This window comes from Watersipora subatra, chromosome 2 (genome assembly GCF_963576615.1).
Source record: "Watersipora subatra chromosome 2, tzWatSuba1.1, whole genome shotgun sequence".
Lineage (NCBI taxonomy): Eukaryota > Metazoa > Bryozoa > Gymnolaemata > Cheilostomatida > Watersiporidae > Watersipora > Watersipora subatra.
Window position 1 is genome coordinate 70,231,006 of NC_088709.1, and position 144,179 is coordinate 70,375,184.

General features: G+C 35.1%; 3 protein-coding genes across 4 annotated transcripts; all 3 read left to right on the top strand.

The window, feature by feature from the left end:
* The first annotated feature begins 44,500 nt into the window (after nucleotides 1-44,500).
* On the top strand, nucleotides 44,501-103,225 carry LOC137388500 (gastrula zinc finger protein XlCGF8.2DB-like). Its single transcript, XM_068074987.1, has 5 exons — nucleotides 44,501-44,599; nucleotides 49,485-49,677; nucleotides 56,351-56,470; nucleotides 102,779-103,087; nucleotides 103,191-103,225. The coding sequence occupies exons 1-5, from the start codon at nucleotides 44,543-44,545 to the stop codon at nucleotides 103,223-103,225; spliced, it is 714 nt and encodes a 237-aa protein (XP_067931088.1). The 5' UTR covers nucleotides 44,501-44,542.
* Nucleotides 84,137-98,818, top strand: LOC137388736 (uncharacterized). Of its 2 annotated transcripts, none has more exons than XM_068075192.1 (15): nucleotides 84,137-84,668; nucleotides 85,276-85,366; nucleotides 85,739-85,803; nucleotides 85,966-86,086; nucleotides 90,619-90,693; nucleotides 90,870-90,986; nucleotides 91,838-91,969; nucleotides 92,167-92,405; nucleotides 93,434-93,707; nucleotides 94,461-95,157; nucleotides 95,736-95,870; nucleotides 96,061-96,190; nucleotides 96,474-96,657; nucleotides 97,101-97,235; nucleotides 98,185-98,818. In XM_068075192.1, exons 1-15 carry the CDS (start codon nucleotides 84,609-84,611, stop codon nucleotides 98,376-98,378), a joined length of 2,649 nt encoding a protein of 882 aa, XP_067931293.1. In that variant the 5' UTR covers nucleotides 84,137-84,608; the 3' UTR covers nucleotides 98,379-98,818. The 2 variants fall into 2 exon arrangements, with proteins under 2 accessions (XP_067931293.1, XP_067931294.1); XM_068075193.1 differs by having other exon boundaries at nucleotides 91,844-91,969.
* LOC137388737 (zinc finger protein 271-like) lies at nucleotides 103,159-105,172 on the top strand. The gene has a single exon (XM_068075194.1). The coding sequence runs from the start codon at nucleotides 103,300-103,302 to the stop codon at nucleotides 104,788-104,790; it is 1,491 nt and encodes a 496-aa protein (XP_067931295.1). The 5' UTR covers nucleotides 103,159-103,299; the 3' UTR covers nucleotides 104,791-105,172.
* The last annotated feature ends 39,007 nt before the right edge of the window (nucleotides 105,173-144,179 follow it).

Genomic DNA, 144,179 nt, shown 5'->3' on the forward strand with positions numbered 1-144,179 from the left:
GGTAAAATGCAGCCGGCCCGACCTAAAAACAGGATATTACGATGGAAAAACATATTTTAATTGTTCTGATTCACTACCACGCTCACAAAGTAACAAATACCTATCTAGTGTTTATGACTGCAATGAAAAGCAATATTATTTTGTACAGTACTGTATGGAGTGAAAAATTCAAGTCAAACGTAGCAGCCTTCAGCTCACGTACCACATTCGGTTTGCTACACTTTTGCGATGCTACAGAACAAACTTGATATTTAGCTCAAACTAATTTAGCTTACTAAAAACACAGAACTCATTCACAATTAGTATTCGCAATACACATTTCCATTAGTAAGGCTCATTTGCTTATTAACCTGAGTACTGACCATAAAAATTTCTCGAATGACTGTCTATTTCAGGGTTAATTTAGACAAGATGCTAATCCCCGATAAATTAACAATTTTTCAATTAAACCTCGACAATGCATACATTTTCTGAAAACTAAAAACGTGAAGAATCCAACTACAGTGAAACCTCGGTTCTCAACCACAATCCATTCCAGAAGGTTGTTCGAAAACCGAATTGTTCGAGATCCAAAACAAATTTTCCCATTAGAAATAGGGTAAGTTTTATTCCATTCCATGTCGACTTGAAGACTTCGGTAAAGTATTTTTTAACCTTTTACACCATTAACTGTACTGTATAGTGCATACTAAAAATAAAAACGGGAAGATATAGATCATGTTCAATTTTAACAAAAGATTTTCTATTTATAAGGATAAAAATACAAAATTAAAAGTAAACATTTCGTATGCTTTGCTCTTGAAACATCGAAAGCATTGAAGGTTATGATACAATACCAAAAAGCGCAGAAATTGATAATGGAACACCATGAAAATGCAACAGATCAGTTACATAAAAATCGTGTGAAAAACAAAATAGAAACAGCAATGGCGCTTTCAATTCACATCTTTGAAAAAGAATCCTCCTCAAAAACAATTTAGGGTAACTCGACTGGAGGAGTTGTCCCTAGAAAAGCTCTTGGGTAGAGGCGACGTTCTCCCAGATGGCTCCTTTTTGTAAAGGATTTATGACACGAAACTTCTCCCTTTGTTTAAGAACCTTCCGAAAGCGGCTCATAACAACGTCGCTAAACATATACACATATTGTCTCAGGAGCTGTTCCGAACGTTTAATTCAAATGCGCATGCTCCGGTTTGGTCGAGAACCGAATTGATGGTCAACATCCGAGACAAACAAACCTCAATATCTTTAGTCGAAAACTGTGTTCGAGAACTGAAGTTCCACTGTACACCATAATCTAGGTAGTAAACGTTCATTACATACACTATCTTTGACGATACATCATTGGGAGCCAATTTCATAAAACTCTTCCTATGTTTTAGGAGTTGTAGGCAAAGGTAGTTTCATCCTTTTGAAGGTGTTTTTGACACAATCCAGCAGGACTGAGCCTGACGAACATCTGCACAAAATTTCAAAGGATTATTTTCATTATTTTTCATGTTATAGCCATTTTATTCAAAACAAATTACCATACTTTTCGGACTATAAACCACACCCCTATATAAGCCGTATCTGCTTCATTTTCCAAAAATGATAATAAAACAATACATAGGCCGCACCTTTGTATAGGCCAAAGAACACAGAACAGTGCTTTTTAACACGGCAACAACTTCGCTGTTTAAAACGGAACAGTGCCTGACAGCACTTTTTCGTATTAACCGATGCTTTTTAACCTAGTGCCTAACGGAACAGTACCGTTGGGCATTGTTTCGCTTATTTTTTCACCGCTGAAGACGGATTAACCGGAGATTCAGATTATTGCGCCATAGCGGTGAAAGAAAAAAACCACAGAATAGCTGCACCCTTATATAAGCAGTATGGCTCAAATCATCAGAAAAAAGTAGCAGCTAATAGTCAGAAAAGTATGGTAATAATATTCAACTGTACAGACTGTACAAGATGAACGCAAACCGAAAATTACTGTAAATTAATGTTATTATTTAATAAAATATTAATATAATTAAAAATAATTAAAGTAATTACAGCCTATGAGTAAATACTTCATAGCAGCCTGAATGAAAGCCCACTTTGCATGCTGCACATCAGGTGCTCCAAAACGATCCTCTATAATGTTCCTTACTCTTACAAAAACATTACTTTCACCACCATCAGCGTCAGTGTTGCTACTTTAATTATCTGTGTAATCACGAAAATCTGAATCGACTATAATGTCGTCAACACAAGTAATTAATCATCTGTTTTCTAACTCGGGAGGTACATACACAAGCCATAATAACACTACATGATTCGAACGTCAAAAAGAAAAAAAATGTTTGGTTTTCAGTTGGAAAGTCCTAAACAAAAACTTAAAACTGCTTTATGACTTTCTTGATCTTCTTGATCATCCGATGTAAAGGAGCTTTCCGAGTGATGATCATCAGTCTGGTCGGCTTCAAAATCACTGCTATCATAATCTAAATAACCTAAAACGTCTTCTAAAATGACTTTCGTCCATATTCAGAGTAGCAGTTACGATACTTTTCTTGAAAATAATTTCTATTTGCAATACGAGTAAAACAGAAATTATCACGACGACTCCAACTGAAAACGTGTCTTTGTTTTGTTCCCTTCACTATTATTAGGTAAACTTACAAATATGAGCTAATCAAAAAAAATTATAGAGCAATTTTGTAACACCTGATATGATCGCCTCAGTCAAAATAAAATCAGCCCGAACGGGCGGTTGATTCGGCATGGTCAGAACTCGGGTTAAGATGTGATACTCCATGGTAAAAGGTTATGCAACCCATGATAACTATATGTAAAAATCAGTTCAAGTAGAGATTAAAATATTCAATGTTAATACTAGCATTAACGACAGCCTCAGCTGAACGATACTGGAGACAGGCTAAAAACTAACTGCCATTGATGGAAGCATGTAACTTCTGGATCAAAACATTCCTATATTTTGGTCTACAGATATGACCAGATTATTTAGCATATTGCTCATGGTGTGGGAAAAAGTTAATTTTTGTATTTTTACTCATCATTGTTTGGTTAATTACTTTCAGCTTATCAGCTAAAAAGCAGTAGGGCGTTAGATTACTAATTAATATGCCAAACAGGTACTAGAAGTCGTAAACTACCATAGAACCTATTCTCTGCCACCCGTTGACATGAAAATGGTGTGTGGCAACCAGACAATTACTAGCAAAAATGTTTTTACTAAGTCCATCATATGAAAAAAGAACTGACACCTATAAAATACAGCACTCAGGTATTTCCCAGTGCACAACCACTTGCTTCGACTGACAAAAGTAAACAAGGTGGGACTGGTTTGGGCCTAGTCAGTCCCCATCATCTAATAATATGAGGGTTTTATTCAGTTTCTTCACAAGTTTAAAAACTTTATAAATAAATGTTGAATTGAGCGTATTGTTTATTGCACATCATAGTAAACTATTGTTTTTTTGTAAATAATAAAGCCCGGGTACAGTTTCTATGCATACAGATTAGGCATAATATTAACAAACCATTAATATTCTGTGTACCGACTGGTACGGGCCGAGTAGCCCTCATCATCTGATAACAAGAGTGTTTTGTTCAGTTTCTTCACAAGTTTAAAAAGTTACTAAATAAATGTGACAATGAGTGTATTGTTTATTGCACCTCATAGTAAACTATCGTTATTCGTAAATAATTAAGCCCAGGTACAGTTTCTATGCATACAAATTAGGCAGAATATTAACAAACCGATTTTTGAGCCCAACAAATATGTACATGTATAAATGTTTCGTAAAGCTACAACTTACAAATACAATACTTCTATTCCGATCGAATGGTTGCAAGAACCAGCACTGGAATAATGAGTGGTTGATAATAGCAGTATTCAAGGGTATATATCGTGGATTAGATAACTATCAACCGCGATAGTAGAGAAGTGGAGGAATATAACGACTGTAAATGTTCGGCGTTCATTTATCACAGTGGCTAATTTTTAGTAATAGCGTGAGTTCCTATAAGCGTCTACGAAACTTCGCTGCGCGGGAGAGCGAGCCGAACTAGACCCACTTGAAAGGATACCGACCATAATTTACTGATGGATGTGAACTTTTACCTTGTAACGCAATTGCAAAGAGGAGTGTGAAACGGAGTCGCCACTGTGACATTGACACGTAGTGTCTGACTCGCTTCGTGATTATTTTATGTGACGAAGACGCACGTCCCCGTGAAAAACCGAAAACAAGTGCGCACTAAGGACGTATTGTCTATAACATTGGGTCAGATCTAAGGTCAGGTATAATGGCAGTGCGTTGAACTTAAAACCCATGGAATTGCAATCACGTGACTTTTACGTTGATAATAATACGTAAACGTATGCGCCATTATGGAGAGCTAATCGAATGCTAGTTCCGTTTGTAAACAAACGGTGAAAAATGACAGAAATGTACATGTTGAATAGTTATTTTCCAGCTGGGTGTTAATGAAAGCTACTCCTACACAACGTTTAGAGTGCCCTGATAGAAGAAAACCTATTTATAACATATGGAGCAGGATATATCAAATGAAAAGTAGATGTATAATAGATTTTCGTGGACCATGTTTCTCATACAAACTGTTGTATTACAAATGCATAAACCCAGCAAATGATATATTCAGGCAAATAACAACTGTTCCATTATATTAAAATTTATATTACATATGCATAAATGCATATAGAAAAACTTAGCACATGAAGTATTTCGATAAAAACAACACATAGGTATGCTGCCAAAACAGAAACTGTTTTCAAGATTTAAGTGATAATAGCATATGAATGTATGATATGTATAATACAGTATCTGTAAAAGATGGAATGAACTACTGCAACAACTAAACGGAAATTAAACACCGTTGTAATAGAGAATAATCAAAATAATGCAAACAAGGAAATGCAGGAATTAGTGTAATCAGATGATTAAACTTATACATACACGTTACAGAAACTGTATAAAAAGAGATTTGTATAGAAGTGGATATTGAGCCAAGGTGCATCAGTTTCTTAGAACTAAATTAGATTAGGAATAACAGCACAACAACAGCTGCAGATGAATATTACAGTGATTATATTGTTACTGGCCTTTAAAAAGTACTACTTTGGTATTGTATGCCACAAAGATGCACCTTGCAGTTTAAGTGCAGGATTTTAGCATAATGATGCTGTCGGAGATCATAAAACGACTAAATAAAGTTTTTCATCAAAGACGCAGTGGTTGGATATGCCATCTGCCGTATCCACAAGGTGTTTCCCAAAGCATAACACATCACTAGACCTTACACTACTGATAAAATACACCACACAATGGAGTGGATCTGGCTTTGTATGAATACGAAAGTATGGATCTGCAACTAGCAGGATCCTGATGACATCGTCTGATGGACGCACCGATCCTCCATTGTTTTGTAGCTTGAGTAGAGTATAGAGATGTCGGTACTGGATATTTGACTTAGTGGTAACCAGCAACTGACGGCCAATGTCACGACAGCACTTTAGTTAGCTTTTGCACAATGTAGCCAACTATATAGACTATACTGTTACCTATAACAGAAATTTGACATCTGAAATCATTGAGTTTCACAAACTGATCAACTTCTGGAGTAGCCTGTATGATGAGAATCTCGTTTTGAGCAGTAACATTACCTGTCTTACTAGCATCTGATTCTGCACCACATTCGATGATAAGTTTGCGAAGGCAGCCTTAAACTGAGTAACAGTAGGATTATTATTCCAACCCCCTAAACAAAAGCATCAATTATAACAATTACATAAAATCAACAAAAATGAATGTCTTATTCACATAAACATAGTACCCTTAACAAACAACCATACAAGTAATAAAATAAATGAAAATAAAACAGCTCAAAATGCTACCATATTGCTATGTAAAATGAAAATGTAGCAATTTTCACTGGAAGTCATTCACACCCATCTTAGGCATAAAGCTTAATGGTTGACTTGCAACAAAATTCACATTACCGTTATTTGATATGAAAAGATACACCATATCTTACCCTGTTGTGTTGTAGGCATGGTTGTTAAAAATCGATGATTTTTTTTAAATCAACAAAATCGATTTCTATTGTTTTATTTGATTTTTTTTTATTTAAACCTATTTTTTTGATTTTTTTTGTTCCAAAAAGAGGTTTTGTGTTCTAAATTGCAAGTTATTGCTATCAATTTGGAATTTATGATTTGCAGGAGTATTATGTAGTTTTATTACAACTAGGAAATGAAAAAAACATTTACACAGTTAACATTTGATAAAAAAGACAGCATAATTTATGCGTTGGACATTAAATCCCAGAAACGAAGATGAAGAATCACAGAGAACAGATCACACAACTGCTAAGCTGCAGACATATTCATATGCACTTGCTGTGGCAGCTGTCACTGTTTTGGGTGCTGTTTGAGGTTTCTAAATTTCTTTTAGATAATAGCTACTTTAAGTTGAGCAACCTTGCAGCCCTGTGCTTGACAATATGGTTTTAAATTTAATCAATGAAAAGTATCATTCAACATTGAAAAATATTACCTTTAAATGGCTTCAGTCGAACGTTTTAACCTGCTGTTAAAACGTGATCATTGAAATGTTCGTTGCAGATAAGTGCTCAAGGATCAGGCTTATTCATTCTTCTGTGGTTGCGATACCATTGTAAATAACGAAAGTTCTCAGTTGCTTTGTTTGGAAATCTAAAAATTAAAATGAAACTGTAGTAGTTAGTTAGCAACAGTAGTAATAACAATAGTATTATTACTCTTATCTCCTTACTGCTAGCTAGATCCAGGTACAACAATAAATAATATTATAAGCACGACAAACATTTCCTTCAAATATAAATATTTAGAAATAACCTAATGGGTTGTAGTTCCAAAATAATAATATAAAAAAAATTCAAAATTTAAATAATAAAAACCTTCGTTCTGAAGGAAGAACATTTCACTCACTAGCTTATAAATTTATCTAATCACCGAAAAAATACAGTCAAAAGGGTACACTCAGTAGTGACACTGATCGACTCTCACTCACCCAGTGACTAGTGTAGTAGAACTAACTAGTGGCAGTACTAACTAGTAGTAGCACAACTATTAGTAGTCGTAGACTTGAGCAATAGTAGCAGAACTAGTAGTAGAAGTGACTCACTTGTGAAATGTCATGCCTTTTCCTTTAAAAGTCCAATCTTGCGGTTTTTGCAGTTCATGGAATAGCAATAGCACTGTGCACCTACACCCTTATCTCTCATACATAAATTATTAGTAGCAAACTCAGTAGTCTGTTCCTTTGATTGAGCGGTGTATTCGTGACCTTCCATAGCTGTTAAATCTGAAATTAGATTTCTTTCTCACATTGAACAAAATGAAATTAACTTGAACATTAACTGATAATGGCGTCGACCGGATTTCCGTACTCGCAAATGACCTCTTGCCATTCCAGGGGTCTTAGGTTCAATGTTGCAGTGGCTCAAAACCTGGTCAGTTTCTGGGTCGTTTTGTAGAGGTGGAGCTTAATTCGGAAATGCAAATGTTTTGTCGGCACTAAGCGACGAAGTTTTAAGCAAGTGCCAATGTTTAGTCGGTTAGAAATTGAGTCTGTAATCTTTTTATTTTTTTGTAACAAAATAAAGCATAAACATCGTTTTAGACAAAGATTTAATCAAAAATATGAGATCTTTCATCAAACTAGCATAACGTATTCACATAGTTGTTTATCGTAGTTTTGTCATGTTAAGACGAAATAGTAACATGCTCACAAAACAGAAAAAAATCTTCTCAAAAGTACATCAATAATTATTCTGTATTTGTTTATACAGTGTGTATGAGAAATATCTTACATACGTTGTAATATGATTGCACTTACATGTATGTAACGCCGTATTATATAAGTTATTGAATATTTGTGATTATGTTCTAACCAAATAAAATGCACATTGAAACAATTGTCTACTTTGCTACCATTCTGAGAGCTAAAGAAGATTCTATTTCATTTTAGTGTATCTATTTATGTTAGCGTATCGTAAGACAAAGATTGTGAAAAGGCAACAGAAGACATTAGTCTATCTTATCTTTACTACAAACGCCAACTTCTCCAACAACTAACTTTATTTAGATTTTGAACATGACCGCACTCTGTAGGTATTCACTTGTCAATTTGCTTATATATTTATTATTTATGTACAGCATTGTGTGACCAAAATTTTTTTTTTAATTTGGTGGGCAAAAAATATTTTCTTCCTGTTGGCATGATGATGTATTTTCTTGCTCCAATATAAATCATGCATGTGGCAATTGTTGTGCATCATTGTTAACAATTTTCCCATTACCTCCACAAGCACAATGTAGCCAATTCTGGAAAATCAGCAGCACACACAAAACCTTTAGCATGATGTACATCTATTGGCATTGCTGACGTTGTACAACATACATTGTTTGAAAAGTTGATGCGCAATGATAAAATGTCTGGTGATGGACTACTGGAACAATGATGGGAAGTAGGTTGTTTTAGTTATCGAACGAATCTAACATGATAATTTGTAAAGTTTAATAATTTTAAATTATTTGGTATAAAAAGAAAATGTTGCACATAACTTAATTACTACCACATCAGCACCAAAGCCATAAAAGGCCTTTAACAAACACAAATGAGAAAAGAATAACACAGTAGAAAAGGGCTACATATACTACATGTAGATATGTGAAAATAAGTGAATATAAGTCTGGGTTATTTAAAAAAAATCAGTGTTGAAAATCCTGAATGTTTTATGTATGTAGGTATGTTTTAATTTGATCAATCTATTCATTCAAAATTGAGCACAGTACAAGCTGAAACAGTTCGAGTTTTTGCATATAAAAGTATTCCTATCTAGAACAAGTTTGTTCTCTATGGATGCAGATGATTTGGCAATGAGGTGGAGGGCACGCCAGATGCCGTCTGGCGTGACCTCCCTTCATTGCCAGTTCACCCACAGCTATAGGGAACAAACTTGTTCTATGCCTATCTAGATATTGCATGTATTACAAAGCCTCAGGAAGCATTTTTGCTCTGTCATTTCTTACTCCCTGCAAACTAATCTTGGAGATCCTTGTTCTGAAATAAAAACAACCATAGCATGTGTATTTACATCTCCTTGAACTTGTAAAGTACTGTGAATGCAGTATTCAAGTGGCATTATTTGCGACGATTTTTGATTTTGACAGGAATATTATTTGTTAATTTAATGAAGTAGATTGGATAGTTACATTGGACATTGTGATTAGCTGGAAGTTAATTTGGCGATCTCAAAGAACCGGGCAAGTCTGCTTTTGCTAGTTCCTGACTTTATTACTGTTTTTACAGTAGTTTTATTTTACAATTAGTTCCTAGCTTCATATATCTTCTCCGATCCTACATTGCCCAACCGACTTAGCCCATAGAGTTGACTTGTAGAAGACAACAGCGAAATTAGTCCAAGTACTCAGTCTATGAATCGGATGGTGTTGTGGCACCTTATTATCAATTTCTCAAAGAGTTGATAACAACTCCAGAGATACTCTCAAATCCTGATTAGAGATTTGCAAATTACATCAAATCACCAATCATGAGATGGGCATCAAAGCACCATAAAAATGGATTACCCAGTTTGTAAATTAAATCAAATTAAAACCATCACTTACATAGTGGATGATGGTTTTAATTTCATTTTATTTGAAAGCTGAGCAGTCACCCTTCTAAGTGATTTGACTTGGAGCAAAACACATGCCAGCGATTTGATATGCTTTACAAATCTGGAATCAAAGATTTGGGAGCATCGCTGCACAACTCTTTCCAATTCAGACACTGAGCACTTACACTAAAGTGACACGAGAGCATCATGCAACAGGGTTCTAATTTTAAAACTGAGTTACTGAATATTACCACTCACTGGACTGTTGGGTATGAAAATAACATCAGGTGTCTGAGTTACATCTATAATGTTGTCGTTTGTGGCGTTTTGTAGATGGTCCCCACATCTATGGAAGCTCGCATAGCCTCTGCTCTCACTCCTACCCGTCCTGAGCAAGCACTGCATTTCCTCCTTATCTTGAGCTATAAATCAGAATGCTGGAGGCATAGAACGTTTGGCTGGGTGTGAACAGGCAACTTAACAAATATCGCAGTTGGCAGCAAATAATTTGTTTCTAAAACCTAATCCTGCCTACACAAGGGGTTCTTCTGCATTATCCTACTATAACTTCACGTTTTTCTAGCAACTAATCTAGGGCTATAAATGGCTTAAAGATCCGCCTACCAACGAAGTTCAACATTTAACCATAATTAATATTGCACGATTTTCCTAGTTTTATTGCTGGTTATGTGAGTGAGTACCTCCGTGTTACTATCAGATGTATTGTCTTGAGTATGCGGTCTCTTTGTTGGATTCTGTGACTAAAAATGTAAACAATACGTAAGTTATGTATATCGACACCATGTGACAACATATATGAATTTATGCACATGCATAGCATATTTATATTTGTGGGCACAATCTAACTAAATTCAAATTGGCAAAAGGGTCCAAACAAAGGTCTTGTCGCCAGGGCTCCAAAATAAGCATTCATTTTATCTTGCTTTTAATGATTGTTTTTGCAAATTTTAGGTGTGAAGTATCAAATGTAAAATAAAATATTACGTCTAAGTTTAACCAAAGGTGTGAACTGCGATATAATACTATCTGGCACATGTGTGAGGCCTCGGGATGAGAAATTCTCAAGAAAAATGAGAGAGATTGCCGTAAACCTCACGCTTGCTATTGGGTCAAGGATATGGTATCTGAGCATTCCAATCAAGTCCTTGTTTCTTTGCAAATCTACCAAATATCTATGAGAGTGTAGGTGAATTAAAATAGGAGAAGATGTTTTTGAACTTTGGTGTACTGTGAGACCAAAAGCAAGGTATCGAATACAGCTTAGACATGTCGCAACCCTCACAGTAGTGTAGACTTAGATTTACTGCATTCTCTGATTTCGACTTACAAGAATATATATGTGCACGCATGCTTTTGTTACAAGACAGCTATTTCAGAAATAACACAAAGTAAAATCCATAAAAGTAATAAATATTATTTATCATCTCTATGTAAAATCCAAATTATCCTATCTGCGCATTTGCAAAGACATGGAAGGGTAGCCCTGTCTAAATATATTGGACATACAATGAACGAGTTTTGTTGTCCAAAAATATCCCTTATAATAGGCTGAGTAAAATATTCTTTGTGTACCAGTAACTTACCCTCCGCTGTTCTTTGTACTTTTCCTTCTGGGTTTGCTGTCTTTCAGGGCCGTACATGCAGCCATACTCTTTTTCTTCGACATACTCTATTTCTTCGCCATACATACATGTACATAAATAGCCTTGACTGTCATGAATGACGTTCTTACCTCTCCAATTATCTTTACCTTGCTAAATTAGAGCAGATAAAATTTTAAAATTAAGAAATATGGTACAGATTTTTTAGATTCATTGGCTGAAGATGTTGTAGGTTTTTAGCCTAACTTGATTGCTAACACTCAATTGGGTACTAACTGCTGCATGTATATGATGCTTGATACATTTATTGCTTCCTTGATGGTAGTTTTTAATGTCATTTCAATATCATGCCAATGCTTGTACACTGAAGCCCATGTATATCTTCTAATCAAGGCTGCACTATAAGCTTGATTGGAATCCACTGCATGTCTGTATATACACGAATATCCATTTCGTCAAATTAAGCTTAAGAGTTGAGTATCTATAGACAGTAATCCTTTATTGCTGAGAGGTACATGTAGATGGTGTGTATCCAGTGTGAGTTGCTAGTGAATTGATGAAAATTGTGTCAACTCTGCTTCAAGTAGGGCCTGTGACGTCACAGATCACATGAAACAAAAACAAACCAAAAAGGGCTTCATAAAACTGCAGCATAAAAACATATAAGCTACTATTGACATGTACTTCTAATGCACAACAACCAAGCATAGGCCTACATTTTACAATCAAGGTTACACTTCGCAATCAAGGTTACACTAAAATATCCGAGGTATAAAATGTTCATTTTCAACACAAGATCACAATTTCGGCAGTGGAGAAATAGGGCTTTAAGGATATGAGTTTACCTTCAAAAAGTCTTTCATGCTTGTTGAATATGCCGTCCTCATAGTTTGGGTAAAACTTGTTGCCATATGCGATTTCATGGGCTTTAATGGCTTGCTCAGCCTCATCTAACAATGAGGCAAGAAGGAGCGGCATAATGCTTAAATGCACTACAATTAAAAAATATATTTGGTAGGCCCTCCGGCTCCTCGTAGAAGTTGACTGTCGTCAGCGATCATGTCATTCAGCTATCGAGGTTTCGATAACCTACCGACACGATTGCCGACTACAGGCACGGGAGCCCTGTAGGTAGGCTTATATAGAAGATGAACTGACGAATACAAAAAGTCAGTTATGAATACATGATGACCCACTGAGGTCTTCTTTAAGGGTTGAAGCAATATGAATATGCAGTGCATTTCAATTAAGTTTTTAAGACAAATTGCAAGCAGTAAGCGACTCTGACTACTGAGGACTACTAATCACAAGCAGGCTGTCTAGTCCAAAAATATAACTGCCCTGCATTGCAGAAGACTACAAAAACTGTCTTTACCTTGCCTCCTCTTCTACACTTTTTGTGAACCAAACAGATGAGATACAGCCTAGGCCTGGTGGTGCTACTGACAACGCACCATTGTACATGTAGTAACAAGTTCAAACAAAATTTGAGAAACACAATTAAATGGCCATTCCTTACGTAGCTACATACTGTCGTTGTTTCAAAAGGTGCTACAGTTGAGACTTGGTAGTAATATAAAGTTAGTTGTTAAAAAAGTGTGTGCTTGCAGCAAATACAGCAAAGATAAGAAACTGATGTCTTCTGTTGCCTTCATTTTTACAATCAATGCCTAACGAGATGCTAATACTAATATTTACAGTGAAATTAAATAGAATCATTTTAGGCTCTCAGAATGGTAACAAAGTGGACAATCGTTTTAATGTGCATTTTATATGTTCAGAACATAATCGTAACTTTTCAATATTTTATGTAATACCACTTTACAAAAGTGTATTCATATTAAAAAAATATAAAACTATTTTTCAAAACTAAACGAATACAGAATAATTAATGGTGTATTTTTAAGAAGATTTTTTCCGTTTCGTGAGCGTGTTACCATTTATTCTTAACAAGAAAAAACTATGAGAAACAGCTATGTAAATACTTTATGTTATTTTTGCTAAAAGAACTCATATTTGTAATTAAAAATTTGCTTGGCAAATATGCTTACGTGATATTTTGTTAAACAAAAAGATAACTACTCGATTTCTCAACAACTAACCGTTTGCAGTGGTTCGACTAACTTTAAAGCTTTTGTATTTCCGTATTTTGTAGCTCCACCTTTACAAAACGACCCAGAAACTGACCAGGTTTTGAGCCACTGCGATTATACCTGACCCAGATCTAAAAAAGATAACGATTTGTGAGTTTCTAGCCGCAATTCTTAACTCGGTTGCGGAATGTACACAGAAATAAAATTTTGGCTCCTAAAATATAACTGCACGTTGACAAGGTCGTTTTTACGGAACTACAAAACTGCTACTGTTACATGTAGTTGTACTGCATAGTTGTAGCAATGATATACAGCCCACAGGGGGCTGTATATCATTGTCTGTAGTAAGCTGTTGTTGTAAATGGTTTTTGGTATACTCTTGAATAGAGCTTGTACATTGATAGAATTTTTTCAAACTATTACCTATGTACTACATTGCAAAGTGGGTATTTTATATAACTACCGCAGGTTTTGGCTTGCCCACAACACAGTTGCACACAAACAAAATATTCGCCTAGCTACAAAACAGTTATATTTCTATTGAATACATGTTAGAACCTATAATTTCAGCAATTATTAGCCTGGCTACAAAACAGTTATATTTATGTTAAACACATGTTAGAACCTGACTTTTCAGCAAATATTAGCCCAGCTACAAAACAGTTAATTTCTATTAAATACATGTTAGAACCTTACTTTTCAGCAATTATTAGCCTGGCTACAAAACAGTTATCTTATTACAACTTCATGGACTTGAACAGCAAGTATTAGCTTGGCTACATAAAAGTTTTATGACTTCATACAAACGAAAGCTTAGAGTTATGAGACGGTATTATCATTGTATGTTGTATGTAAAAGTTATATAATATATAAATAATAATAATAATTAATAAATATAAATAATATTATTATTTATATTTACATAGCATCTCTCAACAAAATATAATATGTACCAACTAGAAAAACTGTTGAAAAAGTTGAATACACCAAATTGCAAAATTGTATAAAGAAACAGTACACACTGAGTACACACTGCCTTGATGCATATTCCACTAATGCAAACAAACTGACTAGAAATACAGGATGGCTAAACTATATAAATGTATGCAACATAAAAATTAATAAAACAGTAGTTACTACTGGATCAGGGCATCAAATAACAAACAACAACAAACAATGTGTGATCAAACAATATAATTTTGTTTTAAAACATATTGAAGATATGCCAGTTATCCGCATACATGTGTACATTGAAAAGTATAACAGGAAAATATATGTTTAGCTATGCGTAATGGATTTTTCCATACCATAATATGCTGGAGATGGCCTACTATTGTCATCTTCTGTAGTCAACTTCTTACACCATGACTCGTAAGTTTCTAGTACAGCTGAACTCAATCTAATAAGTCGCCGACTAATGACTTGATATATCAAGTTATAACGCCTAAAGGGGCCTATAAAGGGAATCCAAACTACGGCGGTCTCGTGTGGCTGCGATTTTTGTTCGTTTTTGGGCTTTTAAAAGCTTGTAATCACATTTCCACATAATTGGCACCTCCAACACAACAGAGTAAGACATGGTGAATCTTTTCATATCAAATAACTGTAATGTAAATTTTGTTGCAAGTCAACCTTTAAGGTGGATATCCTGGTCCTCCCAAGTTTAGTCATTTCATGTCTTGCAAAGAGAGCTAGCTACAAAATTATATGGTTTTGAATTGTAACCATATATATGTATATTTACATTTATATTCCTAAATATACATACATGTACATGTATACATAGAAGATTAATCATTATAGCTTGACACTGGTCTTTTGAAATTTAAATTCAAGAGCACCTGTTTCAGTTACATAAATAAGTTTAAATAATATATTACATGCACCAGGGAAAGACAACAAATAAATTACTTGGCCTGCTTAAAACTTACTATGTTTAAATTATGGCCACCTAGGAATACAATGAGCAACCAACTTGGCCTGCAAACACAAACATACATGTACATGTGTACATAGAAGATTGATTGTTGTAGCATGACATTTGTTTTTTAAAAAAGCTCTTCTTCTGTCAATGTGTCTATGGCAGAAATATTTTACAACTGATTCTGTATCTATTTCATCATCTTTATATATGTGTAACATTAGATAATTATTTAGACAGCCTGCCCCATGGTGTTCCTCATCCATCTTTGGATTCGCTTCAATGCAGGAAAGTATCTCTTGCCTACTGCATTGGTGGCAGGCAAAACCAATACAATAAAACAATACAAACAATTCAGGCAAAACAATACCAATAAAGATTAGTTAGCCTCTCCACGTCATCACCAGTGGCAAGAGCGCAGGTAATTAAGCTTTTTTGTAAGTAAAAATAAAGTAACAATAAAAATGTAATAATAATAATGTAAAAATAAGTAATTTTTGAGCTTTTAAGAGCTTGTAATCACTTTTCGAACATATTTGGAACCTACAACACAAGTGAGTAAGACATGGTGAACCTTTTGATACCAAATAACTGTAATGTGAATTTTGTTGCAAGTCAACTTTTAGTGTGTAGATAAATAATCCAACCAGACGTTTCCTACTGGTAATTGTTGAAGTCTGGAGACCTCTACGAATAACGGTGTCACTCACCTTGATAACATAAAACCCACAGCTTACACAATCTTTCTGTTGCATAGCGCCCATCTCACTATCTGTCACAGCATAATCAGCAAACCTCTCATCAACAGAAATAAGCTTCCTGCAAATATTGTTGCTAACAGTGAGTTTTTGGATTACACCATTTATGCTAGAATGCAAAGGCAATAACTGTTGCTTTTTGTAAGATTTACCGACAAACCTAGTGAAGTATTTCATGCTTACCTTTTTCAATGGTCTGTTGTCTTTTGTAAGAAAGAGAGCCCATTTAATGAATTTTCCTAAGTTTCCTATCTACCAGCTGCAAACAGAGTACCATATACAACTTGTATATAAAGCTATTCAAGCTAATGCATGTTATAGATGCACGCAGAGCATGTATTCCCGTGACTACAAAACAGTTATCTTATTCAAGTTACACGCTATATAAAAGAAGTGCTGTTTTAAATTTTTAAAACAATTATAATAGCTATGCAGAGCCATGCAACAGTAATTGTTTTCAAAATTAATATCATGACATAGTCTTTTAGTTTAAAAGTGCAGCATAAGAATACTAACCAGGAAGGAGTAGTGACTTCGCTCAGAATCATGTCTTGGTACTATAATAATGTCAGCATGATGGTCTAATGCGTTAGTGGGACTATCATGGATTTGTAGAGCATGAAACTGAAAATAAACATTTGATAAAGATAAAAAAGTTAACGAATTATACAATATGGCAAGATCTTTTTTGCTATGTCAAGTGTTGCATAATAAGTTCATAAAATATATATTTTGTTGATGTAACAAAATTTATGATAAAATTAATCCCATGATGAACTTTTACTGCTGATTAAATAAAATAGAGATATTTTGACAGCATCACGTCACATCAACTTTAGATCACAACCTCACAAAGACATACCTTGATTGTTGACTTCGACTTGTAAATTGCCAGTTTTATGCCACCATCTACCACCTAAAATAAGTAAAATAAAATCTAAAACTTAGTCCAATATTTCGAAGGAAAATTACAATTAGAAATTTAACAGACTGCACTAGAAGACACTGTTGCAACACAAACTGTCATCAAGAACATAGTTGCTTCTTAAACATCTGTCTATGATCTATTTTTAGCAGCGTAACATTTTATTAAGAGCAGTAAACATTTTTGGTATTTTCTTCAGTGTATTGTTTTTATCACTCTTTCATATATATACCTTATATTTCTAGTATCTAGAATAAATCTCTGCATTTTCAGCACCAGCAAAACACCAGTACCCATTCTTTAATGCCAGTAATCATTCTTAATTTTCAAAAAGAAGAGTTTTGACTGCAATCATGCAGCACGATGCTGGCCCCATGATGCCGCTTGCTTTAGAAATGCAAAAAAAACAAATAGTGCTCGCTAGAGCAGGACGTTTAACACTGATGTCAAAGGTTTCTTTTAAAAGCTATACAAAAAGTATTTTCTTACGATGTGGTACTACTGATCGCACATAATCACCAACACAGCTATACATTTTTAAAACCGAGTTAGGAACTGCGAGCTAGAAACTCACAAATCGTTATCTTTTTTAGATCTGACCATGACATTGAACTCAAAGCCCTGGAAGCGAACGGTAAAATTAACTATATCAAATTTCCCGCCTGAAAACGTTAGCAGCTAAAAAGAAATATTTTAGCGATACACGTATTACCAATGACAATCATGGGCATTGAACTCAAAACCCCTGGAAAGGCAAAGGTCATTCGCGAGTACGGAAATCCGGCCGACTCCATTTTCAAGTAGCGTTTGTGTTAATTTCATTGTGTTCAATGTGAGAAAGAAATCTAATTTCAGATTTGACAGCTATGGAAGATCATGAATACACCGCTAAATCAAAGGAACAAACTACTGAGATTACTACTAATAATTTATGTAAGAGATAAGGGTGTAGGTGCACAGTGCTATTGCTATTCCATGAACTGCAAAAACACAAGAATGGACTTTCAAAGGAAAGGGCATGACATTTCACAAGTGAGTCACTTCTACTACTAGTTCTATTACTATTGCTAAAGTCTACGGCTACTACTAGTTGTGCTACTACTAGTTAGTACTGCCACTAGTTGAACAGTCCCAACATCAACAAGTCCGAACCTAGACAAGTCCCAATCTCGACAGAGGATGGTCCGAATCTAGACAAAGGTCGGTCCGATCATCGACAAAGGCTGATGCAGTTTTACAATAATTTAATATTTTATTCTGGAGCTCTCACACACTAATCTTCAACAAATAATAAATGTCGTTTTGCAGTTTCATCCTCACTTTAAAAATAGAAATCAAAGCTATTCACTGAAGTTTAGATTTTAAATAAAACATACTGCTAGCATAACAGTCAACCATATTTATGATTGATATTTGTTTTAGCATTCGTTCTATATTTAGGTTGGGCAAAATATTGTTAGGCCTACGTTAGTTGGGGAGTGCTGCATCAAATGGATCACAAGATATTTTTGAGCAAATAAAACTTTTACATATAAATCCCTCATTTTCTATGAAAATAGTAGATAGTAAAATAGTAAAACCGCTGTCGAAATTGGACCAACCGTTGTCGAGATACAAACTCGTCGAGCTTCAAACCAGTCGAGGTTCGAACTATCAACCGTTAGTTCTACTACACTAGTCACTGGGTGAGTGAGAGTTGATCAGTGTCACTACTGAGTGTACGAGTTTGAGCGTATTTTGTCGGTGATTAGATAAATTTATAAGCTAGTGAGTGAAATGTTCTTCTTTCAGAACGAAGGTTTTTCATTATTTAAGTTTGGATGTTTTTTATATTAATACTTTGGAACTACAAACCATTAGGTTGTTTCTAAATATTTATATTTGAAAGAAATGTTTGTCGTGCCTATAATATTATTTATTGTTGTACCTGGATATAGCTAGCAGTAAGGAGATAAGAGTAATAATACTATTGTTATTACTATTGTTGCTAACTAACTACTACAGTTTCATTTTAATTTTTAAATTTCCAAACAAAGCAACTGAGAACTCTTGTTATTTACAATGGTATCGCAACTGCAGAAGAGTGAATAAGCCTGATCCTTGAGCACTTATCTGCAACGAACATTTCAATGATCCATGTTTTGACAACAGGTTAAAACATTCGACTGAAGTCATTTAAAGGTAATATTTTTCAATGTTGAATGATGCTTTTAATGATTGAATTTAAAACCATATTGTCAAGCACAGTGCTGCAAGGTTGCTCAACTTAAAGTGGATATATCTAAAAAAGAATTAGAAACCTCAAACAGCACGCAAAACAGTGACAGCTGCCACAGCAAGTGCTTATGAATATGTCTGCAGCTTAGCAGATGTAGGATCTGTTCTTTGTGATTCTTCATCTTCATTTCTTGGATTAAATGTCCATCGCATAAATTATGCTGTCCTTTTTGTCGTGTGTTAACTGTGTAAATGTTTTTTCATTTCCTAAATGTTGCAATAAAACTACATAATACCCTGCCAATCATAAACTCTATATTGATAGTAATAACTTGCAATTTAAAACACAAAACATCTATTTGAAACAAAAGAAATCAAAGAAATCGATTTAAATAAAAAAAATCAAATAAATCAGTAGAAATCGTTTTTTGTATTTAAAAACAATCATCGATTTTTAACCACCCTGCCTACAACACAACAGAGTAAGACATGGTGAATCTTCTGATACCAAATAAATTTAATGTTAATTTTGTTGCAAGTCAACCTTTAAGCTTTATGCCTAAGATGGGTGTGAATGATTTCCAGTGAAAATTGCCACATTTTCATTTTACATAGCAATATGGTAGCATTTTGAGCTGCTTTATTTTCGCTTATTTTCTTAGTTGTATTGTTGTATATTAAGGGTACTGTGTTTATGTGAATAAGACATTCAGTTTTGTTGATTTTATGTAATTGTTATAATTGATGCTGTTGTTTAGGTGGTTGGAATAATAATCCTACTGTTACTCAGTTTAAGGCTACCTTTCGCAAACTTATCAGCAAATGTGGTGCAAAAGCAGATGTTAGTAAAACAGGTAATGTTACTGCTCAAAACGAGATTCTCATCATACAGGCTACTCCAGAAGTTGATCAGTTTGTGGAACTCAATGATTTCAGATGTCAAAGTTTTGTTATAGGTAACATTATAGTCTATATAGCTGGCTACATTGTGCAAAAGCTAACTAAAGTGCTGTCAAGACATTGGCCATCAGTCGCTGGTTACCACTAAGTCAAGTATCCAGTACCGACATCTCTAAACTCTACTCAAGCTACAAAACAATGGAGGATTGGTGGGTCCATCAGACGATGTCATCAGGATCCTGCTAGCTGCAGATCAATACTTTCGTATGCATACAAAGCCAGATCCACTCCATTGTGTGGCGTATTTTATCAGTAGTGTAAAATCTAGTGATGTGTTATGCTTTGGGAAACACCTTACCGATACGGCAGATGGCATATCCAACCACTGCGTCATTGATGAAAAACCTTATTCAGTTGTTTTATGATCTCCGACAGCATCATTATGCTAAAGTCCTACCCTACACTTAAACTGCAAGATGCATCTTTGTGGCAATCAATACTAAAGTAGAACTTTTTAAAGGACAGTAACAATTCAATCACTGTAATATTCATCTGCAGCTGTTGTTGTGCTGTTATTCCTAATCTGATTTAGTTAAGAAACTCTGATGCACCTTGGCCCAATTTCCAGTGCTATACAAATCTCCTTTTACACAGTTTCTGTAAGGCGTATGTATAAGTTTAATCATCTGATTACACTAATTCCTGCATTTCCTTGTTTGCATTATTTTGATTTTCCTCTATTACAACTGTTTTTAATTTCCGTTTAGTTGTTGCAGTAGTTCATTCCATCTTTTACAAATACTTCATTATACATATCATACATTCATAAGCTATTATCACTTAATTCTTGAAAACAATTTCTGTTTTGGAAGCATACATATATGTGTTGTTTTTATCGAAATACTTTGTGTGCTAAGTTTTTCCATATGCATTTATGCATATGTAATACAAATTTAAAATATAATGGAACAGTTGTTATTTGCCTGAATATATCATTTGCTGAGTTCATGCATCTGTAATACAACAGTTTGTATGAATAACATTGTTCACGAAAATCTATTTTACATCTACTTATCATTTGATATATCCCACTCTATATGTTATAAATAGGTTTTCTTCTATCAGGGCGCTCTAAACGTTGTGTAGGAGGAGTTTTCATTAACACCCAGCTGAAAAATAACTATTCAACATGTACATTTCTGTCATTTGCTACTGTTTGTTTACAAATGGAACTAGCATCCAATTAGCTCTCCAATATGGCCCATACGTTACGCATCATTATCAATGTAAAAGTCACGTGATTGCCATTCCAGGGGTTTTAAGTTCAATGATTCCAAGTATTCTCAATAAATGATCATTACCTAGTTATTATTTGCTTACCAAGGTTCTAGTGAGATGGCGATGAGAATTTCGCGGGTTGTAGCGAGTTAATGGGAAATGAGACTTTTAGGATGGGAACAGAAATTTTTCTACCGTATACCGTGGCTTTCCCCTAAGACTTTTTGGATAGGAACTAGATTTTTCCTTACGTTTTTTTGCAAGATATGCAGTTGAAAAAACCGCTCCATAATCAGTTATATGTGGATTCACAGGCTTTTTTGTTTTTAAACATTTATCCTGCTTATTCATATACTGTAAAAATAATAAATATTTTGTTAAACATAGTAAATTGAACAAAACAAATAAGGTAAAGGTTCACAGTCATCAGTAAATTCTGTTCGGTATCCCTTCAAGTGGGTCTAGATCAGCTCGCTCTTACGCGCAGCGAAATTGCTTAGACGCATATAAGAACTCACGCTATTTCTAAAAAATTAGCCGGCCAGGTATAATTGCAGTGGCTCAAAACCTGGTCAGTTTCTGGGTCGTTTTGTAGGGGTGGAGCTTAGTCCGGAAATACAAAAGCTTTAAAGTTAGTCGAACCACTGCAAACGTTTAGTTGTTGAGAAATCGAGTAGTTATCTTTTTGTTTAACAAAATATCACGTAAGCATCTTTTCCAAGCAAATTTTTAATTACAAATATGAGTTCTTTTAGCAAAGTAACATAAAGTATTTACATAGCTGTTTATCATAGTTTTTTCTTGTTAAGAATAAATGGTAACACGCTCACAAAACGAAAAGATTTTTCTTAAAAATACACCATTAATTATTCTGTATTAGTGTATCTTTGAAAAATAGTTTTATATTTTTTTAATATGAATACACTTTTGTAAAGCGGTATTACATAAAATATTGAAAGGTTAAGATTATGTTCTGAACAAATAAAATGCACATTAAAACGATTGTCCACTTTGTTACCATTCTGAGAGCCTAAAATGATTCTATTTTGTTTCACTGTAAATATTAGTATTAGCATCTCGTTAGGCATTGATTGTAAAAATGAACGCAACAGAAGACATCAGTTTCTTACCTTTACTGTATTTGCTGCAAGCACAAACTTTTTTAACAACTAACTTTATATTACTACTAAGTCTCAACTGTAGCACATTATGAAACAACGACAGTATGTAGCTACCTAAGGAACGACCATTTAATTGTGTATCTCAAATTTTATTTGAACTTGTTACTACAATGGTGGGCTGTCAGTAGCACCACCAGGCCTAGGCTGTATCTCATCTGTTTGGTTCACAAAAAGTGTAGGAGAGGAAGCAAGGTAAGGACAGTTTTTGTAGTCTTCTGCAATGCAGGGCAGTTATATTTTCGGACTAGACAGCCTGCCTGTGATTAGTAGTCCTCAGTAGTCAGAGTCGCTTACTGCTTGCAATTTGTCTTAAAAAATTAATTGAAATGCACTGCATATTCATATTGCTTCAACCCTAAAAGAAGATCTCAGTGGGTCATCATGTATTCATAACTGACTTTTTGTATTCATCATTTCATCTTATATATAGGCCTACCTACAGGCCTCCCGTGCCTGTAGTCGGCAATCATCTTGGTAGGTTATCGAAGCCTTGATAGCTGAATGACATGATCGCTGACGACAGTCAACTTCTACGAGGAGCCTGAGGGCCTACCAAATATATTTTTAATTGCAGTGCATTTAAGCATTATGCCGCTCCTTCTTGCCTCATTGTTAGATGAGGCTGAGCAAGCCATCAAATCCCATAAAATCGAATATGGCAACAAGTTTTACACAAACCATGAGGGCGGCATATTCAACAAGCATGAAATACTTTTTGAAGGTAATCTCATATCCTTGAAGCACTTTTTTTCCACTGCCTAATTTGTGATCTTGTGTTGGAAATGAACATTTTATACCTCAGATATTTTAGTGTAACCTTGATTGCGAAGTGTAACCTTGATTGTAAAATGTAGGCCTATGCTTGGTTGTTGTGCAATAGAAGTACATGTCAATAGTAGCTTATATGTTTTTATGCTGCAGTTTTATGAAGCCCTTTTCGGTTTGTTTTTGTACCATGTGATCTATGACGTCACAGGCCTTACTTGAAGAAGAGTTGACACAATTTTCATCAGTTCACTAGCAACTCAAACTGGATACACACCATCTACCTCTCAGCAATAAAGGATTACTCTCTATAATAGACACCCAACTCTTAAAGAATAGAGAAAGCATAATAATATTATGTTTTATTAGTTATCTTGAGGTGTTGACTGATGTTCTAAAAAAAGAATCAAGGAGATTGACCCACTAGAAGCTGAGATATATACAGCCAAACACAGGTCTACCTAATAAAGAATCAGAGGAAAACCCTTCGAAAATCCCGAAAACTGTGACGTATAAAATCGACTTAATGGTCATGTGCCGGAGTTGCGCACCCTTACCGCCGTTATGTATAATGATTGTTTTGGCTACGAGATGTGAAACGCTTCTCGCGATAGTAAATAATTTACATACTAGCTCTGGTTTCTCAGGAAAATCGTCCAAACATTGTGTGGCAAAGGCATTTGCCCACAACCCCTCGACATGATTTTCTAAAGCAGAAGAGCAGATTTTGACTATTGTGCTTCAAATTTTAACTCGATCTCCACGCATATGCTCCGAAGATCATCTGTTCAACGAACGGCGCGTGTATAGTCTATATGCGATATCCGCGAGTTGCAGTTTGTTTAGAATAAGAAATATGAATGGGACTTTTTGTTCCTTCATCATTTTTCTACTGTGTATCTACTGCAGCATTCTTCTACTGTGTATCTACTGCAGCAATCAGTTGATTTTCATGATTATCGTCACTATTAGCAGACTGGAAGTTCACTACAGCCATAATCTTAAAAAGACTAACTTGACCGTGCTGCTCTTGCTATAAGAAAAGAAAACGATAACTTTTGCTTTGATTTTTCTATTGATCTATTATCTTATCTATGATTATTTTTTATGATTTATATAATATTCATAATGCATATTATACAAAATAATAATATAACTGTGTATAGAATAAATGATGTAACTAATATAATTTGTAGAAAATTCCAAATGATAACCGAGATTGATGATTGATTTAATTGATTCTATTTATTAGCTATAGTTAAAAAATCTGAACAACGCTAAAGATGAGTCTGAATAGGGAAGCTAAGTAGGAGAACAACAAAACTGAGCTGAACTAGCAAGATAGCGAAATGTTGCGAAATAATAGATGCGTGTAATTTTTTATGCTAAAACTAATCTACACGTCAGAGGGACTGGTTCGGAATTCTAGGAGCGATGATTGTTAGGCCCAATTTGATTGCTCTATACTTCCAGGGATTAAACCAATTAAAACGCCGTGATTGTTATAGGAGAGCGCATTAGTTGGCTTAATTGACCAATGGCGCACAAGTCGATTTCATACGTCATATATTGATGATTACCAAAACACCTTTGTTTTTTGGTAGACCTGTGTTTGGCTGGCTATATCTCAGCTTCTGGTTGGTCAATCTCCTTGATTCTTTTTTTAGAACATCAGTCAACACCTCAAGATGAATAATAAAGCATAATAATATTATGCTTTCTCTATTCTTTAAGCTTAATTTGACGAAGTGGATATTTGTGTATATACAGACATGCAGTGGATTACAATCAAGCTTATAGTGCATCCTTGATTAGAAGATATACATGGGCTTCAGTGTACAAGCATTGGCATGCAATTGAAATGACATTAAAAAACATTGTATATATTAATAACTACAATCAAACAAGCAATAAATGTATCAAGCATCATAAACATGCAGCAGTTAGTTCCCAATTGAGTGTTAGCAATCAAGTAGGGCTAAAAACCTACAACGTTTTCAGCCAATGAATCTAAAAAATCTGTACCATGTTTCTTAATTTAAAAATTTTATCTGCTCTAATTTAGCAAGGTGAAGATATTTGGAGAGCTAAGAACGTCATTCATGACAGTCAAGGCTATTTATGTACATGTATGTATGGCGAAGAAAAAGAGTATAGCGAAGAAAAAGAGTATGGCGAAGAAAAAGAGTATGGCTGCATGTATGGCCCTGAAAGACAGAAAACCCAGAAGGACAAGTACAAAGAACGGCGGAGGGTAAGTTACCGGTACACCAAGAATATTTTACTCAGCCTATTATAAGGGATATTTTTGGACAGCAAAACTCGGTCATTGTATGTCCAATATATTTAGACAGGGCTATCCTTCCATGTCTTTGCAAATGCACAGATAGGATAATTTGGATTTTACATAGAGATGATAAATAATATTTATTACTTTTATCGATTTTAATTTGTCTTATTTCTGAAATAGCTATCTTGTAACAAAAGCATGCGTGCACATATATATTCTTGTAAGCCGAAATCAGAGAATGCAGTAAATCTAAGTCTACACTACTGTGAGGATTGCGACATGTCTAAGCTGTATTCGATACTTTGCTTTCGGTCTCACAGTACATCAAAGTTCAAAAACATTTTCTCTTATTTTAATTCATCTACATTCTCATAGAAATTTGGTAGAATTGCAAAGAAACAAGGACTTGATTGGAATGCTCAGATACCATATTCTTGACCCAATAGCCAGGGAAGTTTACGGCAATCTCTCTCATTTTTCTTGAGAATTTCTCATCCCGAGGCCTCACACATGCGCCAGATAGTATTATATCACAGTTCACACTTTTGGTTAAACTTGGACGCAATATTTTATTTTACATTTAGTATTTCACCCCTAAAATTTGCAAAAACAATCATTAAAAGCAAGATAAAATGAGTGCTTATTTTGGAGCCCTGGCAACAAGGCCTTTGTTTGGACTCTTTTGCCAATTTGAATTTAGTTAGATTGTGCCCACAAATATAAATATGCTATAAATGTGCATAAATTCATATATGTTGTCACATGGTGTCGATATACATAATTTACATATTGTTTACATTTTTAGTCACAGAATCCAACAAAGAGACCGCATCCTCAAGACAATACATCTGATAGTAACACGGAGGTACTCACTCGCATAACCAACAATAAACTTTTAGGCAAATTGTGCATTATTAATTATGGTTAAATGTGGAATTTCATTGGTAGACGGATCTTCAAGCCATTTATAGCCCTAGATCAGTAGCTAGAAAAGCGTGAATTTTTAGTAGGATAATGCAGAAGAACCCCTTGTGTAGGCAGGATTAGGTTTTAGAAACAAATTATTTGCTGCCAACTGCGATATTTGTTAAGTTGCCTGTTCACACCCAGCCAAACGTTCAATGCCTCGAGCATTCTGATTTATAGCTCAAGATAAGGAGGAAATGCAGTGCTTGCTCAGGACGGGTAGGAGTAAGAGCAGAGGCTATGCGAGCTTCCATAGATGTGGGGAGCATCTACGAAACGCCACAAACGACAGCATTATAGATGTAACTCAGACACCTGATGTTACTTTCATAGCTAGCAGTCCGGTGAGTGGTAATATTCAGTAACTCAGTTTGAAAATTAGAACCCTGTTGCATGATGCTTTCGTGTCACTTTAGTGTAAGTGCTCAGTGTCTGAATTGGAGAGAGTTGTGCAGCGATGCTCCCAAATCTTTGATTCCAGATTTGTGAAGCATATCAAATCGCTGGCATGCGTTTTGCTCCAAATCCAATTACTTAGAAGGGTGATTCACTCAGCTTTCACTCAACTTTCTCTCACTCATTCACTCAGCTTTCAAATAAAATGAAATTAAAACCATCATCCACTATGTAATTGATGGTTTTAATTTGATTTAATTTACAAACTGGGTAATCCATTTTTATGATGCTTTGATGCCAATCTCATGATTGGTGATTTGATGTAATTTGCCAATCTCTAATCAGGATTTGGGAGCATCTCTGGAGTTGTTATCAACTCTTTGAGAAATTGATAACAAGGTGCCACAACACCATCCGATTCATAGACTGAGTACTTGGACTAATTTCGCTGTTGTCTTCTACAAGTCAACTCTATGGGCTAAGTCAGTTGAGCAATGTAGGATTGGAGAAGATATATGAAGCTAGGAAATAATTGTGAAATAAAACTACTGTAAAACAGTAATGAAGTCAGGAACTACCAAAAGCAGATTTGCCCGGTTCTTTGAGATCGCCAAATTAACTTCCAGCTAATCACAATGTTCAATGTAACTATCCAATCTACTTCATTAAATTAACAAATAATATTCATGTCAAAGTCAAAAGTCGTCGCAAATAATTCCACTTGAATACTGCACTTACAGTACTTTACAAGTTCAAGGATATGTAAATACACATGCTATGACTGTTTTTATTTTAGATCAAGGATCTCCAAGAGGAGTTTGCAGGGAGTAAGAAATGACAGAGCAAAAATGCTTCCTGAGGCTTTCTAATACGTGCAATATCTAGATAGGCATAGAACAAGTTTGTTCCCTATAGCTGTGGGTGAACTGGCAATGAAGGGAGGTCACGCCAGACGGCATCTGGGGTGCCATCCACCTCATTGCCAATTCATCTGCAGCCATAGAGAACAAACTTGTTTTAGATAGGAATACTTTTATATGCAAAAACTCGAACTGTTTCAGCTTGTACTGAGCTCAATTTTGAGTGAATATATTGATCAAATTAAAACATACCTACATACATAAAACATTCAGGATTTTCAACACTGATTTTTTTTAAATAACCCAGAATTATATTCACTTATTTTCACATATCTACATGTAGTATATGTAGCCCCTTTCTACTGTATTATTCTGTTCTCATTTGTGCTTTTTAATGGCCTTTTATGGCTTGGGTGCTGATGTGGTAGTAAATAAGTTATGTGCAACATTTTCTTTTTATATCAAATAAAGTAAAATTATTAAACTTTACAATTTATCATGATAGATTCGTCCGATAACTAAAACAACCTACTTCCCATCATTGTTCCAGTGGTCCCTCACCAGACATTTTGTCATTGGGCATCGACTTTTCAAACAATGTATGTTGTACAACGTCAGCATTGCCAATAGACATACATCATGCTAAAGGTTTTGTGTGTGCTGCCCTCTGATTTTCTAGAATTGGCTACATTGTCCTTGTGGAGGTAACGGGAAAGCTGCTGACAATGATGCACAACAATTGCCACATGCATTATTTATATTGGAACAAGAAAATACATCATCATGCCAACAGTAAGAAAATATTTTTTGTCCAACAAATCAAGAAAATCTTTTTGGTCACACAATGCTGTACATAAATAATAAATATATAAGCAAATTGAAAAATGAATACCTACAGAGTGCGGTCATGTTCAAAATCTAAATATAGTTAGTTGTTGGAGAAGTCGGTGTTTGTAGTAAAGATAAGATAGACTAATGTCTTCTGTTGACTTTTCACAATCTTTGTCTAACGATACGCTAACATAAATAGTTACACTAAAATGAAATAGAATCTTCTTTAGCTCTCAGAATGGTAGCAAAGTAGGCAATTGTTTCAATGTGCATTTTATTTGGTTTGAACATAATCACAAATATTCAATAACTTATATGATACCGCGTTACATACATGTAAGTGCTGTTATGTCACATATTAACCAATTAGATTTATGATAACACCGGATTAGCCGATAGTTCAATAGTGCAACAACAACGAGATTTCACGAGACTACGGTTCAAGCATGGTATAGGACGATAGCGTTAGACAACCAGTTTACAGTTAAAACTTATTACTATTATTAGGGCTGGCCAGCCACTTAGATTATTTACATTAACCTCAACACTCGAATCACTCAACACTACTAAGGTAAACAACTATCTTGTAACATGGTGGCAGCTAGAACACTCAACTAATGACTGAGTGACCGGACCCAATGCTGAAGTGTTGTGAAAATTGTTTATGAACTGTTAATTGTTAGTGTTGATTGAACTACTTCCGTGTGATTTGTGTTGATATCTTGTTGTCTTGGGTATTCGTGACATAGATGCATTAGGGCTGTCCCCTCCTGCTGAGTTATGCCTAGACACTAGTAATGTTGCTGAGAACTGGAGACGTTGGAGGAGGAATTCCGAAAACTACCTGACTGCTGTGAATTTGATTGCTGCTCCTAGAGGGAAGGATGGTAATTATCCAAATGCAAATGGTCCCATCTGGTTAAGGCAAATTGCCAATTTGCGCCACTGTATTGGTGAAGAAGCTGTTTAGATACTTGACCAATTTGAGTTTGCTGGTACAGTAGACCCTCCTGAACTAGAAACAAGACTTCCTGATGTACTAGAAAAGTTTGAAACTTACTTTAACCCTCGTCATAATAAGCTATACGAGTGGTATGTGTTTTGGTCACTAAAACAGTCTGAAGGTGAAACTATAGATATGTTTGTAAAGCGGTTACGGACTCAAGCTTCCAAGTGTGAGTTTGGTGAAATTAGAGAAAGGATGATGCTCTGCAGATGTGCATTTGATATTACTAACACCAAACTTAAAGAGAAGCTTCTCATGGATAATCAGATTACACTAAATCGCGCAATAGACATTATAAGAGCATCAGAGGTCACCAAATCACAACTAGAGAACATTGTCGGGAGCAAATCAATGAGCACTGTAAGCGGCAGTGACACATCTAAGCATCCTCCTACACCAGCTCCACGCAAGTTCACCTGTAAGTGTTGTGGCTATGATCATGTCAAGGGCAAGTGTCCAGCATTTGGCCAGACATGTCGGAAGTGCAACAAGAAGAATCACTTTCAGAAAGTTTGTTCAAGTAAGGATGTGAGCAGTGTTGTCTCTTCTACAGGAAGAATGGATGTTAAGGACTACTTCATAGGTCTCATAGAGGGGGATGAGGGCACGGAAAGGACTTGGATGAAGAAATACTTGTTGACACATGGACAAAGACAAAGGCAGATAACGTTCAAGATAAACACTGGGGCTGAAGTCAATGTTCTTCCTTCAACCGTAACTAAAGATCTGAAAGCAGATATCCAGCCCAGCTCAGCAGGTCTGACCTCTTACACTCAGCATTGGATTGGTAATGTGGGCAAAGCCAAAGTAACGCTATCAAGTGATCAGACCACTAGGCATGAAGTGTGGTTTGAACTTGTAGATGCAAATCTTTTACCTATCCTTGGCCGGTCATCCTGCATAAACTTGGGACTAGTTATGCGCCTTGACAATGTTAATGCTGATGACATAGTGCAAGAGTTTCAAGACTGTTTTGAGGGTATGGGCTGTCTAAGTCGCAAACACACCATCAGAGTTGACCCACATGTTGTTCCTGTTATTGACAGACCTAGACGTATACCTCTATCTATGATGGACCAGGTGAAAAAATGAGCCTCAAAAAATGAAAGAAAATGGCATCATTGCTGACATTGATCAGCCCACAGAATGGGTCAGCAGTATGGTGGTGGTAGAAAAAAAAGATGGCAATGTTCGGATATGTCTGGATCCGCGAGAGCTCAACAAGGCTGTGCTGAGGAAGCATCATCATATACCAACTCTTGATGACATAGCACACAAGTTTGCCGGGATGAAGATTTTTTCTATATTAGATATGAAACATGGATATTGGCATATACCACTAGATGAGAGTAGTCAGCTACTTACGACATTCAACACTCCCTTTGGCAGATTTGCTTTCAAGAGATTACCATTTGGCATTAACACCTCGGCGGAGGTGTTTGAGAAGAGGGTTGAAAAGGTGTTTGAACATCTCAACGTGGCCATGTATTTTGACGACCTTATCGTCTTTGGCAAAGACCAAGCAGATCATGACAAAAACATGAGAGAACTGCTAAATTGTGCTCAGAAACACAATGTGAAGTTCAATCCAGAGAAGATACAACTCAACAAATCTGAGTTAACCTATTTAGGTCACATTGTTTCAGCAGAAGGACTGAAACCAGACTCTACAAAGGTTAAGGCCATAAACGAAATGCCCAATCCTACTGACAGACTTGGTATCCAAAGAGTGCTTGGCACACTTAATTTTCTGAGAGGATTTATTCCAGACATACCCACAATTACAGAACCCCTTAGAGTTCTCCTGAAGTCTGATGCTGAATGGAAATGGGGCTATAAACAAGAAGGAGCTATGTCAAAGATCAAAGAACGTCTCACTTCTTTGCCAGTACTGCCCTATTTTGATGTCACCAAGCCAACAGCTTTGCAGGTAGACTCTTCACAATCTGGACTTGGTGCTGTGCTACTCCAAGACAGCCATCCAGTAGCTTATGCTTCCAGAGTTTTGACCGAAACTGAACAGAACTGGCCTCAAATTGACCAAGAATTACCTGCCATTGTTTTTGGATGTGAGAAATTTCATGGTTATATCTATGGGAGGCAAATAGACACACAGACTGACCACAACCCTTTGGTCACCATTGTTAAAAAGTCTCTGCACCGAGCCTCACTTTGTCTTCAGAGACTATTGCTTAGGCTGCTCAAGTATGACATACGACGAGTCTCTTCGACTCTCTACTCTACTCGAAGAGGCCACAATATGGGATAAATATACTCTACTTGTACTCCCTTGGGAAGAAAGTACTCGGAATCTACTTGCAAACTTAAATACTCTACTTTACTCTACATCAAAATACTCTACTCTACTTTACTCCACATCAAAATACTCTACTCTACTTTACTCTACATCAAATATACTCTACTCTTACTTGCAAGAAGGAGTTGTCAACTCTCTGTTGACACAATATTTCTCTTTACTTTACCTAGACTGTGATCCAATTTGTATTGTGTACTACCTGCTTGGTTCAGCACCACAATTTCTCTGTTTGTACTCTGTACGTGTGTAATGTATGTTGGAACAAGGGCTTTTTTTATTGAAATGTCAATCCAAGGTCACATAGACTACTGAAATGTTGTGCAAGTAACATGGTATGATAGTCAAGTGTCTGTACTATGTTTATGTGAATAAGACATTTATTTTTGTTGATTTTATGTAATTGTTATATTTGATGCTTTTGTTTAGGTGGTTGGAATAATAATCCTACTGTTACTCAGTTTAAGGCTACCTTCGCAAACTTATCAGCAAATGTGGTGCAGAATCAGATGCTAGTAAGACAGGTAATGTTACTGCTCAAAACGAGATTCTCATCATACAGGCCACTCCAGAAGTTGATCAGTTTGTGGAACTCGATGATTTCAGATGTCCAATTTCTGTTATAGGTAACAGTATAGTCTATATAGCTGGCTACAATGTGCAGAAGCTAACTAAAGTGCTGTCGTGACATTGGCCGTCAGTCGCTGGTTACCACTAAGTCAAATATCAAGTACCGACATCTCTATACTCTACTCAAGCTCCAAAACATTGGAGGATTGGTGCGTCCATCAGACGATGTCATCAGGATGCTGCTAGTTGCAGATCAATACTTTTGTATTCATACAAATGCAGATCCACTACATTGTGTGGTGTATTTTATCAGTAGTGTAAGATCTAGTGATGTGTTATGCTTTGGGAAACACCTTACGGATACGGCAGATGGCATATCCAACCACTGCGTCATTGATGAAAAACCTTATTCAGTCGTTTTATGATCTCCAACAGCATCATTATGCTAAAATCCTACACTCACACTACAAGGTGCATCTTTGTGGCATACTATACTAAAGTAGAACTTTTTAAAAGACAGTAACAATTCAATCACTGTAATATTCATCTGCAGCTGTTGTTGTGCTGTTATTCCTAATCTGATTTAGTTCTAAGAAACTCTGATGCACCTTAGCCCAATTTCCACTTCTATACAAATCTCCTTTTACACAGTTTCTGTAAGGTGTATGTATAAGTTTAATCATCTGATTACACTAATTCCTGCATTTCCTTGTTTGCATTATTTTGATTATTCTATATTACAACAGTTTTTAATTTCCGTTTAGTTGTTGCAGTAGTTTATTCCATCTTTTACAGATACTGTAATATACATATCATACATTCATAAGCTATTATCACCTAAATCTTGAAAACAGTTTCTGTTTTGGCAGCATACCTATGTGTTGTTTTTATCAAAATACTTCATGTGCTAAGTTTTTCTATATGCATTTATGCATATGTAATATAAATTTTAATATAATGGAACAGTTGTTATTTGCCTGAATATATCATTTGCTGGGTTTATGCATTTGTAATACAACAGTTTGTATGAGTAACATTGTCCACGAAAATCTATTATACATCTACTTATCATTTGATATATCCCAATACATATGTTATAAATAGGTTTTCTTCTATCGGGCACTCTAAACATTGTGTAGGAGTAGCTTTCATTAACACCCAGCTAGAAAATAACTACTCAACATGTACATTTCTGTCATTTTCCACCGTTTGTTTACAAACGGAACTAGCATTTGATTAGCTCTCCAATACGGCGCACTCGTTACGTATTATTATCAACGTAAAAGTCACGTGATTGCCATTCCAGGAGTTTTAAGTTCAATGTCATAGACATTGCATCCTGAGTGCGCACTTGTTTTTGGTTTGTCACGAGGACGTGCGTTTTCTTCATATAAAATAGCCACGAAGCAAGTCAAACGCTACGTGTCAATGTTCACAGTATCGACTCCGTTTCACACGCATCTTTGCAATTGCGTTACCCTTACGTCTTTTGCAAAATATGCGGTTGAAAAAGGGCTGCATCCTCAGTGGCCTCAGTTATATGTGGATGCACAGCCCTTTTTTGTCTTTAAACATTTATCCTGTTTAAACTATTTATCTGATATAGGGTAAGAAATAATTTATATTTTGTTAAACGTAATAAATTGCACAACACAAGTAAGGTAAAAGTTCACATCCATCAGTAAATTCTGGTCGTCATCTCTTCAAGTGGGTCTAGATCGGCTCGCTCTCACGCGCAGCGAAGTTACTTAGACGCATATAGGAACTCACGCTATTACTGAAAATAGCCACTGTGATAAATGAACGCCGAACTTTTACAGTCACTATATTTCTCCTCTTCTTGTCAATCGCTGGACTATCGCAGTTGATAGTTATTTAATCCACGATATATATATGGTTGAATACTGCTATTATCAACCACTCATTATTCCATTGCTGGTTCTTGCTACCATTCAATCGGAATAGAAGTATTGTATTTGTAAGTTTTAGCTGAACGAAACATTATTTATACATATTTGTTGGGCTCAAAAATCGGTTTGTTAATATTTTGCCTAAATTGTATGCATAGAAACTGTACCTGGGCTTAATTATTTATTAAAAAAAACAATAGTTTACTATGAGGTGTAATAAACAATACACACAATGTCACATTTATTTAGTAACCTTTTAAACTTGTGAAGAAACTGAACAAAACACTCTTGTTATCAGATGATGAGGGTTACTCGGCCCGTACCAGTCGGTACACAGAATATTAACGGTTTGTTAATATTATGCATAAACTGTATGCATAGAAACTGTATCCGGGCTTTATTATTTACAAAAAAACAATAGTTTACTATGATGTGCAATAAACAATACGCTCAATTGAACATTTATTTATAAAGTTTTTAAACTTGTGAAGAAACTAAATGAAACCCTCATATTATTAGATGATGGGGACTGACTAGGCCCAAACCAGTCCCATTTTGTTAACTTTGAAGTAAATTCTGGTCGTTGAGGATAGCCAACTCTCAACTCACGAGCGAGTTCACGCAAACTCAATGAGTTGATGAACAGACTCGTGGGTGAGCTGATAAACAGACTCGATGGCGAGCCGATAAACAGACTCGATGGCGAGCCGATAAACAGACTCGAGGGCGAGCCAATAAACAGACTCGATGGTGAGCCGATAAGCAGACTCGATGGCGAGCCGATAAACAGACTCGATGGCAAGCCGATAAACAGACTCGTGGGTGAGCCGATAAACAGACTCGGGAGTGAGCCGATAAACAGACTCGATGGTGAGCCGATAAACAGACTCGATGGTGAGCCGATAAACAGACTCGATGGCGAGCCGATAAACAGACTCGTGGGTGAGCCGATAAACAGACTCGGGAGTGAGCCGATAAACAGACTCGATGGTGAGCCGATAAACAGACTCGATGGTGAGCCGATAAACAGACTCGATGGCGAGCCGATAAACAGACTCGTGGGTGAGCCGATAAACAGACTCGGGAGTGAGCCGATAAACAGACTCGATGGTGAGCCGATAAACAGACTCGATGGTGACTTCTCTCAATGGTTACACCCTAGCAAGCCAAGCGCAATAATTCTTGATGTTCGGTCAATAGCATTTATAGTGAAAGCAGCTATGATACGCTGGCTAATATCACAATGCTAAAGGCAGAAACAGTGACAAGAATTTTATACCCTATTTGCTTTGGAAAATCAAACAGAGCTTATTATAAAGAACGCAGTATCTTTATTGGTGTTATATCTCTCAGTACCAAGCAGTAACACACCAGCAATGATAAAACTGACAAGTTATATAGCAATTCCAAGAAAAATCTACAGTTGATTGGCTGCACAGTAATTAGGTCAACCAATTCCACAATAACATATTTCGAATACAAAAACGATAACATTTGTCCCTAACTAATCACGCAATACGAGTATTAATAATTTTTAGTGTTTGTATAGTAACATACAAATCTTAGAACAATATGGTAATAAATGATTAACATAAAAAAAAATTGCTAGTATAACCCATACATATACACTACATTGGACAAGTGTTAAGCGTGTGCCTTATAAATGACTATTCAAATTTGTCTGAATTGCGACAAACGTAATATAGATCCATTGAGTCAGCAATTTGAAGCTGCCGGATTATAGGCTTAGAAAAGACGTCATCAACTCTCTTACGCATGCTGACTGTCTATAAATACGGGTACACACTGATTTACAGTTCATTCGCTTTTACAAGCATGAAGCACTCGTGCACCTTTTGCGATTTTTCTTGCCACAAGGAGCGTGACCTACAGAGGCACGCTCGTGTACACAGACACCGCTGCTCCTCCTGTGATGAGTTGTTCACCACTCAGCCTCTCCTGCATGCGCACGTCTCTGCTGAGCACCGGAGAACACAGTCTACCCAGACTGAATCCCAGAGACCGAGGGCGCGTTCACCTCGTCGCCAACACCATCACCGAGGGCAACGCTACCAAAGGCCACGGCAGGACCGAAGGCCGTACTGGAGGCCAGCCCGTGATGCTTGCCCTACTCCACGGCATGAAGTGGAGTCCAAGATCGTCCGCCCATCGGTAGACTCCATCGGGGATGATAGTGACCCTCTCGGGCTACTGGACTCACCAGTCAAAATTGACTTCTGAGTGCCAGTAGTCCCACCAACCACCTCGGCCCTTCTCAGGGCCACCATTTCCATTTTAAGGGTTTTGTTCTGCGTCAACAATGGCGAAAACTCAGTGTCGTACTTATCATCCATTTTTTTTATTACAACTTCTGTCAGTCGAAGCAAATGGTTGTGCACTGGGAAATACCTGTGTGCTGTATTTTATAGGAGTCAGTTATTTTTTTCATATGATGGACTTGGTAAAAAGTTTCTTGCTAATAATTGTCTGGTTGCCACACACCATTTTCATGTCAACGGGTGGCAGAGAATAGGTTCTATGGTAGTTTACGACTTTTAGTACCTGTTTGGCATATTAATTAGTAATCTAACGCCCTACTGCTTTTTAGCTGATAAGCTGAAAGTAATTAACCAAACAATGATGAGTAAAAATACAAAAATTAACTTTTTCTCACACCATGAACAATTTGCTAAATAATCTGATCATAACTGTAGACCAAAATATAGGAATGTTTTGATCCAGAAGTTACATGCTTCCATCAATGGCAGTTAGTTTTTTAGCCTGTCTCCTGTATCGTTCAGCTGAGGCTGTCATTAATGCTAGTAGTAACATTGAATATTTTAATCTCTACTTGAACTGATTTTTACATATAGTTATCATGGATTACAGAACCTTTTCCCATGGAGTATCACATCTTAACCCGAGTTCTGACCAAGCCGAATCAACCGCCCGTTCAGGCTGATTTTATTTTGACTGAGGCGATCATATCCGCTGTTACAAAATTGCTCTATAATTTTTTTTGATTAGCTCATATTTGTAAGTTTACCTAATAATAGTGAAGGGAACAAAACAAAGATGCGTTTTCAGTTGGAGTCGTCGTGATAATTTCCGTTTTACTCGTTTTGCAAATAGAAATTATTTTCAAAAAAAAGATCGTAACTGCTACTCTGAATATTGTCGAAAGTCACTTTAGAAGACGTTTTAGGTTATTTAGATTATGATAGCAGTGATTTTGAGGCCGACCAGACTGATGATCATCACTCAAAAAGCTCCTTTAAATCAGATGATCAAGAAGATCAAGAAAATCATGAAGCAGTTTTAAATTTTTGTTTAGGACTTTCCAACTGAAAACCAAACATTTTTTTCTTTTTGACGTTCGAATTATGTAGTGTTGTTATGACTTGTGTATGTACCTCCCGAATTAGCAAACAGAGAATTACTTGTGTTGACGACATTTTAGCCGATTCAGATTTTCGTGATTGCACAGATAATTAAAGTAGCAACACTGATGCTGACGGTAGTGAAAGTAACGGTTTTTTAAGAGTAAGGAACATTGTAGAGGTTCGTTTTGGAGCACCTGGTGTGCAGCATGCAAAATGGGCTTCCATTCAGGCTGCTATGAAGTACAGACGGTTCCCCACTTACGAATATTCGAGTTACGAACAACGGTACATACGAACAGGGTCTGTGCGTTCGTATGTCCATATGAATTACCATCAGTATTACCGACGTATTAGCGGCAGAAAGACAGAAAGAGGCACTACGTACTCGGAAGCACCACCCAGCATCCCGCCTTCCTCTGCCTTTTTTATTTTTATCATTACGTACAGTAAATATCTCGGGCATTCATTATTCAATGTGGTTGGTGAAAAGCGAAAGGCTTCTAGCGAGCGTGGTAGTGCAAAGAAGAGGCAAGCCATCTCATTTGAAACGAAAGTCTCAATAATAAGAAGCTTGATGCGAGTGAGAAAATGGTGAGCGTTGCACAGGCATACAACTTGAACCGCTCGACAATCGGTACCATTTATAAACCGAAAGAGCGTATAATGGAACACGTGAAAGGTGCAGTGCCTATGCAATCGACGATCATTAGCAAAAAGAAGAGGGAAATCATAGAACCATCAGTTTCTAGTAAATGCTCCAAGGAAGATACTCATCAACCCTCATCTTCTTCTATTGGAATTACGGAGAAGGAAATCACTTTTGAAGCCCATTTCAGCGACGACGAAGACCCTGTCATGATATAAAATACGTAGTACAATACTGTATGTATTCTCTCCATTTTCTTAAATGTTATATACAAATACATACTGTACGTATTCTCTCCATTTTATTAAATGCTATTTACAAATAAATAAATATTATACAAGCCTTAAACATACTTATATAAACCTTCAATATACTTATATAGGCCTTAAACATAAATTATAATACAAAATATAGCTCTGAAGCAACTTACGAACAAATTCACCTTACGAACAATCGTTCGGAACGTAACTCATTCGTAGGTTGGGAACCGTCTGTATTTACTCATAAGCTGTAAATACTTCAAATATTTTTAATTATATTAATATTTTATTAATTAATAATAACATTAATTTACAGTAATTTTCGGTTTGCGTTCATCTTGTACAGTCTGTACATTTGAATATTATTACTGTACTTTTCGAACTATTAGCTGCTATTTTTTCTGATGATTTGAGCCATACTGCTTATATAAGGGTGCGGCTATTCTGTGGTTTTTTCTTTCACTGCTATGGCGAAATAACAGGAATCTCCGGTTAATCCGCCTTCAGCGGTGAAAAAATAAACGAAGCAATGCCTAACGGTACTGTTCCGTTAGGCACTAGGTTAAAAAGCATCGGTTAATACAAAACAGTGCCGTCAGGCACTGTTCCGTTTTAAACAGCGAAGTAGTTGCCGTGTTAAAAAGCACTGTTCTGTGTTCTGTGGCCTATACAAAGGTGCGGCCTAGGTATTGTTTTATTATCGTTTTTGGAAAATAAAGCAGATACGGCTTATATAGGGGTGTGGTTTATAGTCCGAAAAGTATGATGAATTGTTTTGAATAAAATGGCTGTAACATGAAAAATAATGAAAATAATCCTTTGAATTTTTGTGCAGATGTTCGTCACACTTAGTCTTGCTGGATTATGTAAAAGACACCTTCCAAAGAATGAAACTACCTTTGCCTACAACTCCTAAAACATAGGCAGAGTTTTATAAATTTGGCTCCAAATGATGTATCGTCAAAGATAGTGTATGTAATGAACGTTTACTACCTAGATTATGGTGTACAGTGGAACCTCGGCTCTCAAACACAGTTTTCGACTAAATATATTGAGATTTGTTCGTCTCGGATGTTGACCTTAAATTTGGTTCTCAACCAAACCGGAGCATGCGCATTTGAATTAAACGTTCGGAACAGCTCCGGAAACAACATGTGTATATGTTTGGCGACGTTGTTATGAGCCGCTTTCAGAAGGTTCTTAAACAAAGGGAGAAGTTTTGTGTCATAAATTCTGTACAAAAAGGAGCCATCTGGGAGAACGTCACCTCTACCGAAGAGCTTTTCTAGGGACAACTCCTCCAGTCGAGTTACCCTCAATTGTTTTGGAGGAGGATTCTTTTTCAAAGATGTGAATTAAAAGTGCCATTGCTGTTTCTATTTTCTTTTTCACACAATTTTTGATGTAATTCATCTGTTGAATTTTTATGCTGTTTCATTATCAATTTCTGCGCTTTTTGTTATGGTATCATAACCTTCAATGCTTTCGATGTTTCAAGAGCAAAGTATACGACATGTTTATAGAAAATCTTTTGTTAAAATTAAACATGATCTTTATCTTCCCGTTTTTATTTTTAGTATGCACTATACAGTACAGTTCATGGTGTAAAATGTTAAAAAATACTTTTCCGAAGTCGTTTAGTCGACTTAGATTGGATTAAAACTTACATTAGTTCTAATGGGAAAATTTGTTTCGGATCTCGAACAACTCGGTTTTCGAACAACCTCCTAGAAGGGATTGTGGTTGAGAACCGAGGTTTCACTGTAGTTGGATTCTTCACGTTTTTAGTTTTCAGAAAAACATTTTCAGTTTTTTGAGTTAGCTTAAGTAGTTCATGAGATATTGCGAATTTTTGTTTGGAAGGCACGTCAGCCAAAACTCTCAAAATCTGAAACGGAAAAAATCGCGAATAAAGATGTGACGCACAGAAATAGGTTCTTTACGTTAGGTTCTCCTTGGATACGGCCATTTGTATTTCACTGACTGAGGTGAAACTTGGTCTCTAGAGTAAGTAAGCATGCTGAAACAGCTGGTGTACACCATTTCAAGGTCAGGACAACAGAAGACTGGTAAACCCTGCTTTTAAATTGAAAAAAAATTGGACATTTTTATGCATCCGTACTTTACACTAACCGCACATTAGGAATAAGATGAGAAGCTCCTAGGTATATTACCACTAACTGATAGGCTTCAAGATTTAACATCACATCTGAAATCCATATTGAGGTTTATTTTGCCAAAACAGTGTGTGTAAAAAACACAAGGGGTATCGAACCGAAAACCACGATTACATTCCTACTCACATCTGATTCAGAACAAAGGCTAAAATTCATGCTATGGTCATGTTTTACTTCTTTCACCATGAGGCGTCAGGCAAACTAAACCCTCAGTGCCAAGACGGCAAAATTCTTGAATGTTAGTATACAAGTATTCTTGGCAGTCATAGTCTAAATCTTCAGATTTTATCACATTCGGCAGTCCATTGATACCTTTGAGTCTTACATCATACATCATGACAGGGGAGTCTAGATACATCTGAACTTTTACTTTTCCTAAACAAATCAAAAACATGGCTATGCATCAAAGTGACCCTGGTAGCATGGTTAGCAAACAGTACACACAACAGTCTATGAGAATACCCTGTCACCGTACCGGGGTAAGCTGGCTGAATGAAAACTTGTGAAAGCTCTTAATTCCTTTAATTTAGAATTGAATCCTTAAATTCCTTTAAATTTAAATTAAATTCCTTTAATTTAAAATTTCCTTTAATTCCTAATTAATTTAGAAAAAATCTAAAGAATGAGCTAATGAGGCGATTGGCAATGGATTCTGACAATGAGGCACTTTTACGAGTAATAGACTTAGTGGCCTAGTGATCGTGTGACGAAGGGATTGATTGCTCATGCCGTAGGGTTAATGTCAACAGGCAAAATAATAAACGCAAAAGTATTGACACATTGAAGTCATGTGGTAACTGACAATCAATTATGCGTGAATACACATCTAACTCAGGCCAGTGAGTACGACTGATCACTGAGTCATGTATTGTATGATGTAATTTTATGTAACTCAGGGAGGCATACACTGGGCCAGCAACTAGTAGGCTACTACACCTATACTATCACTACCAAAAATAAACGGTAGATCAGAAAAAATTCAATAAGACTCACCATGATATTTAAAGTTGCATCTTGACCTTTTTCTGATCTTGTCTTTATGCTCGAAAGGTTTTGTGGTGTTCCCATCTTCAACACAAGTAGAAATTTGGTCCATGATAAACAAATCTAACTCTGTCTTTGACATTCCTTTATTGTAAGTCAGCTGACTGAAAATCAGAGTTCTATCAAATTTGTTGATGCAGTCACACTTGCAACTGAAACTAATAGGTTCATCAGACACCATCGGATGAGCTGGTAAGCTGGCAGCAGGTGATTCTGAGTCCATAACCGGAGCACTATACGAGTGAATAACAGTTAATCCTTCGATAGGTTCAACATCGTCTTCTTCAGCGTCAATAAATTTGGGCATCCAAGCTTGCACGTCATCAGTCACATGGAAATCTGGATCTCTAGATGTTGTTTTTCCATATTCAACATCAATTTTATCTAACAACGTGCCAAGTTCCTTAGATTCATCAGATTAAAAAAGTTTTTGGTAGTTTTAGAATCTTCACGAGTCGCCATTTTGATGACATCACAATCGCATAGCAAGGACTTTGATTGCAAAATTTCGGCGTAAGGTGCCAAAATAATCACATTTTGACTTCAGAAATGAATTCCTCCCACCCTGATTGGTCTAGGGTTAAATAATAAACAAATTAGTCATGCGCTCCCAATAAACCTATTGCAAACCTCGAAGCTCCATTACTAACAATATTGAATGGCGACTTTTGGTCGATTTTCACGCGATAGGTCACATTTGTTATTTTCACATTTTACCTTTGCTGTCTATTGGCACTAGATATTCTACAGATGACTTTTACTGCAGGTTGTACAGCGTGCTTGTTTACCAAGTTAAATTTAATTGAATGGTCAAGATTGTTATAGACATCATATGTATCACTATTGCAACACTTTTCAAGTTAGCAAGCTAATCAATATACAGTCAAACATGGATAACTCGTCCACGGATAGCTCAAACACATGGTTAATTCGAACGGTTTCTTTGGTCCGTTCCCACGTAATGATAAATTGCTATAGATAACTCGAACTCAACACTGTTAATTCGAACTGTTTTTTTGCCCAACGGCTACCGAAACAGTTGTTATCGCTTTAGAAAATCACTTTATTCAAAGCCATAGAGGTAAACCTCATCTTTTCGTAATTCATAAGCGTTGTTATTACCACCATCGGCAAAATAATTTTGTCAACGACTTTTCTAAAGGTTTGGTCAAATTTGATTTATACTGCTATACGATTAATAGCACGGGCTTGCCAGGTCACGCGCGCAAGGATTTTCGCTACGCACATACAAAAACAACATGTTGTTTTGTATGTGCGTGGCGAAATCCTTGAGTGCGTGACCCGGCTAGCCCGTGACGAATAGTTTTCCGATGTTGATTCCGTGTTGAATCAACGTCGGAATGTTGAATGTTTAAAACGTCTTAAAAATTTTTATTAAACGTATACGTTGTCTTAGCTAAAAAAAGTATTCATCGTTTGACCTAAACACAGAATATGTGTGTACATTCAATAAGTATCCATTCAAAAAGCGTGAGTGATATACAATGTACCGTTAAACCTCGTAAAACTTTTAATTGAACTGCCTCGGAGTGTTGCTCTTAACGAATCCCAGGTAAAGTAAGGGATTTTTCTTTGGTAACTTTTTCTTGAAGTTGCATAAACTTCAAGAAAAATCGGCAAAATTGATCGTGGGTAAAACGCTCAAAAGAAAAAGTTGTCTTTTCTTTTGAGCATTTCAACAACGATCAAGTTTTGCCAATGTCAATCTAAAAAACTGTCCTGGCAATAACATCACCTCAAACAACAAACCAATCTCAAGTGATGGAAAAATATCTATACTTTTTGATAAAAACGTTTTAAACTTTACATTAGAAGCATTTAATTTGAAACAAGCCATTTGTGCTTTTGATTTATATTATAGTTTGCATATGTACATGTATCTACTAATAAATAAGTAAATACATGGACTTGTGACAGTGCTCTGATAACTTGAACGCTCTGATAATTCGAACACTTTTGCTCGGTCCCGTGAAGTTCGATTTATCCATGTTTGACTGTATAGCCAAAAACTAATATGAAAACGAAATGGATTAAAATATGTTAGATGAATAATTTCATGTTTCTAACTGATTTTTAAAGTTCGCGCCATTTATTCTCAGTCAAACAGTTTTGTCTCCAGCATGAAAACAGCAAGTTGAAATTGGCAAGGCTGATTTTAGTTAAATTAAAGATGTTGAATATGAATATATTGGCTCATGATTAAAATAAGAACTTTCGATAATTTCAATCATCTGTATTATAACGAATAATTCAATTGTAACTGTTCAGTTATATGTATTTTGTTTCATTAGGTGTTTTTTAGCCTTTACATAATTCATAACACTGATAAACTTATTTCAAGTATCTCCACATTTGCTCCTAATTGTGCAGTCTACAACTCTTGAACAAACAATTTCAGTTTGTATTTACAGGCATTCAGGTGTTTTCATTCTTCATGGTGAAGTTTTATGTTCAAATTGTCATGCCTCTTTCTGTGTAATTAGACAGAAAGCGACTACAACGATTTCAACCACCAGCCAATAACCTCCAGATGGAAATGGCCGCAGCTGTCGAAAACATTGACAAGGTATTAGAGACAGATATAATGGTATGTATGGATGAAGTTATAGCACTATGACAACTTACCTTTGCTTATGAAGTAGTCATATTTCAGCCAAGACAACGATTGTTTACAAGTAGCCACACCGTTAGAGCAGCTGCATGATTGGATGCAGGATTTTATTTTTGCTTTTTGCCTCACGATTAATTCCATCATTTGTGTAAAATACAATAAAATGGAACCTTGAGATACAAGTACAGTCAAACATGGATAACTCGTCCACGGATAGCTCGAAAAAATGGTTAATTCGAACATTTCCTTTGGTCCGTTCCCACGTAATGATAAATTGCTATAGATAACTCGAATTCAACACTGTTAATTCGAACTGTTTTCTTGCCCAACAGCTACCGAAACGGTTGTTTTCGCTTTAGAAAATCACTTTATTCAAAGCCATAGAGGTAAACTTCATCTTTTCGTAATTCATAAGCGTCGTTATTACCACCATCGGCAAAATATTTTTGTCAACGACTTTTCTAAAAGTTTGGTGAAATTTGATTTATACAGCGATACGATGAATAGCACGGGCTTGCCGGGTCACGCGCGCAAGAATTTTCGCCACGCACATACAAAACAAAAATCGCATGTTGTTTTGTATGTGCGTGGCGAAAATCCTTGAGTGCGTGACTCGGCTAACCCGTGATGAATAGTTTTCCGACGTTGATTCCGTGTTGAATCAACGTCGGAATGTTGAATGTTTAAAACGTCTTAAAAAATGTTGTAATTAAACGTATACGTTGTCTGAGCTACAAAAAACTATTCATCGTTTGACCTAAACACAGAATACGTGTGTACATTCAATAAGTATCTATTAAAAAAGCGTGAGTGATATAGAATGTACCGTAAAACCTCGTAAAACTTCTAATTGAACTGCCTCGGAGTGTTGCTCTTAACGAATCCCAGGTAAAGTAAAGTAATCTGCATAAACTTCAAGAAAAAACGGCAAAATTGATGGTGGGTAAAACCCCAAAAGAAAAAAATGTCTTTTCTTTTGAGCATTTCAACAACGATCAAGTTTTGCCAATGTCAATCTGAAAAACGTCCTGGCAATAACATCACCTCAAACAACAAACCAATCTCAAGTGATAGAAAAATCTCTATACTTTTTCATGAAAACGTTTTAAACTTTACATTAGAAGCATTTAATTTGAAACAAGCCATTTGTGCTTTTGATTTATATTATAGTTTGTATATGTACATGTATCTACTAATAAATAAGTAAATATATGGACTTGTGATAGTGCTCTGATAACTTGAATGCTCTGATAATTCGAACACTTTTGCTCGGTCCCTTGAAGTTCGAGTTATCCATGTTTGACTGTATAATGCTCTACATCATATATTGAGAGAGCATTATACTTGAGTAATTTCCAATTCCAATTATCAAAATCAACTTCTGTGTTAAGGTACATCATGCACGCGTGCACTGACACACATGTGTGCACACACACGCCCATACCCAAGCGCCCACACACAAGCGTGTGTATGGGCGCTTGTGTATGGACGTGTGTGTATGGGTGTGTGTATGGGCCTTTTTTATTCATTTTTGTCCAGATTTTCACATCCAGTAGAGTTTGGCTTTTTTACACTAGCCAATAATTTCATCCGATTCAACTCACTCATGCCTGAGGAATAATGTGCTAAGGAAGGAACTAAAGCTTAGTATAGACAAAAAAACGTTCTGGAGTGATTCTCAAATAGCGCTGGAATACATATCCAATGATGTCAGAAAATTTCTTATGTATGTTGCCAACAGGGTAAGTGAAATTAGGAAGACAACTGAACCCAAACATTGGAGTTATGTTCCAACAAAGTTCAATCCAGCAGACATAGCTTCTCGTGGAAAAAGTGCCATTAGATTTCTTTCAGAAAAATCGGGTCAACACAACAGTTAATGAATCTGGAAACAAGAAACTAGTGTATAGCATTGCTGAAGAGCTTTTTCAAACAGAAACAGTGGACGCGCTAAGAGTTGAAGACCAATGATCTGAAAAAGGCTGAAGTACTTGTCTTAAAGATGGCACAAGCAGAAACTTTTCCTATGACCAAAAATGATAATCTCTCGTCATGCTCAACCCTAAGGTTGATGACAAAGGTATAGTTCGTGTTCGTGGGAGAGCCAGTTTTTCAACATTAAGTTATCAGCAGAGTCACCCTATCACCATTCCTAAGCAGTCTCACCTAGCATATCTTTTGACTGTGCATTACCATAAATAAATATCACATTTAGGAAAGAAAAGCACACTCGCAGCAATTAGATATGCTGGAATATTGATAATAAATGGAACTGGCGTGCTAAAGTGCGTGCTTAACCAGTGTGTTGGCTGTGCTAGACAAGAAACGCACCAGACACACAACTTGTAGGAGATCTCACTAAAGAAAGAATGGAGGCTACTCCTCCATTTACAAACATTGGAATTGACACCTTTGGACCTTAGTACTTGAAAGACAAACGCACAGAGCTGAAATGGTGGGGACTTATGATAACCTGTCTCTACTCTTGAGCAGTTTTTATAGAGTTCTTAGACAACATGAGCGCAGACATTTTAACACAAATCCTGAGATGCTTTATGGACTTAGGGCCCGTTCAAACAATATACTGTGACATTGGAACTAATTTTGTTGGAGCAAAGCATGAGATTGAAAAGCAACTAGAGATAGCCAGTAAGGAAACTAAGCAATATTTGCTAGAGAACCACATTCATTTCAAATTCAACTCACCCGAGGCAAGTCATCAAGGAGAAGCCATGGAAAGGATGATTTGTTCGGTTAGAGCAGTACTCAGTGCAATGACCTTCGAGCTGAAAAACAAACTAGACACCAGAACCATAAGAATTTTTTTCTTATGAAGCAGGGAATATCATCAACAGCAGGCCCCTGATCGCCACCTCGACAAGCGATCCCAAGGATCATGTGATTACACCTAATCATATCTTGACCATGAAAATTCAATCATTACTGGCACCATCACCTGGAAACTTCACCGAAGATGATTTGTATAGCATCAAACGGTGGAAGATTGCCAAAGCAGCAGCAGAGGAGTTCTAGAAAACATGGAAAACTGAATATCTAAGCAGCATAACAATTTGTCAGAAATGGACGAGGACGAGACAAAATTTCAAAGAAAGAGACATTGTCGAAGACAACCAGGCAGCTAGAAATGATGAAATGGAAAGCTACAAATGGAAGCTAGGTAGAGTGATCGAAACTATTGCAAGCTCAGACGGCTTGGTGCGCAACTTAAAAATCAAAATGGGGAACCGATTTCTTTATAAAAAAAGCGTTACCATTGCACCCACCAACTGTTCTGCAGAGGTCAGTACACAGTGTAGTAGTTTTGCTGAGTACTTAGATTAGCAACTATATATCATGTAGGTTTATTCATTATCAATAATTTAGTGTGAATTAATTAACAATTAATAGACCAGAAACAAACGACAAACAAAAAATTATGTGTTACAATAAATTAAAGAAAGTTAGATGGGTGTGTAGGAAAAGTTGATTAATTTAGCATTCCTGGAGTTGATGCCTAGTCAAATTGGCCTGATACATGATGACAAATGATAGTTGCCAGCGTTGAGTCATAAGCTAAGGTTTTGCTTAACTCATAGCGTGATGTTTTTCTAACTTTTGTCGAAGGCAGTTAGATTTGCATCATTACTCTTAATTATTAGGTTGTCAATTGCTAAGGGATTATTTATTAAAGGTGGCAGGTTAGTTGCATATGCTGTTTTGTTTTATTATACCATGTTGTATTGTTTCTTGTCACATTTCATTTGATGTTCAGTACTTTCAGTTGCTATCATACTGTAACTGTCCATATTTTATTGATATCACAGATGTTGGGCTTAGCAAGTTGGTATCGAAATGGTACTGAAATATCATTTCAGTTTTCATGGTGAAATAAAGATTGTAAACCGCACACTTGACCAGTAAAGTCTTCTCTCTTAAATTCTTGAGTGAATTCAATATTTAAAGTTTCCAACAAACTACAGTACCTCTCCTTGCAACCGCCTGACATCATCTCACCTACAAGCCTTTCCATCGCCCCATTTGCACCTTTCCTACGCTGACCCCTCCCCTGACACCTCACACCACCTGCGCTTTCGCACCGGTTTAAGGGTACAAACAACAGTACTCTCAATGAATCACCTTTATCTATTCTCGCTGATAACTAATTTCAAGAAATTTCCATTTTTGACAACTGAGTCATGTTGTATGACGTAAACTTGCCTGTAGAGTGTTTGTAAGAGATGCTGCTTATCCTTCCACACTGCTAATATTCTACTTTTACTGCTTAATCGCCTGACTTCATCTACTGCTCACAACTGCCTTCATCTCGGGCCCCACAATCCCAAAGTATCATATGATCCCAAATCATATGACAAAGATTGTGGAACAAATACATCAAACATTTTCTATTTTTACTAATTGCAACCTGAGAAATAATAGCATCTCATTGACCAGCCAGTTATAGAATAATAAAAATAATATGAGAGAGGGTCTGCCGGTAGTCTGTCCATCATAACATGTTCATGGCTTTGAGTTCCAAAGTTTTGTTCAGCATTCGAAAGGAACAAATTTGAAATTCTTTGTTTAAACACTGACTTGACCAAAACAGAAATTCAATGTATACTGTTTTGTTTCTCCGGTTTATTTCCATTAATATCCCCACTTTCAGTGACATCACTGGCATCCAAAGAAATTTGGAGCATTGTATGTTGGAATCGATTTCAAGCGCATTGGTAAATTCTTGCTGGTGCTTTACATATGTTGGAAGATTTGTATTTCAAAACCATCATAATTAGACGTCTGATTGTATGCCCTCTGGTTAAAAAAAGGAGCAAAGCCATGAGTGAGTTCCTGACCATTTTAGATTGACGATGGCTTTGATTCTTTTTCTACCTTGAACATTGACATAAAGCCCGAAGCGGATGAAATTTTTGACCCTAACAACTTTGATTGGCATTCTGATGTTGTATCAGATGAGAGTGATGAGGTCTTCAAGCCACCTGAAAGTGGCAAAAAAAGAAAAACATCATCAAAACGTAATGCCAAGCTAAGAAGTTGTAAGTCTCACAGAATTTCTATGGTAGAGTATTTCCATACTTTGAAATTTGCCTGTCTAAAATTAATTGTTTTGGCTGTCAAATCAATTCATTTGTACGAACTTGATAACAATTATTGGAAAGTCTCCAGCACAAAGGTTTTAGTTATGCAGGCCTCTCATGTACTGATATGTTTCTTTCAAGCTGCCACCTGTTAACATATTGCTAATATTTCAATTATGTTATATATTACAAAAGGCTATAATATAAAAAGGCTATTCAGCAGTTATATAAGTAACTAGCTCAAATGCAAGAAATGTTAGGATGTTTGGATTGTTTACTGAAACAATATAATGATTGAAGTGACTCACAGTTTTAAACCAGATATTGGCAATTTAAATTGCTCATCAGTATTCTTGGAAGGTTGACATGTATTATACTAGAAATTCCACTGTCATACAGCCCGCGATCCAAATGATAATGGAAAAAATAAAGGGTACTGCTGGTTGTTGAAAAGGTAGTTACAAAAGGTCAGAATTATAAAAAAGTAGAATTCTTTAGTTAGATGTTGCAGGCTTCGCCTACAACATCTACTAAATAATTCTCTGAATCAGATGAGTTGTTAATATTTTGAGTAGTGTGTTGTTGAACATTAGCATTTGATGTTGATGGTTGCTGTGAAGACCTTCTATTTCTCTTCCTCTGTAATAATTGGGAGACACGTGAACAACCAATGCTACGACATGGTGTTCTGGGAGGTTGTATGTTCCTGGTAGTTGTCAAGTTGTTTTTAATTGAAATTCAAAAGGTCAATTATGCAAAACAAAAAGCTCTATATAAATCAGACTTAATCTACTACTATCTCAACCTTTTTTTCTACAACAATAAAATAAATATTAATTCAAGCAGTAGGCGTAACCTACTGTACGTAATTTAACTAACAACAGCAATAATGAAATATGTTTATTATATCTCTGAAATGCAATATTAAAAGTAAAACGGCAAGCTGCCATGTAATATATACAGTTTGAAAGTTGGTTTGTTGTGAATGTAGAATGGTTTTGACAGCGATATGTAACAGAAAGCAAGCATTAGCATTCAAGTGTCTAGAAGTTTTCTGCAACCTGGAGTGAAATAAAGAAATATTCTTGTCATGAAGGGGCATTTTAGTTTGGCCATGGCTTGTAAATAAGATGTAGAGAAATCTGGCTAATGTTCTAGATAATTTAAAAAACCTTTGGTAGTTGGACAAAAAATGTAGGCTTATTAACTTTTCGAACATACAGTGATATGTAACAAAAATAAAATCATTAGCATTCACGCTTCTGGAAGTTTTCTGCAAACTGTAGTGAAATAAATATCTTTATCACAAAGTTACATTGTAATTCGGCCCTAACTTTTAGATAGGATGTAAAGAAATCTGGTTAATGTTCTAGATAATTTCAAAAACCTTCGGTAATTGGACAAAAAATGTAGGCTGATAAACTGTGTACCACATTTTCGTACCTGTAAATCGGTCTACGCCTCTCACGGTCTACGTTAATTACACAAACCTTCAATAATTAAACAATGTTATAGATTGGTGAAATGTCCACGTCTTTCTCGTAAACTGCTGGCGACTTAATATTTCTACTCTCTGTCGCACGGCTTTATCGCGTTTCATATGCCGGTATTAATTACAACAGGCTTGTAAATTTTTTATTTTGATTTAAGGCCAAATTAATCTGTCTATTTATGTATAATCCGATCAGCTGGCTTAGTTTTAGGGTATTTGCGGTATCCTTTCAAAGACTTGGTAACATATTTAAAAAGGTTTATATGTGCTTTGTATCGTTATTATATTTAAACGACTCTACACAAAAATGGTTAAATTTGTTGATGAGATTTCGGTATAAGGGTTTACAATGGCCATTAATGAATAAGTTTCGTGAGTTGTGTGCACATGTGCATTTATCATAAATCTCCCTACCAATCGCTCCGCTGGTGTTTGGTCGTGGGATTATTCGAGGTTGTGACAGATGCAAGGCTTGCGTTTTTTAGGTGACAAGGTTTTTCGAGTTCCATTTTCACCCCGGAACCACATTAAGATGATTGTAACGAAAAGGAAAATTTTGCCTAGAAGAAAGTGTGTCTCAGCTGTTTACAATTATACAGAGCTGGACATAGAAGCGGATGACACACACATGTGTATGTAACTTTGTTATGTAGTATGAATGTGCATGTTTGTAAACATGGCCAATTTCTGTTGACAGTCCACGTTTTACTGTTTTACTTTAATATGTATCATGGATGGTAGCGGGAGCTTGTAGATGTGATAGTCCCTGTAATCTTATGGGTGCTTTTGGGCCAATGTTATGTCATGGCTGTCAAGGCCAAGCTAAACCTCCTTATAAATTTTAGCATAGCGCTTACTTGCACTACTTTGCATCTTTACTTGGAAATAGCTTTACCAAGCCTGTTCTTACTGTAGGCCCTCCTAAAACTGTAGGCCCTCCCTTCTACAACGTAAATAATTCATTCCAAAAAGCATTTACGTTATAGGGATTTTAGTTATAAAAACAATAATATATGTGTAAACTGTCTAATCCGTTCCAAGATCTTTTCAAACTCACCTCTTTGGCTATATAAAAAAGACTAGATTTCATTTTTACTTTGTTGGCTGTACCATAACTGCAGTATTATTAGTTTGCATCGACAACTTTTCTACTTTTTTTGATTAACTGGTTTGAACATAGAAAATTATGGCAGTAATTTTACAATAATTTTGTGGGAACGCACATCTTCGACGTTCATTCTCAAAGATTTGCTTATTTTTCCAAACAGCAAATTCTATTGCGCAAAGTAAAGCTAATAACAACTATTTTACCCCCTCAACATCAAAGCAAAATGGCAAAATATTATTACTACAAAGAGCAGTACTATGTGTTTGACTTCTATCTGTATCCAGGGGTCAAGGTTAGAATACCAGATAACTTTCAACGATACTCCAACCCACGTTATTCATATTGGTAAACTAATGCTGTAACCTGTGTACCAATCCACCCCTTTAAGTATTTATTAACAATTGCCCAGCTACCTATTCTCTGTTTTGTCAACACATCTGACGAACTGTCATGATGAACTAGAGTGTCATGGAAGTGTCATGGAAGTTGCATATACGATATATATAACACTTATATACATGTCGTCTCTTTTTTGCAAGTGCGGCGAGATAGATTCACATTCAAATCGTATTTGAGAACTCGCCCAACTTGAAACTTTACATTATGATCATATGGAATTTTGGACATAGTACATAGCAAAAACTTCACATAAATTATTTATGTTATATGTAATTTACGTTGTAGGAGGTATAGCTTATAAAAATTGTCCTTGAAAATTGATATATTACTTTAGAAGTACCAAGTGTCTATGTGGCACCAAGTTTTATCCGGTAGTAACCTGTTAAGATACAAACTGAATATATTTTTGTGATATTATTAAAAATGTTAAATTAAAACTGACAACAATTTCTATGAAAAATCTAATAGAACGTTTGATGATAATAATAATACTCAGATAATGATAGGTTGTTGGGGTAATCTGCGCTCATAAAATTTTCATGAATTGCCATTATGACTATGAAATAAATATACAGTTCCCCTAACATGTAAGCCAATTAGCTCTTTCTCTGAACTTTTTTTAAACTTCTTTTAAATGTGTTAAAAATGATAGAATTAAACGAGTAAATCTAAAATTTAATTTTAGCGAAAAATTTAGCTGATCACAATAGGCGCAACAACACACATTAAACGTCTTGCTACGCATACAGACGAAATCCTTTTTCACTGTATACTAGAGGTGTTTGCTGCGGCTACCCATAAACACAGCTAAATGTTGCAGTTTGATGACAAACAGATTGACCAATGATAATAGCCCTCAGTTGAATGGAAACCGTCACGTCTTGTTGTGATTTTTCAGTACCATTATTGAAATATTTTGAGGCTACGAATAATGTAACTTTTGAATGTAGATTCTGTGTTTCTCTTGAAATCCTAAGAGTGAAGTATCAATAATATTTCTTTCTGTATAATTGAAAAAAATTGTCTCGTTTAGTTGCCTGGATGACTTTAACAAGAATTCTGGGAGTCTGTCTAATCCATAGATATATATACCTATATAGGTATATATATCTATGGTCTAATCCTATAAATATTGTCAATATCTCGAGTAGAGTTGATGTCATTAAGTTTTGCTACCTTCAAAAGTTTTGAAAAACCTTCCATCAAGTTTTCGCCACTTTTAAATGGAATTTCGTTCAGCTCTATGGCTTTAGCTCTGTTGAGATGTTCATTAGCTTCAACACGCATTAGCAAATTATTATGTGTAGTTGATCGTTGCGTTAATGTTTTAGCTGATTCGAGTTTACTAACTTTAGATTTAACATCGTTGATCTTTTCTTGAAAATTTTCTAGCGACTATTCATAATCAGCTTGCTTGTTCTCTATCAAGTCTAAACGTCTGTTTATTTTGGCAACATCAGATATCAGCCGAGTTAGTTTTAGATCAATAGAAGCGAGACTAATAGGGTCTCCAGAGTCTGAAGCAGATTCTCTACGTTTTGGTCTCATAATGATCAGAAATGTAATAGAAGATTTACCAATTTCAGGGGGGTTTCACGCTTAACAACAATTACGCCCCCTCCCCATTGCAGCCCTGTGCTTGAATTCCTTCTTTTGTGTTCTGTGGTCGGTAAATACTATATTCTATACACACCTTGGTAGGGTTTTTATTAGTGGTTCAGTATGTATATTATGTGTTGCGTATATAGAAATATAAGCTCTTTGCTGGCAAATGCTTAATCCTCAAGAGCTCTCAAAAACACTTGTGCACAGCTCAACTGCTAATATAATTGTTAATCATGGCAACCTCTAAAGTATAAGCTAAGAAAAGCTGCTCTAGTGTTTCTAATTTTCTGTCGGAGGCAGCGTGCTGTTGAACACCTTTTGAAGTTAATATTCCAGTTAGGGTGTTGTGAAGCTTCAATTTGCTCAAAAGCTTCAAGGGATAAGCGTTAGCTTTGACTTATTTTAGTTCCACCAACACTGAGTTAGGTACTGCTATTACAAGTTTCGGCTTATTGCTACTGCCTTTTGCTTAGTTGGAAAGGGCATAATCACTGTCATTACTCTATCCATCAAGAGACTCACCAGAAGCTACTATAAGTACAGTTTGCAAATAAGTCTCAAAGGTAGCAATAAACTCAACATGGGTTGTCAACCCGTTCTCCATTGTTCAAAGTAGCCTGCAGAACGTTTCCTTACATTTCTTAATCTGCAGACACGATAATAAAAGAAAAATAAGAAAATATAAGGACAGGAAATATAAGAATTTATTTGCCCAAAAAACAAATGCTGAACTCATAGGGAGCAACTTTTTAAAGCACATAAATTACATAATTTTTTATTATATATTTCAATACATCAGAGTCTTGGCTTTCGAATGAGCCTATATTCAATACACAAAGAATTATATGACTATAAAAAACGAGGTGTCAAAAGTACGTCCTGCAAAAAAAAACACTTGGTTCAGGTACTCAAAATGTGGCGTCATAATTATCATTTAGCCTTAGGTCGTCGATCCCTTTTGCTGCCATTGAAGCTGCGTTTTTCTGTGACAATCGGTGCTGTCAAACCTGGAAAGCACTAATAATAAACTAAGATTCTAGATAATCAACAATGCCCGCGATAGTGCTAACACCGCGATAGTGCTAACACCCGACCAATACAAACACATGTTCTGGGTTAATTAATTATGCTTCAATAAATGTACTGTCGTTGATAAACGTAAATAAATCACATCAATTAAATTAGGTCCTGCGGTTGCGTGGCCCTAGGACTAAATGTCAATCGCACTTTCGCGAGATCATGCAATGCTTGAAATTAATTAGTCTCAGTCGTCATCCTTAACATCACATTAAAAGTAAAGAACTTGTGCATAATATCATCGGGAAAATATAGTATGGTTCTTGGAGTCTGAGGTACTTATCATAGAAATAATATGTACATGGAGAACTAATGACACTGATTCCTTTGTCATCTTCATTTGTTCTCTGGAGTTGTCCTACCTTCGCCTGCCACAGCGTCATTGTAGTTGATAAATAAGCGGTAAGAGCATACAACAACGAATATGAGAATTGTGACATCACTTTTTTGGAGACTATGCCAGTAAACCTTTTCGCGGTCGAGCTCTGGGGAAATCCTATAAACACCAACCAATGTCTGTCTCACCATGGCAAACAATAGCTCACTCGAAAGCCAAGACTCTGATGTACTGAAATAAACAATACAAAATTATGTAGTTTATGTGCTTTAAGAAGTTGCTCCCTATGAGTTCAGCATTTGTTTTTTTGGGCAAATACATTCTTATATTTCTTATCCTTTACGTCATTTTCACAAATAAGCTTGTCATCATTTAAACTTGTTTTTTCGTGCATAGCAAAACATGTTGTTAGCAGCTTCGAAACTTCTTATTAGCACATATCTGAAAAATATGTTCTTCAACTGATATCCTTACACTAGTGAGTGTTACATTTTTTATTTATTAAATGCTTTTTGTTGCTCTATATGAAATCTGCAGTTTAGATCTCCAATTTTTAAATATCAAAACTGAGGTTGGAATTATATTGTATTAAACATTAACAAACTCTTTTTAGCCACAAAAGGATGTTCAGTGAGCACGAAGACAGGATTCCACATTTGTCATATATGCCAAGCTAAATTCATCAACAAATGTTCCCTCACCCGGCATTTGAAATGGCATTCAAAACAATCTGGTAATGCTTTATTAGTCTATGAATTCTATATATTGCTACTATGACTATGTTAGGTCTAGTTAGATACATCTGATACATTAAAGATGTAGTTGCGTCAAAAATGAAATTAGGACCCATAAAAGGCTAAAACATCAGCTACAATTTGATGCCATTTTTTTCTTTGTAGACCAACCCTGTCCAGAGATATATGCGTTTGAATGAGGCCCTCTTTTAAAAAGCTCACGTTCCAGCGGGTGCCTATTTCGTGACGTCACAAGCAAGGTATCTGAAACGAAACCACGAGCAATAAATATGAGGTCGATTCGTTAGCCAATCATGCGTGCGAAATTTTTATATAGGCCGTAATAAATGTTATCACTCGTAAAACGCGTTGTCTGTGATCTCGAAGATTCTCCTAATTAGATCTCATTACTTGTTACTGATTCAACGCGTTTCAACAATTACTAAGTTATACATAGTTTTAAAATGGCTTCAAGTTCGAGCGACCGCTACTCAGAGTTATCTGAGCAACTTTTAGTAAAAGATTAGAGTAGACAGCCTATGGGCAAAGCTGACAGGCGTCAGCAGCGTTTTGCTGCAGAAGAAGACAGAATGGAGGTAAATTAACTTAGAGTCTTCTATACTTTAGTAAATGTAATATTTTTTATAGTCATAAATACATATACTAATTAATAAAATGATAATTCTTTGCTATCTCCAATCATCGTTTCATAGCTTATCTGCCGTTTTACCTAGCTGTAATATTTTTTTCGAATTTTCTTTGGTAAATTAGAGTCATGATTACAAATTATTTTCACTCGTAGGAAGTGGGTAAAATCGATTTATCATTACAAATCTTTAATTTCCAGAACCAAAGCTTCGAATCGTTGGCTTGGCGTACTTGTGCCTTTATTAAATGTTTATTCGTTTTTAAAATTACACTCGCAATCTATTTAACTCCCAATTTGGAAGCTGTCAATAGATACGCTTTAGAATGACATATATTTATTGCATTTTTTTACTGATTACAGAATGTTTATGTCGTCCCACCAGCCGAAGAAGCTTTGTCAGTGTGGAAACTGCCATAAAGTGGAAAGAGAGACTTGAATGCGTGCTGCATAAGCCATGATGTTTTGTTTGAGTTTGTTGCAGTAGATGAATTTGTCTTATTGTATCAGCTAATACTATCTGAGTGGCCACGACTTGATGAATATTTTTAATAAAAGTTTCATGCCGAGATGAAAATATTTTTGCTTGTAAAAATTATATAATAAAATAATATTGTTGAAGATAATGCAAAACATGATTTGCAGAATATTGTAGTGAATCGGATATGGTATATGGGTGTCCGCAGAACTGGAGAATGTGAGTTCAAATCCAGTTTGCAGCAGACTTCTCATTCTTAAAACTCTATCCCTGTCTATATTCTTTTCAAAGAGGTGGCTTGCTTATTTCACTTATCTAGTATTCGGTAAGGATACTACTAGCAAGAAACGAGTACGTAGGCAATAGGTAATAGGCGACATAATGTGGGCGAGGCTTATGGGAGGCTGTATATCGTTTGTATGGGTAGATGCAGAACTGTGCTGATACAAAGACCGCGTTCTACAAAAGTGACTTGACAGAATTACCGTAGACCGGTAGAATTGGTAGTCGGTACCCAAATGTTTACACAACATTTGGAGAAAGTGAGTAGAACAAATTTTCAATTTTTGTTATTTGAGGCCTTTTAAACATTCATAATAATGCATCTGTAGCAGGATTTAAAATTTTATTCTAGCCAACATGAGCAAATACAAAATAAGATATATGCCAATAGAGCCGCGTAAGACTAGACTTTTATCGCAAATAGCCGATGTGAATACGAGAGATAGAGACAGGTTGCCAAACGCGTGACATCATTTTTGGCGAGGCTGGGCACGTTTTTGTGGCCTGAGCGTTTTTACGGTGATCAGATTTTTTCGGTTTTAATCTTCAAATATCTTGGCAATGCGATCGCGTAACACAACAAACAACACATCAACTGATAAAAAAAAAATGCTTTCTTTTAAGATCAACTTAAATTTTGACGCAACTACATCTTTAAGATCATTCATCTGGTACATCAGGATTTAATGACTTCAATTGAAATAACATTTGCCAGAATTTCAATGCATATTCTATTCATAATTGAATTTAGTACCTAGTTTTTACTGTTAATTCCAGCATATAAGAAACCAAATTACAAGCTTAAAAATTAATCCTCGACTTACATGGCAGTGATATTTTCTTGAGACAAATTCTAGTATATTCAAACTTCAGGAAACCATCACAAATCGAAATACTATGACGTATAGTGATTTACTTATAACATAATAAAATACTAGTAACCCTATTATTCTTACTACTATTAATACTGCTATTCTGCACAGTTCAGATTGTCATAGCAAAGGTCATTTTTTGGTATAAATACTTTTTGGAAATACTTTTTTGTAGTATCCGCATACGATCCCACACTTCAATAATAAATTTGGCATATTCACTAACGTTCATCGTTTTTCTTGAACACAGATCACAACTTCTGGCAAAAATCTGCCTTGCAGCATTGCTTTTCCTTTAAATACGTATTATCATAGGTGGCAGTTTCGTTCGATTGGTAAGGCAGGTATATGATGACCAAGTGTTATGTTTTGTGCCCATTGGTCTTCATCAGAACTGTGTCTCCGCTCATTCCTTAGTTACTTGTATTGCCAATGACAACAAAAAATGTGGGGATTTGATGACGTGGTTGATTATTGATAGCCATTTCCTCATCTACATTTCACCTCTCTCTGATATGGGCAGGAATTTTTCGATCAAGCGATTTGAGCCATTGTAGGGATAAATTTATTTGGCAAGTATGTGTCAAAACCAGGATTTTTACATCAAGCGAATAGAATTCGTCTTATATGTCGCATCAACTTGTACCCTGGAATTTACGGTATTCCTACTTAGGTAAACATGGATGGAACCGCACGGGCTCATTGAGGCTTTGTACAATATTGTACATGTAGCGTTTGTGGCTGGCTGAATTTTGGCTGCTCATTTGCAGGAGGTTATCTTTGTGCTAATGCATCCTCGTTTGTGATAATACAGTAATACTTTAACTTACGAGTGCCCCAATATTCGCGATACTGGAGGTGCGAGCCAGCTTTTAAGCAAGTTTCAGCACTAACATACAAGCCATGTTTGAGATACGAGCACGTGAGTCAGTTGCTAAGTATGTCGGAGGTGTTTATGAGAACGGCATTACTCTGTATTTTTCAACTGTTCAGAATATACCTTTGTACCGTGTTTTTTTTTGTGCGCGATTTTCAATGCATAATTATGGGAATTAAAAGTACCATGCGTAGCCCAAAAGTTTGCCGGTAAAATGAAAGATAATGCAAAGAAAAAGCGAATGATAACAATTGATATTAAACGAAAGATTATTGAAAAATATGCAAAATGTGTATGCATGATTAAGCTAGCTCAGCAATATGACCGAAGTACATCCAAAATTAGCAAACAGAAGGATTATATTCAGGGCATTTGGTTTGCAAATGGACTAATCATAGTTTTTACACGGTGCAGCAATCGGTGAGTGATGGAGAGCCTGCTCAGGCTTTAGATAAAAGACTAAAAATTGGCCGGTGACATCGTAACTGAAACGATGCTATGTGGAAAGGCCGGTTTTATCTATATATCGAGACTATAAAAATAGACGCTCGGACAAGTTGGCTAGTGGTCATGCATTAATCCTTTGTTCATCCTAATCGCAACATGTGGAAAGGGCCACAAAGGCAAACGTCCTTAGATCGCATGCATAGAGCGAAACAAGTGTCAACAGTCGTCCTTAGAGCAAAACAAAATAAAAATTAGCTAACCAGCGAGAAACTTAAAACTATGAACGCCGAAGAATTTTTAATTATGTTAAATTAAAACTAAAAGTTTGCTTTTAGGTTTGCTTTTAAGTTTGTCTTTTAAGACTTGAATAAGTTTCAAATTTATCAAAGTCAACTGCTGTAATGAAGGATAACCTATCTCTCCCTCCCTCGAAAATGCTAGCGTAAACTGCTATCGTATGTATTTAATTTTACATTTTAATTAATCACATTTCCTTGCATTATTTTTTTTGTTGCTTTTTGAAAGCTTGTAGTAAGTTAGGACAATAACCAACATGTTCTTTCAGTTACAATATATTGTTTTGAGTGTTTCATTTGCATTTCTTTATAGAGTATGGAAACCAATCAATATATATTTAATTGTTCTATATATAAATAAATTGCACCAACATGCGAGTATATTTACATACGGGCTCAGTCTCAGAACGCATTAAGCTCGTAAGTCGAAGTATGACTGTAGTGCATTCCTCTGGGGACGTTTGATAATAACGCTTTAGGAATGTGAAGCTGGCAGGAATAATGGGTAATGCTCTAATTGAGTCTTTGGTTCAATAAGTTCAAACGAGATTAGGAAATTTTGAAAAGGACGCTTGCCCGTCGCTACAGTGTTTGAATTATGTAGATTGTACATCAACATGGTAACTTTAAAACAATGTCTATGTAATTCATACTTTCTAACAATCTCAAATGGCATTATAGAGTAGCAACTATATATGCTTTTGGTCTGCTGATGCATACTTGTCAACGATTTTGATTATCACTACTATGTATGTCAGCAGCCTTTATAAGACTTAATAAACATGAGGTCAATAATTAATTTTGTATTTCAAAAGCCTTAATGTTTGGCAGATTCTAATGTATATTGGATAGCTTACTTTTGGATCCAGTCGAAGTGAGTAGGGCTACTCTTTCTGCTGCTTCTGATCCACTAATGTCGCTGTAGGTTTTTTTAGGTCTGAATAGGAAATACAACTTGGAAAAACCAAAGTTGTATTACCTATCTTCTGAGCGGCACTTGTTTTTTGGTGCCTTTTTCTTTTAACTCATAATAGTAGTCCATTAGGTGATTCCTTCTGCTTCAAAACATTGTTACAAACCAAACCTACAGGCACTGAAGAACATTAGAATTTACTTGTAAAACATGACTCTTCGCATTTTATATACAGCTTAGCTTGCCTAGCAAGGCATTTTTTGGTATTGGAACATTAAATGTACAGTAATGTACTGTAACTTCTAGTATAAAAGTTTTTGGTAGACAATTTATCTTTGAAAAAAAATGACTCCATTACAAAATTCAATGGAAATTGATCAATGCAGCAGCATTGAAGTCATTTCATGTTCAGTGTATGAATATTGCCTTTTTTTGCTCTGGTTATTTACTGAAACACTGTATGCAGATGCTCTTGTTTAAAAGGTTACATTAATATTGTCCAATCAAGTAGTGCTTCTGGATAGATTGAGGCCGCAATATAATTTTTTTCTGAAAATAAAATCTCATTCCTTGAAGGTTGACTTGCAACAACATTTACATTACAGATATTTGGTATGAAAAGGTTCACCATATCCTACTTTGCTGTGTTGTAGATGCAAAATATGCGGAAATGTGATTACAAGCTCCTAAAAGCTATAAAACGAACAGTTGAAAAAAGATAGTTGTAGGATGGAATTCCTTATTTTGATGACGTATTCAACTCGACGTGGTTATGTTTTGACACGCTGTTTTTGAATTTAAAAACCAATAAAATGTTCAATATAACATAACACTTCTAGTAGCACTAGTTTATGACAAACACTTCAGGTTCTACCGGAAAGCCGAAATTATAGATGCTCGCTACTTTTCAGTTTCGTTTCGGCTTGGTCTAATCTTCTACTCATGATCTGATCATTTGACTCATATTTCCCGCCAAATGGCGCGAACAATTTCTGCAGCATTTTTTGACCATCACAGGTTACCAACAGGCTCGTCATGTTTATAAGAGGACTAGCTGTACTATCCGGCATTGCCCGGGTAATAAAAAACTCTTTGCACAGAAAATTGGTTTGTATTTAGCATATAAAAACATTTGCCATTCTAATTTTCAAACTACATATCATGAGAAAAACGTTTTGGTGTAATTGAAATAAGTTAGGAGGAAACATAAAAACAGCTGTAAAAGTTTTAGAACTTCGTCAAACAACTATTTGACTTCGTATCATGAGGCAAATGTTTCGCGTGAGTCAAATATTTAAAAAAATTAAACGACTGTTAAAAGCTTTAGAAGTAAATGTGAAATAATTAGCAAGTAATAGCTAAATTAAGTTGGTTTGGCTACGATTACATTAAGAGATGACTTGGTAATGATACAATAAATACGAACTGAGAAATAAAGTTCCTGGATATGTAGAATTAATAATGACAATTCATGCATAGAAGTGTGTGTATAAAGAAGGTTACTGTTCCAGCAGAAGCTATTCATCAAAACTTTCAATAAGGCTATACAGAGACAATATAGCTTTCCACATGAGAAGATTTGGGCTTGACCCCATATATAGTAGTTGAACCTCACACAATATATTTCTTAACAGGGACATCGTAATTCCTGGCCCCATTGGTACAATAATCTGTGTGTGCTATAGTCGGAATGACAGACAGATCCACATACTTTGAAAAATATATAGATAAAATTTGACTTTTTGCAAACCTTTAGAAAAGTCGTTAACCAAAATATTTTGCTGATAGCGGTAATATTCTAAAGCGGATATATATAAAGCGGATACTATTTGGCGGATATTCTAAAGCGATAACGGTAGCCGTTGGGCAAAAAAATTGCTCATTTCGTGGTAACGGTCCAAACAAATCCGTTCGAGTTAACCATGTGTTTGAGCTGTCTGAAGGCGAGTTATCCAAGTTTCACTGTATATATATAGCCTATGTATGTATATCTATGTATGTATGTATATATGGATATATATACATGTATATACATGTATATATGTAACAGGTCGTGTCATTTTCAATACAAACGAGGTCAGATCACAAAATTGTTTTTTAGCCCATTGTAATAGAGAAATTTCTCAGCTTTTCAAAACTGTTTTCGGAATTGCAATCAAAGCAACCTAACCTGAGATACAGGTTTTTATCGAAGAAGGTGTTGGTCAATATGGCCGTCACCACAAAATGAGAAATTCGTCTTTAATGTTGATGGATTGAATTTTAAACAGTATTATTTGTTGACGTTTTGGAATGTCATAGCAACCGCACGCTACAGACATTATACTTTCATGAATATTGAGATCTATAGGGAAGAGAACATGGCGAACGATATGAAATGGGTCCCGATGATGTCACATCAACTCGAATACATAAAAACAGTGAGGTCAAGGTCACATTTTATGTCGTTGTAAAGGAACACATTATTACACAGTATAAATGAGTTACTACTAAAATGTGTTGCACATTGAATTGATTGTTTTGAGCATAAAATTTATGCAAATGTATCAGTGTTAGAATACATACTCAATGCACTCACAGAACTTTTACTGAGATGAATAAGTTAGCATCTTTAGGGTAGACGATCCAAGGCTTCTGAGCCCGGGGAGACAATTTGAGATTAATGTTACCTGTTTAGTAGATAAATTAGGTTTAAGTTAAAGCAGGTTAAAATTGATTAAAATATTATTAAAATAACATGATTATAATAAAATAATATAAATAAAAAAATAAATTAATAGCACTGCTGCTACTGTCCATGATTGACGTTTACATTTCCGTATCAGGGCGATACAGCTAGCCTTAGTAGACTTTTTAGTAGTCTATTTGGATTCTGCAGTCGTTGCAGCAGACGTATTGAGCTGTGATGGCTGTTGAATGGGCACTGGGCACACAAGATCTCTTTTGCTCTCATCACATAACTCTCTGATTTCTTTGAAAAGATATTGCTGACGTTCAACACTCAGACAAGGTTGTGGAATGATTTCAGGCCGCTCTGACCTGGCTGACTCTGCAGACATAATATGTATATCTTCACTCTCCACGCTATTGGCATGCTTTTTACTTGGACAATGCCTGCAGCAAAACAACGATTACTGCACACACTGTCTATTAGTATTACATTTATTGTACAACATTATTGAATTTTTCTATGTTGTACTTTCAACTCAAATTAGGTAATCAAGAACCTTCAGATAATTTGTGTATAGATAGCGCATGCAATAATTGCAAATTCTTATTTCACTAATTGACAAAATGAGAAACATACCTCAGCTATATCAGAAAGAGAGGAACTCGGTTAGTTCTGTATTTCCTTTTTAGCAGGCCAAAGCAGTAATCACAGCTGAACTTCGTGTGACCTGCGACGATAAAATTCAGTTCAATCTCCTTGTGCAGCTCGTTTGCAACGCACCAAGCCATGTACTGTATTACTGCGTTGTTTTTATTCTGGCCACTAAAAGGGTTTGATATGTGTACATAATTTTATCACTACATTTTCAATACAAACATGAAACTTCAAAACATTTGTTGTCGCTTGCATACCAACAGTTGTCAGCGTGGAACAAAGCTTTCTCTTCACCAAGACCATAGGTCTCTAGAGAGTGATGAAAATTGGATACGACGCTGTTGACTCCTTTTGTTGTACAAGCATACAAGCAGTCTCATCAATCAGATAATTTACTTGTGCAGGGAATGTGTCACAGGCTACTCCAAATAGCGCAAACCTCCGATGGTTTTGAAATAGAGTGGCCCAGGTTGCTGTGGGTTGGCAGAGTAGTGGACCTAAGAATTAAACAAAAATAACATTTGTTGTTTTTTTATAGGTTTGCAAGTACATTGTACATTTACTATTTTAACTTTTAATTGTACATTTTTATTTATAAATTTGATTGTTTTTATAATTCTTAATTAGAATTTGCAATTGGCAATTGCTAATGATTAAAACTCAGTAATGTTCAAACTTAAAACACTACATTTATAGCCTTAGGCCTTTGTAATAGTCAAGTAATTATTATTATATTTCGGGCTGTATGTGTTTGTTTTTTACTAAAATAACATTTACGTTTTGTAACAAGCAATGTTTTAAATTTTTTTGACTTACCTAGATTGGGTTAGATTGGTAATGGAAAGTGCTAGTTAATCGTTTAAACCAAACTGTGGAAGAAGATAATAATACTACAAGAGAATTTAGTAAAATAATACCTAATAAAATAATACTCATAATAATACATGTATGTAATGCTTTTCTTAGACTACACCTACCTGCTTGCAGTAAGTATTCATCATCACTGAGATTAAACTCTACATCTGTTGGCAGAGCTGTACTTGTATCATCAGAGCAGGGCTGAGCAGCTGCATTCTTTTTAGAAAGTGTCTCTAAACTACGACTGGTATCAGTAAAGTAGGCTGAGTATTCCCATCATTCTCAAGATTTAAATCGATCTCCCTGCTTTCAAAATCACTATCACTTTCTTTTCTACACTGTAAATCTAAATAATCTACATCTACCTTTTCAAATTCTTTCCAAAAATCACCACCATCGACATCGCGGTTAGACTTAAAAAAAACGATACGTAGACCGAATAGCCGGAAATGAAATATCGCCATTTTTATCGTCCTTAGCAACCACTTTAAAGCCTGCAAAACGGTCTAATAAGGCATACTCGCTAATCAAACACAACAGAAAGTGATTCCTGACATATGATTCGCCCTAGAAAAATCATGACCTCAAAACACAAAAGTCTAAGCCGCATGGACGAGTTTCGCTTTGAGAGCCTATTGTGCGCTATATGAAATGCCGCGGTTGTATTGAAAATGATACGAGCCGTCACATATATGTATGTATGTACGTATCTATGTACATGTGTACATATGCTTGTATGTAGGTATGTATGTATATACGTGTGTACTTACGTATGTATGTGTGCATGTACATACGTACCTATATACATACATATGTACCTATGGATGTATGTATGTACGTATGCAAATATGCTTGTATGTATGTACATACATATTTATGTATGTATAAATGAATGTACGTACATACATGTATGTGTGTACATATGTTTGTATGTACGTATGTATGTACGTATGTACGTATGTACGTATGTATGTATGTATGACAAAGACTTGTCTAAATACTTTTTTTATCTAGACATATCCGCATACTTTTAGAAATACCAGAAGCCTTACCAGAGAAAAAATACATGCCCATAAGTGAAGAACAATACTTAATCATATAGTCAACAAGACTATTACAATCAGTATAAATCTGTAATAGGCACTGCGGCCGGTACGGTATGATTTACACAGAAACAAACGCAGTAAACCGAGATAGCACAGTACACAAAAGTAAACCAACGCCTTCGTTTAAAAGTTAGAATGGTAAATGTTGTGTATGTTGATTAAAAGTAAACTCTCTGCACATAATATTTTTATTACACGTGCAACGCCGGGAAGTTACCTAGTACATACATATTCATCCATACATCTGTACATACATTTACAGTAAACTACGAATAATTCACCCTCAGACAGCTCGAACTCATGGTCAACTCAAAGAGATTTGTTTGGTTCGTTCCCACGCAATGATAACTGCTTTAGATAACTTTAACTTAACATAATTAACTCGAACCTCTCAAATCGGTTGTTATCATTTTAGAATATCACTTTATTTAGAGTCATAAAGATAAACATCACATTTTAGTAGTCTGTATGCATCATTATTACCACCATCAGCAAAATACTTTTGTTAACGACTTATCTCAAAGTTTGCAAAAGGTCACATTTTACCAAACACCCGCTTTACGATAGCCCATCAAAAGCAAGGGAAAGCATGAATACCTTCGGATAAACTTGAAGTGAGATAGGCAAATTTGATCTGGGTTAAAACGCTCAGAAAAAAAATATGTCTTTTTCTGAGCGATTTAACCACTATCAAGTTTTGCCAATTTTATTCTGAAAAATTTCTTGGCAGTCACATCACCTAAAATAGCAAACAAATCTCAAGTGATAGAAAAATATCAATATTTTATGATAGAAAATTTTAAAACTTTACATGAGAGATCTTTTAACTTGCAACAATCAATCTATGCTTTTGATTTATATATAGTTTGCATATTTACATGTATCTACTAATAAATACGCGCACTTGTAACAGTGCTCTTATAACTTGAACGCTCTGATAACTCGAACGCTTTCGCTCTGTCCTGTGAAGTTAGAGTTATCCAAGTTGAACTGTCGTACATACATATATACATACATTCATACATACATATATACATTTGTGCATACTTATATTATATGTGCGTGTATGTACATATAATATATGTTCATACATATATTATATTTATATATGGGTGTATGGATGCATGTTTATACATACATATATATATATATATTTATATATACAGTGAAACATGGATAACTCGCCCTCGGATATAGCGAACACATGGTTAACTCGACTGGATTTGCTTGGTCCGTTCCCACGCAATGATAAATGGCTCTATATAACTCGAACTCAACACTGTTAATTCGAACTGTTTTTTGCCCAACGGCTACCGAAACGGTTGCTATCGCTTTAGAAAATCACTTTATTCCAAGCCATAGAGGTAAACTTCAACTTTTCGTAATTCATAAGCGTCGTTACTACCTCCATCGGCAAAATATTTTTGTCAACGACTGTTCTAAAGGTTTGGTGAAATTTGATTTATACTGTTATACGATGAATAGCACGGGCTAGCCGGGTCACGGGCGCAAGGATTTTTGCCACGCACATACAAAACAAAAACATCATGTTTTTGTTTTGTATTTGTGTGGCGAAAATCCTTGAGTTTATTTATTCTACCTGAAGAATTCTACCTGAATTCTTCAGGTAGAATTTACCTGAAGATTGCAACACGATTGCATGAAACTAATAGTAGTAATGATTTTACCCTGTAGTTTTTAATAAACTTCATACACAGCTCTAATTGACTCGATTATTGAACACTTTACTTACTTTACAGTGTAAACCACATATACTATATATATATATAAATATATATATATATATACTCATATTGTGGAACATAAGGGGCTTCATATATATGGTACACAAATCAAGGCAAATATACATATATAATTTTCATATATATATATCACTTTTGGGGCATTTTGTTCCCCAAAATTTGATATATTCTCTGCCCCATTTGTTACAAATATTTTTGAAAACAATTAATTATAATTTGGAGTTGTCAGCTCACAAAGCTGACAAATCTTGTACACTCTTTTTTATAGTTTTTGCCACTTTAATGCGTTGCTAGGTATTTTATATCAGTAAAAAAACTTATGAAACTTTCTTCATAAAGGTGCTTTTGAAAATCAGAAACTTATAAATAAAAAATTCTTAGTGAATAATTGTTATTATGGCATTTTAATATGAACTGCCAGTTTGCACATAAACTAGATTAAAAGTTTTTAGAATATAATCTTGTTAATTAATTTAATGCTATATTATTTCTGTGATTTATGCATTTATTCTGTGATTTTTAATTTTATACAGGTCTCATCATATTCAAGTTTCAACAAATTTTTGATCTCTCACATTTATTTCAACATGACTTTGTCAAATCATTGTGTTATGACAAAAGCCCCGATTAAATGGCAAAATGGGCTATAACATTACAAATGGGTGTTTTTATAAGCTATGTTTGTAGTATTGACATTATAAGGATGATTATTGTAATATAATTTCATGGAGTTGCTCCACCCTTATGGTACATATTTATATATAATGGAGAAAAGACGACTCAGAAAAGAGTTCAAAGTTTATTGTTGTTATGGTCTTTGCAGCACAACAAGGAAATCCAAAATCAAACGCAACATCAGCATGTGACATAAAAAGCTATATATTTGAGTAAAATGTAGTTTTTATTGGCTACTTAAAAGCCCATGTACTTAGCTGAGTTAGAATGTATCATTTTGAATCTTGATTTAATTTTTTATGGCTACATGGCATGCACATTTCTATTTCTATAGATGTTCGCATTCACAAACATAATTGCATGGGCTTTTTTCTAACATCTGCAAGTATTGGAATGTATAAAGAAATTTACATCAAAATTAATTAGTCTATTATTCTCCTCATCTGTATATTAATTTGCATACCCATTTATGTAAATCTGTTGGGATAAATGTATATAATTTTTATTAGCTATCCCCAGTATCCGAAGATGACTTCCGATTAACCATACTTCCCCATTGACTTAAAATTCTGCTGGGAGATTTACTTTTGTAAAATAAATGAATATACGTGTGTGCATCATATGTTAATAGGATTCTTTTTGTATCAAGCTAATTAATGATGTACTTGTGAATGTGCATACATAACTAAACATGTAAACTTAGCACGCATTTACATGTAGCTTTATTACATGTATATATTTTTCATAATATGTAAATATATCATATACGTGTATGTACTTATATTTAATGACAGTTATATATTTAATATCGGTGCTGCTATAAAGTGCAGACTATGACATTGTAAGGCGTGTCATCTGTAATGAGTTTTTCATCTCTCCGTAATAGTTTAAAACACCTTATATGCAGATCATGCATTAATGATAATTATTTTTAGTAGTACACCGTAATGTATCTTGTAAGCTTTACACAAATAAATAATTGAAGTTTGTTCTCACAATCCTTCAACAACAATTGTCACTATTAGAATGTCAACGACTAATGCCCCACATTTTTTTAAAGAATTATACTCTTAGCGTACACCCATGATCATGCTAGCCCCTTCACTGGGTCATGTTGTTGAATACACTTAATTTTGCTCGTTATTCACTGTAGCATGCTGTTATACCAAGGCAATTTGGTTGCTATGATCTGTCAAATCATTTTAATGAATGAACAGGAGTAAACCGAACTACCAAACTACAAATAATAACTACAATGAATAATTCATAAACTATCAAATACTTAGCGTATAACTGAATTACAAAAAATTTCCAAACTAGAGTAACCAACACTAGCATGCTAAGCCATACCATAGACCTTATTATACTCGTCACTTCATTGGATACACATGGGTAAGTTGCATGCTACATTAGCACTGATATTTCTATATGCACTTTGCATATCTTGTTATAATAGTATACATCCCAATATATGCTCGAACCTATAGAAATAAAGATGCATTTATAATATGCTAGGAAAGGTGCATCACTGTAAAACTACAAGTTTTTTAAATGTCGTAATGACTCAACATTAATGTTTGAAGCTACAGTATGTAAAATATTGATGAAACAATTCACAACAATTTTTTAAATAGTACACAAACCTGAAACTATATATATTTGTAAATTTAAGCATTAAAGAAAAGCTGATATAATAGATGGTGCACAGCAAATAAATGCAAAGGGAATTTGCTGTCCATCATTGATAAATGTTACTGCACAGAACAACTAGATGGGTTTAAGAGCAGTTGCAGACTTGTGCAAAAGCTATATATTGCTGCCGGCAAGTGTGACCCAGGCAGTCAGAATGTACAATCATGCTAAAACAACATTTTTGAGTTATTTACAGATTCAAAATCAGCAATATCTGAGGATTTTAATGCAATTTAAATTTTTTAAATCGGATTATATATGCCGAGGTTATGCAAGATTTAGTAGAGAAGGTCTCGTGATGAACTAAAACTGTTGTTTTGAGTTTAAGCAGGATAAAGTTGGTGATTCATGAACTGTAAATAATGGTATTTGTTTACAAATCAAAATGCCATAGCAACAGACCACTTAATCTCAACCTATATTGATGAAACCTGGCATTCTACACATTAAAACCTTGAAAAAAAATGATGGTCACATTTTTATTTAAATTTGATTGACGGTTGACCTTCCAAAGGTCAGGGTAAGGTCAGCAATATATGTGGCTAAAAGCTCACCTTTCTGGAGATTTACATTAAAAGGGTATGCTTCAAACTGGGCACTTCTCATCAAGCTATATTGCTATGACTGCATATAATGACAATCCAATGACTTATCAAAATGTTGGAAGTGTATTAAAAATTGTCCATCTATACAGAAGGTCATGGTAAGGTCAACGAAAGGTGACCCAGAGGGCATCAAGATGCGGAAATATCAACCAACTCATCAAGTGACCATTCAATCTAGAGCTATTTTATGTAGTTTAACACTCACACATTGTAACACAGAGTACACTGCAGATATTTATTGTAGCCCATTCAACGGGTTTGCTTGTTATATTAGTGGCAGTTTGTCCCAACACAACCATATCAAATGTGTCCTTCGGTAATCCTTGATACACAGCTCTAACGAGGCTTATTTGTTTAGATGACATAAAACTAGTGCAGAATTCCTTACATTTGCATCCACTTATTAGTTTGATATTAATAGCTATAATGGGAAAGTTATCAGCAGTGATAGGCTGATCGTTATTCTCTGTAATTTAATTAATTAGGATGATCGCTGTTGCTCTCCTTATCGCCAGCAGCCACATATTGCGTAAGTAGCCACATATTGCGTAAGCAACTGTATTTCTGAGGTTTCCCTATTATCACAATCCTCATCATCGCTTTCGCTATAATCCGCGGCAGCTGACTTAGATTCTCAGTAGAAATACTTAGAATTACATCTAAATTATTAGCGTCAACTAGCCGTAATTTGTGCGACGGTCTATTTTGTTTTAGCCTGAGGCGTTGAAACAAAGAATGTTCACATACACGCGCACACCCGCAATTAGAGTTTAGACTTAAGATCTTGGGTTATGACAAATTCCATAGCAACCACCGATATGGGTAGATTTAAATGGCAATTCTGGCTTTATGATTGGTCAGACACAAAAATAAACAAGACCACGTGAAAGAGCAGGATTGAATGTGCTATAAACCACTGTTTACTAAAATAGTTACGGTGAGTCATATAATCGCATATAGCACGCGTTGCGCTCTATTGTGAACAATCCAATTACCGCACGATCGTACATTCTGACTGCCGGGGTCACAAATTTGTTTGGATATATCATGTTGAATTATTGGACCTATTCGTATTGGCTACCAATGTGTTATAAAGGATGAAAAATATATCATCCGCTTTAGTTTGTAATTGAATCTACTTTAATCAATTTCTACATGATGTTCAAACCATTTTGCTTAAATATGAAGATAACACATTTGAGGCATATTTCATTGGCCTAAAAATGACTGGGCAAAATCACGCATGAAATAAATGTTTGAGTGTAATGTCTGTACAAAGCTTTGAAGCTGAATTGAGATGCGCTGCATGATTCGATATTACATGTGTGTAAATGTGATGCCATATGCGGCAGTCACAAAGTAGATCGTTTGCTGAAACTAATAAAATTAAACTTCTTGAAGTATGGGAGTGATTTATTATAGAAAATAAGTCAGGAAAACTGAAAAATAACTGATTGTCTGCAGAGCAGTATGCACTAGAAAACAAAAAAACTGAGAAGTTATTATGACACTTTCAAATCAAAGACAAGTCGTCAGAAACTTTGGAGCTTTAACAAAATTGGTGATATCCGCAAAATCGTGTAACCATTTTTTAATAGAAAAGTTATATGTGTAGCTCATAAGAACATAAGAAGTATGCCAAAAAGAAGATTTCGCCATGTGTAAAAAAATGTAAAGCGTTTATCGTTTATTGAGCAGCAAGAATAGCGAATACAACTCTGAGCTGAGTATGAAACTCATCAACAATACAATCAGTAGAACAGTAAAAGTAACTTTTAATCCGAACAGCTATAACCAATCAAATGCACTATATTTGTAAGATAATTTACATTAAAAAAGGGTATGGAGAATAATTAAATGGCATATGAAAAATGTCCCATGAAGATTTATATTACAAATTAGCTGAAAAATGTCATATTGAGATTGCTTTGGACAGTATGTAAAGTATAATATAAGTAAAGTATATAAATCTTTATGCAAACTTACTCTTCTATTTCTTGTTGCGAGAGCAATTTTATTCGCTGCTTGCTGATCAACACTCTGATGGATAAATGTTTTTTTACCATTGTACCATTGATTTTAAAAAACTCTACATATACTCAAACTCTTCTGAACTGGTTTATTTTTTGACTGTATAACTTTGAACAATCAAAATATGGTCTCAACAAATGTTTAGATCTTTCATACCGTATCTTGTCTTCTAAAACGTGTCGCTGCTTTTTAGAGAGTTGTCAGGTTCTTAAGATGCCAATATGTAAGTAAACGCTGGTTTTTGTGAGCTGTCCAAATTTAAAAACAGGTAAAAAGAGATAATATTTGTTTAGTGAGCTTTGAAATTTTGTCTGTTGCCTTTATTAAATTTCATAAATAGTTTCAGCAGCAGACATTGCATGAATCATATTCCCTCAACTGCGCATAAAACTACTTAACAGCTGATAGGTAGTTTTATCTGCAGAATTTTTCCAAATATGTTTAAGGGAACTGCCGGATGGAACTACTCATAACAGATTAACACAGGAATTAATAATCCTTTGTTGATGAACTTAAATTACATAATAGATGAAGGAATTATGTAATATAATTTTGCTCAAACTAATTAATCAGAGCAAATTTGACCAGCGGCATAGCGAAAAACCACTTTAAGGGGGATAAGTGGTTTTAGTAGCAAAGGGCAGAGCTCTATAATGGCTATCTGGTTAGCTATAGAATTTTACAGACTCAATTTTAATCAGTTAACTGATTTAATAAACATGTTTCTATGACAAGCATAATAGGGTCTACGAATTAAGAGGAATTGTAGTTAGATGCATCTTGCGTAATGGTGCAAATCACATGATGCGGATCGATCCATGCGCGTTGTTGAAAAAAAGTGAGGAATTATATGTCCTAGGTTAATAAGTACCGGCGCAGTTTTATTTTGCTTAGCCTGTTTTTGTAAAACACTCCTACAAATCTGCTATGTGTGCAGGCTACTTTAACACATATCGTATGTAACGTTGCATCATCATTGCACAGTTTAAGTTCATAATATATTTGAAATTGATTAAATGTAATAAAAGATCACAAACCTCTGTTTAAAACACAAAAAGTAGTATTAAATCGATAGGCTTAAATCAAACAACCCTTGCACTTCTCATACTTAAACATATAATTTAGCAGATTTGGAACAATCTCGCTTTTCTCTAAATAGCTTTTCTTTAGCGATTTTATCTTATTTCTAGTTAGCTAGAAATTTCTGCTGGCGTCAAGCTGCTCAGCTAGTAGTATTATTAGTAAGCCACTTTTCGATGTGTTTACTAAGAATTTTGTACAGGGCATCTTCCATATGCTTACTAGGATGCTTATCATTAATTTATGGTACACATCAGTAAGCATTTCAAATAGTAATTTCCAGAGCAATAGTTTTAGGAATGTCAGTGTTTAGGATGCTTACCATTAATTTATGGTTAATATTGGTAACCATTTGAAATCTGAAGTTGTGAGCAATTCTTCTCAGGAATGCCAGTGACTTGGCATTGCATTAATTTTGATACCGAGTGAAAGTTAATTACTGTATACTTGTTATCCTCTAAGCTAAAATTAAAATTTCGTAAAATTACATCAGATTTAGTTTGGCATCAGCAGCCGTTAAGAATGTCCATAATTGAAATGACTGAACCTTTGAATCCAGAAGAAAATATTGATAGCTCTACTATGATCTTTAACCCAAAAACACCAGCCATTCTATTGAGCAAAATGAGTTTTTCATCTCTCCGTAATAGTTTAAAACACCTTATATGCAGATCATGCATTAATGATAATTATTTTTTAGTAGTACACCGTAATGTATCTTGTAAGCTTTACACAAATAAATAATTGAAGTTTGTTCTCACAATCCTTCAACAACAATTGTCACTATTAGAATGTCAACGACTAATGCCCCACATTTTTTAAAGAATTATACTCTTAGCGTACACCCATGATCATGCTAGCTCCTTCACTGGGTCATGTTGTTGAATACACTTAATTTTGCTCGTTATTCACTGTAGCATGCTGTTATACCAAGGCAATTCGGTTGCTATGATCTGTCAAATCATTTTAATGAATGAACAGGAGTAAACCGAACTACCAAACTACAAATAATAACTACAATGAAGAATTCATAAACTATTGAATACTTAGCGTATAACTGAATTACGATAAATTTCCAAACTAGAGTAACCAACACTAGCATGCTAAGCTATACCGTAGACCTTATTATACTCGTCACTTCATTGGATACACATGGGTAAGTTGCATGCTACATTAGCACTGATATTTCTATATGCACTTTGCATATCTTGTTATAATAGTATACATCCCAATATATGCTCGAACCTATAGAAATAAAGATGCATTTATAATATGCTAGGAAAGGTGCATCACTGTAAAACTACAAGTTTTTTAAATGTCGTAATGACTCAACATTAATGTTTGAAGCTACAGTATGTAAAATATTGATGAAACAATTCACAACAATTTTTTAAAAAGTACACAAACCTGAAACTATATATATTGGTAAATTTAAGCATTAAAGAAAAGCTGATATAATAGATGGTGAACAGCAAATAAATGCAAAGAGAATTTGCTGTCCATCATTGATAAATGTTACTGCACAGAACAACTAGATGGGTTTAAGAGCAGTTGCAGACTTGTGCAAAAGCTATATATTGCTGCCGGCAAATTTGTTTGGATATGTCATGTTGAATTGTTTGACCTATTCGTATTGGCTACCAATATGTTATAAAGGATGAAAAATATATCATCCGCTTTAGTTTGTAATTGAATCTACTTTAATCAATTTCTACATGATGTTCAAACCATTTTGCTTAAATATGAAGATAACACATTTGAGGCATATTTCATTGGCCTAAAAATGACTGGGCAAAATCACGCATGAAATAAATGTTTGAGTGTAATGTCTGTACAAAGCTTTGAAGCTGAATTGAGATGCGCTGCATGATTCGATATTACATGTGTGTAAATGTGATGCCATATGCGGCAGTCACAAAGTAGATCGTTTGCTGAAACTAATAAAATTAAACTTCTTGAAGTATGGGAGTGATTTATTATAGAAAATAAGTCAGGAAAACTGAAAAATAACTGATTGTCTGCAGAGCAGTATGCACTAGAAAACAAAAAAACTGAGAAGTTATTATGACATTTTCAAATCAAAGACAAGTCGTCAGAAACTTTTGAGCTTTAACAAAATTGGTGATATCCGCAAAATCGTGTAATCATTTTTTAATAGAAAAGTTATATGTGTAGCTCATAAGAACATAAGAAGTATGCCAAAAAGAAGATTTCGCAATGTGTAAAAAAATGTAAAGCGTTTATCGTTTATTGAGCAGCAAGAATAGCAAATACAACTCCGAGCTGAGTATGAAACTCATCAACAATACAATCAGTAGAACAGTAAAAGTAACTTTTAATCCGAACAGCTATAACCAATCAAATGCACTATATTTGTAAGATAATTTACATTAGAAAAGGGTATGGAGAATAATTAAATGGCATATGAAAAATGTCCCATGAAGATTTATATTACAAATTAGCTGAAAAATGTCATATTGAGATTGCTTTGGACAGTATGTAAAGTATAATATAAGTAAAGTATATAAATCTTTATGCAAACTTACTTTTCTATTTCTTGTTGCGAGAGCAATTTTATTCGCTGCTTGCTGATCAACACTCTGATGGATAAATGTTTTTTTACCATTGTACCATTGATTTTAAAAAAACTCTACATATACTCAAACTCTTCTGAACTGGTTTATTTTTTGACTTTATAACTTTGAACAATCAAAATATGGTCTCAACAAATGTTTAGATCTTTCATACCGTATCTTGTCTTCTAAAACGTGTCGCTTCTTTTTAGAGAGTTGTCAGGTTCTTAAGATGCCAATATGTAAGTAAACGCTGGTTTTTGTGAGCTGTCCAAATTTAAAAACAGGTAAAAAGAGATAATATTTGTTTAGTGAGCTTTGAAATTTTGTCTGTTGCCTTTATTAAATTTCATAAATAGTTTCAGCAGCAGACATTGCATGAATCATATTCCCTCAACTGCGCATAAAACTACTTAACAGCTGATAGGTAGTTTTATTTGCAGAATTTTTCAAATATGTTTAAGGGAACTGCCGGATAGAACTACTCATAACAGATTAACACAGGAATTAATAATCCTTTGTTGATGAACTTAAATTACATAATAGATGAAGGAATTATGTAATATAATTTTGCTCAAACTAATTAATCAGAGCAAATTTGACCAGCGGCATAGCGAAAAACCACTTTAAGGGGGATAAGTGGTTTTAGCAGCAAAGGGCAGAGCTCTATAATGGCTATCTGGTTAGCTATAGATTTTTACAGACTCAATTTTAATTAGTTAACTGATTTAATAAACATGTTTCTATGACACGCATAATAGGGTCTACGAATTAAGAGGAATTGTAGTTAGATGCATCTTGCGTAATGGTGCAAATCACATGATGCGGATCGATCCATGCGCGTTGTTGAAAAAAAGTGAGGAATTACATGTCCTAGGTTAATAAGTACCGGCGCAGTTTTATTTTGCTTAGCAAGTTTTTGTAAAACACTCCTACAAATCTGCTATGTGTGCAGGCTACTTTAACACATATCGTATGTAACGTTGCATCATCATTGCACAGTTTAAGTTCATAATATATTTGAAATTGATTAAATGTAATAAAAGATCACAAACCTCTGTTTAAAACACAAAAAGTAGTATTAAATCGATAGGCTTAAATCAAACAACCCTTGCACTTCTCATACTTAAACATATAATTTAGCAGATTTGGAACAATCTCGCTTTTCTCTAACTAGCTTTTCTTTAGCGATTTTTTCTTATTTCTAGTTAGCTAGAAATTTCTGCTGGCGTCAAGCTGCTCAGCTAGTAGTATTATTAGTAAGCCACTTTTCGATGTGTTTACTAAGAATTTTGTACAGGGCATCTTCCATGTGCTTACTAGGATGCTTATCATTAATTTATGGTACACATCAGTAAGCATTTCAAATAGTAATTTCCAGAGTAATAGTTTTAGGATAGTCAGTGTTTAGGATGCTTACTATTAATTTATGGTTAACATCGGTAACCGTTTGAAATCTGAAGTTCTGAGCAATTTTTTTCAGGAATGCCAGTGATTTGGCATTGCATTAATTTTGATACCGAGTGAAGGTTAATTGCTGTATACTTGTTATCCTCTAAGCTAAAATTAAAATTTTGTAAAGTTACATAAGATTTAGTTTGGCATCAGCAGCCGTTAAGAATGTCCATAATTGAAATGACTGAACCTTTGAATCCAGAAGAAAAGATTGATAGCTCTACTATGATCTTTAACCCAAAAACACCAGCCATTCTATTGAGCAAACTGACTAAACATCTTGATAGTCATGAGGTCAATTAAAAATATGTCCATTCGGGTATTATGCATCATGTTGGTGGTTTTTTTCTGGGTTTGGTCTTTTTACCTTCTGTGTCACTGTGAATCAAAAAACTATTTAAAGCGAGTTAATAGAATTATACACTGAAAGTATATTTGGGAAATGAAAGTTAAATTAATATTCAAAGCTATTGAACCAGAGGGTAATAAATATTCGCTCTGTACCAAAACCGGCAGCAATATTGTCAGCACTCACTCAGCATTGGACTCATCAATTTTTCAGTAAAACGATTAGTAAATTCACAATGTTGATGTCTATCTCTCCACAGCCTGGGTGTTGTTGATGAGACAAAAAAATGTTGCCTTGTTATATAGTAAATAAAAGTAATGACATCAGTGATAACTTAATTTAATTTTATTGATGAGTTTTGTCTTTTAGCAGGTCTTGACATTTTGCATCTAATTTTAATTGAATCAGCGGTAAAATTTAATTAAAGTATGGCATTAGTCAGTACTGTATTGTCCTATTAGGAGACTCCGGAACCATCCGGAGCACTTTTCTTCTGTCAAAATCTCGGAAATTGCGAAATCGGCATTGCGTACATCGTGGAAGTCATTACGTGCCACTAAAATTCACAGGCCCGTATTCCCTAAGGCGGCTGGGCAGCTGAGTAGCCCCAACCTTTTAGTGATCTTCGGCGGCTAATTAGTAAGAATTTCAGTCTAAGCTCATTCACTTGGAATTTCCAACAACTAATTACCTAGCGCTCTAGCGCAACGTTGCGCTCTAGCAACTGGCGATGAAGTGGAGAGGCTCACTAATCTAGTATTGGTTTTGCCTGCCACCAATGCAGTAGGAGAGAGCTACTTTTCTGCATTGAAGCGAATCCAAAGATTGATGAGGAACACCATGGGGCAGGCTGTCTAAATAATCATCTAATGTTACACAGGGCCGTATCCTCCTATACTCTGCAGCTACTGCCATGGCAGTACCATTTTTTTGAGACTCAAATTCCCGGAATTCACGTCATTTTTGCTTGATTTTAACATTTTGGCTGGGGAAATGACCAAAATGTCGTTTATTGGTTGCGTGGGGAAACGGTTTATAAAGCTGCCGTCTCGTAACGTTAAACAAAGGATATGAATGCTAGTAAGTTTTAAATATCATCAACAAGATATTAGTCGATAAATTCAAATATGAAACGATTATCCGAAAGGCGTTGCTTTGTGCTAAAGAAATCGCGCCTCTTTGAAAAAGAATGAAAGCTGGAAATACCAGTCAACATCGGCTCGACTTTCAAAACAGTAAAATAAAATATTATTTGATACTCCGATCGTAAGTGATTTTTGGTGTGATTAGAATAATAATAATTCAGATGATAGACGGGATGTAAACTTTTTAGACTTTTATAATACTTGGAATATACAGAGAAAAACGATCGTTATGGTAGCTCGCACGGCATTTTTATGCTACCGAAAGGAATGCTTTCAAGCATTTCTTACAGAGACATTTGTACATGGTTGTTTTTTTGTAGTAGTAGATATGTAAATGAATGCTTATGTACAAAAGATTTTGTTCACAGAAATAAATTAAGTTTGAGCTATGCATGTAACATGCATAGCTAAAACCAATGATATACAGCCCCCATGGGGGCTGTATACATGGGGGCTGTATGTCATTGCTCAAACTTAAATTTACTACTACTTGCTCGGTATTATAGACTATAGTATAAGTGCATTATTTTTAACATGGTGCTCTATTAATTTTACTTTTTAACTCTACAATATTATTTAATTAAATTATTTCTACTCCTATTAGGAGACTACTCATCTCCTACACCATTCAGCATTGTACCCGGTGATAATTCTACCTCATGCTAGCTGTGACCAACCCCTTTAGCAGCTATCATTCACATTATATTTTTAATAAGCGTTGTTAAAGACAATCTCAATAAACAGTTTTATATTTAGAAAACTAGATTATAATGTCAAATTTGCTGTTAGAACATGTGCCCCATCAGGCGCCAAGTGTGCTAGATTTGCACCATTTTGACTAGTTATACTAAAAGTTTTTCCAGGGGAGAACCCTCGGACCCTCTCCACCCCCACCCCCCCCCCCCCCACCGAGAGGGTGCTCAGTACCCCTCTTGGACTCTCCCCGCAGTACCAATTTCAAACAGGTGGATACTGCCCTGATGTTACACATATAAAAAAGATGATGAAATAGATACAGAATCAGTTGTAAAATATTTCTGCCATGGACACATTGACAGAAGAAGAGCTTTTTAAAAGACAAGTTTCAAGCTACAACAATCAATCTTCTATGTACACATGTACATGTATGTTTGTGTTTGCAGGCCAAGTTTGTTGCTCATTGTATTCCTACGTGGCCATAATTTAAACATAGTAAGTTTTAAGCAGGCCAAGTAATTTATTTGTTGTCTTTCCCTGGTGCATGAAATATATTATTTAAACTTACTTATGTAACTGAAACAGGTGCTCTTAAATTTAAATTTTAAAAGACAAGTGTCAAACTATAACTATTAATCTTCTATGTACACATGTACATGTATGTATATTTAGGAATATAAATGTAAATATACATATATATGGTTACAACTCAAAACCATATAATTCTGTAGCTAGTTCTCTTTGCAAGACTTGAAATGACTCAACTTGGGAGGACCTGGATATCCACCTTAAAGGTTGACTTGCAACAAAATTCACATTACAGTTATTTGATATGGAAAGATTCACCATGTCTTACTCTGTTGTGTTGTAGGTGCAAAATATGGGAAAATGTGATTACAAGCTCTTAAAAGCTCAAAAACGAACAGTTAATCGCAGCCATACGAGACCGCCGTAGTTTGGATTATCTTTCCAAAACGACTCAAATGTGACGTAGTTGTGGTAGATGGTTTCTGTTTACACTTTCATGCAACCTTATTCGTCGAAATATTTTCACAAATATACTTCACGCATTCAATAAAACCATGTCTATTGTTCTTACGCGTCTGTTTTATCGTCATTGTAATGCTGTCACTTTTAGCACTGATATCTTATAACTTACCGTAAAAATTTGTTTAATTTTTTAGCCTTAGCTTGAAGGAGTACATACACTATCATTGTCTGATAATCATGACGAGCCTGTTGGTCACTTGTGATAATCGAAAAGTGCTGCAGAAATTATTTGCGAAGTATTGGGTTACATGATCAGCTTATGACTTGCCGATTAGACTAAACCGAAACAAAACTGTAAAGTAGCGAGCATCTATATTTGATACGGGTTCTTTGGTAAAACCCGAAGTGCTTGTCATAAACTAGTACTACGATAAGTTTTATATTGAACTTTGTATTGGCCTTTCAATTCACGTGAGAACATACGTGACAAGACGATAACCAAATTTTGTGGCTACGTCAGAGAAATAAATAGATTCCAATCTACGGCGGCGTTTCGTTTTTGAGCTTTTAAGAGCTTGTAATCACTTTTCCACATATTTGGAACCTACAACACAAGTGAGTAAGACATGGTGAATCTTTTGATACCAAATAACTGTAATGTGAATTTTGTCGCAAGTCAACCTTTAAATGATACAAGATACACTTTAAAATGCTCTAATTTTGCTCTTAATTCTCAAAATTTTCTCGGGGGAGGGCCCCCGAATCCCCCTTCTCTGGGAGGGCGCTTTTGCTCCCCTCCCAGACTCTCCCCGCACGGCCGAGTCGGTCTTCAGCAACTACTAAATGACAGTCTCCTGACCACTTTTTTTTTGGACAATACAGCCCTGGCATTAGTTAATTTGATATAGCGATGAGAGGTTTTTCGCTTTTGTCAGTTATGGGCTTATGCTTTTTGTGTATCCATTTAATTAGATCTGCAGTTTTGGGATAGTTTCCTAATAATTTCAACGGTAACTTTAAAGTCAGCCGTAAGCTCTGCACCAACGACAGGTAGTTAATCAAGGTATTTTAAGGATGATGACATGGTTGGAAATATACCTTTGCAAAATAAAGCTATCAGGCATAAGTCATGGATAGTAGCTTGAATATTCACTTTCATTAATAACTTTTAACACAAATTTTACAGTAAATGTAAAGGTTTTTTCAAGAATATGTTTTTATTGATGGACGATTCAAATCAATGTATACTATTCTGTTATTTTGGTCTTTGTATCGTTAGTTATATTTGTTGTAAGTTATTGCTTCTATAGTTGAACGAGTAACTGATCGTATTGTAAACGTGTATGGAATGCGACGGGAGTACTGTGAATGAGTGAGATTTAACAAGTGATTGATGGTGTTAGACCAAATGAAAGATTACGGATTCGAAATGCTTACCAGGATGTTTGCCATAAATTAATGATAAACATCCTAGTAAGCATATTGAAATCCCCCTGTACATAATTCTTAGTAAGCGGATCGAAAAGTGACTTACTATACTACTTTGGCCATTATCTTGAAAATACCTTAGTTCCTATGAACTTTGTCATTAATTCTTTGTTGAGTGTTATGTTCTTCTATGATAGATAATAAATTAAGAGTTTTTTCATTGCTAAATGGCAGGTTAAGCATGATTCATGTAATGTTCTTTAATAATAATTGTAAAATTTTATAGCATCAATTCCTGTTAACTTGTTTATTATTAGCTAGTTGCCAATCCATTAACATAATGAAATAACCACAGGTGCAAATCAGCCTGCAATCAGGTCCAATGCCTTATTGCTGCCGATTCATATTCAAATGTACAACTAAAAACTGCTCAAACTGTTTACCTTAGTGAGATTCATCACTCTTCAGCATCCTCATACCTTTAAAAATAGATGTTTCAGTATTGCCCCCAGAGTAAAAGAAATAAATGAAATCACTGCTGCCTTTATTTTGTCACTATTTGCAATACGATGATTCTTTTCCTACACTCTCTAAGAATATAATATGAAATGAATAAGAAAACGGGTTGCTAGAAGTTTATATAAAACTAGATTCTTTTCCAGTTTTATATAAATTTCTAGCAACCCGTTTTCTTATTCATTTCATATTATATTCTTAGACAGTGTAGACTTCTTTATAACTAGATTAGAACAAAAACTTATTGTACACCCAACTCTCTCCTGGAAACGGATGAAAAGGTATGTCTATCTATATGTATGCTTTTATTTTCTGGATTAATGTTGTTTATCCATGTCTTTAGTTTTTTTGCATTTCTTATTAACGCTTCACATAATATTTCATTAGCTACATTTCATATGTTAATCAAGTTTTAAAAACTTTCAGTTTTCATGGTGCTAATTTATTTGTGTGTGCCGCTTACATATGTTTTGTTTAAATCATCAATTAAATGAATTTTAATTTTTAAATTTTTAAATTATGTTTATTATGTGCCTGACGTCATTTGCTACAAGATGATATGCAGTTTAAAGGTATTCAGATGGAGAAAAGTGAGTTTAGAGGACAAAATCAGTGAGGACTTGCAGACATGACTGTGTTTCACTAACGAGTTACTCTAGTAATATTTTCGAACATTATGTGCTTGGATATTTGTCAAGCAAGTAAGATGAGGCAGGCTGTGTCAAAAGTTGATTGCCCAAGTCAGCATTCTTGTGGTTAATTTATAGCTCGAGCTAGGTCAGCATCTGTGAACCATTGCTTGGCCATTGTTGATTTAATCTAACCACGGCGTCATCAAATGATAAGCAGTAGGCTTTGTGACTCTAGGGCCTAGGCTGATGTGACCTAGGGTCATAATTGATATACAGTGTTATTTGGCTAGTTTATAGTTGATGATCAGCTAGCTGCCTGATCTGGCTGCATTTTGTTTGTGGCAGTGCACGTACTGTCAAGCGACAGCACGAGCGTGATCCTAAATTACTAACATTAATTTTTAGTGATGGCAAGGCGTAATGCAATGGCAATGATGGCAAAACGTAAACGAGGCAATGATGAACCGGTAAGTAAATTGGCAGTAATCCCTCACCTTGAGATACAATGTTACTTTGTTTTACTATTGGCATCATAGGTCAAGCTCATCATATCTTAAAAAACAAATTTTCTCATAGAATACACTGTATTTCATGTTTACCAGTTGCGCTGATATGCTTGTTAGCTAACTGCCAAAAGGCTATATTCTAACCAATAATGCGACATGAGGCTCACTTCACTAGGAGTTGCAAATCAGCAATAGCATTTTGACTATAGGCTAACTATCAGTGCTATATGTATAATAATTGTGTTCTGATGTTGCATAACTTAACAAATAAATTGCACCAAAATTGTAAGTTGGAATACTGATGAGAAGAGTGCAGAAGTTTTAAAAATGCAACTAAAGCGAAGTGTTTTTGTTTTAAATGTATCGACCTATAAAAACTTTTTCAAATTATGCAAGATGTCATGCCAACTAAGCTGCAAACGCATTGCTCTGTGAAAACTCTAACAAGTCTAAGTTGTTGTACCATTTTTTATATATATTGTATATGTAAAGCTAAAACTACGTATATTTTTCGGGGTTATAGAGAAAGCATTGTATAGAAGTTTAAACATTGATATTGCTTTTATAGTTGTTTTCTTGGCACGTTGGAGATTTAGTGAATGCCATTTGGCCTCCATCTGGTAGATGGTATACTGCCAACATTACAGAACTTCATGCAGGTGCGTTAAAACTTAAGTTGGCTACAGGCTTGATATTTGTGTACAAAAATAAAGGCTAGGTGATCTTGGGATCTGGTTTCATCTTTGACAATTTAGCACTTTTTGATAGGCATTTTTTGTATTGAGTCGTATGTGTTATAAATCTTCCTGCTAACGGCTAGTATTATTGTTTCAAAATGCTTAGTTATTAATAACTTTTCAATGTTTTACACAGTTGCTGGTTAGCGGCTGTGGCTGAAGTAGTTCTCCTATATACAATGTAGGTGCTGGCTAGTTCTTTAGGTACTCAAGTAAAACATGGCCATTATTGCTTTAGTGTTTCTATTGAATATTTACCATTCACTGCGTGAAAGAACTTTGGTTTTATTTAAGGCGAAGTGACAGTTCAATTCAGGGCTGACAACATGAACCGAAGGCTTAAAATGCATCAGATTAAGGTAGGAACATTAATTTACTTTTTGATGTAATCACACACGGTGTGAAAATCATTTATGTACATTAATGTTGCCCAAGTTAGTTACAAAGTGCAACACTCTATGTGTTAATCTTTCGAAAGGCGTCAAACAAAACAAGTAAAATTGTTCATTTAATTGTTACAGCACCTAATAGTAAAGCCAGAAATGCAGCTTGTTCAACTGCAGAAAGTGAAAATAGTTGCTGAACCCATGCACAGTAACCCCTCTGTATTGATCCATCACACTATTAAGGAGGAGCCTGAAGGTTTGTGATAATTTACTAGTTGCTATGGAAAATAGCAACTAAAATGCTGTGCAACTGACCAATATGACAGGAGTGTTTCACATAAGTTTGCTTGTCGGTCATTCTTAACTGCTGCTAAACTATATTCTATTTGTTATATTTCATAAAAAATGAATATTACTGATGCTACTGACTTCGAAGAAAGCGGCACTCAAAATCATTAGACAAATTTTGATTAGCCAACATTCCGTGTCAAACTATCAAAAGTTCAACATGAAAATTCCAAATGTTTATTACATTCAGACAGCATGTTTGTAAACAAACGGCTATCGTCAATACACTATATGTGCTCTATCATGTGTTTAATTATATTTATATATACATATATATTGCAAGTTCTCAGTTAATGCAATATCCTGTAGATATTTCTACATATTACTTACTGCCGTGAATAACTCTTTATGTTATATCATGTACATATATGTATGTATAACTTGTCATTACGAATGCTCCATATACGATATATACTGTATTTATCTTGCTTATATCACTTACTGTTATGAATGGTCAGTTACGCTAGATTCTGCAAACATCTTTTTATATCACTTACTATTATGGAAGCTCCATATGGGATTTGTTCTATAGAAATACATATATATCTCTTATTATGGAAGCCCCATATGTGATTCGTTCTATATACATCCAAAAATATCATTTATTATTATGAAATCCCCATATGTGATTTGTTAAATACACTACATTATATGTCACTTACTATTATGGAGCCCCATATGTGTATTGTTCTATAGACATCCATGTATATCACTTATTATTACGGAAGCCCCATATGTGATTCGTTATATACACATGCATAATTATATATCTCTTATTATTATGAAAGACCCATATGTGATTCGTTAAATACACTTCATTATATATCACTTCTTATTATGGAAGCCCCATATGTGATTCAATTAATACACTTCATTAATTAATATTTATTATTATGAAAGCCCCATATGTGATTCGTTATATACACATGCATAATTATATATCTCTTATTATTATGAAAGCCCCATATGTGATTCAATTAATACACTTCATTATATATCACTTCTTATTATGAAAGCCCCATCTGTGATTCGTTATATACACATGCATAATTATATATCTCTTACTATTATGGAAGCCCCATATGTGATTCGTTAAATACACATGCATAATTATATATCTCTTATTATTATGAAAGACCCATATGTGATTCGTTAAATACACTTCATTATATATCACTTCTTATTATGAAAGCCCCATATGTGATTCAATTAATACACTTCATTATATATCACTTCTTATTATGAAAGCCCCATATGTGATTCAATTAATACGCTTCATTATATATCACTTCTTATTATGAAAGCCCCATATGTGATTCGTTATATACACATGCATAATTATATATCTCTTATTATTATGGAGCCCCATATGTGATTCGTTATATACACATGCATAATCATATATCTCTTATTATTATGAAAGACCCATATGTGATTCGTTCTATACACATGCATAATTATATATCTCTTATTATTATGAAAGACCCATATGTGTTTTGTTCTATACACATGCATAATTATATATCTCTTATTATTATGAAAGCCCTATATGTGATTCGTTCTATACACATGCATAATTATATATCTCTTATTATTATGGAGCCCCATATGTGATTCGTTATATACACATGCATAATCATATATCTCTTATTATTATGAAAGACCCATATGTGATTCGTTCTATACACATGCATAATTATATATCTCTTATTATTATGAAAGACCCATATGTGTTTTGTTCTATACACATGCATAATTATATATCTCTTATTATTATGAAAGCCCTATATGTGATTCGTTCTATACACATGCATAATTATATATCTCTTATTATTATGGAGCCCCATATGTGATTCGTTATATACACATGCATAATTATATATCTCTTATTATTATGGAGCCCCATATGTGATTCGTTATATACACATGCATAATCATATATCTCTTATTATTATGAAAGACCCATATGTGATTCGTTCTATACACATGCATAATTATATATCTCTTATTATTATGAAAGACCCATATGTGTTTTGTTCTATACACATGCATAATTATATATCTCTTATTATTATGAAAGCCCTATATGTGATTCGTTCTATACACATGCATAATTATATATCTCTTATTATTATGGAGCCCCATATGTGATTCGTTATATACACATGCATAATTATATATCTCTTATTATTATGAAAGACCCATATGTGATTCGTTCTATACACATGCATAATTATATAATACTTATTATTATGAAAGCCCCATATGTGTTTTGTTCTATACACATGCATAATTATATATCTCTTATTATTATGAAAGCCCTATATGTGATTCGTTCTATACACATGCATAATTATATAATACTTATTATTATGAAAGCCCCATATGTGTTTTGTTCTATACACATGCATAATTATATATCTCTTATTATTATGAAAGCCCTATATGTGATTCGTTCTATACACATGCATAATTATATATCTCTTATTATTATGAAAGCCCCATATGTGATTCGTTGAATACACTTCATTATATATCACTTCTTATTATGGAAGCCCCATATGTGATTCAATTAATACACTTCATTATATATCACTTCTTATTATGAAAGCCCCATATGTGATTCGTTATATACACATGCATAATTATATATCTCTTATTATTATGGAAGCCCCATATGTGATTCGTTAAATACACATGCTTAATTATATATCTCTTATTATTATGGAGCCCTATATGTGATTCGTTCTATACACATGCATAATTATATATCTCTTATTATTATGAAAGACCCATATGTGATTCGTTAAATACACTTCATTATATATCACTTCTTATTATGAAAGCCCCATATGTGATTCAATTAATACACTTCATTATATAATACTTATTATTATGAAAGCCCCATATGTGATTCGTTATATGCACATGCATAATTATATATCTCTTATTATTATGAAAGACCCATATGTGATTCGTTAAATACACTTCATTATATATCACTTCTTATTATGGAAGCCCCATATGTGTTTTGTTCTATACACATGCATAATTATATATCTCTTATTATTATGAAAGACCCATATGTGATTCGTCAAATACACCTCATTATATATCACTTCTTATTATAGAAGCCCCATATGTGATTCAATTAATACACTTCATTATATAATACTTATTATTATGAAAGCTCCATATGTGATTCGTTATATACACATGCATAATTATATATCTCTTATTATTATGAAAGCCCCATATGTGTTTTGTTCTATACACATGCATAATTATATATCTCTTATGATTATGAAAGCCCCATATGTGATTCGTTAAATACACCTCATTATATATCTCTTATTATTATGAAAGCCCCATATGTGATTTGTTCTATACACTTGCATAATTATATATCTCTTATTATTATGAAAGACCCATATGTGATTCGTTAAATACACTTCATTATATATCACTTCTTATTATGGAAGCCCCATATGTGATTCAATTAATACGCTTCGTTATATAATACTTATTATTATGAAAGCCCCATATGTGATTCGTTATATACACATGCATAATTATATATCTCTTATTATTATGAAAGCCCCATATGTGTTTTGTTCTGTACACATGCATAATTATATATCTCTTATTATTATGAAAGACCCATATGTGATTCGTTAAATACATTTCATTATATATCACTTCTTATTATGGAAGCCCCATATGTGATTCAATTAATACACTCCATTATATAATACTTATTATTATGAAAGCCACATATGTGATTTGTTCTATACACATGCATTATTATATATCTCTTATTATTATGAAAGACCCATATGTGATTCGTTAAATACACTTCATTATATATCACTTCTTATTATGGAAGCCCCATATGTGATTCAATTAATACACTTCATTATATAACACTTATCATTACGAAAGCCCCATATGTGATTCATTATATACACATGCATAATTATATATCTCTTATTATTAATGAAGCCCCATATGTGATTCAATTAATACACTTCATTATATAATACTTATTATTATGAAAGCCCCATATGTGATTTGTTATATACACATGCATAATTATATATCTCTTATTATTATGAAAGCCCCATATGTGTTTTGTTCTATACACATGCATAATTATATATCTCTTATTATTATGAAAGACCCATATGTGATTCATTAAATACACTTCATTATATATCACTTATTATGGATGCCCCATATGTGATTCAATTAATACACTTCATTATATAATACTTATTATTATGAAAGCCCCATATGTGATTCGTTATATACACATGCATAATTATATATCTTTCATCATTATGGATGCCCCATGCATAATTTGTTTTATGCATATCTATACATATCACTTATCATTATGAAATTTTTATTTAATCTTTTCATGTTTTTATAAATTTTTAGTTTTACGGTCAGTTCAAGTTCTTCAGGGAGTGGCTACCCATGACAGCGGTGAAACTAAAAGCTTTGATGAAGAATGTAAGTTTCTTTATTGCATGTAGTTATCACCCTGGCTGTATTTCTTATGTATTGGCAAGATACTTGCTCCTCTTTATGGTAGCCCTATTGCCGTTAGTTGTTTAAAATATAACACTTAAAATGTAATAAGCTTTTTTGGTTTGCTGGTAACGCAAGATTCTTTTCACTTGTTTTAGCATCAGATCAAGTCGACGACTCTGATTTGGATGAAACATATCCTGGCAAAGATGACAGTAGTGAAAGTAGTGATGGAAGTAGTGTGGAAAGTGGAGACAGTGAAGAAGATATTGATGGTATGAGAATTCAACCATTGGGTACTATACTGTATTCATTGTTAAGAGTTTCGCAAATATTCAAGTTCCAGCATTTTCTATTAATAATGATAAAATCAAATATGTAATTATTTGCTTGCCTTGAAATCAATAAAGCATTGAGTGAGTACAGTTGACAGCCGTACATTTTATTTTAATGTCTTGTCTGTGATTCTTTTGTTATTTTGTCTACCGACGGAGTCCTTCATTTAGTTACATATAGCAAACTACTTGTCAGTGTTTTCACTGAGGCGCAAACGATGGCGCAGTCGATAGTTACCAAATTTTTTTAGCAACCATCTGGTTGATGCCGGAGTTAAATTGAATCTTTTGGTAAAAGTGCTCGAGACGGTTTTTGAACTAATCATTGGAATCTGTAATCCTTTCTTCAGCTACAGAAAATCACAAATAAACGGCTCCATTATTGCGCTGTCCTGACTCTGATTGATTGGCTTAGGAACATTTAAGTTTGACCTTGCCTCTTTGATCCTTGTCGTGGTCATGATTTGTTATACAATTCTCATTTATTTTTTGTAGATTTCCTATATTGTATATAAAATGAAATACTTTTTTCCAGAGTGTTAATATTATGGCTTATATTTCAAAGCAATATGGTATGTTTTGCAAAAATTCCTGTTTTTAGAATGTATCAGGAATGTAACAACTGTACGAATACATGTAAAATTGGCTGATTAGCAGTTTTTCACTTCCAGTAAAATATAGAATACTTTACTCCCAAAGTTGATGTTTAGTTAGAAACACGTAATCTTATTACATTGTCCTTAAGTTATTTAAACATTCCAAAAGTAATATTATATGGTCTCGCATGTCAGTTACAGATACTCACAGAGTTGCCAATACAGACACAAGCAGAAGTTTGAAGGAAGTGCCAAAGGAGCCTGATGCAAAACTTCGAGATGCCAAAATATCAAAATGTTTAGGCTTGAAAGAGAAGCTGGTTAATGGTACTAAAATTATTCTATACATAAGTTATCAATAGATAAGCTGGATGACTTAGAGTATGTGCGTGCTTACATATTACATATGCTTATATTTATTTGACGATGTGTTCTTAAATGCTTAGGAAAAAGTGAAGCTAGACATTTGCTGTCAAAAAGTAAACTTTCCAGTTCAACGTGTTTATGACTTTGTATACTTATAGCTAAAGTACATTTCGGGAGCAACAATAAAAAATGGAGCAAACCAGATTACTGCTATTATTGTGAGAAAAAGTTTACAAGCAAAATCAGTCGACATATTCGAAATATGCATGCAACTGAAAAGTGGGTGGAGGAATTGCTGGTGAGATCGAAAGGCGAGGAGGAAAAGTCTTACTACAACAGAAGAGACATTGAGCTGAAGCGAATTCAAAATGCTGGAAATTACAAACACAACATCAAGGTACATGTATCATAGCAAATTGAGCATCCAGCCTTTTGTATTTATTCCCCTTTAGTCTGCAGTTTTTGTATTATTACACCTTAAGTCTGCATGCTGTTATTGGACATTGATGATGATGACATCGAAGGGAAGGGTTACTGTATGAAAAGTTACTTTTTGCTATTTCGTCTACGAATAGATTAATCAGTTGATCAAGGCCATGAACTATGTCTATCATTGTCGTTAGCCAGCGACAGTATGCTAAAAATCTCATCGCTTTTTCAACTCTGGATTTTAACCATGCTGTTATGAAAATTAAAACAATCTCATGGTAAACTTTGGTGAAGCTCCCAATATTAAATTTTAGAACATATTCAACATATTATTCTAACAGTATTACATCTTGTAGAAATGAACAAATTTTTTTTGATGATTTTATTAATGAAAATGAATCAGACGAGTTTTATGTTGTTGGAAATTTTTTCACTTGGTCTCCTATAAAATTTACTTCTTGAGCTTTTCACACCAAGTCATATAAGCTGAATTATAATGAAGATGTGTGTAAGTATCCAATAAACTGTGTATAATCAATTTCAATAGCATTTTGAGTAAGCGTTAAAAGTAAGTGGCATTTCCGTGAACATGGACATGAATTAGTTTTTTATCATAGGAGTTAACTTGGTAATTCCCAGTTGTGAAGGTAGTTATAGATTTAAAGGATTCACGTGATTAACAAGCTCTAATATAAATTTAAGTATTTTGAATTGCTATTTTGCTTCCTATTAGATAACATAAAACCTATGATTTTTAAAACCATCAGAACGAATTGCCGGTGTGCTAAGTTGTATTACTCAATTACTATTATAGGCCAGTAACAATAAATGGCCATATGAGAACTAGCCTTAATGAACTAATGGTCCTTGAATAAATTTTTTTTTAACCATAGTTTGTTTTCTAACCTGCATCTAAATAACATTATCTTAAAAAAATTGGGATTAAACAGATTTCAATATGGCGCTGAAGTTTGTCTAACTGAAGTAATTTTTTAGGTTATCGAAAATGGCAATGGAGAATTAGCTGTTGCCAGAAGGCCTGAAAGATCGGTTCCGGCACACAAATATTTACCATGTCTACATTGTTATGGCTTCTATGCAAGGAAAACACTCACTAGACATATCAGGGAATGTAAGCTAAGGCCATCGGCTAGCAAAATCGGGTGCAAAACCGATGGTTTGTTGCTGCTGGCTCCATTCATCAACAATGCCGAACAAGTAAACATGGACTTGCTGCTGAGCAACATGAAAGAAACAAAAAAGAATGCAGGTAATTTACCTGATGATCTGTTTAGCAAATTACCATTATGACAACCAAGTGATGTTTTACATGTGATTACCAAAAGCAGATTTTATTATACTTTCAGCGAGAAGCGTTGCCTGTTCCTATCAATATCTGTTCTGGGAAACACACGAGAGCACAAAAACATATATTAATGAAATATTAATTCAATGTTTTCTTTCTATTGGATTGGTTTCTGAAACTACTCCGCGGCATGCCTTTTACTATAGTCCGGAATGAAGCAAACTCTCAATAATTGATATTAAAGTTCAAAACTTCAAACAAGTTTTGCATAAGTAGGAAATTTGCATTCTCTCAAGTAGACCTTGAGGAAATGCTACATTGAGAAAAACATTCGACTCATGCAATTGGTTTAATTCATTTTGTTTAGCCTAGCCAATGCTCAGTGAGCTATCACATATGAATCGGAATCAATGTAAATGAAAACACCCTGAATTACAAAACCATACCATTTTGATAATTTACAGAAATTTCTTCTTATATATAGAACATGTACCTAAAGTACTTGCTGCAGCTATTTAGTGCAAACCGGGAAGTGTTAACTGGATACTGAAAAATATGTTTCAATGAAAGTAAGAACTTCCATCTTGTGCAATGCAAATGTTAAATGCCACACTTTCAAAAATTGACAGAACATGGAAACTGACTGAATTGCAATTGACAATAGCAATTGAATAAAAATTGAATGCATTTACAGTATGTGTTTTATCATTGCTGTAGGAGTTGTTGAGGTAATCAGGAATGATCCCTTAATAAGAACTTTTGGACGTCATCAGTTGGAACGGCTTGGAGATGCCGATGTACGTTACTCTGATTTGAACAACATCCGTAGCAAGCTCCGTTCAATAGCTAAACTATACATTTGCCTTAAGGAAGTTTTGCCTAATAAGAAAGGCATGAGCTCGATGATCGACCCAAGTTGTTACGAAAGTTTTGTTCAAACTGTACGAAAGAGTATGAGCAAATCTAAACAGCTTGCATTTACTTTAGGCATTTACATTAAACAACTTACACTACTAAAAATTGCTGAAGCTATTAAGGAATCGAACAGGAGGGAAAAGGAGAATGCAGAAGAGTTTTTGCAGGTTTACAGCGCGACGTGGAACTCTCGGGTTTCATCAGCTGTTGCCAAGCAACAGAGACTTGCAACTTTGAGCCGCGTGCCTGAATTGCCTTTAGAAGAAGATTTGGTCATTCTAAACAAATTTATCGAGGAAGAAATAGGGAAGACTGAAGACATAGTGCGTTTGAAAAAACTAGTATTATCTAGTTTAATCTTGTTTAATAAAAGGCGTCCGATGGAAGTCCATGATATGACCATTGCTGATTTCCAAAGAGCCAATAATAGCATTAATGACCCGCATGACAAGGCAATAGTTGGAAAGCTCACTGCAACTGAACGGGCTATAGCTAACAGGCAAGTTTAACGCTATATGAATTTTTCATTAAACATGCTGAGGAAATACTAGTGGAAATTCAATTTGCTTTCATCTTTTTATTAAGTAAAATAATAGCAATAATTTTAAAATTTAAGGCTCATTGGCTCTTACTGGCTGTTACTACCTTTAACGATGTCAAAATTGCACTCCATAATCTTAAAACAAATTATATTCAAGTTTATTTCAAGCGAAATTCATGAATATTTTCATTAAGGACTGCTCATTGTTTGAAACTGCACAAATCATTTTCACTTATCAGCTGTTCACATTGCATATTTTAATTGGGTGCAAATCAATTTCAAATTAGTATACATATTTTCCAGTCGTTAATACCAGAATCTTCGGTTTATAACAATGGTCATTTTTTTTCCGCTGGGCACAATCGTCCTATCAGATGTTCCACGTTGTTGTCAAATTAACTGAAGTTTGACTTGAGCAAAACAAATAAACTTTAATGCTTTAATGCAAATACCAAATGAAATTTGTAAATTTATGAGGCTGTTTGATTATCCGACATTAATTATTTATGTTTCATTGTCGTTACTGCTGTTTACAGGATGACAGTTGTCGAAGTTAGAGGCAAGTCTACGCGACAAATAAGGAAAGTGTTCGTCTTGCTAAGTCAAGCAATTGTTGTAGCAATGGAAAAAATAATAGCAAGCAACCCAAACGGCACATACATATTTTCAAGGTAACTAGACTATTCTTCCTTGCTTCTCGTTAATTCACTTGTCAGTAAACATATGAGCATCAAAGATTTTGTGCTAATAACTTGGTCAAAGGTACACGTAATTGGTGTATTATACATGTAGCAGGAAGGGACTCTTGCTCTTGTTGATTAAAACATGCACATTTGATTCTCTTTTCGACCTATGATTTAGGCCAATGGCTGATAGGCCCATTACTGGAACAGATGCCTTGAATGAGATGAAGACATGGTGCCCAAATCTCAAAATGCCAGAGCGAATACACGCACAAAGATTGAGGCACTATTTAGCGACAACTTGCCAGGTATGGACAAGTGTATGTATGAGAGTTTGAAAGTATGTCATTTGTGTTGAATTCGAGGGCATGTTTAAGCGAGCAAGTTTCTTGAAACGCTTATATAGTATTGCTTGCTAATAAAAATAATTGAGAAACATGTCTGACTGTTGGCTTTCAATGTTTTGATGTTATATAGCATAATGCTGATAATTACTATCAGTAACAGTTAACACTATTTACCATGAATGTGATTCATGGCAAGCAGCATGTTAGCAGGTGTTAACACACAAATGCTGATACTATTTGTTAGATGCTAAAAATGAATGATGGTGAGCTCAACATGCTGGCTGACCACATGGGACATGATCTTGGGATACACACCACGCGTTACCAGCTACAAACGAGCATAATTGAGAGGAGTAAAATAGCCAAGCTCCTGATTAGAGTGGAACAAGGGGAAGAAAAATATGGTCTGTTGCCAAGTGACGGAGAAGGTAACTAACTACTTATTGGTTTTAAGCATGCTCCATTTTAAATTGAATACATAGATTTTAAAGCATGAAGTGATATCTAGCGAGCCGGGCATTTACCTATACTTAATAATTGAAAGCTAGGCAATGGACAATTATCCTAGGATCATACTTTTCAGCATGTTATGCAGTTGTTGGTTTTTTAAAAGCATTACACTCTGTTATCACTGATATTACTATGACAATAATTTGCTAAATTTCGGCCAGATTAGAAGTAATGAAACATCTGTGACTCTTGCTACTAAACCAGTTTGAGAAAATTTAAGTAATTAGAGTGAATCAAATATTTTAAAAAACCCTAAGGGTTTATTGCTAACCAGGCTTAACACTGCTTGTGATGCTCTTAGGTATTTTTTGGTAAATATTTTTAGGTGATAACTATGTATCAATAAAATTGTCTAATATAGGTGAAACACGTTGTGATAGTGATGGTAAAGAGGAATCCATCAGCCATCTTGTTGAAGTAGAGGAGCGTGAGAACAATGCAGACTGCATTGCTACAATAAGTGTATCAGATAATCATGATGCGACCGAAAGACAAGGTAGCATTATGATCTATATTCTTTTGTATCAACATTGATAATTTAACTTGCATTCTGGACACGTGTAACTATCTACAAAATGTTGTGTCATCAGTTCAAACATGTCTGCAATAAAAGCCTGTAAAATTCTAATTCTGGCTTATTTTTTATGTCGTGTTAGAAAAGGTTAGTGTCATGGAGATTAATAGTAAACCACTAATGATGACCTCAAAATTAGTATAAAAGGATTAGAGATTGGTGTTTTATTGTACGATGTCATTTTATGTTTGTAAACTATAAGAATTGGTTAAAAGCTTGACAACCATAGTAGGATGTTCCGTTTGCCTACCAATGCTAAGTGGTATAATAATACTAATAGCAATGGCACGAATAAGTGTTGGCATCAAGATTTAGCGATTTTAGCTTATTTATTATGTAAACACGTATAAAAAGTACAAAGTCTATATTATTTACTAGTGAATTTGCTATAATAGGGCAAAAAAGCACATTTTACCCCATACTTTAAAAAAAATTATTTTGCCTTGGCAAAGTTTTTCTTTCATAGAAATGCAGCTCTAAAAACCAGGGAAAATTTTTTCAAGCAGTGTAAACATTGGGTTCGTAGAGTTCTGACAGTCTCAGCAGCTCAATACTGTTTGGTCTAACTATTTGAGTATTTACATAGGCTGCTGAAAGTAAACTGTCATCAGTTTGTGTGTGCAAATTGAACTGGAAACATTATTATTCAATGTTGTTCCAAATCCTTCAAGATGATAATGCATTTTTCTGGTATTCTTTGGTAAATTTTAAAGTTTTACAAATGCATAGTATGCTGCCTTAAAACTTGAATTTTTCACTATTGCAACAAGCTATATTGAAGAAAAAATGCATGTTGTTCGGCTTTGTATTTCCAGCAACTCATCCAACTTTTATGACTTACAATCGACTAAATGACTCATCTATTTTTCAGGAACCAAAAAACCAAGATGGACACAGTTGGAAAAAGACGTATTCAGCAAGCTATGGCAAGATAAGACAACTGTACCTTCCAAAACGATTTTACTGAAAATTAAAGAGGCTCTCCCACACAGATCAATGGCGGTATTGCGTGCAAGAGCTCACAACATCCTAAAAAGCAGCACAGCACCTAACAGCCAGCTCTAAGCAAGACCATTGGGAATTTGGTTTTTTTTCTACTTTGCCAAAGTCACCTTGTTCATATTTGGTAGTCAATTAATGTAGCAATCTTATTTCTCAGTTTTTTTCCTTATTCTGATTAACAGTAGTTTTTGGAAATAAAAACTTTTTAAATCTAAAATTCTATTTCAAAGTTTCATGATTTTTTAAACACATTTTTAAAATGTTGATTGCTGTTTGTAATTGTTGTTTGCTTTTGTAATCTTTTGTGAAGGAAATGGCTTTTGTGATTTTTGTATTCATTTTGAAGGGAGATGCTTTTCTTATGAATAATTCAATATTATCTGCAAATACGATTACAAATAGTGCATATTGCTATATCTGTAACACTCCTAATTATACACAACGATTTGAATAACGGGTAACGATTTGAATAACGATTGAAATAATAAATTATTTCAATAATTTTTGAAACAAAACTATTTCAAAAATTGTTGAGGGTCAGCACAAAACCAAAAAGACTACCACCTTGATTAAAATTGAGCGGCATACACTCCTGCATGTACAATTGAAAAGGCTGCAAAATAAAAAGACAATCTAGTTATACATTATCTGAGTAACAAATAATCTAATCTAATTTAGGAGCGAATAATCAAGTTAATCAAGATAATCAAGTTCAAGGTTGATATTAAGCTTAAGTTTTGAAATGTAAAACTAATTGATAAAAAGTTTCATGAAGAATGCCTTTCCATAGTAATTAGAGTGACTCTGAGAGACACCAGTACAAAATTGAGTTTTTCAAGCTATATTTGAAGTTGCCCACACAAATGATAATCGGACAGACAACTCCGAAATATGTTTCAATTTATCAGTTATGGGGCTAGCCCCACAGTGTTTTAATTTATTTGAAAAACAGTAAAATTTTTGGAGTTGTCTCCCGGGGGGAGCAACTCCAAAAATGATTCATGATTTGTTGTAATGTAAAAAATTGCTAGGAATGATTTGACACATTCCACAGTGGTTTACAATGTATTTAAGCACCCATCCACATATGGGGCGCCCCATATGTAGACGAATGCCCCATAACAGGACCGGATTTTTGATTCAGGCCCCATATGTTCCTATATATGAATATATATATACATATATATATATATATATATATATATATATATATATTACCCGTTTACGGAAGCAAATTCATTGAGAGTTGTCTTTCATACTGTAAAACAACTCCAAGTATGCAGTTTACTGAATTTTTTTGCTTTGATCAGAGTATGCATACACATATGCAGTCATTCATGCCAATCATGTTTGGGAGAACAATGGAAATCTGCAATATGTTTTACAGCTAGTCTACAATTCATCAGTCTTAAACCGCTCAAATCGGAGTTGCCATATTTGTGTACATGGAACTGATAATGAAATTGACATTGCTAGGCAAACCAAAGTTCTTCAAACTGACAGTATTGAATAATTTTGTATTTTTTTCTAGAAATGAGACAACAATATTTTGCTATTACCAGTATTTACTGAATGGAGACTTCTACATGCTTAAAACACTAATCATAGCTCACCAGTTCTTCATCTATATATAGCCTGTGTTTTGACATGGTATATACAACAGTAATGAGGTTGTGTCGATAACATTCATATGTATAACAGCACAGACAGTATGATGTCAAGGCATATACAGCATTAGCACCTTACAGTAATACAACATAACGCCAACAGGATAGCCTTTTTATGAGATACAATAAAGAAAACAAATGCATGAAAGTATATATACTGAAAAACATGTTAGAACATGCTGCATGTGGATAATATGTAGGTATAGCAGAACATGAAGAACATAGCATGACATAACAATAACACAATGTTACTTCAATGCATCACTTGCGGATAGACAACATTTTTAGTTTTTTTGTTGGGTATATGAACAAACAGTTTTCGGCTTCTGCCTACTTTTTAGCAGGCGACGTGCAGCTGGTCATTGCTAAAGTGGGGTGACAGTAAATCGATACCAGCTGCTCTTTTTCTTCTCACCATCGCTTCCCGCAACCCTTGGAGTACCTGTGCAAGTTCTGTAGCAGGAAGTTGCAGTAGGCTCCTCGTAGCTGGAAAAAATTTAGTAACTCAGCTGCTGAAGGGAATGAACATGTCTCACTATCAGGTACAGTGGCAAATCCACCGTAATTAAGTAGTTGAGTCGTGGCAATTCATAGACAATACACTACAACATTGAATGAAAAGTACTTACCTTTTTGAAGTACAAATTTAGTAGGTAAAACGCCTTGGCAGTATCCGTGCAAGTTGTGTAGTAGCTGTAGTTCTGTAGTACTCATAGCTAGAAAAAAAAGTTTAAGTAACTTGGCTGCGGAAAGAAATGAACATGTTTACTATTACAAACAGTGGCAAATCAAACGTTTTCAACCCTTACACCAAAGTAGACTCATTCGGTTTCTATGGTTAACGGCCGTAGACACATTTTTGTGACTTGCCCAGCAATTGCTAGTAACTGAATTTTATTATTTGTTGGTAACATAACCAACGATCTTGAGAGCATGGCTGTGATAGTGTTGTCCTAAGATTTCTCTATGAAATTAGCCTAAATTGTAATTTTTTAATCTTTGTTTGGGAATTTTAACTTAAAACCGAACAGTGTTTGTGTAAGTTCTGTAAACGCCTTCGAGATAAAAAACAAATAACTACTTACAATATGTTGATGACATTATAGCCAATTTAGATTTTTATGATTACACAGATAATTAAAATAGCAATAGCAGCCCTGAATCCGATGGTGGTGAAAGTAATGGTTTTGTAAGAATAAGGAACATTGTAGAGGATCGTTTTAGCGTTGTAACTTCACATCACTTTATCAATGCACAAAGTATAGATACAATGAAATTTGTGCATAGCAGTGTTTGTCAACATGTTGAAAAAGTGAAATATATAACCAAAGCAAATGTTCTAGATGGAGTTTGAAATTGAAAAAATATTGTATACATTTCATGAAGCAATAGGCTTGGCAGTAGGTCGCTAGCTAAATTTGTACATGAACGCAAGTGAAAGGGTTATGTAGTGGAGGTGAGGCAATTGATAGACAATACACCATTAAATAAGAAGTACTTACCTTTTTGATGTAGAAATTTAGTGAGAACAGCATTTTTTCCAGTGGCCGCAAGAACCAAATGTTCACGGGACCTTATCGGTACATGTCAGCAGTAAATGTTAATTACATGTAAATTAATGTCATTAATTTATTTTATTTAATGAGGAGTACATTTTTATTGCTGTATAGGCACCTTTATATAGGCCGCAGAACTCAAGACAGTACTTTTAACATGGCAGCAACTTTGCTGTGTAAAACGGAACAGTGCACTGTGAAGAGGCGCACTAAACGGAGAATTCGGATAATGCGCCCTAGCGGTGAAAGAAAAACCAGAGTAACGGCGTCCTTATATAAGCCGCTTGGCTCAAATCATCAGAAAAAAAGTGGTTAATAGTCCAAAAGTGTGGTATGTACTATTCATATTAATTCAGTTCGCTTCGTACATCCGAATTTCGTTCGACGAAAAGAGGAAAGACCGGTCTACAAGTTGGACCAACGCACACACACACAAATATATGAACAAATATTTTGTGGTTTATATAGTAGATAGTGTGTATGCCCTTTAGCAAAGGTTAAAAGATTAAACTGATTTTCAACTAGGTTTTGAGATGTATACCATTGTTCAAAGTGACAGCATTACAATGATAAGGAAATAGACGCATAATGACAATAGTCATGGTTTTATTGAATGCAAGAAGTATATTTATGAAATATTTTGACAAATGAGGTTGTATGAAAGTGTAAACAGAAGAACTTCATGTTCAATTACATCAAATTTGAGCGATTTTGTGAGAGATTCCATCCAACGTCGGTTTGCGTGATGGCTGCGATCAACTGTTCAGTTTTGAGCTTTTAAAAGCTTGTAGTCATATTTCCATATATATTGAACCTACAACACAGCAGAGTAAGACATGGTGAACCTTTTGATACTTAAGAACTGAAATGTAAATTTTGTTGCGAGTCAACCATTAAATCAATTCACTTGTAAACACATGCATGTGACTCAGCTGACCTTGTTTTATGGTTTTTGATTGGTTGAGCTCATAATGTACATATTTACATTGTATAACAGCTTTTTGTTGCAATGACAAGTTTTGTAAGCAAATAGTTTGTATTTTGTTAGAAATAGTTGGAAGGTTTTTATAATGCAACTTATATTACTTTTAATTAAACTCGCTACCCAAATTGGGCCTCATTGCTGTTCTACTTATCACTCTGCTTCTCTAAATTTGGTCAAAAGGTAATTCATTCTATTTGAATATTGGTCAGAATTTCTTCAAGAATGTATTATTTCAGTATTGTCCTATTATTGCAGAATATCTGGATTGTACAAAGTATGCAAGAGATATAACAGCAACTTCCAAATGTAAAGAATCTGACTTCATAAATATCGTCAATCATCAATTGACTAATAACTGTACGTCTCACCCATCTAGTACTGATGAACCCTGTTCATGTACTCAGTGTGACTATAGGTCTGTGTGGAGTGGCGATCTGCAAAGACATATGAAAACTCATACAGGAGAGATACTCTATGCATGTACTCAGTGTGACTATAGGTCTGCGCATAGTGATAGTCTACAGACACATATAAAAACTCATACAAGGGAGAAACCCTATGCATGTACTCAGTGCGACTATAGTTCTGCATGTAGTGGTAGTCTACAGACACATATGCAAACTCATACAGGGGAGAAACCCTATGCTTGTACTCAGTGTGACTATAGGTCTGCACATAGGGGTGATCTACAGAAACATGTGAAAACTCATACAGGGGAGAAACCCTATGCATGTACTCAGTGTGACTATAGGTGTGTGCAGAGTGGTAATCTACAGATGCATATGAAAACTCATTCAGGGGAGAAACCCTATGCATGTACTCAGTGTGACTATAAGTCTGCACATAGTGGTAGTCTACAGACACATAAAAAAACTCACACAGGGGAAAAGCCTTACGCATGTAGTCAGTGTGACTATAGGTCTGCAGATAGTAGAAATCTCCAGAGACATATAAAAACTCACACAGGAGAAAAACCCTATGCATGTACTCATTGTGACTATAGGTGTGTGCGGAATTATAGTCTACAGACACATATGAAAACTCATACAGGAGTGAAACCCTATGCATGTACTCAGTGTGACTATAGGTCTGCAGATAGTAGTAATCTCCAGAAACATATGAAAACTCACACACGAGAAAAACCCTATGCATGTACTCAGTGTGGCTATAGGTCCGCACATAAGGTTGATCTACAGAGACATGTGAAAACTCATACAGGGGAGAAACCCTATGCATGTACTCAGTGTGACTATAGGTCTGCATATAGGAGTGATCTACAGAAACATGTGAAAACTCATACAGGGGAGAAACCCTATGCATGTACTCGGTGTGACTATAGGTCTGCACAGAGTGGTAATCTACAGACACATATGAAAACTCATACAGGGGAGAAACCATATGCATGTACTCAGTGTGACTATAGGTCCGCAAATAACCGTGATCTACAGAAACATGTGAAAACTCATACAGGGGAGAAACCCTATGCATGTACTCAGTGTGACTATAGGTCCGCAGATAAGGGTGATCTACAGAAACATGTGAAAACTCATACAGGGGAGAAACCCTATGCATGTACTCAGTGTGACTATAGGTCTGCACAGAGTGGTAATCTAAAGACACATATGAAAACTCATACAGGGGAGAAACCATATGCATGTACTCAGTGTGACTATAGGTCCGCAAATAAGGGTGATCTACAGAAACATGTGAAAACTCATACTGGGGAGAAACCCTATGCGTGTTCTCAGTGTGACTATAGGTCCGCAAATAAGCGTGATCTACAGAAACATGTGAAAATTCATACAGGGGAGAAACCCTATGCGTGTACTCAGTGTGACTATAGGTCTGCACAGAGTGGTAATCTACAGACACATATGAAAACTCATACAGGAGAGAAACCATATGCATGTACTCAGTGTGACTATAGGTGTGCGCAGAGAATTAGTCTACAAATGCATATGAAAACTCATACAGGGGAGAAACCCTACTTATGTACTCAATGTGGCTATAGGTGTGTGCAGAGTCGTAGTCTACAAATACATATGAAAACTCATACAGGGGAGAAACCTTATGCATGTACTCAGTGTGATTATAGGTCTGCACATAAGGGTAATCTGCAGAAACATATGAAAACTCATACAGGAGAGAAACCCTATGCAGGTGCGCAGTGTGACTATAGGTCTGCACATAGTGGTAATCTGCAGACACATATGAAAACTCATACAGGGGAGAAACATGATACTATTCCAGAATTAGACAGCCTATAAATTAGCAGTAATATTGAAACTCTTGTATAAAAGTAGCCTTTCTTCTGTGCATAGCTTGTCTGTTGGCTTGTAGCTTATTTTTATTCTAGTGGGTTAATATCTCAGCTCATTGCACTTGTTATGATCTACTGCGAAATATTTCCTCATATTTCTTTCATCAATTATTAAATTTATCTGGACTTTTATTCTTACACTTTGTGTGATAAATTATGTATGTTGCATGTCTAATTTGTTCTACCTATGCACTTCTTGGGAGCCTAAAGCTGGAGCTCACAATTTTTACATTTATAAATTTAATTTGCTTGCTCAATATTTAATGTTTAGAGATATATTTTGCTTCCTAACTTTCATTCCAGTTTGTTTTACATTAATAAATTTGACTGCATGCACAATTCAATAACCACAACTTTTGTACAGCACACTGAGTGGATGGGAGACCACCTACATGTAGGTTGATAGAATGTAAAAAGCTAATGATTAAGCTAACTGATTAAGTTAGTTGTCATTATTACATTAAACTCATTCTCACTGTCATGTATAGTAGCATTCCATAGCTTGAAATTCACTAACTACAACTATACTATAACTAGTATATAAACTGTCATGTACAGTGCACCCTCGAGATACGATATTGATACATTCCAAAGCTGCCATCGTATGATGAAAAAGTCGTATGTCCGGGTATAAAAACCACGGTTTTTATATTATTAAAAAAAGGTAAAAATTGTCCAAAACTCTATAAAAATGCTGTACATATTAAAAATTAGCAACAAAATAGTATGTTAACTTTAGTAACTATAGTTACCTACAGTAGATGCATTGTATTAAGTGCACTTAGTGATTATAATCTGCAATACTGCAAATTTGTAATCTGTTATCTAATGCGGATCATACGGTAAGAAGTTGTTACTTTCAAAAGGTACGCATAACATAAACTTTGAATTCACATTGAATAAGTTTAACTTGCCAAACTCACACTTAAAACTAAGTTTTGGTATGTATTTTGGTAACTATTTTACTGAGTTTCAACTTTTTATCACAAATTTTTATCCTTCATAAGTTACTGTCTTCATTTTCATTATACAATTTAGCGTGTTTGGTTAAAACTTTTTTCAACCGAATTCAATAAAAAAGACCGAGCGATGCAGTTATCCAAAGCGGCCTCTCACACACCTGACTGTTTAATAGCTACAGAAAATGAAAATGAAATTTTTTTTACTATTATACAGGTGGTATAATTGGCATTTTGTTGGCCAGTCTTAATTTTGATTAAATCGGCTTTTCAAGTTTCTATTTGTAACTTGTCTATTTATGTTTCATCCGATCAGGTGGATTAGTTTTAGGATATTGTGGTAACCTTTCAAAGACTTGGTAACATATTCAATTAGGTGTAGCAGTTCACGGGTCAGCTATGTACATACATGTACACCCGACAAACTAATTGTAGTTACGTAATTGTACTTCCGTGGTGTAGCGAAGTGTTTGTGGTGACCGTTTGATTTCACTGATGTTTATTTATATATTTTCAAACTTCCATCAACACTGGCTAATAAGTAGCATTGTGAAATCTACAATAATATGTTAATTATGGATAAACAAAAGGAAGTTTAGAACCAGTAGAATAGAGATCGACAGTTGCAGAATGAATGGTATTTGAAGGCTCAAAATAAAAGATTATAATAGTAGCTTAAACCCAAAATAAAAGATTAAAGTGGCTTAGAGGAAAAGTGGCTTAAACAAAACGAACCTTTGGCTCTCTGTCACGTTAGCATGCCATAGTTTCTGATAATAAAATTCTATGTATTCAACACTTTATATGCGTTTTAAAGCTAAGCATAATATGTTCGATTCAGCTTTTAGTGGGTGCAGACAGCTACCAACGCAACAATCTTCTCCTTAGTCTAAACGGTAAACAAGTTCCGACCCCCATTGGTCGTGGTCTGAGGCAGCGGGTCTGTCAAACTCATTATCCAAGTGATCAAACAAGCGCTAACTACTGAATATAGATTAGGAATGGATATACCCAAATTTGTGGTTGATCAGCCGCCTACTAATATTACAGAATTTACTTGACTGATAAACAACACACAATAAAGTAATTGCTAAAACTATTTTGAAACTGATTTATTTATTTAAGCAGAGTAGTATAGCAGTGGTTATAGTATTAGGAAAAAATACAAGTTAAACAGATTTCAAGTTAGCTACACTCCCACCGTAATTTTTCCTTTGCAAAATTTATAAAGAGTTTTAGTCTTATTAAAAAGTGGTTATAACGCATTTTATAGCCTTTTATAGCATTACAGGATCTGCATGCTGTGGAAGTTGGATGGAGCTGACGGTCGTCTCACTCATCTTTCTGGATCAGTACTAACTTTTGAATGGGTCTTTCTATGGTGGAGCCTTTCGTGATCATCTTTCCCTTGCTGTCAATACTTCGCTTGGTCATCTTTATCTTCACTTATCTTATTTTGCTATCTGTGCTGGTAATCGTCTCCTCAACCATTCCGTAAAGCCACTGATTCCTCGGAGTGTTTTCGTTTGTTAACATAACTTTGTCATTTTTCTGAATATTGGGTTTTGGGTTCTCCCACCTTTGGCTTTTTTGTGATTCTATTCATGCACCCGGTTTTCCACAATGTCCAAAACTCTTCAGCAAACTGCTAAACATTTCGCCACATTTTCCTGCTATAAGCGTTTGTACTTACAAAGTTTCCTGGTGGCAAAGTCACCTCTTCCGCCTTCGATGTGATTAGGTGGTTTGGCGTTAGAATTGGCACCTCTGGGTCATCCATGTGGTTGACTGCTATTGGTTGGCTATTAACGATGGCCATCGATTTATAGAAAGCTGTTCGGAGTCCTGCTGTGTCTAGTCTATTGTGGTATCTTCCGACAAGGATTCCATTTAAGACAGCTCTCACGCTACGAATTTGGTGCTTCCATACTCCGCCGGCGTGGCTTGCTTAGGGTGCGATGGACTTGAAAGTTATTTGTTTGTCCAAGATAAAAGTTCCTAGGGCAGACGTACGTCCTCTTGTTCAGAGACTGTAGCTCTTTTAAAAATTCATTGCTCGCTCCGAGGAGGTTGGTTCCTTGATCACAGTATATGGTGTTAACTGCTTCTCTGAAGCAGATAAATGGGCAAAGAGCATTAATGAAGAAGTCGGTTGTCATGTCATTTAACAGCTCGATGTGTATGGCTTTTGAATAAAGACATGTGATGAGCAGTCCCCATTTTTGATCGTCTTTCCTTTACAACAAATGGTCCGAAGCAATTTATCCCAGTATTCAGGAAGGGTGGTGCAGGTTCGACTCTCTCTAACGGTAGGATTGACATTTTTTGTTCCATGGGTTTACCCCGTAATCTTTTGCAGGCAATGCAGTTACTCAGAACGGAAATCATCAGTCTGGTTACACCTATAATCCAATATCCAGCATTTCTAATTGCACTCAGGGTATATGTTCTATTTTGATGATGCATGCTGTCGTGATAGTGGTGTACGATCAAGGATGCTACGTGGGTGATATTGTAAACATTGATATTGAGATTGATATTGAGATTGATATTGTAAACCATAGCCATTGTATAATGCGTCTTATGGACGTTTTTAATACTTTCATGTAGGAAATATCTCAGTTTTAGTTGATATCGTCTTTATTTTGTTCAAAGAACAAATTTTATGGTTTACAAATTCCTTTGCTTGTTATGTATAGAGACTTGTATAGCGGGTCACTTGTTTATTCTCTTTACAGTGATTTGCTATACATGAAAAATGATGCGTTTAAATGAATAAATTTAATGTTTAGATAAATAAATTTAATGTTTAAATGAATAGATTTAATGTTTAAATTGATAAACTTAATTATTGATGTTTGTAAGCCTAAAATAATCATCTTGTATCCTGTATCTTCAGTCTAAGCATTGAGTCCATCAGTTCTTTCAGTGCTAATTTCTTATCCATTGAAGTTATTTTAGGCTTTTTCTTTAACCATTGACTTTTGGGCATATTGTATGGCTTTATGAAAAGATAGGTTTTGATATTGATTGTCTAACACCTCACACTATTGAACTTCATTTAAAGGCTTTCTTATTTGACCAAAGCACCTTCAGGTTTTAGAGAAAATGATTTACCTTTATTTTACCCAATTTCATGCAAACTACAAATATTAGCAGATACAGATATTAGCCAACTACAGTATCTGTTTTAATTCGTCTCAGAATCTTGGCTAACAAATTCCAATACGCTTTAATCAAACATATTAGGCCTGTATGGAATCCTGTTTGTGGCTATTGTAATTACAGTAATGTTCCAATTGGTTTAAACTGTCAGGTAAATAAAGTCTCTTGACAAACTTGACAGTACAAAATTTGGTGGATGTATTGTTGTTGCTGGTTTACGTCATTCAGCACGTCTTCCAGAGTTATCATTGATCTTTTTTCAATCTTGTACCATTTTCAGTACAGTGACTCTTATGGACAGGGCACTCCTAATATCTGGTAAACAACCAGCACACATAATTAGAAACCAATGATTGGCATACCAGCATAAAATTAATTTATATTAAAATATATTTTACATATCTGTGCTAAAACAAGAAGTTATGGTTTACTTGTCACATTTTCCATTGACAGTTACTGTGTCGCAATTTGTTAGATTATTCTATTTTTAGCTTTGAATCTCTAGTTCATCAAACCACTAAGATTGCAGTAATTTTTTAACAAAAAGTACAGTTATAGCTCAACATACAAGCCTAATGTGTTCCAGAACTGAGCTCGTATGCCAATGTTCTCGTATCTCTAAGAAATATTTCCTGTACAAAATAACTAAATACAAAGTAATCCATTCCATACTATGAAAAAACCACCTTAAAGGTTGACTTGCAATAAAAATCACATTACAGTTATTTAATATCAAAATATTCACCATGTTATACTCTGTTCTGTTGTAGGTGAAAAAGATGAGGAAATGTGATTGCATGCAAGCTCTTAAAAGCTCAAAAACGAAAAGCCGCCGTAGGTTTGAATCTCTTGATTTCGATGACGTATCCGCGCCATTTGGTTATTGTCTTGTCACGTGATGTTCTCATATGAATTGAAAGGCCAATAAAAAGCTCAATATAAAACTTATTGTAGCACTAGTTTATGACAAACACTTCGGGTTTTATCGAAGACCCCGTATCAAATATAGATGCTCGCTACTTTACAGTTTTGTTTCGGCTTGGACTAATCGTCAAGTCGTAATTTGATCACGTGACCCAATACTTCGAACATAATTTTTGCAGCACTTTTCGATTATCACAGGTAACCAACAGGCTCATCATGATTATTAGACAATGATATGTAATCCTTCGAGCTAAGGTTAAAAAGTTTAACAAATTTTTACGGTAAGTTATAAGATATCAGTGCTAAAAGTGGCAGCATTAAAATGACGATAAAACAGACGTGTAAAAACAATAGACATGGTTTTTATTGAATGCGTGAAGTATATTTGTGAAATATTTCGACGAATGAGGTTGCATGAAAGTGTAAACAGAAACCATCTTGTAACAACTACGACCCATTTGAGCCGTTTTGGAAAGCGAATCCAAACTACGGCGGTCTCGTGTGGCAGCGATTAACTGTTCGTTTTTTAGCTTTTAAAAGCTTGTAATCACATTCCCATCTATTTTGCAACTACAACACAACATAGTAAGACATGGTGAATGTTATGATACCAAATAACTGTAATGTGAATTTTATTGCAAGTCAACCTTTAAACAGAATACTTATCTTATGATTGAAGTGTATTTATTTATTTTAATTCACTACTTCCGCTCACAAAGTAGCAAATATCTGTTTAGTTTTTATAATCTGCAATAAAATGTAACATTTCTGTGTGCAAAACTGTATGGTGTTCAGCTTAAACTGTACTAAACATACAGTTTAAGCTGAACCTAATTTTTTTTCTTCAAAACATAACTTTAATTAGGTCTTCGTTTTTATTTTTTTATTTTTTTCTGACTTGGTGCTTTTTATCTTGCTTTAATTATAACATATAGTCTACCTTTTTAAAACCTTTTTTCAAACTAATTTGACATTAATGACCGAGAAATGCTGATATCGAAAGCGGCCTTTCACACACTTTGTCACTTCATGGCTGCACCGAGATCCAGCTTGTACGCTTAAATCTCAACGTTTTTCCGCATCTCCAGGCAGAAAGTTGCTCGAAATTTGGCTCATTTCTCAATTTTATCATATAATGGGACACTCGTCTGGCGAGGTATGACTGTGTTATATTTAGATACATGTAATCTATATTTGAACTTTGTAAAATATACACAATGCCATGACCTTCGCTTGGCATATATTAGCATTATACATAGGTACGCAAATGTAGATATTTGACGTTTTTAGGAAATATATTTGTTTGCTTTGAATCCTGAGGATGATTGGAAGTCATTTATGCTCAGCATTGGCATTCAACCATGCCAAGGATTCAAAGCAATTTGTTATATAAAGAAAGATACTTTACACAAATGCATATATTTTTTACAAAACAAAATATATACAACATATTTCTCAATATGAATGTTTTATGAGATTTTTATTTTTGGGCTCATGTGTGTTTGTATCCGGTTTATATTTATACAGAGTTAATTAAAGTGAAGGAGTATGAAAGCTCTCATGCTGGAAAGGGAAAGTAACTTATAAAGAAAAGAAGTCAATGAATTACTGTATATTATAAGTTATGAGGAACAACAGTGGGTGGGGAAGAAGTTACTGGAGTTGCTAGTATTTGCCAATGAGAATCATTCCAGATTAAGTAGAAATGTTTGTACCTGATTAGTTGAACATTCATACTTGTGAGATTTTGGTCCAAAATATTTTCCTTCGAAAATAACAAGCAGGGCCAAGATAAATATGAATGGTGTCTAAAGGTTGAAGCTCATTGGAGAATTTACTGATGTTTGTCATTTTAGATGTACAAGTACAGGGTATAATGATAACTCTATATACTGCCTTATCATAACCGCCTATAGTTGATCACCAGGAAAATCATGTTAAGAAGAAACCTTAGACACATAGAAAGAAACTTAGTCATGTTCAAATAATATGACATTAAATATAAATTACCTTGTTGTAAAAAATAGCTTAACAAAACAGTTAATAGGCCAAGGAAAAGGATTACGCTAGTCTATCATATCTCTACTTGAAAGGCTGGTGTTTCTATTAGAATTTTACAAAAGAGCAGCACCGAGACACACTAGTTTCATCGAGTCCTTATTGGTAAACCTGAAAAATAATTTTTTAGAAGCAGTAGCAAAACAACGGTAAAGGTAGGAGAAGTTGATGACAGGCAAACAAAATAAATACACTTATGCCACATATGAAGTTAAAATTGTGGTGTACTCCAATTATACTGCTCATGCGGTGAATTCCAGACATTTTGAAAACCTGCTATGGCAGCTACAATAAATTTGGAAAGGTATTTATTGCAAATACGGTAAGTAGACATCAATAAACCATTAGAGAGTTCTGCTAAGATCACTAATGAAACTTAATTAGTGGTCTAAGCATTATTATTTAATTAAATTTATTGATTAGTGATTAATTAAATCGTTATTTAGCTAATGTACTTTTTTTAATTAAAAAGGTTTTGATTATATTAATTTAACTATAATTTGTTGTTTTCAAAAAGATAGATTGGTTAATGTTTTAGTGATCAGGTTAAAATAAGATTCATGGAAGGTTGAGACAAAGAATCGATATGATTGGGTAGTTATAAGCATTTGTTGCCTTTCTATTAGATGAGAATAGATCAATAGTATTGGTTGATTTTTTACAAGAAAGCAATGATATTAAACGCATGGTGAAAATAGTTGCATTATCATTTGCTGAATAAGGGATTTAAATGAAACGATCACAAATCTTTTTTACTGCGTTTTAATGGAAATTCATCCTGATGTAAACTAGGCATTAGACAGACACTTGTCAAGATAATTACAAACAAAAGGTTTCAAGCCAGGGTCTGTGTGTGCAGGGCAAGTATCCTAGGAAATTAAGCACAATGTTAAAACTGACATCCAGGCTTGACAATATCTCAATAGGTAGATGTTGGACCTAGTTTGTGTTCATAAAACTGTTGGTATTGTGTACTTATATCTTTCCCATCGGTTAGAAAGTAAGACCTTATAAGGGACATAGATAATGATGACTAGAGCTGGTGAGTGATATCAGATTATCAATAAGATGAAAGAGTAGCATTAAGTGCATTGATTATGGATAATATGGATGAGTTTTGGCAGATGATGCGATTGATATTTTTTCACTCATCCAATCACATGCTTCACTTATAGATAACAGAAGCAGTCATCAAATATTATTTAGCAAGGGAAGTGAGTAAATTCTTTTCCCATTACAACTGACTGCAAAAAGTGTACATTATTTCAATTTTTATCCAAGCTTGGCTTTATATTGATTGATCAATTTGTTGTGAACCTGAGGGTATACTTAGGAAGTGGATGTCTTTTATCTTAAAATAATTATCAAATTATATTCTCAGACAAGATTTATCCTCGACTAGCCAAGTGACCTGTTGTTATCCAATTAAAATATTGGTATAATTATAATAGTTTTTTACAAACTCATTTACCATGTCTCATTACTAACCAAGATAATTTACAAATTTCATAAAGCACGGTAACAACAAAAATGATAAAGCAATTAGCGCCAAATGGGCTACTGATACAAAGTTTACAAAATAAAAACATTCAAAAGTATTCAATCACTAATTCAAAGTGAAAATAATCAAAATGCAATTTTTAACTGCATGTGAATATTAATGTTATAAACTGAGTAACAAACTTGAAAACTTCCATGATAAGAATAACACTCATTTATTTAGTATCGTTATAAATTGTTAAAAATTTAAAATACAGAGGAATGTAATAAACGGTGAGTGTCCTGCTGCTGCCTGTAGGTGTTCCCGAGACCATTTTACTGTAGAAAAGGTCCGCACAAGTCTGGTCCATGTTGAGAATTTAGCAAAACCTAGTGACAACTGTTGTGGGCTGCCTGACGTTTGCAGTTTTTGACACTTTTAGTTTTTTTTAGCTCAGGATCTTGTGGATCTAGAACTTCATAATGTCGCTAAATTAGCGTGTACTGATCAATGGTTGCAGCCTTTGAGAATTCTGGTTCAAAAAATCACGCCGAATCCGCCAGTTGATCACATGGTTTTTTTTTTGATGCAATGTCTGCTGGGTTGCAGTGTCCCGGTGTGTGATTCCATTGTTTGATTTTTGTTTCAGAAGTTATGATCCTGATCCAATTGTGAACGAACGTGTTGAATCATTTAGAGGCGTTAGATATCCAGCCTATAACAATTTTTGAGTTTGATCAAAAGAAGCTACACTGGTGATGCCGTCATTGACATAAAAGTCGTGATTGATAACTGCTGCTGCTTTCTTGGAAATACCTCTATGATCTGTTGCAATATTGCGTAATCCGTATGTGGCCACAGCAGGCGATGACTTGGCACCAAATAGGTGCACCTTCATTCTGTAGGTTTTTGGTTGGCCTTCTTCGTCGTACCTCAGGAACCTTAGATAATCACTGTCATTAGGCACTACCAAAAAATTATAAAACATTAATAGAATATCACAGCTAATAGCCACTTGCTCTCTCCTAAACCCGCAGAGTACCCCAAAGAGGGAGTTCATAAGGTCAGGGCCTGGAAGCAGGTGATCGTTTGGCGATGTTCCTTTGAATCTCTAGTTCATCAAATAACTAAGATTGCAGTAGTTGGTTAACAAAAAATACAGTTATAACTCAGCATACAAGCCTAATGTGTTCCAGGACTGAGCTCGTATGCCAATGATCTCGTATCTCTAAGCAATATTTTTTGTACAAAATAACTAAATACAAAGTAATCCATTCCAATACTATGAAAAAACCACCTTAAAGGTTGACTTGCAATAAAATTCACATTACAGTTAATCAATATCAAAAGATTCACCATGTTATACTCTGTTGTGTTGTATGTGCAAAATACGTGGAAATGTGATTACCAGCTCTTAAAAGCGCAAAAACGAAAAGCCGCCGTAGATTGGAATCTCTTTATGTATCTGACGTAGTTATTACAGTTTGGTTATCGTTTTGTCACGTGATGTTCTCACGTGTATTGAAAGGCCAATAAAAAGCTCACTATAAAACATATCGTAGCACTAGCTTATGACAATAACTTCGGGTTTTACCGAAGTCCCCGTATTAAATATAGATGCTTGCTACTTTACAGTTTTGTTTCGGCATTATTCAATCGTCGAGTCGTAATTTGATCACGTGACCACGTGATCAAATTACGACTCGACGATCAAATTTTGATCACGTGTATATTAGCATTACACATAGGTACGCAAATGTAGCTATTTGACGTTTTTAGGAAATATATTTGTTTGCTTTGAATCCTGAGGATGATTGGAAGTGAATTATGCCCGGCATTGGCATTCAACCATGCCAAGGATTGGCATACTAGAGTTGCTAGTATTCGCCAATGAGAATCATTCCAGATTAAGTAGAAATGTTTGTACCTGATTAGTTGAACATTCATACTTGTGAGATTTTGGTCCAAAATATTTTCCTACGAAAATAACAAGCAGGGCCAAGATAAATATTAATGGTGTTTAAAGGTTGAAGCTCATTGGAGAATTTACTGATGTTTGTCATTTTAGATGTACAAGTACAGTGTATAATGATAACTCCATATACTGCCTTATCATAACCGCCTATAGTTGATCACCAGGAAAAACATGTTAGGAAGAAACCTTAGACCCATAGAAAGAAACTTAGTCATGTTCAAATAGTATGACATTAAATATAAATTGCCTTGTTGTATAAAATAGCTTAACAAAACAGTTAATAAGCCAAGGAAAAGGATTACGTTAGTCTATCATATCTCTACTTGAAAGGCTGGTCTTTCTTTTATAATTTTACAATGCCTCTCATTTCAGTTCCACGCCATGCAATACGGTAATAACAAAAGAGCAGCACCAAGACACACTAGTTTCATCGAGTCCTTATTAGTAAACATGAAAAATAATGTTAGAAGCAGTAGCAAAACAACGGTAAAGGTAGGAGAAGTGGATGACAGGCAAACAAAATAAATACAATTATGCCACATATGAAGTTAAAATTGTGGTGTACTCCAATTATACTGCTCGTGCCGTAAATTCCAGACTTTTTAAAAACCTGCTATGACAGCTACAATAACCTTGGAAAGGTATTTATTGCAAATACGGTAAGTAGACATCAATAGACCATTAGAAAGTTCTGCTAAGATCACTAATGAAATTTAATTAGTGGTCTAAGCATTATTATTTAATTAGATTTATTGATTAGTGATTAATTAAATCCTTATTTAACTAATGTACTTTTTTAATTAAAAAGGTTTTGATTTTATTAATTTTACTATGATTTGTTGTTTTCAAAAGAATAGATTGGTTAATGTTTTCAGTGATCAGGTTAAAATAAGATTCATGAAAGGTTGAGAGAAAGAATCGATATGATTGGGTAGTTATAAGCATTTGTTGCCTTTCTACTAGATGATAATAGATCTATAGTATTGGCTGAATTTTTACAAGAAATCAACGATATTAAACACGTGGTGAAGATAGGTTGCATTATCATTTGCTGAATCAGGGATTTGAATGAAACGATCATAAATCTGTTTTACTGCGTTTTAATGGAAATTCATCATGATGTAAACTAAGCATTAGACAGACACTTGTCAAGATAATTACAAACAAAAGGTTTCAAGCCAGAGTCTGTGTGTGCAGGGCAAGTATTTTAGGAAATTAAGCACAATGTTAACACTGACATCCAGGCTTGACAATATCTCAATAGGTAGATTTTGGATCTAGTTTGTGTTCATAAAGTTGTTGGTATTGTGTGCTCATATCTTTCCCATCGGTTAGAAATTAAGACCTTATAAGGGACGTAGGTAATGATGTCTAGAGCTGGTGAGTGATATCACATTATCAATAAGATGGAAGAGTAGCATTAACCGCCTTGATTATAGATAATATGGAAGACTTTTGGCAGATGATGCGATTGATATTTTTTCACTCACCCAATACATGCTTCACTTATAAATAACAGAAGCAGTCATCAAGTATAATTTAGCAAGTGAAGTGAGTAAATTCTTTTCCCATTACAACTGACTGCAAAAAGTTTACATTATTTCAATTTTTATCCAAGCTTGGTTCTGTATTGATTGATCAATTTGTTGTGAACCTGAGGGTATACTTAAGAAGTGGGATGTCTTTTATCTTAAAATAATTATCAAATTATATTCTCATACTAGATTTACCGTCGACTAACCAAGTGACCTGTTGTTATCCAATTAAAATATTGGTATAATTATAACAGTTTTTTTACAAACTCATTTACCATGTCTCATTACTAACCAAGATAATTTACAAAATACATAAAGCAGGGTAACAACAAAAATGATAAAGCAATTAGCGCCAAATGGGCTACTGATACAAGGTTTACAAAATGAAAACATTCAAAAGTATTCAATCACTAATTCAAAGTGAAAATAATCAAAATGCAATTTTTAACTGCATGTGAATATTAATGTTATAAACTGAGTAACAAACTTGAAAACTTCCATGATAAGAATAACACTCATTTATTTAGTATCGTTATAAATTGTTAAAAATTTTAAATACAGAGGAATGTGATAAACGGTGAGTGTCCTGCTGCTGCCTGTAGGTGTTCTCGAGACCATTTTACTGTTGAAAAGGTCCTCACACAGACTTTGATGAATACAACTTATTATGGATATTTACACCGAAACACCTGCAGCTCCATGTTTTACATGAGAGCCTTGTTTGTGAAAAAATGTTATATATAAATAATAAGTAATCTAAATTTTGAAATCTTCATGAAAATAGCAAGTGGATTGAAACCGGCAACTGATTGCTATTAACCGAATGTAAAAACTACAAGTATTTCTATACTTACTCTTTGTCTTTTAGCTACAAATGAAGCCTTTCAAACTTACTCTTTGTCTTCCAACTACAAATGAAACCTTTCAAACTTACTCTTTGTCTTTTAGCTACAAATGAAGCCTTTCAAACTTACTCTTTGTCTTCTAGCTACAAACGAATCCTTTCCTTTTGGCATAATGTTCATCAAAACTTTGAAAACTACAGAGATATTATGTTTTTGCTAACTTTGAATCAGAGGATGAATTTGTGCACATTCTTAATATTTCTACAATCACAGTACATTGCAATTAAACTTAGCCCTGTAAGTGGAGTGAGAATAAGTGTAGCACCGGAGAATGATACCAGAATTATATAGTGAAAAGGTTATTATTATATTAATAAAAGACTGAAATGGAATTGGAAAGTTGATCGACAAAAATACCATTACTGTCTCAGCTGATCAAGTAAGTTTGTTTTTCTGCTTTGTTTTTTGGCTCCGAAATGTGATGATAACCTGAGGCTTGGTTTGTTTGGCAGACAATGCTTTCGGATATCTGGAGGTCAACTGTTACACAAAGATTCAAGGTCGATCACGACATTCACGGCTCATGTAGAGGTGTTCAGATGCAAAAGATTGTTATTTGAAGTCTGTTTGGCACGCGAGATACATTAAATCAGATTGAAATAAGAAAATTTTTTCAGACGATTCATGGAATAGCCAGTGTTAGTGATAATGTGGTCGTTCATGGAAAAAATTAACTTCAGCACAAAAAGAAGCTTTGAAGAGATGTGCATTATAAAAAAACAGAGCCTGAATTGTGTAAACTTGCACAGAGGCATCAGCAGAAGCGGTCTCATTAAAATTCATAATCTCATCCCATCCCACACCCATTGAGTGTACCGGAATAACAATAATGTTGACGTGATTTATTACTATATATGCTACTCTCAGTTATTTAACAAATAAATACATGTATATATATGCTGCTGACTTACATATATGTACCTGTGTAGCCCTTTCAGTGAATACAATATAGTATAGGTTTACAATCCACATTTTCCAGAGAGGTAATTTGTATTTGAAACTTTTGCAAAGGGGTAAAAGCAGAAAAAAGGTTGGGAACCACTGCTATAGACCATATGAAACACCTGCTGTCAGGTGAACAAATACTGGTTGTGGTTGATTATTACTGTCAGTGTTTTGAAATAGATTCCATGAAATGAGTCTTTGCAGGGAGCACTAGCAAAGATGTCGACCTAGTTTTTTTATCAATGTATTCTTTATCATTTATATGTATTCATAAATATATAAAGAAGTTGTTGCCTCACCCCGGTTAACTCGTATGGGTGGTAGTTTCTGCTCTAATTCGGGTCTCCTACCAGAGACCTGAGAGTTTGAGCACTCGCCTCAAGATCTTAGCTGTTCCCGGTAGCGCACTTCTCTGCAACTCACTTGCGTTGATTGCTGTTGGTACTTGGGCAAGCCACGTTTTATGCGCCGGTGTTATTGCGCTCAGTGCCCCAATGACTACTGGGGTTACAGTTGTTCTTACATTCCAGCATTTTTCAATCTCTTCTCCGAAAGGGAGATATTTCTCTACCTTTTCTTTTTTTGCTGTCTATATTGTAGTCATTGGGTGCTGCTATATCTATTATAGTAGCTCTCTTGTTATCCTTGTCCACCACCACTATACAGTGTCTGGCTGGTTTGCTAGGACATGCTTGTCAGCCCGGATGTAGAAGTCTCAAAGGATTTTAGCGCGATCATTTTCATTGACCTTAACATGAGTTTCCCACCAGTGTTGTGGTTTATTAAGGCCATACTTGTCACATACACTTCTATACCCAACACGTGCTACATGATTATGCCACTCAGTGTATGCACTTCCTGCTAGCTGCTTGCATCCACCGATGATGTGTTGGATGGTCTCAGGCGCATCTTTGCACAGTCTGCATCTAGGATCGTCTCTAGTGTGATAGATATTTGTTTGGAGTTGCCTTGTTGGGAGCACTTGCTCTTGGGCTGCCATGATTAGCGACTCTGTATTGGCCGTTACGTTTCCTTTGTTCAGCCACATATATGTCTGGTGAAGATTGCCAACCTTAGATATTTGTTGGTGGTAAGCACCATGAAGAAGTTTCGTGTACCAGTCAATTTCCTCATCATCAGGGCGAAGGTCCATTGTAAGAACGGCCGATTAAAATTCAGCTAGCAATTTATCTGAAGTCTCAATAGAGGCTGCATAGGCTTTGATGCTTTGCCTTTCCTTTTTCACTGTCTGCTGTACACTTTTGAGTCCCCTACCGCCATATTTCCTATCGAGATACAATCTAGTAGTATCAGATTATGGGTGGGGCGCTCCATGCATGGTCAGCAGTTTACGAGTTGCTATATCTGTTTCCTGGATGGCTTCCTCATTCCACTTTATTATTTCTGCTGGATATATTATTACTGGCAGTGCGTAGATATTTATTGCCATGACTTGGTTCTTGGCATGGAGCTGGCTCCGTAGGACCTGCTGAAGGCGTTTCTTGTATTCAGTAATGGCTTAGTGACGTACTTCGGCTTTATGGTTGATGTTGCTTTGCATAATCCCGAAGTATTTGTACCCTTCTTCTATATCTTTGATAGTGCCATTTGGCATTTTTAGGCCATCTGTGAGTATAGAATGGTTTTTCTTAAGAATTAGCCTTCCACATTTCTCAACACCGAAGGTCATTCCGATGTTCTTGCTGTATACTTGAGTGAGGTGTATTACCGAATCAATGTATTTTTCTTTGTAGGCGTACAGCTTGATGTCATCCATGTAGAAGAGGTGGCTTATCTTGGTGCCACTCTTAAACTGGTACCCATAGTGAGTCTTCTCCAGCATATTGCTTAGAGGGTTTAGGCATATGCAGAAGAGCAGCGGTGATAAGGAGTCACCTTGATAGATGCCTCGCTTAATTTTTACACTCACTAGCTTTTTGCCATTAGCCTCCAGTTTCGTCTTCTATTTAGTCATTGATATCTTGATGAATGCCACAAGAGCAGGGTGAACATTTTACATACTGAGACACTCAAGTATTCAACTATAGAGAATTGAGTCATAGGCCTTTTTGTAGTCGATCCAAGCCACAGCAGGATTGGTATGCCTTCTCCTGCTGTCTTGACATACTGTCCGATCCACCAGTAACTGATGTTTGGCTCCTCGGGTGTTGCGGCCAATTCCTTTCTGAGCATTGGTCATATAGTGACTCATGTGCTCTTCCAGTTTGTCTGCAACTATTCCTGAGAGCAGTTTCCAGGTGGTGGGCAAGCACGTTATTGGTCGATAGTTTTTGAGAATCGGTCCCTGCTTTGGATTTTTTATCAGAAGTACAGTTCGTCCTTTGGTCAGCCATTCCGGATGGTCGCCTTCTTCTATTAGGCATTCCATCTGCTTAGCCATTCTAGTGTGAAGTGGTGTCAATTTCTTCAACCAGAAGGCTTGAATAATGTCATGGCCAGGTGCTGCCCAGTTCTTCATACGCTGCACTCTCCACTTCGATGATGGTGAGTCCTTGCTGAGCCATAGTGTGTTGGTGGCTCTCTTTAAGCCTCTTCAGCCAATTTGCAGTAGTGTTATGAGTTGTCTCTTTCTCCCAGATGTCCTTCCAGAACTTTGAGGTGCTGGATCAGGGAAGATCTGACATTGGCCTCCGCAGTTCACCTTTGAACTGAGAATACCTTTTAGATGGATTATTGATGAACAGTTTGTTCATTATCTTGTTATCCTGCTCTTTGGTGTACCGCTTCAGTCGTGCCGAGAGTGCTACTAGCTGCTGTTTAGCAGATTCTAGAGCTTCTATTGTGACTTCCCTCTTTGGACGCTCCAAACTGTGGTTAGATCTTTCACTGAGCCTACTAACTTTCTTGCGCAAGTCTTTGATCTTATTTTGTAGCTTCAGCTGCCAAGATGGACTGGCTTGAAGCCTTGTTGACAGTGGCTTAATACCCATCTCCTCCAAGACGACGGTTGCCGCACTGTAGATTAAGGCATTAGTCTCACTGATCGATTTAGTTGAGATCGAATCCAGTGCCAAGTGAATGTCTTCTAAGAGCTTCTTGGGTATGGTCTTGCTAACTCTCCGTAGTAGTACCCTGCTTCCATAATCATTAGCAGCTAGCATATTGTTGATGATATTTCCGCAAGCTTCTTCACCTTTGAGTCAAGGTCAAAGTGCATGTCTTCTTCAACTTGTGAGTCAATGCAAAATTGTGTATGTGTGACGGTGTGTGTTGATATGCACTCCTCGTTGATCAAGGTTACTTGGGTGAACTCCATCTACCTCAAGTTCTGTTATGAGGTGCCGCTTGATTAGCTTACTTCTCTGAGCTACAAGTTTCTTAGCGGTTAGTGGCAATTCAGGGCACATGTTTATCCACAGTTGAAGCATCATTTCCATACAGCCCCACTTTTGAGGTTCACTCATAAAGTAGCACTGCATGAGGTCCGTGTTATCAGTCCGAGTCCATTTCATCCGTTTTGAACCAGTAGCCCATTTTTTGCTGCTTTGTCCTGGTTCAGCTACATGATGATGATGAGGAAATTGACTGGCACACGAAACCTCTTCATGGTGCTTATTACCAACAAATATCGAAGGTTGGCGATCTTCACTAGACATATATGTGGCTGTTTAAAGGAAACTTAACGGCCAATACAGAGTCGCTAATCATGGCAGCCCAAGAGCAAGTGCTCCCAACAAGGTAACTCCAAACAAAAATCTATCACACTAGAGACAATCCTAGATGCAGACTGTGCAAAGATGCACCTGAGACCATCCAACACATCATCGGTGGATGCAAGCAGCTAGCAGGAAATGCATACACTGAGTGGCATAATCATGTCACAGGTGTTGTGTATAGAAGTCTATGTGACAAGTATGGCTTTGATAAACCACAACACTGGTGGGAAACTACTGTTAAGGTCAATGAAAATGATCGTCTCTGGGACTTCTACATCCGGGCTGACAAGCGTGTCCTAGCAAAAAACCAGTTTAGTGGTGGTGGACAAGGAGAACAAGAGAGCTACTATAATAGATATAGCAGTACCCAATGACTACAATATAGACAGCAAAGAAAAAGAAAAGGTAGAGAAATATCTCCCTCTTGGAGAAGAGATTGAATAATGCTGGGATGTAAGAACAACTGTAATCCCAGTAGTCATTGGGGCACTGGCCGCAATAACACCGGCGCATAGAATGTGACTTGCCCAAATACCAACAGCAATCAACTCAGGTGAGTTGCAGAAAAATGCCCCCCTGGGAACAGCTAAGATCTTGAGGTGAGTGCTTAAACTCCCAGGTCTCTGGTAGGAGACCTGAGTGAGAGCAGAAACTACTACCACCGCGATACGGGTTAACCAGGGTGAGGAAACAATTATATATAGATATATAATAGTTATTACGCTATTTTTACAATCATTTTTTTCTCTCACAAATGCGGCGATATAACAAGTTACCGCTCAAATAGAATATTAGGAGTTGCCCCTACTTGAAACTTTACGTTACATAGAAGTCTTTACGCAGTAAAAAGCGAATATTTTGCATAATTTTTTTAATTATTTGGAATGTACGCTATTGGAGTTCCTACTTTATCTATAAATCCATAAATAAGTATATGAATATCTCTCAACATGTACATACAAGAAGCACAGGAAAAACATGAAACGCATCGTGATGATGGCTTTTGGTGCTAATTGGCCATAAAGTAAATAGAAAAAAGTACCTCTCTCATCTTACAAAATAGAATGAGATGCTACGAAATAGAAACAAACTATACCTGTTGATACAAGCAGATATAAAATTTCATCATGACCATGTAGAACAAGTTTAGATATACATCTTTACTCATCAGCCATAACGTAAATCTTGCATCATGTATGTAATTAAAAAAACCTAGTCTATAGGGTCGCACTTTCAAAATTGCCATCCTCAATACGCAGCATCAGTAAAAGTGTCAAAACCTGTAAGTTTCATAACAAAGCACAGACAATGAAACCACTTAATGACACCAGACCTAATGAGACAAACCTAGAACCTACAACTTTCCCTAGTGATGTGAGTATCGTCTGTCGTTCCTCTTCTCTGATTTTGCTTTCTTTTTATTAACTGTCTCTTCCAGGCCCACTTGCAATGGGAAGTGCATAGTAGAACTGGCTTTCTAAAAAGTTCAATAACATACATCAGAGCCTTAAAATGTTGTATCTATTGCAAGTTATTGATGTGCCAATCTAGAGAAACTATCGATACTAAACCTGACCTAGTTTTTTGCAGCTATACAAAATCACAGTTGCCATAGCTTGCGACAGTCATTTTATAATTTACTTGGTAAGTTTTTGATAATGTTTTACAAAGTGTAATGCCACACCTGTGAGTTTCAAAACTACAATAGTATACACCAAAACACTGACATAGCCCTACTTGAAATTTGCCTAAAAATGCATGTGAATGCATATATTTACAAGCTGCATATCATACCCTTACACATGTAACTATGCTATTTTCTTTCAGTGATTGTAATGTAGAGATTTGTTAAAAATAATGGTTATTACCTGGAAAGAGGTGTTCAAGAGCAAACATCTTTGCCTGGGCATAATCTATAACCCAGGGCCTTGTCGACCAAAATGGATTCTATTTTTAGTGTTACTCAAAACTTTCTGAAAGGCTTCTTTGGACTTACTCATCGTGAGGAACTAGCCACGACCTGTATAAAATCAAAATGCGTTCTTTATTGCTGAAGATGTTTAACTAGCGTGCATGTATTAATATATCAATTTTGGCACAGCTACATAACATCACAAAAAGGAGTGGCACCACTTGTGACAAGTGTCTTGATAGGCTTGTCTGTGCAGTGAGATGCTATAACGGAAGGTGAAAATCTGACTTTAGACAATAGGAGAACAATCACAAAAACAAGGCTTCAATAAGATCTGTTGCTCATATGATCAACCATTTCAACATTTGCTAGTGTGGTATATGACTGTGTTACCTGATAGCCAGCATTGGTTCTCACTACGACGAAGGAGAGATATACAACACATTTTTTTGACTGATATGTTGCATCCAAACCACATAGCAGTCATCACGACTCCGATCTCTGATCAGGTGCGCGAACACAAAGTGCTGTGAGTTTCGCACATACAGCCTGAAGTGAAATCGATATTCAGGTTGTCTCAGGTAATGTGCAAATTTATTTATAACATGTATAGGCTGTGAGCACAATAAGGGCACATTGTAAGGCTTCATAAATCTACGTGGTTACAACCGAAAGTTTGCCACAACAATCAGCTGGTCACACAACAAGCGGTGATAGTAATAACAAGGAAAAAGAGGAATGGAGGGTTAGGATGTTAATATGAATTTTTTGTTGTAAAAATGTTTCATAATAATTAAGTCTAATAAACATAATAATAACTCATAATAAAATAGTTTTTATGATAAACAGACCAAATAAACATGAAGTATACACAGAAGAAACCAGCCTATTACAGAAGGAGAACACAAAGTTCAATAACAAATGTTGATGAACTTTGTGTTCTCTTTAGGTGATGTAGTAGCCTGTATTAGTTCTGGGCACGGGTAGAAAAACTTGTTGGACTTGAGGGTTTATTTTCTCTCGAGTATGGGGTAATAGAGATTCTGAGTATTTCGGTCTTGCAGGTTCGGGTTTTGACTTTCGAGTTGGGGTTTTAGTACAGAGATCCTTTAAGTAGAGTGGACAAAACACGGTCTATTGCGCCCTGATCTCTAAACACTGTTTGATAACCCGCCTGTTAACCCTTTGAACAATGGCCTTATTGGTCATTGCGTGTCAGTAACCCTGGGCAGTCTGTCCAACGATCCAAATTTTTTAAACTTTTATCATATACAATATATCTGAACAAGCTCATAATACAATGATATATGGTAAAACACTAGTAGAAAAGATGGGCAACCCGCAATAAATGTCATCAAACAGAAACAACAGTACTTTGTCATTATTCGGGCCAAAACAATAAAAGTTTGTGCAATTTTAAAAAACTCGTAAAAACATTTACAATAGCATAATATCCACTGAGCACATGCATTGATGAACTTGTTGTTCTCTTCAAGTGATGTACTAGCTGGTATGCAAGCCATACACAAGCTTATATACATTCTAGCGATACACTATTTATGTTTAATCAATTTACAACCATGCTCCACGTAACAACTACTCACCTCGGGCTAGTGGAAAAATGATTACCTCCAAAAAATATAAATGTACCACTATAAGTCAACAATACCCCACTCCAAGTCAACAATATATTACTCTAAATAAACAATACACAACTCTTCGTCAGCAGTCAATATGATGCATTATGTATTCTCAATAAATGAGATTTATTTATTACTTTCCCAACCAAGTAGTGTACTCACAAGTTGGACATGGAACAAATATGCGGGTTGTATCGAGTCAAAGTGGAAATGATACTTTTAGAGCAAGAACGTTAAAATTTTCTACCGTGCATACTTTATATCATGCCGCTTCCAGGACTTCTTAGATAGGAACTACCACTGAACTCAAAACAGAGTGGAATGGCCAAGGTCATTCGCGAGTATGGACATCTGCTCCACGCCATGTTGAATTAAGTGTGCAGTAAATTTCATTTTGTTCATTTTACCTGCATATTTACCCAGTCTCTAGCACCAGCAAAAGCTGTGACTTAGCAAACATTGTCTCAGTATTGATATAATCGTTTCCGGTCAATTAAATCGATACTGGGAGAATGTTTCAATCTGAGTAAATAAATCTAGTTTCTCATTTCACAGTTATGGAAGATCAAGAATACACCACTAAATTGAAGAGAAAGACTACTGAAACTGTTACTAATAATTTATGCAAGAGACAGAAGGATGTAGGCGCACAGTACTATTCTATCAAACTGTAGAAACCGCAGAAATGTACTTTCAAAAGAAAGGGGTATAACATTTCACTAGTTTGTCACTTCTACTACTAGTTCTAATGATATTGCTATATATACTGCTAAAGTTTACTATAACTACTGCTAGTAGTAGTGCTACTACTAGTTAGTTCTACTACCTTAGTCACTGGGTGAGTAAGAGTCGATCAGTGTCACTACTGAGCGCGTGAGTGTGACTGTATGTTGTCAGTGATTAGTTGAATTTATAAGCTAGTGAGTGAACTTTTACTTCCTTTTTATTATTTAAATTTGAAATTTTCACTATAACTTTAAAGGTTGATTTGCAACAAAATTCACATTGCAGTTATTTGGTGTCAAAAGATTCACCATGTTTTACTCTGTTGTGTTGTGGGTGCCAAATGCGTGGAAATGTGATTACAAGCTCTTAAAAGCTCAAAAATGAAAAGCCGCCGTAGATTGGATTCTGTTTATTTATTTCACGTATTCATTACAGTTTGGTTATCGTCTTGTCACGTGATGTTCTCACCTGTATTAAAAGGCCAATAAAAAGCTTACTATAAAACATATCGTAGCACTAGTTTAGGACAAACACTTCGGGTTTTACCGAAGTCCCCATATTAAATATAGATGCTCGCTACTTTACAGTTTTGTTTCGGCATTGTTCAATTGTCAAGTCGTAATCTGATCACGTGACCCAATACTTCGCAAATAATTTTTGCAGCCCTTTTCGATTATCCCAGGTAATTACCGACATGCTCGTCATGATTATCAGACGATGATATGTACTCCTTCGAGCTGAGGGTAAAAAGTTTAACGATTTTTTTACGGTAAGTCATAAGATATCAGTGCTAAAAGTGACAGCATTACAATGACGATAAAAACAGACGCGTAAGAACAAAATACATGGTTTTATTGAATAAAAAAAGCATATTTGTAAAAATATTTTGATGAATGAGGTTGCATGAAAGTGTAAACAGAAACCATCCTGTAACAACTACGTCCCATTTGAGCCGTTTTGGAAAGCGAATCCAAACTACGACGGTCTCGTGTGGCTGCGATTAACTGTTCGTTTTTTAGCTTTTGAGAGCTTGTAATCACATTCCCAAATGTTTTGCACCTACAACACAACAGAGTAAGACATGGTCAATCTTATGATACCAAATAACTGTAATCTGAATTTTATTGCAAGTCAACCTTTAAAGCATTACAAATTATCCCGTTATTTTTGATCAATGTTTGAAAAAAATGTGTGTAGTATTTATAATATTTTTTATTGTTGTATCTGATTATAACTAGCTAGCAGTAGGGAAGTAAGAGTAATAATGCTCCTGCTATTACTACTGTTGCTAACTAACTACTACAGTTTTATTTTACTTTTTAGATTCTCAAACAAAGTAACTGACAACTCTCGTTATTTAAAATGGTATCGCAACTCCAGAATAGTGAAAAAGCCTGGTCCTTGCCCACTCATCTGCAGCCAACATTTTAATGATTTATGTTTTGTCAGAACAGACCAAAATGTTCGACTGAAACCAGATGCTGTGCCCACCCTGTTTACGCTGCCTAGTCATTTAAAGGTTTGTTTTTTTTCAAATGTTGAATGAATATTCTCTTTGTGTTGGATGCGAATAATATCAGCTTTTGGACATGACGCATGAAGCCTTAAAAATAAATGTAGATACATTTGAAAATCCCAAGTTTTTTGTTGGTAAAATGTTGAATTTTCAAAATATTTTTAATTTCTTCAATTCGTATATTTTCCACTTTTGCGTTTTTTCAAAAAACCTTTAAAAACATATGTATTGTGGTTTCTTAAATGCACTATGTGTTGAACTACTAGTTGCCATAATTTATAATATTAATTTTTAGAAAGCAAGCAAAGATATTATGAGGAATGATTTTATTTTGCTTCAAAATAGCACGAATGCCAGAATCGGATAAAAAAGACTAAACACAAGGGGTTGTTTGTAACAATTCACACGCAGACATGAATACGTTTATAAACATGAATAATATCTTTAACACACAAAGTGACATATTCCAATGTCTATTACATGTATCTACGGTTTTATGAAAGAATAGAATGGAGTATAGTTGTGGGCTGAATAAATACAAGTAAGAGGGCAAACAACTCCAAAATATATGATTGTGTATATCGAAACCATGTTCTATGCAGATAAGACATTCTTTTTTTGTTGATTGTATGTAATTTTTAAAATTTAAGGCTTATGTTTAGGTGGTTGGAATAATAGTATCACTGTTACTCAGTTTAAAGCTGCCTTTTGCAAACTTATCAGCAGATGTGGTGCAGAATCAGATGCTGGAAAGACAGGTAATGTTACTGCTCAATACGAGATTCTCAGGGTGCAGGCTACTTCAGGAGTTGATCAGTTTGTGGAGCTCACAATGATTTCAGATCCATAAAATTTTGTAATATGTACCGGTATAGTCTATACAGCTGGCTACATTGTGGGAAAACTGACTAAAGTGCTATCATGTGTCTTCAGTCGCTGGTTACCACTAAGTCAAGTATTCAGCACCGACGTCTCTCTGTTTTACTCGAGCTAAAAACAATAAAGGATTGATGCTGTGACCATCATAAGGTGTCATCAGGATCCTGCTAGCTACAGATCGATACTTTCATATTAATGCAAAACCTGATCTACTCCATTGTGAGGTGTATGTTATTAGTAGTGTAGACTCTAGTAATGTGCTATGCTTTTGGAAACACCTTGCGGACACAGCAGATGACATACCCAACTACTGCGCTTCATTGATGAGAAGCCTCATTCAATAATTGTATGATTTCTGACAGCCTCATTATGCTGAAAGCCGTACATGAAAACTGTAAGGTTCATCTTTGCGGCATAATAATACTAAAGTAGTACTTTTAAAGGCTGATAACAATATAATCACTGTAATATTCAACTGTAGCTGTTGTTGTGATGCTATTTCTAGCCTGATTTGATTCTAAGCAACTCTGATGCGCCTTGGCTCAGTATCCAGTAATATACAAATCTCCCTTTACACAGTTTCTGTAACATGTATGTATAGGTTAAATTGCCTGATTACACTACCTCCTTCATTTTATTGTTTGCATTATTTTTATTATCCACTATTACACCTGTTTTTAGTTTCCGTTTAGTTGTTGCAGTAGTTTATTCTATATTTTGAAAAAACTATATCATACATTCATGAGCTATTATCACTTGAATCATGCATTCAGTTTCGGTTTTTGTAGCATATGTGTTGTTTTTTATCGAAATACTTCATGCGCTAAGTTTTTCCACTATGGTTTATGCATATAAAGTATAAATTTTAATATAATGGAACAGTTGTTATTTGCCTGAATATATCATTTGCTAGGTTTATACATCTGTAACACAACAGCTTGTATGAGTACTATGGCTCAGTAAAACCTATTTTACACCCACTTATCGTTTATCAGTTCCTACTTCATATGTTATAAATAGGTTTTCTTTTGTCAGACACTCTAACTGTTGTGTAGGAGGAGTTGTCATTAAAAAACTAGTAAAAAATAACCACTCAACATGTACATTTCTGTCTTTTTTCAGTGTTTGTTTGCATACGTAACTAGTACACAATTAATTCTCCAATATGGCACATGCATTATGTAACGCTATCAGTGAAAAGTCATTGATGGATAGTTTCTGGTGAAACAGTAACTTTTTCATACCCACACACTTCTATGCAAGAATTGTTATTATTAATTCAACATATTCACAAACTTTTTTTTTCTTTCTCAGTTTGTATGAATTATATCATTACCGTATAGTATAGTCTTTTATGTTAATTGTTGCAAAACCGACTTAATTTCACTATTACTTGCTAATTATTTGAAATTTACAAACTCTAATCTCTTTGAAAACAGTTTAATTTTTTTTAATTTATTAGACTGGCAGAAAACCTTTTCCTCATGATATGAAGTTTAAAAGTTACAGTTGTTTGCCAAAGTTTGATAAACTTTACAGCTGTTTTTATTTTCTCTTAAATTATTTCAACTACACAAAACATTTTTCTCGTGATAGGTTACCTATCATGTTTTCTCATGTTACCTATGTAGTTTGAATGTTAGAATGGCAAATGTTGTTATATATGTTAAATACAAATAAATTTTCTGTGCAAAGATGTTTTTATTACCGGGGTACAAGTACACCTTATGGTGTAAAATGTTGAAAAAATACTTTACCGAAGTGGTTTACTCGCCTTGAAACGGATTAAAATTTACATTATATTATTTTAATGGGAAAAGTTGTTTGCCCGGGCAACGCCGGGTAGCACAGCTAGGCTCAGGGCCGTGGCGTCTCTTAGGGATGCGCGGGAAACCTTTTTTGCCCCGAGTACAGCGAGAGTCTCCAGGCGCTGCTTTCTAGATGAATGAGTTGGCAAGTGCGAGGCGATTGATTGCAAAGCGATTGAGTGCTAAGCGATTGATTGCGAGTGCGAGGCGATTGGTTGCGAGACGATTGGTTGTGAGTGCAAGGTGATTGATTGTAAGGCGAGTGCGAGGTGATTGATTTCAAGGCGAGGCGATTGATTGCAAGGAGAGTGCAAGGCGATTGATTGCGAGGTGCGCAGGCCAGTTGATTGCGAGGCGGGTGCGGGGCGATTGATTGCAAGGCGATTGATTGTGAGTGCAAACCGATTGATTGCGAAGCGAGTGCAAGAGCGTGATTATCAACTGCTCGTCGGGTAAAGACTGGTCAGCCGAGGTGGGGGCTCAGCGGCAGAAGTGCACTATCGTCAACTGCAATAATAGACGGGTATGAGCGGATGCATGAATCTAGACACATGAATCTAGAATGTTTACTAGATGTTACACGCATATAGCTGTAAGACACAATGCAGATTTACATTGTTTTCCCAACAATGACATGTGCATTATATTTGGATACATACTCTGATCAGGACGACGACTTATGTTGACTGCATATTTGGAGTTGTTTTACAGTATGAAAGACAGCTCTCAATAAACCTTATGCTGCACGTGAATCTGCTCCAGTAAGCGGGTAATGCAGCTAGTTAATAATATAGGCTTTACAGATCACTTGAAGCGATTAGCCCACATGATTATATTTGTAGTATTTGCGTTGTTTTGTAAAGTTGTTTCATCAATAGAAATCCTAATTTATACAAACTAATTATAAAATAATAAATTGCAGATTTAAATTAGGCCTCATTTTGTTATTGATTGTGTTGGCAATTATTTTTTTGTTCTATAATTTTAGCAATCATCCCAAGCAAGTATACAAGCCATGTCGCTAATATTCACAGGAGCTTTCCAGGACACAACAAGTTCATCCAGTGCTTTCATGAACCAATTGATCTGTGAGTGATGAACAAATATATTATTTACACCCAATGTTGGCGTGAAAGCTGTATATTGAATCTAATAATGTATTCAGAAATATCAAAGCACAAGGAGATGTGTAATACAAATATTTTACATATCACTTACAATGCCTCTGGATTGTGATATAAGAATATATGTAGTCATTTGTTGCATAATACTAAACAGAAATTGTACAAATGGTAAATATTCTGCAGCTGCAGGGTTGACATTTGTATAAACAAAAACTTTGCAGATTTATAATATCTTGAAAAATAACAACAAATAATTTGATGTTTACAGAGAAATGGAAAGAAAGGTGAAATGGTTAATTCCAGGAAATGCAGGGCGCAAAGTCCTTTGTGGTGCGCTAGGGCAAGAGAGACTGCTAAACACATTGCATCGGTTGAACCATGGTCAACCCACGGGTGCCTTAGAAAACCTCGACAGCCACATATTAAGTTATTCACTAAAGCGATTAGACTTTGATCTCCCAGGATACTTTGCGAGAATCAAACTAACAGTGATAGATCACAGCTTGAATGTGGGAAAAGAAGTTCTGACTGGTAAGCTGTATCTAGAATAAAACTATATATGGACTATACTAATCTTTAGCAGGAAAACAACTTTTACAGCTTGTACAACATTAAAAATAAATTTATGCAGAAATTGTAATAGCACAATTGATAACTGGCTTTAATTTTTAATTATTATAAAACTATTTATTAAAAATAGTGATGGGGAGCTAAAGATGACAGTCTTTTTCTCTAGAGTAGCTAAAAGCTTTGGCACAAGAAATGTATATGCTAGAAAGACATTTGAATTTCAAAGAGAAATTTTAAAGTTATCTGTAAAAAATCCATTGGATCAAGTCCAAAAGTACCTGCAGTAAATCATAACTAAACTGCAATGCAATATAAACACATATTTGCACTAAGGTGTTGGTTCAATTAGTCACTGTCACACAGTCTGCAAAATAATGCATGAACACACAGTCAACATGTAGTATTAAATTACCCTAAGACTGTACTGTGCGGCATTCTGAAATTAGTACGATGGTGTAACACACAACAAAAATTTCAACTTGTTTGTTATACTTTTAATTGCTCTACATGAAGATATTAGCTATATGGTCACGCTATATTAAATATTTTAAACATAAATATATAAATTGCAGGACAGAGCAGCTCCACTTTCAAAACATCTTACAAAACCAGATAGTAGAACTGCGAAATAAATGCCCAGGTCATGATTTACTTAAGGTAAAGTCAATATTTAATTTTATGTGAGGTATAGGCCTCAGGCCTGTATTCACAAGTTGCAAGTTGGGGGCGACTAATGTTAGGTGACTAGTGATGAACACCTGGGGGTGTGGAGGGGGCGGTGTGAGACCCCAACAGGTTTCTTTCATGTAGGGGCTGTCATGTCAAGTTTTAAAAAAATTTTACCGAAAGTATCAACATTTTTCTATTTTTTGAGATTTGTTTTGTGTTAGGTGATGTGACTGCCAAGACGTTTTTAGATTAAATTAAGCAAAACTTGACCGCAGTTAAAACGCACAGAAAACGTACATCTTTTTCTTTTGAGCGTTTGAAAGGTTGACTTACAACAAAATTCACATTACAGTTATTTGGTATGAAAAGATTCAACATGTTTTACTCTGTTGTGCTGAAAGGGAAAATTATGTTTAAATGTGATTACAAGCTCTTAAAAGCTCAAAAACGAACAGTTAATCGCAGCCACACGAATGGTCGTAGTTTGGATACTTTTTCCAAAACGGCTCAAAAGTGACGTAGCTGTGGTAGATGGTTTCTGTTTACACTTTCATGCAACCTTATTCATCGAAATATTTTTCACAAATATACTTCACATATTCAATAAAACCATGTCTATTGTTCTTACGCGCCTGTTTTATCGTCACTCACTATGTTTCCATGATGCACAGTGCTTTGATGCAGCCCTCTCCGAAGTCAAGGGGATTGTACGTTTACATGCTGTGCAGTGGTTTTCAGCAATTTAGCCAGAGAAGTGAAATTGTATAAATCGGATCCCCGGATGGATACATGGAATCGATCATGGATACCGAACGTCAGAAACGGTCCTTTTATGCTTTTGTCATCATTATACTTTTATTTACAACACACATTCACAATGTTTTACAAACCTTAACACAATTTTTACAAATAAAATATTTTTAATAAATATTTATTTAGGTAATAGATTATTTAAGCGTTACTTCAGGACTTGCCACTTATTTTTCGAAAGGTGTTGGTATCGATAACAAAGTCCAAGAAAGTAATCACTTCAACATCTTTGCAGGAACAGACCATAATTAAATTTAAGTGTAAAAATATCGGAAGAATAGCAAAAACAAGATAAGCAGTATAACTTTTGTACTAGTTTATGGCGCTCGAAGAATCTTTCTCCACGGCATGAGGGCTATGCGCAGCAAGTGTGATTGCTGTTTCCTTGCTGCAAATTTGCACTGGCTTCGCACTGATCAGTGCGCAGTGATTTCAGTGCGAAGACGCCATTTCCATTATCGGAGAGAGCGCAACTCCGAAGTACTGCGCATCATGGAAACATAGTGATTGTGATTTTGTCACTATTAGCAGTGATATCTTATAACTTACCGTAAAAATTCCTTTATTATGTCAGCCTTCGCTTAAAGGAGTACATATTATTGTCTGATAATAATGCCAAACCTGTCGGTCACTTGTGATAATCAAAAAGTCTTGCAGAAATTATTTGCGAAGTATTGGGTTACATAATCAGATTACAACTTGCTGATTAGACCAAAACAAAACAAAACTGTAAAGTAGTGAGCATCTATATTTGATATGGGGTCTTCGGTGAAACCTGAAGTGTTTGTCATAAACTAGTGCTACGATAAGTTTTATATTGAGCTTTTTATTCGCTTTTCAATTCTCGTGAGAGCATCACGTGACAAAGCAATAACCAAATTTCATGACAGCGTCAGAGAAATAGAGAGATTCCAATCTGCGGCAGCTTATTGTTTGTGAGCTTTTAAGAGCTTGTGATCACATTTCTATATATTTGGCACCTACAACACAACATAGTATGACATGGTGAATCTTTTGATACCAAATAACTGTAATGTGATTTTTGCTGCAAGTCAACCTTTAACAAAAATCTATTTTGCCGATTTTATTTTGTGTTCATACGGAGGTTTCCAATCTTTCGATGGGACATAGCCAAGCGGATGTTTGGTAAAACTTGACCATATGCAAACTTTTGTATAAGGCGTTAACAAGAATATTTTGCGGCTGATGATAATAATGAAGCCTAAGAACTACTAAAATTGATGTTTGCCTTTATGGCTTTGAATTAAGTGATCTTCTACAGCGATAAAAACCGTCTCCATAACCGTTGGGCAAAAAACTGTCCAAGAAAATGATGTTGTGGTCAAGTTATCTGAAGCAATTTATCATTGCGTGGGAACGGACCAAAAAAATCTGTTCGAGTTAACCTCGTGTTCGAGATGAAATGTTACATTTTATCCGAGGGCGAGTTATCAGAGTTTGACTGTACTGAGCCGTGGAAAATTTCTAAAAGTTTGGGGCGACTTGGCTGGCCAGTCGCCCCAGGCATTACGGGCCTGGTATAGGCCTATACCGTTGTGATAAAATTAATATAGCAAGTTATTCAAATTATAAATATTATGCTGTTCTTTGTATAACGAGACTTAGATTTATGTAACGTAGCTCTGTTAAAGATGTGGTTGCATCAAAAAATTAAATTTAATGAAATTAAAACCCACAAAAGGCTAAAACATCAGCTACAATTTGATAATATTATTGTCTTTGTACACCAACCCGGTCTAGAGATATATGCGTTTGAATGAGGCCCTCTTTCTAAAAGCTCATGTTCCAGCGGGTGCTTCTTTTGTGACGTCACTAATAATACATCTGAAAAGAAACCACGAGTGATAAAGTTAAGGTCGCTTCATTAGCCAATCATCAGCGCGAGATCTTTATATAGTGTAGGTCATAATAAATGTTATCACTCGTAAAACGTGTTGTCTGTGATCTCAAATTTAGGGAATTTACTCTATTATAAAATCACAAGAACATCCATATTTACTAAATTAATTAACATCGTTACTTTAATGAATTACTCGATTGACACGTTTTATTGGCAAACAACATAATTGTAAAAATTACTGTCAAGTTACTGCGAAGGTGACTCCAAGTTTTCTGGGCATCATGTGGTTAAAGTTCTACAAAGGAAGATCAGAGAATGAAGGTAAATTTATTTTTTACTATGATTCTCTTATAGAGTTTCCTGTCAAGTTTACATTCAGATTACATTTCCCTTTTTTAGGCTAAAATTTAGTTTGTTGCGCGTGCGAGATATGTATGTACAGTGAGTTCTTAACGTCTTCTTTTTAATTCATAGCATCTAGCAATACAATGGCTTACATTGATGAATATACTAAAGGTAATATTTTAGTACTCATTAATACATGTACTAATTAATAAAATTATAACTTTTTGTTATCACTAATCATCGTTTTATATTTATTTATTGGTTCGCCTAGCTACTTTTGCTTCAAATTTTCTGTGGCAGTTTTGTCTAGTAAATTAGATTTAGGATTTGACTTTAGATGCTCACTTTTCAACTGTAGAAAATGAAGAAAATCGCTTGATCAATGCAAATCTTTAACTTCCAGAACCAAAGCTTTGAATCGGTGGCTTGGCGTACATGTGCCTTTGTTAAACATTTATTCGTTTTTAAAATTACACTCGCAATCTATCAAATGACCAATTTGAAAGCTTTTAGTAGATACACTTTAGAATGGCATATCTATGAATGACATATATTTATTGCATTTGTTTGACTGATTACAGGATGTTTATGTGGTCCCACCAACCGAAGCAGCTTTGTCAGTGTGGAAACTGCCACAAAGGGGAAAGAAAGCCTTGAATGTATGCTGCATAAACCATGATGTTTTGTTTGAGTTTGCTGCAGTAGATGACTTTGTCTTATTGTATCAGCTAAAACTATGTGAGTGGCCACAACTTGATGAATATTTTTAACAGAAGCTTTATGCCGAGATGAAAATCTTTTTGTTTGTAAAATTATACAATAAAATAATATTATTGAAGATAATGCAAAACATGATTTGCAGAAAATTGTAGTGAATTGGATGCAGTATATGGATGGCCGCAGAACTGGAGAATGTGAGTTCAAATCCAGTTTGCAGTAGGCTTCTCATCCTTAAAACTCTATCCCTATGTATATTATTTTCAAAGACGCAACTTGCTTATTTTACTTATGGTAGTGAGAAACTAGGGTTTGGTGTGGGCAATGATATACAGCCCAGCCCCAAGGATAGGCGACAGACATAATGTGGGCGGGGCTTTAGGGAGGCTGTATATCGTTAGGGTGTGTAGCGGTGGAACTGTGCTGATACAAATACCTTATTCTACATAGTTTGCTTGACAGAATTACCGTAGACCGGTAGAATCTGTAATTGATACTCAAATGTTTACACAGCATTTGGGGAGAATGAGTAAGACAAATTTTCAATTTTCTTTATTTGAGGCCTAGGAAACATTCACAATAATGTATCTGTAGCGGGATTTAAAATTTTATTCTAACCAACATGAGCAAATTCATAATAAAATATATGCCAATAGAGCCGCGTAGGACTAGACTTTTATCGCAAATAGCCGATGTGAATACGAGATACATTGACAGATAAATCACGCGCGACATCATTTTGGGCAGGTCTGGACATGTTTTTTTGGCCAGAGCGTTTTTACCGCGATCAGATTTTGTCGATTTTAATCTTTAAATATCTTGGCAATTAGATCGCCTTACACCACAAACAACATATCAACTGATAGAGAAAAACAAGCTTTCTTTTAAGATCAACTCAAATTTGACGCAACCACATCTTTAAATGTGGTGTTTTTACGTCATGGTGCAAATCAAATGATTGAAATCTAACTAATTATCAAACCATACATTATGACTGTATGATTCTGTTAAAATCACTTAGTCACTGTACAAGACATGAACATAAGCCAAGTAACGTTGCTGTCAGATTCAGTTAAAATATTTATAAAAACTATATTTTGCTCAACTCACAACTAAAGTTGCATAATTTCTTTCATCCATAATAAAAAGCTTTACTTCATCTGCATCATTCTGGTCATCATCTTCTGATTCTACATTTTTGAAGCCTACATAACTCCCATTTGGTTCCACATTGTGCGTATGTAGGAAACAACGCGTGAAGGAATTACTTTTTGGTCTTTTCTCCCAAGATACCCAGAGACCAGTAAAGTGCAGTAGCTTTAGTTGTGAGCTTTTAGACTTTGTATTGTGAACGTAGTAGAACGATGATAGACATAAATTATAGTTGAATTAGTTCAGCATTAATAGCGATGATGATCCTCGACATGTGTTCTAAATGCGCACTTGTCGTCAGTTTGCCACAATTGCGCGGGACGTGCGTTTCCCTCACATAAGACAATCACGAATCAAGCCAAACGCTACGTGTTTCGTGATTGGATGATTGATCGGAAAACAGTGTTCACCGTGGCGAGTCTGTTTCACACTCATTTTTGCAATGGTGTAATCTTTACGATTTTTACAAAATATGCAGTTGAACAAAGGTTCCATACTCAGTTATATGTAGATAGATGTGCATTTTTCGTTATAAAAATCATTCTGCCTATTTATCTGCTGTAACAAATACTTTATATATTTTGCTAAACGTAGTAAATTACGCAAAACAAATAAGGTAAAAGTTGACCGACATCTATAAATTTTGTTGGGCATCCCTTCAAGTGGGTCTAAATCAGCTTCCTTTCACGCGCAGCAAAGTTGCTTAGACGCATATAAGAACTCACGCTATTACTAATTATTAGTCACTAGAATAAAAAAACGCCAAACTTTTACAGTCGTTGCATTTCTCCTCTTCTCGACAATTGCTGGACTATCACAGTTGATCGTTATTTAATCCACAATATATACAATTGAAAACTGCTATTACCAACCACTTGTTATCCTAGTGCTGATTCTTGCACACATTCCATCAGAGCAGAAGTTTTGTATTTGTAAGTTTTAGCTTAGCGAAACCTTATTTATACAGTGCACCCTCGAGATACGATGTTAATCCGTTTCAAGGTTGGCATCGTATGGTGAAAAAATCTTATGTTGGGATATAGAAACCATTGTAATTATACAATGGAAAAATGCAAGGTAAAAATCGTCCAAATTTTTATAAAAATGCGGCACATATTGAAAATTAGTAACAAAATAGTATGTTAATTTATGTTTTAGTATGTATTTTGAATTAGTTTACTGAATTTCAACTTATTGTCACGAAATTTTATCCTTCATAAGTTTCTGTGTTCACTTTCACTATAAAATTTAGCGTGTCTGGTTGAAATCTTTTTTAACCAGAATTCAATAAGAAAGGCCAAGCGATGCAGTTATCAAAAGCGGCCTCTCACACACCTGACCATTTAATGGCTACCGAAAAGAAAAATGAAATTTTATTTACTATTATACATGACAAACATACCTTTGGAGTAACGTAATTTTAGCTGGTACATGTAGCGAATAAAACAGAGAGGAGGTAAAAACTTATCAATGTTAATTATGTTACTGTACACTTGAAGGCTAATTTAATACGTAATGAAATTCAACTTTTGGCAGGCGAAGGAATGTTGTCTAGTCCTGTCCAATTTTTCTTCTTATTTAAAAAAAAAGCTGGTGCAATGCAGAAAACTGCTAGCTAGCTAACGCTTGTGTAGAAGAATCTAAAGAAGGTGCTACAGTAGTTTTCTTGCATAAAACGTGCACAAGAATCAATGTAACCATACGTACAAAGTTGGTACATATTTATACACTCGAGGACAAGGCTTTAACAAGTTTCAGAAAGTAATGTGAATGCATTACCTATTTTGAGTAGCTAGTTATATGAGCTACATACATACAATGAATTGTATTCACATAGGAGATAACAAGCCCATCCGCAAAGACATGGTTAAACACGAAAATAAAACAAAATCAAAAGGAAACAAATAAAATGAATAAAATATGAAAAACGCGCAACACAAGAGATGAATAATATATATTATACATGTATTGTTTTAAAGTACCAATCCATATCAGTAAATCGAACACTTGAAACATTTCTGCCAATGTGGGGGCTTTCTGTATCTTCTACCTCCTCGCCCTTACTAATTGGTTGCTCCTTTGAATGCTGATCGCGTGCATGGCCTTCTAACTCCTTCAAATCTTCAGTCGTAAGCTTCTTCTTGTGCTTGCTTTAATGGAGTTCTTGTTTTAATAATAATTGCAAATTCTGATTGGTTGCGATCATATTCCTTGACAATGTTAATAATACAGGTGCCTTTTTCTTATTTACGACATCCAACTTTGTTCACATATAAATCAATTTTCCTTCGTTTTGTAACGTTTGTGTCGGTCTCAGATTCTATAGCTAGCGAATTAAATGTAGATACTTGTAGTTATATACGTATGCTGATTTGAAAGTTTATAGGAAAAGATATAATAACGCTACAAATGAATATTTGCTTTCGCTTGTGTATTTTACACGAAATTTTCCACGCGGAATGCTGACATGAGAGAAGTCGACCATCGTGTCTCTTCCAAATGTTCTGAAAATGTTTTCGGCAAACTATATTTCGATGTCTTTTTTATTTCGACATGCGTTATGAGCACACCGACCGCCAAATTTTAACTCAGGCAAAACTTTTCTCACAATCGTATGGTGAAATAAAATTTGTATAGCGAGGTGAAGATCTCACAATGCTTGACTTCGTAAGGTGAAAAAATCGTATATCAGGGTAATCGTATCTCGAGGGTACCCTGTACATATTTGCTGGGCTCAAAAATTAGTTTGATAATATTCTGCCTAATTTGTATGCATAGAAACTGTACCTGGGCTTAATGATTTATGAAAAACAATAGTTAACTATGATTTGCAACATTACAACTAACAATACAACATTTATCTTTTAACTTTTTAAACTTGTGAAGGAATTGAACAAAACACTCATGTTGTCAGATGATGGGGACTGACTAAGCCCGAACCAGACCAACTTCGTTTACTTCGGGCTGTCGAAGCAAGTGGTTGTGCACTGGGAAACACATGGTTGCTGTATTTTATAGGAGTCAGTGCTTTTTTCATATCACAGATTTGGTAAAAATATTTTTTGCTAGTGATAGTGATAGTCTGGTTTCCACACACCATTATTGTGTCAACAGGTGGCAGAGAATTGAGTCTATAATAGCTTACCACTTTCAGCACCTGTTGGGCATAGTAATTATTAATCCAGCGCCCTACTGCCTTTTAGCTGATAAGCTGGGTGTAATTAACCAGTAAAATGCGTAAAATGAATAATGAATAATGAATAATGAGTAAAAACACAAAAATTAAATTTTTCGTACACCATGAGTAATTTGCCGAATGAGCCAATCATATCTGTAGACCAAAATATAGAAAATTTTTGATCCAGGAGTTACATGCTTCTATCGATAGCAGTGTTTTCTGTAACGTTCAGCTGAGGCTGTTGTTCATGCTGGCAGTAACAGTGAATATTTTTTATCTCTACTTGAACTAAATTTTACATATATAGTTATCATGGATTACAGAACGTTTTACCACTGGAGTATCACATCTTAATCCAAGTTTCGACCAAGCCGAATCAATCCGCCGTTCGGGGTGATTCTATTTTGACTGGGGTGATCATATTGGCTGTTACAAAATTGCTCTATAATTTTTCTGATTAGATTTGATAATTTCATTTTTGCTCATTTTGCAAGTAAAAATTATTTTCAAGAAATTGATCGTAACTGCTACTCTGAATATGGACGAAACACATTTTAGATCTTTAGATTCTGACAGCAGTGATTTTGAGGCCGACCAAACTGATGATCACTTAGAAAGCTCTTCCGAATCAGAAGATCAAGAAAATCACAAAGCAGTTTTAAATTGTTGTTTGGAATTTCCAACTAGGCAACTAACATTTTTTCTTTTTGACATTCATATCGTTTACGAATTATTTCTTGTCAAGTATGACAGCATTACCCAACAAACTAAGCATGGATTTATGGCAACAACGTCTAGAACATATCAACAAACGTACACTTAAGCAATCAGTAAGTAACACTATTTCTAGTGTAAATACTTTCGGCTCCAATAGTTTGTCATTTTGTCAAGCTTGTGTCGAAGGCAAACTCTGTAGAAAACCCTATTATGCTATTGGTGAAATCAGATCTACTCATAGGTTGCAATTGATTCACAGTGATGTTTGTGGATCTATGCAGACAGAGTCACATGGTGGTAATAGGTACTTTGTGACATTTATTGATGATTTTTCACGCTGTTGTGTTGTTTACTTTATAAAACATAAGTTAGATGTGTATGTAAAATTCAGGGAGTTTGAGGCAGCGGCAACAAACGAATGCAATAGGTCCATTGGTGCACTACGAACAGATAATGGGGAGAGTATATGTCTACTGAGTATAGGGAATACTTGAAAGCTAGGGGTATACGTCATGAGCGCACAATTTCTTATTCACCTCAGCAGAATGGTGTAGCTGAGCGTATGAGCAGAAAACTAAATGAGTCTGCTCGATCTATGCTATGGCATGCTGATTTACCGAAAATCTACTGAGCTGAAGCAATTCATACCACAGCTCATTTACGAAACAGGGCTCCAATGGCTTCACTTTTTGAGCAATGTACACCGATAGAATTTTGGTCTAGCATGAAACCAGATATCAGTAATCTTCGTGTCTTTGGTTGCGTAGCATATGCACTTGTACCCGATTCAGAACGTAAGAAACTAGATGCAAAAACTCACAAATTTAGGTTCGTTAGATATATCAGAAATCCCAAAGGGGATCGCCTGTATGATGAGTCAAGTAAAACACTAGTGGTAAAACGTGATGTTGTTTTCAACGAAAGCGACTTCGATTTATGAAAATCGACAGAGAGTCGTGATATCTCACTGAAGGGTATTCAACAGTCACAGTTGGAAGTAGTGGTTGATGAACCACCTAAACAAAATCATCCTATGCCACATAGCGTAGTTGAAACCCGACATTCGACTCGACCACAGAATCCTCCAATAAAATATGAAATTGTTGCAACAGCGAAAACATGTGAAAGTTCTTGTTTAGCAGAGCTAAAAAATCTCAACGAAGCATTAGAGAGAGACCATGCGATTAAATGGAAGGCCACTGTAGATCAAGAATATCAGTCACTCATTGAGAATGATACCTGGAGTTCAGTGGAGCTGTAAAAGGAAGAAAAGAAATAGGCTATAAGTTGGTCTTCAAGGTTAAGCATGCTGGCGATGGGTCTATCGAAAAATTTAAAGGTCGACTGGTAGCCAAAGGGTATGCGCAAAAGGATGAGGTTGATTACAGTGAGACAATTTTCTCCTGCAGTTCGCTTTCAGTCTATCAGAACATCATTGGCTCATGCAATTCAACACAGGATGTTGGTTCATCAGATGGATGTCATTACTGCCTTTCTCAATGGTGACCTCAACAAAGAGATATACATGCAACAGCCTGAGGGTTACATTGAGCCAGGAAAAGAAAATCTAGTATGCAAGTTGAAAAAATCATTATATGGTTTAAAGCAGTCTTCTCGCTGTTGGAAGATTACTTTTCAGAAACTAATGAAACTTATAGGTTTTAAGCGGAGTCAAGCTGACCCATGCATATACATTTACAATGATAGATGCACTGTAGCTGTATACGTTGATGACCTAATACTCTTGGCGAATACACCACAGCAAAAGAGTGCAATGAAGAGTGGCATGAGAGAGACTTTCAGAATGAAAGACGGGGAATGTTGCATTATTGCCCTGGTATAAACATAGAACAGGATGAAAAGAACAATGTGATTTGGATGCACCAGAAGCAATACATCTCGGAGATGTTACAGAGGTTTGGTTTGCAACAGGCAAATGCTGTGTCAACACTAGCAGATGTGATTGTGAAACTGAGCAGTGATGATGGCGCAAGTGGTTTGACAGATAGTAACAAGTATCGCGCTATGAATGGGAGCTTACTATATGTTGCGGTTGGTACTTGACCAGATATATCTCAAGTAGTGGGAG

Excerpts from the sequence above, each read along its gene's own strand:
- LOC137388500 (XM_068074987.1), top strand. The coding sequence starts at position 44,543 with ATGGAAATGGCCGCAGCTGTCGAAAACATTGACAAGGTATTAGAGACA. Across the intron at positions 44,600-49,484 it reads TATTAGAGACAGATATAATG|ATTGACGATGGCTTTGATTC; the intron begins GTATGTATGGAT and ends TGACCATTTTAG. Across the intron at positions 49,678-56,350 it reads TAATGCCAAGCTAAGAAGTT|CCACAAAAGGATGTTCAGTG; the intron begins GTAAGTCTCACA and ends AACTCTTTTTAG.
- LOC137388737 (XM_068075194.1), top strand. The coding sequence starts at position 103,300 with ATGCATATGAAAACTCATTCAGGGGAGAAACCCTATGCATGTACTCAG.
- LOC137388736 (XM_068075192.1), top strand. The coding sequence starts at position 84,609 with ATGGCAAGGCGTAATGCAATGGCAATGATGGCAAAACGTAAACGAGGC. Across the intron at positions 90,987-91,837 it reads CAGTGAAGAAGATATTGATG|TTACAGATACTCACAGAGTT; the intron begins GTATGAGAATTC and ends CTCGCATGTCAG. Across the intron at positions 91,970-92,166 it reads GAAAGAGAAGCTGGTTAATG|CTAAAGTACATTTCGGGAGC; the intron begins GTACTAAAATTA and ends GTATACTTATAG.